The following is a 144179-nucleotide window of genomic DNA, read 5'->3' as shown; positions in this document are numbered from 1 at the left end:
ATAACGTTTTTATAACTTAATGGGAACGTTATGAAAACGTTCTTATAACCTAAAATTGTTAGCTGGGGAAGAGGAGAGATTCGCGATTGCACTGAACACGTTTTAAGTGCAGGCACATATTGTCCTAGCGAGCCCAGAGAAAATTCTAACAAGAGCAGCGTGTATCTGAGAGCGCGCGACTCGAGCAGAGAGATTCGTGCTCGGCACATTATATTCCACGTGCGAGCAGAGAGATTCGCGCTCGCGCATCCGGCTCGCAAGCCCAAACAAGTGTGTGCGGCGTGCCTGTTGTTTTGTTTCCGGTCTAGCTAGATCCGCTTGCGCTTTCAAAACGTCCATGCCGCGTCCTATTGCAAAAGCATGTGAAAAAAAACTACAAAGTTTGCTAGGCCAAAAAGACCGTTAATCGCGCGATAAAAAAATTAACGCCGTTAAAATGGGTTTGCGTTAACGACGTTAATAACGCGTTTAACTGACAGCCCTAGTTTTCGCCGATCATAACTGGTTCAAGCTCCTTTGAGATCAATATGACTTCTGCCAAATCAAATGTGCCAGCAAATTGTAAGTGTAATACACGAGAAACTATTAAAACAGTTTTTTTTTTTTTGCGTATGTAATGTATAAAATTAATCTTAATTAAGCAGTCCGAGTTAACTATTTGGGACTAATTTTAAGGAAAGTTACATTCTGATCTAACAGCATCATGTACAAATTTGAAATATTTTTGGTACTATTGGATCGAGTTTTGTAGAATAAACCCAGATTAATTTATTTTATGCGGTGTCATGCTCCTGGATTATTCAGACTCAGAATTGTAACTATAGCCTTTTATTTTACGGCACTTATTTATTTTACTACAGATTTGATCAAAGCCAAATACTGTCCAAAAGGGACGACTGGGAAAGAAGAGAAACAGGTCAATACAAGGTTAGATTCAATCTTTATATTCTTTCCCATTTTGCCTTCATTTTCCTTTTCCTGTTTTAATTTTTCAATTTTTATATTCTCAGATCATCAAGGGTTTCTGAAAGCAAACACCAGTCAGTTGGTCGAAAAAATGAAGAACATTGATTCAATCATTGACAATCTTGATTGCTCAATGAATCAGTTACAAATGTGCGAGCGAATCCGACATGAAGACGAGGGAACCGCTGGACTATGTGAATTGTGAAAGCATTTTCAACGACCTGGTCAACGCTTTGTTCAAGCATGAAGAATCTCTCATGAAGAAACTGCAATAACCACTGTTGTAGCCTATTGTTTGGCATTATGTACTTAAATAGTTTTTTTTTAAATAAAATGTTTTTAATAATTGATTGGTGATGGAGTTTTAATTTTTGTATTTAGAACCAAGTATATTGCACAAGTAAGAAGAAACCAAACTGGCCATATAATGATATATTGCACATAATAAACAATGGCAAAATTTGTATTCCTTAAAAAACAGCCAATGTTTGAGAACCCTAATATTGGTGTAATCTCTGCGAGGTCTCAACCACAAACGCAAAACTTTGTGGTGGGTGATACGGGCATAGCTTTACTAAAGGAAAATATTATGGAAGTAATTTTCAAACTATATTTTATTTATTTATATTATGGTTTTCATGTTGATTTAAAGTTTTTGTTATTAACTAATACCTTTATTTTTTACATCCAGCACAAAATTTTGTTCAAAAATCGTTCTCTGACCCCAAATAATCAGATAATGTTGTGTTCACAATCTATAATTAGATATTCTCCTGCTTAGTATGTGTGTAAATAGTTGTGCTTAAATATTTGGATGTATTTTTACAAGCCAACATATTTTGTCACACTGTAGCGATTTTTATATAACATATTTTGTCACACACTTGTAAAGACTATGGCCTACCTTTAAAACATAATCTTTATACAGGAATCACCCGTGTCCAAAACATCCATGTAAGATTCAAAAGACCAAATCACTAAGAAGACAGGGGATGAAAAGCACCGTTTATAATAAATACACAAAGTATTAATGCAAAAAGTAAGTGTATGCTGTTTCACACTTAAACTATTACAACAGAATCACATCTGACTATGCAGATAAAATTGCACAAAAGTAAATTCTAGTGATCAACTTGCTAAAGAGTCAATACAACATGAGCCATTTAAAGCAAATACGAAAAGCCACTTGTGATCAGTTTTGTATGTTTGTAATTGACATCATGTTTCTTTTTGTACAGTTTGCAAAAACTATAGTCTCCGAGCGTGGTCAAACATATAGGAATTTATGAAAAACATGAACAGATATTTCTACATGAGATATTTATTTTAGAACATCTTTCAGCTATGTCTACGAAACATCGACATGAAAGATGAGTATTGCTGTTTTTCTGTTACCTATAAAACTATTATACTTCAAACTCGTCTAGCTATTGCCCATTTCACAGCACAGTCGGTTATTTTTCTACGTGGCTAAACAACGGTTAAGCTAATGAATTACCGTTGAAAGGCGGGATGATTCATTTTTTATTCCGTCTACACCGATACTTTGACACAAGAGTTTTAGTCAGGGGGTCTTTTAGGCCTGATCCAGAAAACAGACATTGTGTTTTATGTCTTAATAATCGTTCTTCTTTTTATGAAAAGTAAGCAGTTTTTGGCCTCATCATCAAAAATGTTTAAACATATTGTAAATATCAATTGTTATATAAATTATATGTGAAACACGCTCAGTCGCATTAGAGTCGGATTCTTGTTTATATTGAAGTTTGTTATTGAACCGCTAGTGTTCTTAAATTGTTTACCACGGTTTCATTTTTAACAACACAATCGTAACACTTTTCGTATTTTGTACGATGTTTTCTTTACACTCTCACCCCATGGATATCGGTTTCCTACAGTTAGCTGTAATGTTGGTGAACTCTAGGCCTTCTCTTTTTCATATACGACAGTATTTGCATGAATTGGCTTGATTTAATAAAATGATGGTTTAAACCACATTATATTATTATACCATTTTTAAATTGCGCTTAAATGTATATTTTATATTTTAACCCTTTATGCAAATATAGAATAGGCCTACCGCACAAGGATCTCTGAAATATTTTTTTCGTGTAAAACATCTATGTAGATCTATGTTTTTAAAAATACAAAGACATCTTTCTACCAGCGACCCTCAAAATCTGGGCATACAACAAAACACAGTGCATCCGTGTAGCTACGATGATTGATCAGAAAATTACTTTTGTCGCTTTGTTTGAAGAAACACTTTAATCAGCTGGTGCTTGATAACTATTAAACAACCCTCAATTCGGTAATGATGCGATATTGATATCGCGTTTTAATTTCAACTCAATGCGCTAAAGGTCTATAACTGAACTTTAACGTCTTAATATTTGGTAAAAGTTAACTTAAAGCCTTACTTTCTAAACGCTTTTTACGGAACTTGTTGCGAACATTCACTCAGCCATATGTTTAAAATATATATATATTGGTGTAATTAATAGAATTCTCTCTGGCGGTATATGCATAACTTCTCCATGACTTATGATTCAATGAGGCTTTAATCCTACGTAACAGTTTACGATGTCATGACGATGACACCCCTATACAACTCCTCCTACGGGCGGGTGAGCACTATCAGTTGTCCTGATAAACTCTACACAGAGCCCAGCCTCAGTTATCGCACGCAAGCCGGTTTCTCCTAACTGTTTGTGTGTGTGTGTGTGGTGGTAACGCTGCTAAACCTGGTTTCGACGCTACAGACGGTTGCTTCAAATGGATTCAAAATCGTAAAAACGCTGACTGTTGGGTCTACTGCTACATCTCATTAATCAGAAGTTGAAGGAACATTTGGAAGGAACCGTGGTAAACATTTGGTTGGCCTGCTAAAGCTTGCTTCGACATTCCTGTTTGTTTGAACCTACCGCAAACTAGTCTTCTACGACTCATCATAGCATTTGTCCTAAACAGGTGCGGGTTAAAATCACAGCCTGAGACTATTCAAGGAACACTCGGGGCTATTCTGCGCGAATTAAAAGACGAGCCATTCATCGGTACTAAACTACAAGAAATCAGAGACGAGCTTTTGGACAAATCCAGCAAGGAGATCGTCTCCGACGTCGTCGACCTCTGGCGAGGTTTCTCAATCGTGAATGGAGAGTGACCAAACCCCCACCAGCATGGCTGCTGCCTTTAGCCGAAAGAGTTACATGGAATTCATGTTTAAAGGACATTACAGAACCCAGCTGATTTCATTAATGGAAAGAGTCATCGAGTATTCAAGTGAATCGGATGATGATGATGATGATGATGACGACGTTAATGTTGAAACCAAGCGTGTAAGAAATCTCAAGAAACATATGAGATTGATAAGAGGTACGCCTGATTCTCGGGGTGAATTATCAAACATATGTGTCAACGGTATTGAGCCGCCGTCTGTACTTGTAAAAGATGCTCTGGTTATGATGCTTGAATGCAGCTGTGAGTTAGAAATCCCCGATGTACTCTGTATGTGTACGTATGTGGCCGATGTATGTAAGCTAATGATACCAAAACTAAAAGACAATGACGAGGATGACACGTCCAGAGTTATCGAAATGTTTGTCAATTACATCATAGATCGTAACATGATGGATTGCAGAAATTTCATCTACTGGTTAGACTATCAATGATGTTATTGTTACCCCTTTTTTCACTAGCCTCTAATGTCATTATATCATTTAGAGTTTTGTACGACCATTATTTATTTTATTAATTCTTTTATTATATTACTTATAACATGTAGTCATTATCTATCCTGTTTTTACTGATTGTAATATTAGATGTGTCATTTTAATAAAAAGGTTGAACCACTATGCATGTGTGTGTGTGTTATTTCTTTTACAGAGGTCGAAACGAGAACATGTCGGAGCTTTTGAAAAAGCTTATTATAGACCGTCTAACCCTGAGTCTTTAGGCGGTTAAAAACGTTTAAAAGACGCAGTCTTAAAGGATAATGGAGTTCGACTAAGTGATAAGAGGTTTCGGATCGGTTGTCTTCAGGAATTCTATTAATTACACCAATATATATATATTTTAAACATATGGCTGAGTGAATGTTCGCAACAAGTTCCGTAAAAAGCGTTTAGAAAGTAAGGCTTTAAGTTAACTTTTACCAAATATTAAGACGTTAAAGTTCAGTTATAGACCTTTAGCGCATTGAGTTGAAATTAAAACGCGATATCAATATCGCATCATTACCGAATTGAGGGTTGTTTAATAGTTATCAAGCACCAGCTGATTAAAGTGTTTCTTCAAACAAAGCGACAAAAGTAATTTTCTGATCAATCATCGTAGCTACACGGATGCACTGTGTTTTGTTGTATGCCCAGATTTTGAGGGTCGCTGGTAGAAAGATGTCTTTGTATTTTTAAAAACATAGATCTACATAGATGTTTTACACGAAAAAAATATTTCAGAGATCCTTGTGCGGTAGGCCTATTCTATATTTGCATAAAGGGTTAAAATATAAAATATACATTTAAGCGCAATTTAAAAATGGTATAATAATATAATGTGGTTTAAACCATCATTTTATTAAATCAAGCCAATTCATGCAAATACTGTCGTATATGACAAAGAGAAGGCCTAGAGTTCACCAACATTACAGCTAACTGTAGGAAGCCGATATCCATGGGGTGAGAGTGTAAAGAAAACATCGTACAAAATACGAAAAGTGTTACGATTGTGTTGTTAAAAATGAAACCGTGGTAAAGAATTTAAGAACACTAGCGGTTCAATAACAAACTTCAATATAAACAAGAATCCGACTCTAATGCGACTGAGCGTGTTTCACATATAATTTATATAACAATTGATATTTACAATATGTTTAAACATTTTTGATGATGAGGCCAAAAACTGCTTACTTTTCATAAAAAGAAGAACGATTATTAAGACATAAAACACAATGTCTGTTTTCTGGATCAGGCCTAAAAGACCCCCTGACTAAAACTCTTGTGTCAAAGTATCGGTGTAGACGGAATAAAAAATGAATCATCCCGCCTTTCAACGGTAATTCATTAGCTTAACCGTTGTTTAGCCACGTAGAAAAAATAACCGACTGTGCTGTGAAATGGGCAATAGCTAGACGAGTTTGAAGTATAATAGTTTTATAGGTAACAGAAAAACAGCAATACTCATCTTTCATGTCGATGTTTCGTAGACATAGCTGAAAGATGTTCTAAAATAAATATCTCATGTAGAAATATCTGTTCATGTTTTTCATAAATTCCTATATGTTTGACCACGCTCGGAGACTATAGTTTTTGCAAACTGTACAAAAAGAAACATGATGTCAATTACAAACATACAAAACTGATCACAAGTGGCTTTTCTGTATGGCTCATGTTGTATTTGCTTTTTAGAAAGTTGATCACTAGAATTTACTTTGTGCAATGTTATCTGCAGGTTTAAACCGATTTGTTTAACAGTCTTAATGAATACGCCTCTCTCAGTGCAATAGTCATATGTGATTCTGTTGTAACGTGTAAAACAGCATGCACATACTTTTTGCGTTAATACTTTGTGTGATTCCACATCGTAGATAGAGGGAAAGTTGCAATTTAGTCAAACATTCTCAAACAGAAATACTTCAGAGTACAAACACTTAAATTATCAATGGTCATTTATTCCTATAAACAATGAATGTCGACGGCTCTCAAAGAAAAGTCTTCACCTAAAACAGACACACATTCAAAATGTGAACCAGTGTCGTCTGCTATCTGAATAGTAATAGTAATAAAACCATCATTTGTGAACTTTTGTGTATTTATTATTTTAAACGGTACTTTTCTTAGTGATTTGGTCTTTTGAATTCATGTATAAAGATTATGTTTTAAAGTTAGACCATAGTCTTTACAAGAGTGTGGAACTTTACATCACTACGGTGTGACAGAATATGTTGGCGTGTAAAAATACATCGAAACATTTAAGCACAACTATTTACACACATACTAAGCAGAATAATATCTAACTGTAGCTTGTGAAGATTCCATTATCTGTTTATTTGGGGTCAGAGAACAATTTTTGAAAAGAAATTTGTGGTGGATGTAAAAAAAAAAAAAAAAGGTATTAGTTAATAACAAATAAAAAACTTTAAATCAGCACCAAAGCCTAATATTAATAAATAAAATATGGTTTAATTCAAGTTTGATAATGACTTCCATAATATTTTCTTTTAGTAAAAAGCTATGCATGGATCAGCATGAGGGTGACAAAATACAGCCAAAGATTTAAGCACTACTATTTACACACATACTATGCAGGTGTCACGGTGTGGCTTCATGTCTTGTTCCTGTCTGTCCTGTGTTTCCCTTGTCTTGTGTGAACTTTAGTTATTTCCTGTTCTGTGTCATGTTTGTAGTCCTTTGTAGTTTTTCTAGTTTATAAGTATCCCCAGGTGTTTCTGATTAACCACGCCCTCTTGTTATCTTGTTTAGCTCGTTTACCCCTGTATTTAAGCCCTGTGTTTCAGCCCTGTCTTTGTGAGTTGTTAATGTTGTAATGGTTGCTGTTTCTGTGTTCCTGGTCTGAGTTTCTTTTGTTTGTTTTATCAATAAATGTGCTTGCAATTGGATTCACTGCTCGCTTCATTCTTCCCAGATCGTTACAGAACAACTCACCAAGTATGAATCCAGCAGCACGGATCTCGCCTGATCTACACAACCTAGACCGGGAGTTCGCTGGACAGATCGCGGCCTTGGCCCTGGAAAGCCTTGATCTATTCCAGTATACGTGGGGATTTGTTCCTCTTGCTGCCTCCTGCTCCCTGGATGACGAGGCAATTAAAGTCTGTTACCGGCTGGGGGCTAAGGAGGTTAACCCGAGGGAACTCCCCAATCTCTCCGGTCTGGGCTGGAGAGAGGCGCTTTCCAGATGTTTGGAGAGCTTCATCCCGTGTCACGCCAGGCCTTTACCGCTGGTCCCTTTTCCGGTGGTCCCAGTTCCGGTGGTCCCGAATCCGGTGGTCCGGAGACGGAGGAGGAGGAGAAAAATGGCCTCCTCAACGACGTGTCCGGTGGCTCCTAAGCCAAAGACCGTCAAGCCAGAGACTGTCCAGCCAGAGATCGTCCAGCCAGAGCTTCACGTCAGCCACGTCCAGCCAGAGCCAGTCTTCGAGCAAGAGCCAAAGCCAGTCTTCGAGCAAGAGCCAGAGCCAGTCTTCGAGCAAGAGCCAGAGCCAGTCTTCGAGCAAGAGCCAGAGCCAGTCTTCGAGCAAGAGCCAGAGCCAGTCTTCGAGCCAGAGCCAGTCTTCGAGCAAGAGCCAGAGCCAGTCTTCGAGCAAGAGCCAGAGCCAGTCTTCGAGCAAGAGCCAGAGCCAGTCTTCGAGCCAGAGCCAGTCTTCGAGCAAGAGCCAGAGCCAGTCTTCGAGCAAGAGCCTGAGCCCGTCGCCTGTTCGCCAGAACCGGAGCATATCACCTGCCCGCCAGAGACTGAACACGCCGCACTTGAGTCTGTCCTGGAAGACACAGCGCTTATTGTGGTGTCCATGGCTGTTTTGTGTGTGTGGGCAGCACACACATCAGCGACAGCCCATGAACCCAGCCCAGAGTTTCCTTCGCCGCTGGTCCCGTCCAGCCCAGAGTTTCCTTCGCCGCTGGTCCCGTCCAGCCCAGAGTTTCCTTCACCGCTGGTCCCGTCGAGCCCAGAGTTTCCGTTACCACTGGTCCTGCCCAGCACAAAGCCCTCTGCCCTGCTGATAACGCCCAGGCCAGAGCCCGTTGATCCTGCGCCAGAGCCCGCCGATCCAGAGACTGTTCAAGTCACGTCTGCCGATCCAGAGACTGTTCAAGTCACGTCTGCCCATCCAGACACTGTTCAAGTCACGTCTGCCGATCCAGAGACTGTTCAAGTCACGTCTGCCGATCCAGAGACTGTTCAAGTCACGTCTGCCGATCCAGAGACTGTTCAAGTCACGTCTGCCGATCCAGAGACTGTTCAAGTCACGTCTGCCGATCCAGAGACTGTTCAAGTCACGTCTGCCGATCCAGAGACTGTTCAAGTCACGTCTGCCGATCCAGAGACTGTTCAAGTCACGTCTGCCGATCCAGAGACTGTTCAAGTCACGTCTGCCGATCCAGAGACTGTTCAAGTCACGTCTGCCGATCCAGAGACTGTTCAAGTCACGTCGGCCGATCCAGAGACTGTTCAAATCACGTCTGCCGATCCAGAGACTGTTCAAGTCACGTCTGCCGATCCAGAGACTGTTCAAGTCACGTCTGCCGATCCAGAGACTGTTCAAGTCACGTCTGCCGATCCAGAGACTGTTCAAGTCACGTCTGCCGATCCAGAGACTGTTCAAGTCACGTCTGCCGATCCAGAGACTGTTCAAGTCACGTCTGCCGATCCAGAGACTGTTCAAGTCACGTCTGCCTATCCAGAGACTGTTCAAGTCACGTCTGCCGATCCAGAGACTGTTCAAGTCACGTCTGCCGATCCAGAGACTGTTCAAGTCACGTCTGCCGATCCAGAGACTGTTCAAGTCACGTCTGCCGATCCAGAGACTGTTCAAGTCACGTCTGCCGATCCAGAGACTGTTCAAGTCACGTCTGCCGATCCAGAGACTGATCAAGTCACGTCTGCCGATCCAGAGACTTTTCATGTCACTTCCTCCGAGCCAGTGTCTACGGACAAGATGGCCGCCTCCGAGTCAGAGTCTGTTCCTGTTCCCGAGCCAGAGTCTGTGTTGTCTGTTCCCGAGCCAGTGAGTGTGTTGTCTGTTCCCGAACCAGTGAGTGTGTTGTCTGTTCCCGAGCCAGTGAGTGTGTTGTCTGTTCCCGAGCCAGTGTGTGTGTTGTCTGTTCCCGAGCCAGTGTGTTTGTTGTCTGTTCCCGAGCCAGTGTGTTTGTTGTCTGTTCCCGAGCCAGTGTGTGTGTTGTCTGTTCCCGAGCCAGAGCCAGTGTGTGTGTTGTCCGTTCCCGAGCCAGAGCCAGTGTGTGTGTTGTCTGTTCCCAAACCAATGTGTGTGTTGTCTGTTCCCGAGACAGTGTGTGTGTGTTTTCTTTTCCCGAGCCAGTGTGTGTGTTGTCTGTTCCCGAGCCAGTGTCTGTTCCCGAGCCAATGTGTGTGTTGTCTGTTCCCGAGCCAGTGTGTGTGTTTTCTGTTCCCGAGCCAGTGTGTGTGTTTTCTGTTCCCGAGCCAGTGTGTGTGTTGTCTGTTCCCGAGCCAGTGTGTGTGTTGTCTGTTCCCGAGCCAGTGTGTGTGTTGTCTGTTCCCGAGCCAGTGTGTGTGTTGGCTGTTCCCGAGCCAGTGTGTGTGTTGGCTGTTCCCGAGCCAGTGTGTGTGTTGGCTGTTCCCGAGCCGGTGTCTGCTGTTCCCGAGCCGGTGTCTGCTGTTCCCGAGCCGGTGTCTGCTGTTCCCGAGCCGGTGTCTGCTGTTCCCGAGCCGGTGTCTGCTGTTCCCGAGCCGGTGTCTGCTGTTCCCGAGCCGGTGTCTGCTGTTCCCGAGCCGGGATCGCCCGAAGGGCCTTCTCCGCCGTGGCCGCCCGAGGGGTCTTCACCGCCGTGGCCGCCCGAGGGGTCTTCACCGCCGTGGCCGCCCGAGGGGTCTTCACCGCCGTGGCCGCCCGAGCCGGTGTCTGCTGTTCCCGAGCCGGTGTCTGCTGTTCCTGAGCCGGGATCGCCCGAAGGGCCTTCTCCGCCGTGGCCGCCCGAGGGGTCTTCACCGCCGTGGCCGCCCGAGGGGTCTTCACCGCCGTGGCCGCCCGAGGGGTCTTCACCGCCGTGGCCGCCCGAGGGGTCTTCACCGCCGTGGCCGCCCGAAGGGTCTAATACGCCCTGGCCGCCCGAAGGGTCTTCACCGCCCTGGCCGCCCGAGGGGTCGTCTCCGCCCTGGCCGTCGGAGGGGTCGTCTCTGCCCTGGTCGCCCGATGGACTGTCACCGCCCTGGCCGCCTGCGCGGCCTGCTCCACCCTGGCCGCCGCCTGCGCGTCCTGCTCCGCCCACGTCCCATGGCCCATGCCCGCCATTGCAAGGCCCTGGTCCTGTTCCCTGCGCGGACCTGGCCCTCCATCCCTGCCCCAAGACCGCCCCCACTTCACCACCCTCCTGAACTTTTTTTTGTTTGTTTTTTACGGGCGTCGGGAGCCGCCCATAGGGGGAGGGCTATGTCACGGTGTGGCTTCATGTCTTGTTCCTGTCTGTCCTGTGTTTCCCTTGTCTTGTGTGAACTTTAGTTATTTCCTGTTCTGTGTCATGTTTGTAGTCCTTTGTAGTTTTTCTAGTTTATAAGTATCCCCAGGTGTTTCTGATTAACCACGCCCTCTTGTTATCTTGTTTAGCTCGTTTACCCCTGTATTTAAGCCCTGTGTTTCAGCCCTGTCTTTGTGAGTTGTTAATGTTGTAATGGTTGCTGTTTCTGTGTTCCTGGTCTGAGTTTCTTTTGTTTGTTTTATCAATAAATGTGCTTGCAATTGGATTCACTGCTCGCTTCATTCTTCCCAGATCGTTACAGCAGGAGAATATCTGTGGCTTGTGAGCATTACATTATCTAATTATTTGGGATCAGAGATCAATTTTTGAACAAAATTTTGAGCTGGATATTGAATTGTTAGATAAAAATAAAGGTATTAATTAATAACAAATACTTTAAATCAACATGAAACCATAATAGTAATAAAATATAAATGTAATATAATTACGGTTTGAAAATTACTTCCATAATATTTTCCCAACACAAAGTTTTGCGTTTGTGGGTGAGACCTCGCAAAGATTACACTTTCTCGAACATTGCATGTTTGCACTATGCCTGAAACTTAGTAATCGACATGCATTTCTGTAGGTTTGTCAAAAGAAAAATCATCTGGTTTAGTTGCATTTTAAAACTCTACTTTTCTTAAAAACATTGTGTCAGACGTAATTGGTAGCATGATTATCTTGTTTCATCGTGTATTAAGTACATATTATCAGGCTGATATTTGTAGAAATCAGTAAAGTAAATTTATAAAACAAAAAGAATCAGCTAATGGCCTTGTGTCAGAACACAACACGTATGCATGATTTTAACTTTTTAACTTTTTAGGTACGCTGGAACCTAGTGTCATTTAGCTTAATCTTTGGTTTTTAATCTTTTGGTTTGAAGTTATGATTTATGAAGATCTCTCATGCGTAGATTCACTCGGTTAAAAAATTGAGTTTCGTAATTTACACATCTGAAATTAAACTTATGGTAGTTTTTTTATAAAGTATTGTATTAGCTAAAATCAATGTCTTTATTCATAAATATTTTCTCGTTGGTGTAAAATTACCTTTGCCAACGAACTGACTTATCCTCGTAAGCAAAGAATTTCTTATCTTTATTTACATGGTACGGGTAAGTCCATGGAGGCCTCCATGTCGTTCCGCCATCTTGAAAAACTATAATAGCAGAGAGGGACAAAAAGCACTAGCCTAGCTCAACTAGCCAACCTTTTCGTTCAGAGCCGGCTGACTGAAACCACTGAAGCGGTCAGTGAGAGGCGCTTGAAAGATTGCACGGCACTTCATAATGCAATCCTCGTAGCCATGATAAAGCTTAAAAATTTAATCTAAAAGGAAACGCGACCGGCAAATTTAAAACGAGGGTAAATATGGGGGTGGCTTTTCCCAGGTGGATAGAGCTAATGAAGGAGAAAAGACTTTGAAAGGGACACCGAAGTCCTGCTTTCTCCTCGACAGTTAAGTCAGTGTTATGGTCTAAATTACAAGCTTTTTCATTCCGTGGTTGTGTAATTCATTATATAGGCAACATAACGGTAAAACGTGTATAGTTAAACTCGATGAAGTGCAATTGGACGACAGGGCGTAGCTTCTTGGCACATAGCGGTTACCGTAGTTGCAATACGCATTTGAAAAAGCGAAGCGCTAGAGAGCACTATGCGTTTGAATGCAAAATACAATATCACCGCTAGATGGGGAAATTTCTACACAGCGTACCATTAAGGACTAAGCTATAGGGTATTTAACAAAAAGCCTACAAAAATGGAGGAGGTCAAAGGGGCATGCTTCCCGCTATAGTATCATCAGCTCTCTCCAAAGTCTGTTCATGTGGCCTGTCGCATCAACAAAGGCTAACATTTTAAAATTCTACATATATTTTGAGTAGATAACCGATAGTATACTCTCAGTAAAGAGGCTCACCCTGTGTGTTTCCACAATGAATAAGGATAGTTTGGGAGATACTAGAAAAGTAAAAATGATCTTATACGTACAATAGATCATAGCTACCGTAGAAAAAGTAAGATCATGCTTTGAATTAAGACGAGTAAAATTATATATTCGCTCAAGACAAACTTTACTTATTACTCATGGACCACAGAGGCACATCGCGTCTCTGAACATGTGTGGTGATTTTCTAAATGATACAATTTAATCTAAATAAGAGCAATGTAGAGTCCTGGGATTTCTTTTAAAACAACAAAAACATTGTGACAACATGTTTCATGTCGCATGGACAAAAATACTGTTTGAAATAAGATCTAAGACGCCAAAGCACAATTCTTGATTTATAAAAAAATGTATTTTATTTTTTGAACAAACGATGTTTAGTAAAAAAATAATACCTTAGGTTAAATTTATGAAATTCATTTATATCATACAGAAGTAGAAGATAAATAGAAGATACGATTTTAATAAAACTTTACAGATTTGATTTAAACGGTCTTTTAATTTGAAAAGATCTCATTTAAAATTTTAAGATTATGCTTTTAATTAAACAAGTTTAATATGAATAAAACAGTGGAAAGCAGACTAACTTTGCATATGCTGGGGCATTGTGACCCCAGAGGCTCATCTGGCCTGTCACTCCTCTCGTCTCTGTGAGGGTGTGAAGCTTCATCTCACCCTGTAGTTTATCCCTGAAGGATCTGGGAGGGTTTTTGTTTATGACATCTTAAACTATTTGTTTTTTTATTGTTAGTTTCTACTACTTCTATGAAAATGTAAGGAGTTTTTATATTTTATATTTGTATATATATATAATTTTTATATATATTATTTAGCTAAAACTAAGGTTAAATTGTTTGAATACATTTTGTCATTATACATTGAGTTATATACTTTATTTGAGTTTATGGAACCAACTTAGTGTGTGAGAGTGCAAAACAGTATGTAAAAAACAATGTAAAAATGCAGTTTTCTGTGATGGTCGTGTTTAGGTGTACGGGGTAGAATATGCTGTTACAGTACAAAAATCATTATGGTTATATTAATAACAATTATACTTTGGGTCACCGTTAAAAAAAAAGATTGTAAAGATGTAAAGATTTCATTTAAACAATCTTTTCATTTTTAAAAGATCATATTTAAACTTTTACGATTATGCTTTGAAATAAATTTAGTACGAACAAAACTTTGGCTCTGGAAAGGCGTTAGCAGACTAACATTACATGGTGCACAGAGAACTCTGCTCTGTTACCCTATATCCTGAAGCTAACATTATTGTAAAGTAACGTATTTCTCTGAAGATGTGCTGGTGATCGGAAGGAGCTTATAAGCAGGCTATCAATGGGGCTCGGCCTGAGGCATCACAGATTCTAAAAGTCTTCATTGTTGCTCTCTCACTACAGATAGGCCTATGTGGGGATTTTCTCACAGATACTACTTGAGGAATTATTAAACATTTCACACAATGTGTGAGATAACTTGTGAGAGCCGCAAATTTCAAAGTTCTTTACATGCACCCTGATAAATAAAAAAATATAGTCAAGTTTTCCCCAGAGACCATCGATATAGCATAATTGTTTTTTATGAATTCATTGAATAAGTTTGAAACTATTTCAAACTTTTAATGCTTATACACTATGAAATAAATTTAGCAAACATTCACAGTCTCATTCTGATCACTGAACACAGCCCTCTGACTGTCAAACGCTGGTGTGAGAGAGAGAGAAAGAGAGAAATACTCTGGGGTTCTTTTCAACTTTAAATGGTCAATATGGACATCTATGTGATAGGAGCTACTTCAACCCTGGTGAAAATGTAAGATGATTTTATTTTTATCTAAATCTAACATAATTGCTACAGTAAATTTGTAAAATATTTATTTTAAATGAACAGAATGCCTTTCAACTTCATTAATTTAGTAAGATTTTTTAATGAACGGCATGATTTTCAACTTCAGTAATTTAGTAAGATTTTAAATGAACAACAATTAGTAAACTATTTATTTTATATATGATATATTTTAATTTATACACTTCTAAAGGAACACAATGCTTTTCAATGGGCTCAGGAACGTGTCACAAAAACAGATACCAGGCCAGCCACACGCTGGTGTGACAGAGAGAAAAGACTTCAGGGGAAACACTTGTGGGTTTTTTTCAACCATGGTGAAACAGTAAGATGATTTTATTTTTGTTTAATTTATATACTTTTAATTGAACAGCATGGTTTTTCAACTTGAGTCAGTGTCAAATATTTGTGAATGACTAAATGTAAATTTTATAATCATTTCATTTAAATGAACATAATGCTTTTTCAACTTCTGTGTGAGATAAACTTTCAAGGTCCTCAGCAATGCGGAGGGAGGGGAAATTCCTGCTTTGACACACACACACACACACACACACACAAATAGATGCGCGTGCTCCCTATGTTTTTGAGACAGAGTCAGATCATTCATACATTGGATTGTTTGCAATACTTTTGTGGCTCCATTTTATTTAAACTTTTTGTGTGAGGTTTTACATAAGCTGTATGTTTTTTATTCAACTCTCTAATACATTTTTAACTGTTTGGAATATTTTTGTGACTCCATTTTATTTAAACTTTTTGTGTGAGGTTTTACATAAGCTGTATGTTTTTTATTCAACTCTCTAATACATTTTTAACTGTTTGGAATATTTTTGTGACTCCATTTTATTTAAACTTTTTGTGTGAGGTTTTACATAAGCTGTATGTTTTTTTCTTCAACTCTCTAATACATTTTTAACTGTTTGGAATATTTTTGTGACTCCATTTTATTTAAACTTTTTGTGTGAGGTTTTATTTTATATTCTTTTAAAGAACAGATAAACTTTCACCATTTTATTTAAACTGAAATGCTTGGTTCAGTGAATAGTTGTAAATTTTTTATTTTTGTGGCTCCATTTTATTTAAACTGAAATGCTTGGTTCAGTGAATAGTTGTACATTTATTTCAACTTTTTGTGTGAGATTTTATTTTATATTCTTTTTTACAGAACAGATAAACTTTCACCATTTTATTTAAATGAACATAATGCTTGGTCCAGTGAATAGTTGTACATTTTTTTCTTATCACTTTCACAGCTCCCCTTGATAAAGCTCAGGGATGCGGTGACCAAAACACCAACTTCAAACAATCACATCTCAAACTAACTGTCACATCACTTTGTAACTGTAACATCAAAGCTTATGTTAACAAGGCCAATACCTCCCTTTTCTTGATCAAACAATCAAACTAACTGTCACACATCCCTCATTTTGACAGAAGCTGTAACCGCAAGGGGCGGAACTAGGTCAAAGGTAACCATCCATCATTTTGACAGAAAGTGTAACCGGAAGGGGCGGAAACTAGGTCAAAGGTAACAGGAAGGGGCGGAACTAGGTCAAAGGTAACAGGATGGGGAGGAACCGGAAGGGGCGGGACAAGGGGCGGGACAGGAAGGGGAGGAACCGGAAGGGGCGGGGGAAGATCAAAGGAAAGCCACGCCCACCTGTCAATCATAGGGTCATAAATCATTTTGACACTTGCTGTATGCTATTAACTACTAACATGAATATAGTCCAGCACGAATTGTGTGACCATTCCCAAACGTAATGTGGTGAGTATGGAGTGACCTCTGTGATGATTTTCATCATGAAGTTCAGCAAATGAATCATCTGTTCTCCGGGTGGCATGTGTTTCGGGAAACGTCATTTTTCGTCCCACATAGGATCCCTCCTGGGTGCAGTGATCGCAACCACTATAGCCTCCATGTCCCTTTGTTTGCTTTAAGAATGATCGTGCTGGAGCATCGCAAATGAAGCAGTCCAGGGACAGATGAAACATCCTCTCATCAACAGTGAAACCTTGTTCTAGTGTGGAAACCTCCTCAGCAAAGTCTTGAAGATATTGGTTTGGATTGTGTGGTTTGCTGTTTCCACAAAAGACGACTATAACAAATGGATCCTTTTCAAAAGGAAATTTTCCTAAAATTGGCCAAAGTTGCTTCTGAGAGCTTTTAAATAATGGCAGTCCATCTACATTCACCTGCAATTTGATTGTGTCAGTTTGCGACAGCAATCCATCTCTCTTTTGGAGCAAATGTTCCAATATTCCAAAATGGACATATTCCCCACCATCGATTGTTTTCACCTTATGTGAATGTGATGTTTAATTAGAGTTCTTACACATTTCGGGAGAGAGGGTATGTGTTTATGTAAAATTTTAAGTAGGCTGTCAGCTGCATTTTGTGTCACTCCAGACTCTACAACCCATTGACGCAGTTCATCTGGCAAGTCATCAAAGTTGCCAGTGTCAGGTGTGTCACTGAAAAAATCTTCGTTCTCACTGAAGTTGCTATTACAGTCAGTGAATTGGTCATCATCATCAATGATACTGTCATTGTCAAGGTCAATGTTGTTGTCTGTGTTCTCACAGATCATGTCTTCATCACATGTTGGTTCATTTGGCATAAAAGATTCCTCGGGACTTGCCACTGGAGTGTCAGTGTAATTTATTTGTGGAGAATGGAGCTTGTGAAGGATTTTCTGGACACGCCTCCATTTGGTAACAGAACTCACACCTCCTAATTGTGCCATGTTTCTATAAGAATTGAAGCACAATCATTTACATAAAACGTTTATGTAAACAACATTTTATGTAAACTTACATATCCTCATGGGACCCAGGAATAGAATTGTGTCCTGTGTAGTGGACATACTATTTTAGTGAATTTCTTTGACAACATGTCACATTCTGGATGTCCTTTAAAGGGATAGTTTACTTTAAAATGAAAATTCTGTCATCATATACTCACCCTCAAGTTGTTTCAAACCTGTATCAATTTCTTTCTTCTGCTGAACACTAAAGAAGATATTTTGAAGAATTCCAGTAACCAATCAGTTAACTGGTCCCATTGACTTCCATAGTAAAAAAAAATATATACTATGGAAGTCAATTGGACCAGTTAACTGTTTGGTTACTGACATCTTCTTTAGTGTTCAGCAGAAGAAAGAAATTCATACAGGTTTGAAACAACTTGAGGGTGAGTAAATGCTGACAGAATTTTCAGTGAAAGTGAACTATCCCTTTAAAGAGCACATTCGGGGATTTTCAAAGATATCAAATGTTTGGAGATTTCACCATGACAACAACTCATTGGTATTTAAAAATGACTGACATTTAATTTAGTGAAATTTGCAAATATGACAATGTTTTGTGCTTATAATTGTAATATTTTTTTTCTCTTGAGGACTGACCCTAATTTGTTAAAGTTAGTTACATAAAAAGTTAGATTATTCTAAGTTATACTGCAATGCTATATTGAAAGACATTACTGATATAATATAAAAAATATAATAATATTTTCTTTTTTTTGTGCAATTGGAAGGCACCTATTTTTTTACCACATTTTTTGTGTAGGCTAAATGTATTATCTTGATGATAACAAACTCTTATCTGTCTTTTCTAGACGAGACTACAATCCAAAGGTTTCGTGAACTGTAGGCATTCTAATTTAGTAAATGTCTTAAGTTTGAGTTCAAAAGGGTGTAGGACACGACAGGTTAGTTGTCAACAGATCAAAATAATTGTTAATATTGTGTAGTTTAGTGCAATTAATATCAAACCTTTTTCCTTTGTATGTCTTGTTTTGAGAAAAAAACATGCATGTACTGTGTACCTGATATATCCAAATGATTAGATTAAAAATGTCAATCGTCTCAACTTTTTACAAATGGAGAACAAGTAAATTTGAAGAAACTTGCTTGGTTTTATTCATTTCAGCAATATTATAATAATTATAATTACAAACTATTAGCCGTTTTAAAGATATGAAGTCTATAGTACTAATTTTTTCCATTAGATGGAGCAAAAGTAAAAGAAATCACCTGTAAAATATTTTTTTATCGGTCTCCATTATTTTTAATGACAAACAAAAGCCTGAGTTAATTTTTAATGTACTTACAGTTTAATAAAACAAGTTTTAGGAATAAAGCTGTGTGACGATTATAATTAAATATTTTTACTTTGTTATATCCCAATATTGAAGACATTGGTCAAGTTTCCAGACGTTTAGACATAACATGAAGGGACAAGTGTAGTTGCCACAATATACATTTTATTTGCATAAAGACACTTATTTAGTGCTGTATGAAGAATACAACAGACAAGCTTGGAAGTGCCCGCAAACTTGGTACTGTGACTTGACTTGATCCTTATCAGGAACTTACTTTTTTGTGCACTGGGACTTGAGACTTGATGGACTTTGTTTTGACTTTAACATGTGTGACTTGCTCTCATCTCTGCCGATTTTGTTCCTCATAACCGGTATTTTATCGTGGCAAGCCTATTGCAAATATTTGAAGCTTAAAAATCAGTACATCAAAAAAAAAAAAAAAAAAAAAAAAATATATATATATATATATATATATATATATATATATATATATATTATTTGTTGCTAATTTATGGCCTTTTTACCCACATATTGTTAAATGACTTTAAACCTAAACATTGATTGAATGAAAAAAAAAAAATCCTGCATGTGGATATAAAAGGCCAGCCTTAGTTTGGAAATTTGCAACCTAGTAGGCATATTAGAGAAACCTTCCATCTTATGTTGACTATTGTATTGCAATTGTGATGTTGGTTTTTGGGCACCAGTGGAAAGTAAAGTTTATGTTTTTTTACATAAAGTAAAGCCACTTTTTTTTCTGTCAAGGTTGGATGCTTCTGTTTTCCTAAGATTGAGATAAGTTAATGCACTTTTGAATTGTTATTGTGCAATAGTTTTGGTCCTTAATGAGCTCCTGCAGGGGCGTCATGCAAGCCAAAATTCTGGGGGGGCACAATCTGAGGCAATTGTTTTCTGAAGGTTAGACTAGGCTAGCTATGGATAACGTTACACTAACACAACTGAAGTTAATGCTCTGAATTCGCAGCTAATATCAAATCCATACATTTTTGATCAAGTTCAAATTTCCAGGTCAACCACAAATAATCCCACTACCTTTTAATATCATCCGATAACTAATTCAATGCCGATTTGTTGCTTTGCCCACTTACCACTTCAAGACCATCTGTAAAACATTGCCAGCTCAACGTGCGAGACGAGTGAGTTGTTTGAACATACACAGCAAAGATTCTAGAGCGCTGATTTGATATACACAGACACCATATTAGGAAAAAGGGGCGTGCTGCTGCTGACCGATTTATTACACATCCAGAAGAATCAGGCATGTGATTGGCTAAGGACAAAAAAGCAGGAAAATATACCGATTTTGTTGTTTTATTAACATTAAATAGATAGTTCTCCCAAAAACTTTAATTGTCATCATTTACTCTCTCAAGTTGTTTTAAACCTGAATAAGTTTCTTTCTTCTGTTGAAGTTATTTGGAAGAATGTGGGTAACCAAACAGTTGATGTACCCCAGTGATTTCCATAGTATATTTTTCGCTATGGAAGTCAATGGGGACCAGCAACTGTCTGGTTACTCACGTTCTTCAAAATATCTTCTTTTGTGTTCAGCACAAGAAATAAATTAATATAGGTTTGGAACAACATTACAGTGAATAAATAATGACAGAATTTTTATTTTTGGAATTTAATTTTTATTACTATCCCTTTAAGGAAAAGCGGCTGCATGTTTATTATTAGGGCTACTGTCTCTTTAAGACCTGTACGCGACGCGTCTAATATACACGCATTTGACAAGCAGATTTCTCTCAATTTTCTCAGTTTGCTTTCAGTTTAGACATAACCAATTCATGTATTTTAATCCAATTAATCCGGAAAAATCACATCCCTGAGAATACATTTGAGTCTTTATAGGCTCTGGTAATTATGGAGCATAATAGGAATAAAGTTGTGACAAAAAAAATGATCAGGGAGGAAAAATCTGAGGGGGCACGTGCCCCCTCACTTTGAATGGGCATGACGCCACTGAGCTCCTGTGAAAATGCCATGATTACTAAACCAACAAGATTCTGAATTTAAGATTTTTCTAATATGCCATTAAGTCTGTTTTGTATTACTTGGTATAGATAATAAAATTGTATAATACTTACTCTTTCGCCAATATGAACCAAAAAATAAAACAAGCAAAAAACGGTCTGTAAAAAGAAAAATATTAATATTAATATTATTAATATAATAAAAAAGTTATATACATCCTTAAGACAAACTAAATAGTAATATCATCAATCAATTTCAATTATAAAATAACTATTCCTTTAATGTAATGTATATTACTTGCTGCATGAATTATTTTCAATGATATGAAATTGCAGAGATAGCAAAAAGATAAAATGTAGACAGCAACCGAAAGATGCCATAATTGTAGGTGCAATTGTAGATGCATAACTTCTATTTAGATCCGTTTGGCAAAGGCTAAACTAAGAATTAAAAAGTTTAAGAAAATGTCTGACACCCAAGTCAAAAAAATATACTCACAAAAAATCCAAAGAGCCGTTGGGCCGCTGATGACACAAAAACAAAAGTAGAGAAAAAGACAAAAAAACAAAAACATTAGTAGTCAGTAGGTTTTGACGTCACGACTATCCATTTCTGGCCGGAGATGTGTAATATCTTGATGATAACAAACTGTCTTCTTCCAGACGAGACTACAATCATGCATACAAGCAGACTACAATCATCTAGTCCAAAGGTTTCGTGAACTGTAGGCATTCTATTTTAAGTCTAATTATGTCTTTAGTTTGAGTTCATAAGGGTGTAGGACACCAAGGTTAGTTGTCAACAGATCAAAATAATTGTTAATATTGTGTAGTTTAGTGCAATTAATGTCAAACTTAAATTTGCTGACATTTTTCACGCGCTTTAGCTCAAACCAGTGAGGGCTTTCCTTCAGAGTAAAAATATTGTTAACAATAATTGTAAAAGTATTCATTTTTACTAACACCTTGACGGGCGTGATTCTAAAACCAAAGAGTTTTTCTCAATTTGACTAGATATTCTCCATTCGCGCAAATGCCCAAATGACGTCACACAGGTATAACGATTAACGGTTATTGACGGAGCTGAAGTGTAGACGGTAGCAAAACCCGTTTACGTGAACATTAAAGTTGGTAAAAGGTGGCCCGTCAAGTGATAATTCATTGGGTTTTATATGGGGGCTGATATTATTATTATTATTATTAATGTGTTTGAAACATAGCCTGAGAAAAACAATTTTTTTTCCCTCAGATCGCATTTTTTTGATAATTCAAGATTTGATATACGTTTTCTTAATACTTTTAATTGTCATTGATATTTGTATTGGAGTTATACATTTTTAAAAGTTATTTGAATAAAATAGTTTAAAAAGTACTTTACCTCAGGAAACCTCTCAGTCAGGATATGTCCATAGATGGAGTCGTCGTGCTGTGCACGTGATTGCCGTTGATCAGAGCTTTTATACCGGCTTCCAGGTTCTTTCGCGGGCCTTGCACGCGAGGTGTACAGTTACATTTTTTAAATTAATTTATTATAATATTAAAATATGAATATATATATATATATATATATATATATATATATATATATATATATATATATTCACATTATAATATAATTAATTTAATTAATATTATTATAAGATAGGCATATATATATATATATATATATATATATATATATATATATATATATATATATATAATAGAGCCTATCTTTTATGTATACCTGGCACAAGGCGAAATAAAAAAAGAGTAGCCACTTAAAAAATTTAAATTATACAGCCTGCAAGTGATTTTTTTTTACTGCCATAATCCATGTTAATTCTTAAAGGGTAACTAAACACTAAAACAACTTTTTTTAGTTAATTATCTGTAAGAATAGAGCTTCATAAATGCTGTTCATTGATTCGAGTACATTTTTTGACATTTGGGTATAAAGTGTTTTAATTTTCAATTATATGGTGTAAAAACGTCTGAGTGCTGCCCTCTTCAGGTTAGACGGAAAGCTCCTGCAGTAGGGGTACTCTCTGACGTAGAATACTCTCTGACGTCACTCGGTCACGCCCTTGCTGCGAGCTCACCACGCCCTTGGCAGCCCCTGGTATAAAAGCATCTGTTTCCGTCAAAACTACTGTAGCGAGTCAGGAGTTGGAATTACAAGTATTGAAAACGATCAGGATAGATACTGCATATATTAGCATCTAGTTAGCATAGCATTTATATAGTTATTTAGATTATTTTGTGTAGCCTAGGTAGTTAATCTCGCCTATCGCTCCAGTGTGCAACCTGCATTTTACGTGGGATTGCTTCTCCAACGCAATGGAGGTGGAAATGGGCTTCTCCACACAGCTCGCGCTGCCAAACGCTGCTCTTCATACCTCTTCCTGCATGAACTCCACCATCGCAGCGGCGTCATGATGTGAGTGAGCATATATTTTTAATCACAATTTATGTTCCTTCTTATTAGGCTAAAGTTAATCCTCTGGTGTCGACAAACGCGCCGGCGCGATTTGCTGATTATATTTTTCACATAGCAGCAAAATATAATAAACGTAATAGTAATAATAATCCTGGAAAAATCACCTCAAAATGACTGAATATAAGAATAATCGGATGCCGATCGCGATGCGGGAGTCAAGACCGCAGTTTGAGCTGGTGTCCACAGACAATTCACCCTTCTCCACTTCAGGTGAAGGTGGGGGAGAAAAGTTCTCGACTTCAAATGACCGCTCTGATGCAAAGCTACTTGCGTCACTCCATTTTAGCTAGTTTGACAGCAGCTGTCACTGCGGGTCTCAGGTGCACGCCCCCCAGCTCAGCCCCGCCCCTCGGTTCGTCGCCTCTGGGCTCTGCCCACTTTTCCAGCATTTTTCAAATATTGCCAGTGGGTGGAGTCAGGCTTTGACCAGGGGTTTAGTTACCCTTTAAAATTATTTAAATGGTAAACTCGTGGTGGTGGTGGTGTCGCACCAAACAGCATTTATTAAATTTATTAAAGCAATTATTGAATAGAAATCTTTTGTAACTTTATAAATGTCTTCTCTTTTACTTTTGATCAATTTAATGCTTCCTTGATGAATAAAAATATCAATATCTGTCTTTTTTAATCTTACCACACATTGTTTGCACAAAAAATGTTAGCAGCACAAGTGAAATATTTCTTGAGCAGCAAATCATCATATTAAAATGATCTGAAGGATCATGTGTCTGAAGACTGGAGTAATGATGCAGATGCTGAATTAATTTGTTACATTTTTCAATATTATTGTTTTTTTTTTAATTATTTTGATTAAATAAAAATCAGAATTGGGCATCAAGACCTTCAGTGTAAACGATGCCACGGCAATCAGCATCAGCAAAATAAACGCAGGAAAACAGACGACCAATTCTGATTTGTTGCCTATATCAGATGTGTTTTACCGTACACGTTCTTTCAATTGTGACCTATATCTGATTAATGTTTATAATCAGAGATTATTATATGCTGAAATTTGTAATTTATTTATAAACTAATTATATAATGCTCGGACACACTCTTGCGCATTGTCGAGCGCGCTCTCGGACACACTCGGTCTCTCGCGCGCATTGTCTCTCGCTTCGCTTCGCTTTTGTCCAGTCCGGCGCCTCATAAACACACACACACACACCAGAGCCTCATAAACACACACGCACACACACACACCAGAGAAAGAGAGCCGAGAGAGGCGGAGAGAGAGCCTACTCGGATGAAAACCGCTTCAGTGAGCTCAATTAGGCTATAACGGCGCATTTTATTGTTAGTCTGGAGCCCTGATTTTAATAACAACAGAATAACGTTTATTTTAACATGTTTACATTATATTTAATATTAATACATACTAGTAATTATTATTATACTTACACTTGCACTATAGCAGCTTGTCTTAGAAAAATGTAATCTGCAAAAATATCTACTTTGACAATAACAACACTGTATACAAAGTATAGCCTATGTTGTAAAAAATAACTCACAGTATCAATAAAGTCAGGGGCAGTGTTTGCATCAGAAGAGGCAATTTTAGTTATTTAATGGTGGGGGCTGATGCCAGAGCCAAAGGAAAACCAAAATTACAACTCTGTCTCCGTAATAGATTGAATGAATGGAGATACTTTTACTTTATATTTTTTTAATGCAAAAACTGTACTAAAAACTAAAAATGTGTTGTACCAGTCAAATCCACAATGACAGCGTTAGCAATGACTGTGTGTGCGAGTATGTGTGTTTTCGGGGCACGTGTGGGTTTTCTGTGGGGAAGCCCACAGTGGGTTGTCCATAGTAAATCCTGATGGGGGCCCAAATGGGCAAAACTGATATGGGCCCCGCATGGGCTAACCCACTAGGGGCCCGTGTGGGTTTTCTGTGGGGAAGCCCACAGTGGGTTGCCCACAATAAATCCTGATGGGGGCCCAAATGGGCAAAACTGATATGGGCCCCACATGGGCTAACCTACTAGGGGCCCGTGTGGGTTTTCTGTGGGAAAAATCCATGAGACCCATGGATGAGGTGTCTCATTTTTCATTTTAGGTTTCAGAAGGTTGCTCACGCATACTTTGTGGTTGATATGTGCCCTCGATGCGCACTTGATGCACCCAAACTGATGCAAGCTCTACAGCACACTTCTTTTCGACAATCAAAGCAGGGTTACGTTTTTGCACGTCGTGCACAATAACCCTAAAGGCACCAGGGTGGCGGTGCCACCGGCTTATTTATTAATATATATATATGTGTGTGTATATATATATATATATATATATATATATATATAGCTGTGAGCAGCGATGAAGGGCCAAAGCCGGCGGTACCGCCACCCTGGTGCACCACCGATCGGCAGATAGCGAGCAGATGCAGCATCCCAGCCAACACACCCATGTGGGGCCCAAAGGGGTTACACTTGGGCTGATATCTGGGGCCCACCTGGGCTACCCAACTGGGACCCAGCTAATTTTTTCCTCAGTTTCCATGGAGGCCCCACATGGGTTAGCCCAGATGGGTTGATGATGGGCTCTATATCGGGCCCATATGGGTAACCCAAGTAGCTCCCATGTAGGGCCTACATGAGTCTGCCCAGATGGGTTGCTGATGGGACCCAGATAGGTCTTATCTAGGGCTATTATGGGCCACAACGGGTATATATATGGGCTACCATATTTGTCTGTTTGGGTTACCTTATTTTACAGTAACCCCTAAATACAAACATTACATGTAATCCACTAAACTACACCTAAATGTTTAAGGTATTCAATGAACAAAAACCAGTAGTTCATGCTTTACTTTATTAGAAATTGCACATGTACAACTTTATTAACAGACAAATATAAAAAAAAAAGAAGAAAAAAAGTTAAAGCTTCTGACAAACTTTATTTGGCATAACTTGTATTGTTAAAATATGCTTTTCTAAAAACTCTGAAATGAAGCATTTCACGAACAAAACAACAACAGTGCAGCTTCTCACTCCTCTGTTGTCTCTCTCCCAACAGCCCTTTGAAAAGAGAAAATAAATGAATAAACTATGAATACTATTCTAATTTTTATTATTAATATTTTGAGTAATGACTCTTCCGTCATTAATGAATAACTACACAGGAACCGATGAGTAACACACTATTAACATTCTATTAACTACTATTAACTAACAAGGAACTCTGATTAATGAAATAGTAAGTAATAGCAGCACTCAGTCGAATGTGGCAACGTTAGTTCACTATTAACTAATCAATAACAGCTATTTGTTTCATACCTCCCAGGGAACTACTATACGGGTTCATATTGTATAATTGGGAAGGAATTACTAAATATTTGGAGCAGCATTCTAAAGTGTAACTATATTGGGTATCTTTTGTGCATTTGTTATTTTAATTAGCACTAAAGAAAGAAAGGAAAAAAGAGCAGGAATCAGCAGAGATGGTGTTAAAGCTTCTCAGATCTCATAATTCGGTGGAAAATAGTTGTTCTGTGACGAAATATAATTTTTTGTAAAGATTTATTTAAAATTAAACATTTGAAAATCCAATTATTTCATTGAATGTGCACACTTTTAAAATAAAAGCTAAAATTGTAGCTGTATGGCTCTGTTCTGTGATCACAAAATAAATGGGAGCAGATAGACACGATTAAACAGACTTGTCTCGTAATTGCATTTGAAAAATTAATAAGCCCGGCTTTCATTTTGGGTGTTTGATGTGCACATCTTATACAAATTAAGAAATTGCTACCATTGTGGGATTTATTTCGTAAAACAGTGGTAAAATGGTAAAGCTGGAGTCTCAATTCCAATAAATTTGTTATAATACACAGTTGGTGTATTAACGTTAACAATTATAAAAAAATAAGAATGTTACTATAATAGCGTACAGATCGCTTTGGTCATGGCGCCAGAAATAAGGGAAAATATGGCGCGATCTGAGGGAATTAAAAATTCTAACTGAAATTCTCCCGTGACAAGAAGCTTTTGTTTTTAAAACATAATGTTAACCAATTTTGGTTAAAATTATGTTTTGAAAACAATGTATTTGAATTAACATTACAATTTTGAAATGTAGTTCTTACCTTGACTATGCTGACAGCGAGAATCTCCCCATGCAATCTCCTTCTCCTCCCGAAATTGAATGCAGAATGTGAGAGTGAATCTATCTGGCACGGGCGCGAACAGGGCGTGGGGGATGGCAATCGCTAAAAGAAATATCGCGAGATCCATCCTGCAAACGTTTTGTAAACTTTTGAGTCTTTTTTTTTGTGAGCCTTTTTTTCTGTATCTGTTACCGTTGTATTAAGTGTTTGTACGTACTGCCTGTCTTCTATGTACCTGTTTTAATTTATTGTGAGTAAAGTTTGCTTTGGAACTTTTGACTCCTCCTCTTCTGCCTGCACCACACTGTGACAGTATCTGCAGGGTCTTGATCCTTTAAATGGCAGACAATTGGGTAAAATTGCAATTGTGTTGGTATTTGTAGATTTTTAATACATTAAAGTCACATGTTAAAGTGTCAAAATAACAATAAAAATTATTTCAAAGGTGCATATTTGTGTACTATCTGTAATCAACCTTTGGGATCGACTGTTTGCACTTCTTATTGGTAAACTGAATCAGTCCCCAGTGTAGCCCATTTTCAACCCATGTACTCATTTCCCATTAGTGAACCAACTAGGGCCCACATAGGGAGCCCAACTGGGTTTGCCCATGTTGGACCTACTTAGTTAACCCAAGTGGGCCCCAGATAAAAAGCTCATTTTGAGCCCATGCCCACTCTGTACCCATGTAGCCCATGTATAACCCATATGGGCCCCACATAAACGTGTTGGCTGGGATATGTGTTGTATCGAGGCAGGGCCAGGCCAGGGGAATCCATTTGCAGCTTTTTATTAAGAATGGTCAAGACAGGCAGGGTGAACAATGGCAAACAGGGCAGAACAGAAAAGGCAGAGACAAACCAGGTTGACAGGCAAAGGACAAAGACCTCCAGATAAATACTGGGCTTCTGGATTTACACATTTAAGTGCTGCAAAACATATTGACCTAAAAATTATTCTAAATTTAAATGATCTCATATATGTGGCTATTGTGGTTCACGATCATAGGCCATGTCCCCAAATGGCACACTTCATATGAATTTTAACTTTACTAAGAGTTCATTTGGCTCCAGACTCAAGAGTGTTAAAGTGTTAAAATGAGTGTTAAATTAACACTCAATAGTGTTAAAGTTAATGAGATAATTAAGTGATTGATTGAGTGATGATTGGCCATTATTGATGACACCTGATGTTAACAAGCAGAATCACTGAAGGAGAAAATCACAAATTGTAAGCCACCGTTATGGCGATAAGTGTTTGCTTTAGTTGGGCTCTTGCCCCTTATATTATTAACTTTAGATTTTGTTTGGCTGCTGTATTTGAGTTATAACTGCCAGATGAACAAAGAAAAAAAGTGATCTGATGGTGTTGGTCATATTATGACAATCATCATTTGAACTTTATGTTTTTGATTTATGTTGTTGGTTACAGCATAACTGTGATTCTGCATAAATATCCAGAATTTTAGATATAATATAAAAGGATATCTTAACCCTTTCACACGTACGATCACACCGGTGTGATCAGTCTTGGCTGGTCCCTGGAGCGTACGATCACACCGGTGTGATTAGAACGGTCAGTGCATCACGTGATCAACTGCAAAATTCAAACGTGCTTTCGCGCGTTTGCTGGCGCTGAGCCAGAGAGGGACGCTCTCAGTGCTGTCATATATCACAACTATTGAGTGTTTTCAACCACATAATGTTTATTTTAGGTTTCAGACATTTAAATACACACAAGTACTGGCAAAACAATGATTTTGAGTTTGTAAAATACACACTGATGTCTATGGAAGCGGCAATAATAATCCTTTACATTATAATAAGACGACACGTTTTATTCATATCAGATACACATTGTGTAAGTAGCTTTACATTTGACCCTATTCTTCTCCCAGTTCACCGGCCACTTACTTTCATGCATTTCGTGAGAAGTGGAGGAATTGACGTGTAAATCCAACAGATCCGATTCTCTGAACTGTGAAACAAACTAACATGGCGCTGCCCATCGCGCATACAGCTCAACTAACGCGATCGTTATAAAGGTGTTTAAACATCAAAACACATCCACTTGCACATATTTGACAGTCGGAATATCAGTGTTTCATGCTATAGCTAATACATTTGTGAATATTTTTAATAAAAAAGGGGAAATGACATAAAAGCAGATTATCATTCATTCAGCGCTGTGTTGTGGTTGCGCTGTGTCACGTGACAAGCAATGACGCGTCACCATGGAAACATTAAAGTGACAAGTTCTAAATAACGGTCGCCTTGAAAAACTCACGCTGGGGGTTAAGTTAGAATATTTTAAACTTACGTGTGAAAGGGTTAAAAGTTGTTTTCTAAAAAAAAAAAAAAAATCTTCCTTTTAGGCACACACGTCAAGATTCAGTCTATGCATCTCAACAATGGTGACGAGCAGAATATTCAATTAGGAAAAGTAAATTACATAGACAATTCAGATCATAATTTATTCATATCGCAATGCATGATGGGAGCCATTAATGAGTTGTGATTGGTGGCAGCCACTGCAACATGCTTTATTATTGTCACCATTGTTGAGATTCACAGGCTGATTATTGATGTCTGTGTTTCTAAATAAATTAATTTGAAAGTGTTTTGATGCGAACAATATTTATTAAATATTTTGGATTATAAGAAACATACCGATATTCATATATGCTGTAGAATCACAAAACTGTTGCTAGTAAGTTAAACCAATCTATCTCAATAAGTTTCATTTTCAGATCACAGCACGATTATGCCATAACACAACCAACACTATCAGATCACACTTTTCTTTGTTCATTTGACTGTTATAAAAAAATAACAGCAGAAAAACAAATTTAAAAAGTTAATGTATAAGGTTTAAGAGCCCAACTAAAGCAAACACTTATCGCCATAACGGTGGCTTACAATTTGTGATTTTCTCCTTCAGTGATTCTGCTTGTTAACATCAGGTGTCTTCAATAGTGGTCAATCATCACTCAATCAATCACTTAATTATCTCATTAACTTTAACACTATTGAGTGTTAATTTAACACTCATTTTAACACTTTAACACTCTTGAGTCTGGAGCCAAATGAACTCGTAGGGAAAGTTAATTTAACACTGAAGTTTTTGCTGTGTGAGTTCATGGGTGGAATAAAAATATGGCAGGACTTTTACTTTCTGACCCCTGGACTTTCCACCTCTGCTTGATGGTAGGGACTTGAGACTTGACTTACTCCCATCTCTGGCTCACGCATACTTTGTGGTTGATATGTGCCCTCGATGCGCACTTTTGCAGAGCCCACACTGATGCAAGCTCTACAGCACACTTCTTTTCAACAGTCAAAGCGGGGTTACGTTTTTGCACGCCGTGCACAATAACCCTAAAGGCACCGGGGTGGCGGCTTGTTTTTATATATATATATATACAGGTCCTTCTAAAAAAATTAGCATATTGTGATAAAGTTCATTATTTTCCATAATGTAATGATAAAAATTAAACTTTCATATATTTTAGATTCATTGCACACCAACTGAAATATTTCAGGTGTTTTATTGTTTTAATACTGATGATTTTGGCATACAGCTCATGAAAACCCAAAATTCCTGTCTCAAAAAATTAGCATATTTCATCCGACCAATAAAAGAAGTGTTTTTAATACAAAAAAAAAAGTCAACCTTCAAATATTTATGTTCAGTTATGCACACAATAGTCAATACTTGGTCGGGAATCCTTTTGCAGAAATGACTGCTTCAATGCGGCGTGGCATGGAGGCAATCAGCCTGTGGCACTGCTGAGGTGTTATGGAGGCCCAGGATGCTTCGATAGCGGCCTTAAGCTCATCCAGAGTGTTGGGTCTTGCGTCTCTCAACTTTCTCTTCACAATATCCCACAGATTCTCTATGGGGTTCAGGTCAGGAGAGTTGGCAGGCCAATTGAGCACAGTAATACCATGGTCAGTAAACCATTTACCAGTGGTTTTGGCACTGTGAGCAGGTGCCAGGTCGTGCTGAAAAATGAAATCTTCATCTCCATAAAGCTTTTCAGCAGATGGAAGCATGAAGTGCTCCAAAATCTCCTGATAGCTAGCTGCATTGGCCCTGCCCTTGATAAAACACAGTGCACTAACACCAGCGGCTGACATGGCACCCCAGACCATCACTGACTGTGGGTACTTGACACTGGACTTCAGGCATTTTGGCATTTCCTTCTCCCCAGTCTTCCTCCAGACTCTGGCACCTTGATTTCCGTATGACATGCAAAACTGAGCAACAGTCCAGTGCTGCTTCTCTGTAGCCCAGGTCAGGCGCTTCTGCCGCTGTTTCTGGTTAAAAAGTGGCTTGACCTGGGGAATGCGGCACCTGTAGCCCATTTCCTGCACACGCCTGTGCACGGTGGCTCTGGATGTTTCTACTCCTGACTCAGTCCACTGCTTCCGCAGGTCCCCCAAGGTCTGGAATCGGTCCTTCTCCACAATCTTCCTCAGGGTCCGGTCACCTCTTCTCGTTGTGCAGCGTTTTTTGCCACACTTTTTCCTTCCCACAGACTTCCCACTGAGGTGCCTTGATACAGCACTCTGGGAACAGCCTATTTGTTCAGAAATTTCTTTCTGTCTTACCCTCTTGCTTGAGGGTGTCAATGATGGCCTTCTGGACAGCAGTCAGGTCGGCAGTCTTACCCATGATTGCGGTTTTGAGTAATGAAACAGGCTGGGAGTTTTTAAAAGCCTCAGGAATCTTTTGCAGGTGTTTATAATTAATTAGTTGATTCAGATGATTAGGTTAATAGCTTGTTTAGAGACCCTTTTCATGATATGCTAATTTTTTGAGACAGTAATTTTGGGTTTTCATGAGCTGTATGCCAAAATCATCAGTATTAAAACAATAAAAGACCTGAAATATTTCAGTTGGTGTGCAATGAATCTAAAATATATGAAAGTTTAATTTTTATCATTACATTATGGAAAATAATTAACTTTATCACAATATGCTAATTTTTTGAGAAGGACCTGTATATATATATATATATATATATATATATATATATATAAATATAGCTGCGAGCAGCGATGAAGGGCCAAAGCTGGCGGCACCGCCACCCCGGTGCCTTTAGGTAAAGGCACCGGGGTGGCAGTGCCACCGGCTTGGGCCCGCAATCGCTGCTCGCAGCTATATTTATTATTATTATTATTATTATTTTACTACCTTTTGGGCACTTTTGGGGCCCTTAACATGCTCGAAAACTCTTGAAACTTTGCACACGGGTCAGAACCCACGGCCATCAGGGCCGGGCTGAAGCTGGTACCCGGGCGTGGCAGGGGGGCTCAACAGCGCCCCCTGGAAGTGGTAAAAAATCTTGGTCTATAAATCAAACACGCTTGCATGTAATAATATGAAACTCGGTACACATATAGATCTCATTGGTTCATATATCCTTCGTACTTTTACTTTTTATGCCAGCCCAACAGGAAGTCGGCTATTATGGGTTGTTTGGAAACTCATGCTCAGGAATTTGAAACACTTCTCCTAGGGAAATCACCCGATCGTCACCAAACTCGGTGTGCATGAAGTCAAGACATTGAGGATGAAAAATTGCCAGGGGATTTTTGATATCTCGAACGGTTTGGCCGTGGCGAGGAAACGAATTTATGGCGAATAATGGAAACAGAAAGTGTGTTATAACTTCTGCATACATAGACTGATCTTGATGAAACTTCAGCAGTGTGTTCACTGTAAGAGGCCGATCACATGGATGTGACTATTGTGAGTCAAAGTTATAGATATAACTTGGTTTATATATAAAACTCGGTATGTATATTGTTCATATCGAGCTGGACAACTTTCTAATTTACAGTTATTAGCTCAGACCAACAGGAAGTCGGATATTTGGGTTTGAATGTGGATATTTTGGAGAATTTTCTCTTCCTCTCTCTCTGACCCTACGTCTCTCCGTGTGTTTGGGGGAGGGGGATTTGTCTGCTGAGTGAGAATGCTTTTATTTTTGTTTTTCAAGGTTTTGGGGCCCTTAACGTGCTCGAAAACTCTTGAAACTTTGCACACAGGTCAGAACCCGCGGCCATCAGGGCCGGGCTGAAGCTGGTACCCGGGCGTGGCAGGGGGGATCGATAGCGCCCCCTGGAATGTGATTTGAACACTTGGTCTCTTCCAGTGATAGTTTAAACACAAAATCATAAATAGGGCTGTACTGCCCTCTTGTGTCCAAAATTATATTTATACGCACTTTTATTTATTTATTACATGTATTACGCACACACACACACAGTTCGATCGCGCCCGCGCCTCTCTCTTTCTCTCACACACACACACACACACACACAGTTCGATTGAGCCCGCGCCTCTCTCTCTCTCTCACACGCACACACACACACAGTTCGATCGCGCCCGCGTCTCTCTCTCTCTCTCTCTCTCTCTCTCTCTCTCTCTCTCTCTCTCTCTCTCTCTCTCACACACACACACACACAGTTCGATCGCGCCCGCGCCTCTCTCTCTGTCTCACGCACACACACAGTTCGAACGCGCCAGTGCCTCTCTCTCTCTCTCACACACATACACTACACACGCAGTTCGATCGCGCCCGCGTCTCTCTCTCTCTCTCTCTCTCTCTCTCTCTCTCTCTCTCTCTCTCTCTCTCTCTCTCTCTCTCACACACACACACAGTTCGATCGCGCCCGCGCATCTCTCTCTCTCTCTCACTCACGCACACACACACACACACACACACACACATACAGTTCGATCACGCCCGCACCTCTCTCTCTCACAAGCACACACACACACACAGTTCGATCGTGCCCGCGCCTCTCTCTCTCCCACACACGCAGTAGCCTATACAATGGGACTCCGTGTTCAATGGTGGAGAATGATGGCATCCATGCATAGAGTCGATGCAGTGGGCATCTTTTCACGGCTCACACAACTAGGATGTGTAGTACGGAGAAGCTATTCAGTGCGAGGTCCCCTTTCCTTGGTCCATATTGATACCAATCATAAACTGATAAGGTATAGTATAATGTTTACATTGGAATTAATGTATGAAGAAGATGTTGAGGGCATACTACATCTGATTCTGGCCTAATAAAGTATTTGAGTGTAATATTGTATTGTACTAGTGGTGGAAAATCATAGGCTAGTCAAGAAAAGTCTAGTTAAAAATCAAAGGACTGTCAAATTTTGCCTAATAATGAATTTATTCTTACTTTTCATCCCATGTAGGTACTATATTGTTGTATTTGGTGGAGTAGATGGCTACTCACGGAAGGTAATCGTTCTTGATTTGATTGTTACATTTTAAAGTTCATTACTGTTTTTAGAGATTATTTCATTATAAGGGCCCTCGAAATCTACCTCAATTGTGTTTCAAAGAGGAAAATAAGTCATATAGATTTGAAACACAAGGCTGAGTAACTTTGACACTTTTCGTTTGTTATATAATTGCAGATTATGTACCTGGACGCTGCTACTAATAATAAAGCTTCAACAGCACTCTCATTTTTCCTCAAATCTGTACACCTCCATGGCCTGCCATCAAGGTATTTTGCTTAGTTCAGAAACATAAGTGAAATGATAAAATATTGATATATTCTGAAGTCACAGATTTACATAGTTTTATGGTAATAAAACCAGCATTAATGGTTTTTTGTATACTGCACCTAAAAGTCTTTCTTACTATAGTTATTGTGTTGTAGGGTTAGGGGAGATCAGGGAGTGGAAAATGTTGACATTGCTCACTACATGTTCCCTTTCGAGAAAACTCAACATTGCGTCGAGAATCGACACTTTGGGGACGCTCCCTTAGCGTGCGCCTCTGAAGTAAGAATGAAACTAATCCAATCCTGATTGGTGTTGCGTCGTGATGTAACATGTGACGGCATAACCGGATGCATAAAAGTGACGCTGACACACACACACATCAGCTTTAGCTCTTCAGCAAGCGCTCTCTGTGAAACTGTCTGTCTTATTTGGTGTTGTTTGTCTGTGCAAAGCTCTGTATTATGGCGAGTGAACAATACACTAAGTGTGTGCACCCCTGCCCAAGGTAATATATATGCCACGGGTGGGGACACGCATCAGCTGTGTGTGTGTGTATTGTTTAGGGGCGCAGCACGCACTCTCAGCTCTCGAGAGGGCTGCCTGTGCACACTGTGAAGCACTTCCTATTAGAGTGCTGCGCTCCCGCTTGGCTATATTATTTCCTGATGATGGCCAGGCTCACAATCCCCGCGGTTCGGGTCCCGCGTTCATTGAGGCGGCGCGACGGCTTAGATCGTGGAGATCGCAGAAGGATCTCGCGGATGAGAACGAGACTGCTGAGGCACCTTTTCTCTCATCATCCGCAGATTCTATGACACTCGTTCACGACGCAGAAGCCCGCGATGCGGCTTCTTCTGCCCGTGACGAGTGCCCAGTGCTCGAGCTATCTGTTTATAAGGAAGTAGATGTGCTCAGCATCGGGAACGAGCAACATGAGTCACACTCGCCGACTTATGTTTCTGCTTATGTAGAGCTCGTGGAGGTTGTGATGCGTGCGGTGGCCAGACTAAATAAATATATAAATAAATATATTTATATATATAAAATAAAAAATATATATATATAAAAAATAGCTGGCCACAAAATAAGCAGGATGATTCCCGTCAAAATGAACTAGACGAGAGATTCCTGCAGCACCGTTCACAACCTCAGAGCCGGGGCTTACTGTTTTTCCCAGATCTTTATAAAAATATAAATATATATGTGTAGATCCTGGGAAAAACCCCATTCTTTAGGTATCTCACCACATTCATTATATGTTTATTCGAATGTGGTGGGTGCGAGAGAGTCGGTTATGGCAAGTTGCCGCAGATGGAGGAAGCTTTAGCGTGCTATCTTTCTCCTGATCCGGCATCTTCACTTTAAGCCCCGGCGCTGCCCAACAAACCGTGCAGGGACACCTCTGCACTGGTTGGCTGGGCTTATATGGTGCAGGAAATCGATGTTGCTCTTCCGCCGTTAAAAACGTTTCGGGACACATCGGTTTCCAGCGAACGCAGGCTGCACTGTCCGCCCCATATTTTTGCGGCCAGGCAGCATTCGCGTTCGCCAATCGAGAATCTTTTTCGGTCCAGCCCTTCCGGAAACCCGCTTCAGGGGGTCGAGAACGAATCCCGATTAATACCCGAAGCCAGGCTCGAGAGCCTGGTTCCTTTGGTAAAATATTTAGAAAAGAAAAGGTCAGGCTGGTGCGTGCCTGCACTTTAGGACGATTTTGCAGGCGTACCAGGCCGATCTTCTTAAAGATCTAAGTGAGGCAAATATTTCCTGTTGGCCGCTCCGCTATCTCCTTCTGGCCTGTTTTCCAACGCTGTCACTACAGTCGTTGACAGGTTTCAGGAAGCAAAAAAAAAAAAAAAGAGAGCGTTGCCTCTAGAGGCCCTCCTGCGGGAGTTTGGCAAACAGAGGAAGCACTCTCAACCGAAGTCCTCCAGCCAGAAGGGTGACCTGAGGGCCGTCCTTCAGGCGAAGAGGTCCTAATTGTAGGACCTCTGAGGGCTGCCCCCCCCCCAATCGAGGTTGTTCTAGCAGCAGGTGCCCTCAGGGTAGAAGATGTTGTCACGCCTAGATGTGTTCCCCTACCAGACAGGGAGTCCGGGTTTTACAGCCGGTACTTTATAGTTCCAAAGAAGGATGGCGGACTGAGGCCAATTTTAGATCTAGGGCTTTTGAATCGTTCTTTGAGGAGATTCAGGTTCAAAATGCTTACTATTCCCATTATCGTGAGCCATATCAGATCCAAGGACTGGTTTGTCACGATGGATCTAAAAGACTCTTATTTCATGTCTCCATCATTCCATGTCACAGGAGGTTCCTGAGGTTGCTTTCGGGGGCGAAGCATACCAATATCGGGTTCTTCCGTTCGGCCTAGCACTCTCTCCCCGCACGTTCACAAAGTGTATGGATGCGGCTCTGGCTCCAGTGAGGCTTCAGGGCATCCGTATACTGAATAACATCGGCGACTGGCTCATATTGGCCCAGTCTCGAGAAATGGCAGTTCGGCATCGAGATGTCGTCCTTGGCCACATTCAGAACCGGGGGTTGAGGCTCAACACTAAGAAAAATGTGTTGGACCCAGCTCAGAAGACTACTCTTCTGGGCGTGGTATAGAATTCGGTTACGATGCGGGCACGTATGTCTCCCGCTCGTATCGAATCCATCCTGGCCATGGTGTCCGGGATAAAGCTAGGCCAGGCCATCACTGTAAAGCAATTTCAAAGACTGCTGGGCCTCATAACAGTGGCATCCAACATAATTCCTTTGGGCCTGTTTCACATGAGGCCCCTTCAGTGGTGGCTCAAAGCCAAGGGTTTTTTCCCCAAGGGGAATCCGTTCCATATAATAAAGGTTACGCGCAGATGCCTTCGTTCCCTATTAATATGGAAGAAACCTTGGTTCTTGTCCCAAGGGCTAGTGGTAGGGGCGTCATGTCGCCGGGAAACTGTTTCGACAGACGCTTCCCTCGCTGGCTGGGGCGCGGTCTCGGACGGCCGCTTTGCCAGGGGTCTGTGGCAGGACCATCATCATTCTTGGCATATAAATTGCCTAGAGATGTTGGCTGTGTTCAGGGCTCTGAGGAGCTTCCTCACAGACATCAAAGGTTACCACGTCTCAGTGGTAGCTTATCTAAACCGACAAAGAACACTCAGATCGCGCCCTCTATCCAGATTGGCGCATCAGATCATTTTATGGCCCCAAGGGAAAATATTATCTATAAGAGCAATATATGTCCCGGGGGATCTGAATCAGGGAGCGGACATCCTGTCGAGGCAGGGGCTGAGGCCCGGGGAATGGAGACTCCATCCAGAGGTGGTGGAGTTCATATGGCAGAGGTTTGGACCAGTGGAAGTGGATCTGTTTGCGTCTCGAGGGACGTCCGTCCCACTGTCCACTTTGGTTCTCCCTCACTCATCCAGCCCCGCTGGGGTTGGATGCCATGGTACAGGCCTGGCCGAGGCTTCGCCTGTACGCTTTTCCCCCCGATCGCTCTGCTCCCGGGGGTCCTGGAGAGGGTCTGTCAGGAGGGCATCAGTCTTCTTCTGATAGCCCTGTTTTGGCCAGCCCGAGTATGGTTTTCAGACTTAATTTCACCCCTGATAGCTCCGCCATGGCAGATTCCTCTGAGGAGGGGTCTGTTGTCTCAGGCGGAGGGCACTATATTCCATCCTCATCCAGAGCTGTGGAAATTGTGGGTCTGGCCTCTGAGGGGGCTCAGTACCTAGATGCTGGTCTATCATCTGGGGTGGTCGAAACCATGCTTATCTCTAGGGCTCCGTCTACTAGGAGATTATATGGCCTCAAGTGAAATATTTTTCTACTTGGTGTAGAGAACTTGAGTTAGATCCAGTTAACTGCCCAATGGCTTCAGTTCTGGAGTTTCTTCAAGATTGTTTCTCTGCGAATCTCTCCCCTTCCACACGTAGGGTGTACGTGGCTGCCATTGCGGCGTTCCATGCACCACTAAATGTTGGGCCTTTAGGGAGGCACCAACTGGTCATACTATTTCTCCATGGTATTGGAGGATGAGACCGACAGTCAGGTCCAGGGTTCCTTCCTGGGACCTGGCGGTGGTTCTCGAAGGGCTATCCCTGGCTCCCTTCGAATACCTCCAGTCGGCTTCGCCTAGGACCTCACGTTCCAGATAACCTTTCTCTTAGCTATTTCTTTAAAGAGACTGGGAGATCTCCAAGCCCTGGCATTATCGCCAGTTTGCTTGGGGTGTGCCCCCGGCGGAGTTAAGGCCATCCTGCATCCGAGACCCAGCTATGTGCCTTAAGTGCAATTTATCATGGCTAGGTCCATGGTCCTGCAAGTATTTCATCCTCCACCTCATGTGTCGGCAGAAAAGGAGAGTTTCCTTGCTCTGCCAGTCAGAGTTCCGAGTATTACCTTGAGAGGTCCTCTTCTTGGAGGAGGTCGGACCTACTGTAGTGTGTTTTGGATCACCTATTAGGGGCTCCCGGCTATACAAACCATAAGTAGGCCTACAAGGTGCGGAATTTCCCTTCACCTTTGGCCGTTAGGGCTCATTCTACTAGAGGCATGGCGTCCTCTAGGGCCCTCCTTTCGGGAGTTCCCATCAAGGAGATCTGTGAGGCAGCCGGTTGGGCTACCCCACACACTTTTGTTAGGTTCTATAGTCTGCACCTCCCTAGTACGCTTGGCGCACACGTGCTCTCGTCCTAGCTGAGTGCCTGAATCAGTTTCACTCCGGGGCAGGCCTGTTTTCGGTGCGTGGCTTAGTGGGCATTCGTTCCCCAAAGTGTCGATTCTCGACGCAGTGTTGAGTTCCCTCGAAAGGGAACGTCTCGGATTATGACTATAACCCTTGTTCCCTGAGAAGGGAACGAGACACTGCGTCGTCCTGCCACGCCCCTCGAGGCCTTAGAGCGTCTTGCTTCATCGCGGAGCTGATGTGTGTGTGTGTCAGCGTCACTTTTATGCATCCGGTTATGCCGTCACATGTTACATCACGACGCAACACCAATCAGGATTGGATTAGTTTCATTCTTACTTCAGAGGCGCACGCTAAGGGAGCGTCCCCAAAGTGTCGATTCTCAACGCAGTGTCTCGTTCCCTTCTCAGGGAACAAGGGTTATAGTCATAACCCGAGAAGTTTTCCACACGTGGAACAGGAAGGGCAAGCTTTATTTCCGGAAAGAGCGTTCACAATCAGCGGTATTTATTATTTTTTTGCACCCTTTCAATCAGTGGCCTTGACAAATTCAGATTTGTATTATTAGCATTAGGAATTTCAAACAGTCCTTCTCTAAAAACTAATTTCAATAAATTAATTTCATTTTAGTATTGAGCGCCTTTGGCGAGATGTCTGGGTGGCTGTCACAAGCAAGTACTATGATGTTCTGCACACTCTTGAGGAGGACGGGCTGCTGGACATCTCGGACATCTTCCACCTGTTTGGGGTACATTACATCTTTCTTCCCCGCATTAGGGAAGACCTTCATTGCTTCATTGGAGGATGGAACAATCACCCACTGCGAACAGAAGGACATCTCTCTCCTGAACAACTATGGCTGTTGGGAGATGTGCAAGATCTGGAAGAGGAGGAAAGACTTCAGGTCCCACATTTTCTATATTTTATGTTTTTACTTGGTTGACCCAAAAATGAAAATTGTTATTTACTCACCCTTAAGTTGTTACAACCCTGTATGAGATTATTCTGTTATTTAAAAAAATGTTGGTAACCAGACAGTTGATGGTAGCCATTGACTTCGATTGTATTTTTTTTTCCTACTGTGGAAGTCAATGGTTGCCATCAACTGGTTACCCATATTCTTCAAAATATATTTTGTTTTCAACAAAATAAAGAAACTTATGCAGGTTTAGAACAACTTGAGGATGAGTAAATTATAGAATTTAGATTTTTTGGGAGGGTGAACTATCCCTTTAACTACATTGAATATGTTTCTAGTGATAAGACACAATTGTAAGGCATTTTTATATCAGCACACTAGATAATTTTAGATATTATAAATAAGTAGTTGAGTATTTAACCATCAGTGAACAATAATATTACTTTCTATTTTTCTATGAATTCATAGGATCTTCAAGATCCAGGCATAGACTGGGAAAGCGCCATACTGCAAGAGCATACTACTGGTGCCGTTGTGGTCCCTGAAATTGAATGTCCGCTTGACGAGCAAGCATTGACCGAGCTGCAGAGAGTTATTGATCCTCTTTCTTCCTCTCCTTCACATGGTCGAGACTTGTACATCCAATTTCTCAATAGTATAGCTCAATAAGGAACTACTACACACATTAACACAAACACTTTATTTGTTTACTTTTTGTTCAAAAATTGTCAGTGAAAAAGAACACTTCTCAATAGCTGTCATTTGAAAACAGCTGTAAAAAAAATTATTTGCAACAAGTTTACAGACCTTTCTAAATAGTACAGGTCTCATTTGTAGTGACTTAAGTAATGCAAATCAACACCAATGCAAATCTCCAGAGACCTATTCTTGTATTAACCACAGAAACAGGATAAAGTGCAACATTGTATAAAGTGCTGTTATTAAACAAAAAATAAACTGCTGTAAACAATGAGCTGTGTTGATAGATCTGTCTGACTACCATGCTTTAAACTCTGAAGAATCCTCCTCCATATCTAACAGCATCACTCATAATTCTTTTAAACTCCTGGTATGTGCTCATGTGTTTAACAGGAAATGTTACTGTACAAGTGCAGGCACTAACAACTGGATAACATACAGAGTGATTTCCAAATCGTTCTTTGCAATCATGATCAAAATTACATGCACTTTTGAACTGCCTCTTTTCATCTGGAAGGATAGGAATGTGGGACTGCCCTGTCATCCACTGCAGCACCTTTTGGACAGAGAGTGGTTGTGTGTCACCCAGAACTGTATCTCCTCCTTCATCAGGAATGGACACATCAACTTCAAATAGAACAACAAAGTTATTGTTTTAGGTCTTCGAACAAAGCACTACAGCTTTGATAAAAGTAGTGTCTAACCTTGGTATAAATAAAGAAACCAGTACATAAGGTCATTCTGCTAGAAAAGTACAGCAAAACTAATTACCTGCCACTTCAAGCTCTTGCAGGAAGTCTTGAAGGAAGTTAGTCACCTTCCTCTCAATTCTTTCTTTCGACGTTCCCTTTTCACTGTATGATGGCTGACAGTGCATCATGACGAAGTCTGCATCAGGCTATAAAAATAAAAACTGGTTATTACCTTTCTAAAAATAAAGAAAATAGTACTGGAATTGAAAATTAAATATTTAAAATACTTTTGTTATCTTTCCCGGAACAAACAGTGGTTTGCATAATTCAGAGTTTTTACTCAATTGATCCAACAGGCCATACAATTGCATGCCACTCTGAAGCTGCTGGAGAATTGGAATCAGCCTTGTTGTAGATTGTAAGACAATCGCCCTTTAAAGGAAAAGACAAATTGTTATAAAAAAAAACAAATAAATGACCAAAAAAAAAAAAATCTCACCGAATGATGCTTTCTTTCTGTTCATGATTGATCTGACCACTGTACCCACAACTAACAATTTCATCAGCCAACATCATTAGAGATTCTGTATCTGCAGCATCTTCAACCTGCAAAATTCAACAGTGGAAGAGATGGTTAAAGGACAAGTTCGGTATTTTACACTTAAAGCCCTGTTTTAAGATAGTTTCAGATGAAATAGAACGGTTAAGATACAAATTTGGACACATGCTGTTGTCCCGAGAAATTTCGGTTTCTGTGGTTGCACCCCCCACCTCTACAATGGTTGCATAGGTGCACTGGAACAATCCTTCCTAAAACGCATTCAACTTTAGTTTACAAAGACGTGAAACTCACCGAGTGGTCAGGGGTGTTCACTGATATCATCACACAAAAAGCATCTTTTGCAGCGATTTTTGTGTGAGCATTGTGTGACCAGCACAAACAAAGCTCAAATGCAACTTCTGATGTGATCGTATATGGATAAATACCTTACAGAGACAAACATACAAAGAGCTGAAGATCCACTTGAATACTTGACAATGCAGAAACATGTCAATCCCCATCTATATACATTGGCATTTACACTTTCTTTGTACCTCCTCTGTACCATTGTGAAAGAGTGTTCTCTAAGGCTGGGGAAGTACTGTCTAGAGAGAAATAGACTCAGCCCCAACACTGTGAAACAGCTTTTATTTCTTAAAGCTACACTGTGTAACTTTTTTAGTTTATTCTTAGCTAAAACCACTTAGTTCTTGTATAATGTACATTTACTTCGTTCAAGTAATAAAGTATTCTCGTGAGTGTATAATATGCCATTGAAAATACATACGGGTAAGGGGTTCTAATGTCGGTCGCCATGTTGCCCCTCCATCTTGAAAGTACGTTAGCCAAAGAGGGACATACCCGTTAATTCAAGCTTCGCCTTTCGCGTTTTAACATTCGATGGGACCGTGTCGAATGTCAAGAGGGGGATTGCTTGCACCTCCGTCACATCAATTGATCTCTGCTCACGGAGAAAATGATATAGCCTACAATGTAAACTTTGCCTTACGCTAGTGATTACGTACAACATACAGAATAACGATAGCACTGATAAAAGTTACTTTACTAAGATTAGCTTGCATTCGTCTGCGAACCTGATAACAACACAATTATACACTCATGGACAAGGTCGACAAGCCTCGAAGCCGAAGGTGGAAGCCATGTTAATCTTGGACTACATTGGCCACCTTAGGAGTTAAAACGAAATCGGAATTCAGAGGAACAGAAACTAATATTCACTGGATGGTCATATACCTTTTCATCGCTAGATGGGGGTAAAAATCACACAGTGTAGCTTTAATAAAAATAATTAAAAACTTTATCACCTTTCTTTCGGTCATTCCTACAGTTACATAAGCACTGCGTGACTATCTGGGGTAACATTCAGTTGCTGGTGTGTTCACACTGTACGATGGATCGGCGACAGGAGGTTTCACACTGCATGACTTTACAAAAGAAAGAATCGCCGACAACTTCTCCCTGGTCCGCAAACTACGTTTCACAACCAAACAAACGCGAGAAGTGATAAGGAAATAACGGAAGATCACGCGTGCGTGAGACCGGAGTTCTTGCGCGACACTGAATTTGTAATTAAAAATGATATCCTACAAGAAGACTACGATCCAAATTGTCTGTGCGCTGATTTGCAGCGAAAATGAGAAAAATAAACAGTTTGTGCAGGAGGAAATGGTTGGGAAGACGAGGGGAGCAAGGACTGTGTTTTGCAAAGAGAGTTGGGGGTAAATAAATAATTTTACAAATGTACTGCTGTTGCTGCTGGTCATGCAAATGTTTGTGCTTTGTTTCTGTTTGATATAATTGTAAATATAGGCCTATCTATTAAAATACTGATATTCTGGTCTATAACTCCTCCCTGAACATCCTGCTGTCCTGTATCTTGCTCATTGGCTGTCGGTCATCGCCGATGTATTTTTCAGTCAGAACACTTTTCACACAGCAGGATTGTGAATCGCCGACAGGTCCAGATATTTAGCATGCCAAATATATCACAGGCGTCGGTGACTCATCGGCGATTCTCTCAGATCGCGTCTTTGCTCATTCACACTGCGTGATTGTCACTCGCGTGAACGAGCACCGATTTGCCTGTGATTTCGGGCATTTGTCTGCGATTTCTCAAAACCTGTCGGCGAGCCAAAATCGGGGCTAAAATCGTGCAGTCTGAACTTGGCATTACACAGGCTTCTGGCTGCTTTATTTTAAATACGCACCAGATGGCGTTGTTCTCGACACTCTCGAAGGCGAAGCTTTGAATCTTTTCCCAGAACAGTCAGGGGAAAGCCCATAGATATATACACTAGAAGTCGCCTTGGGGTTCTAAGTAGTGATGGCGAGATGAAGCTTCATAAAGCATTGAAGCGTTCCATCCAATTGGTTCACTCATGTGCCGAAGCTTCATGGTGCTTCATTTGCTCTATTGTCCCATCAAGTGGACAATAAATGTAAAACGTGCAGTGTGATTATAATGACATCGCATGGTTCCATCGCAAAAAAAAGAAGCTTGAATAGATTACTAACAAACTCGCAAACTCCCAAGTTCACAAAATGTGAGGGGGAATCCATTGCATTTTGCTGGCCCTTACATTTCAAATAGACCGCCAAACCGCGAACCACTTCCTGAAGGAGTCACGTGGTACAGGCAGCTCGCGAGGCTTCAAACGTCACCAAATACGTCACCGACACAAGCCTCGATACGCGCTTCACAGAAATCATCCCGGATTACTCGACACACGCTTCGAAGCCTCGATACGGGAGGACACATCACTAGTTCTAAGCATGCGTAAAAACTGCCGCCATCTTGGAACAGGGGTTCTTTTCATAGGAAATAGCTAGGTAACGCTGCTAAATCCGCCATTCGTGGATGATGCCGGACTTTTGTGCTGCGTATGGATGTTCACACGAACGAAATCTAAAAACCAGACAGCAAGGGATTACATTTCACAAGAATGTGAAATTTTGTAATTTTGTTTAAATTTATCTGGACTCAATGATAAATACATGTCTGACCGTTGGAACGAACCATTCATGACGATTTATGGTGATTTTATTTCCGTTAGACCTTTTCCAACATTGACGCTGATGCATTAAAGAGGAGGGTCTCCCCTGTTCCATGATGGCGGCTCTATTGACGCATTCGTTCCCATGAACTACCGTAGCCAAGGCGGCATCTAGTGTATATATCTATAGGGAAAGCCTCAGTGCTTCATGAGGCTTCATTTCACCATCCCTAAAACACAGCCTTTGTGTCTTTATCAGCTTATTCATATATAGCTACTGGCCCTGATAAAGATCACAAATACTTAAATACTTAATAAATGCTTGTTCCATTTCTGTAAATCAGTTTTTATGAATGAATGACTCTCTCACCCATTGCTCTAGTCTTCGTCAACAGCCGCTTGCACCTCCTGCTGGTGAGGTTGACTAACCGCAGATGAAGATTATGAATCGGAAATCTATTGATATTCCTGCAGATGCCGGATGTGAAATGTTGAATTTTATGTCGAATTTGAACCACTGAATTTGTAGAAGTGAATTTGTAAAGCAAAATAAAATGGACCGACAATTACCTGATTTTAATTGAATTATTCACAGCTTAAATATTCTACCATGTTGAATTTCAGCCCATACAAATCCAAGCCCTAAAAATACAATGCATTAAAATGTAAGCTTTTTTGTTTCAAAAACATTTGCCATTTTTTACTTCCCATATTCACTGCAACAACTAGCTAAACTAATTTGTGATTCGTAGAATAGAATGTGTGCACATGCAGTGAAGAACTGTTGTAACTGTTGTGGTGTGTTTGTTGGAGAGAGAAAAAAATCTACAAGTTTGCAACACATGAAAGAGTTTTCTCTGTGAGTTCAAATTTATTGATACACATGTGTGACTATTCTCTGTTCTGTACCACCACAAATGCCATTGTACATACATGTGCTCTGTTGTTTTGCTCCAAAGAATACCTTCATATTTTCAGCGAGAGTGGACGACTGTGTTGCATAGACAGTAGTGTCAAAGAGTATAGAAGAACAAGAGGTGAAACTCTGATGCTTTTTTGGTAACAGCCACTAGGTGGCGCTTCGGTAGCGCGGCCGCCATTTTGGGGTGAAAATTCCAACTGGATCACTGGACAACAGCACAGAAAACAGTTGCTTTATTGAGTATTTACATTTTATGCAACTTTACACATTTACTACTATTATTAGTTACCAACTCCACTAGGCCTGAAATATATTTTTTACGTTTTACCCATACAAAAATGTAATATGGCCATATATGTACTTATATTTTAAATAGCATTACATATATCTAGGCTATACATATATTTGAATTATCTGAGAACACATATGCCTGCAACATATATGAACATTTATGTGTCCAAACATGTGAAGAAAATATTTGAGTTCATCCATATGATACCATATCTGCATATATTACAGTATAATATTGGTTCCTCGCATATATGGACAACATTAAGTATAAATATGTGACATACATATTTGTTTCCCATTTAATAAATGTATGTAAACATACATGCGTGATACTGATGCATTGAAATAAGTACATGCATATACATATGCGTCTTAGGCTACATATATTTAATATTTATGTGCTTATACGGGAAAATATATGGCATTTACGTGAAAACGGCCATTTTTGCTATATTGTTTCATATATGTCTATGTGTTTTATATATATGAATTTTGCATATATTCTCATATAGGCAGCAGACATACATGGGCACTGACATTATGTAATTTACTTATATTGACATATATTACATTTCTGTGTGGGTAATCCCCTGGATCATGCTACAAACATTATGATCTTATAGAACATGATGGACAGTGGCTGTGTTTTTTTGTTTACATAGTCTTGCTTCAACTGTCATTAATATAAGATAGTAGCTACTGCAAAAAAAGAAAAAAAAAATCAGTTGACTGTAAAGCTATTCTATTGCTGTTATATAGCCTATAAATATTGTCGTTTGTTGCAATGGAACGCTCTTTGGTAGTGTGTTGTAGGTTCGTCTCCATGGCAATGTCCGGTTACGCCAACGGCGCGTGCGCATAAATAAAAAGGCATAAAAACTAACATTTCATCCCATGATTAACTAGATTTGTCCTGAAATTAAATTTAAACTCAGGAATCAATGTAAATTGGATTAAACTAATCACGCAAACAGAAACGCTTAAAAAATGCACTCACATGACACGTTAGCCCTTTGCTGCCACCTCTAGAGGGAGTCATGGGAAATGTTGTTTTTAGAGTTCTAAAATGTTAAGACACCACCGAGGGGATGGTTATGTAAAACTACAACTCCCATCCATCTTCCTCTCGGCAGCCGCCACAGTGTTGTTGTTCGTATGGTCTGATGTTGATGCTTTGGCTCGGTTGGAGAGGCGTGACGTTTAATGCTAGATTTGCACAGAGGACATTTGCCTTCTTCCCTTCTCCCGCTGCAATTTACCTTTAAAACCGGTAAGGACAGCTAATAAGACACCTAATGCAGTTTAAAGTCACCATAAAGCTATAGCAGGACTGATAGATTAAAGAGACTCATTCATTTTTTGTATATTTTAGCCAGTGTTTGTCATTGTATATGCTCATCTCTAAACTAACACAAATCGGTCGTTTTGGTCGTTGTTTTGATGCAAATATATTACAAGTCTAACTTTAGATTATATCAGTCTCCTGCCTCGATTTTATTTAACGTTACCTGAATTGTTCTGAAATAAGATGCACTCTGACATGATGATCCTCTCACTGCTGTCACATTTATCTATTTTGTACGGGTTTAACCATATTGTCATACTTCACAGAATCAAACAACAGTTTTCTGCATCATGCACCACCCATTTACTTCCTATCAATCTATAACATGGGAAGGGGGTTTCAAATGCAATCTTTTAGATGCCAAGGACCCCAAGTATGAGGGAACTCATCCTAAAACTTAAAAGGCAGCTAGCCATTTTCTTGCATAATAATATTTCTCTATATAATTTCTATATTTTCTTAAAGACCCCATTATTAGTTTGAAAAAATGAATATTCTAAATATTTGTAAATATTATTGGAAAATATTTATTTTCAATTACGTAAAATCATCGTTATTTTTCTATCTACTCACTATAGTACTGTACTGTTAGATTTATTATTTATTTAAATCACATTTGGTAATTTTATTTAAATTTTTTTTTTTTATTTGAATCAAAATTTGGCTAGATAAATAATGTAACCTAATGTTTATTAATATTTGATTTTTCAAATTTTTTACACTGTTTTTCTCTTAATGTTCAACCCCTTCATACTCCCTTGTGGCCATGACCCCAGTTTGAAAACCCCTGACCTATGATACAAAAAAGCACCTAAATATCATGGGTCAGAATGCTTTTTGCACCCGGTGTTTAGTAGTTTTGTTTGGATGATGTCATATATGTGCAATAGCTCTGTTCTGCTTTTTTGGATGGTTAACAAACCAGACTGTGCTATTTTTGTTGGCTCTTTCTGAAACACAAACCAGTGAAACAACCAGATGATAGTTTTGACTCAGATCTGTGGTTTTTAAAGACATAGTTCAACCCAAAATGAATTCTCACATTATTTACTCACCCTCAACCTGCATGCTATTTTCATTCAAAAACATTTAGCATGAAGTTAAACCAGAATGCATCAGATTTCAGTTTACTGTCAGATATATAATGAATAAAGCTTCTTTATTTGTGTCTGCAATTCTTCTTGTTTATGTAGATCTCTATTCGTAGGGCTTCTGCAGAATAATAATTTACCAGTGGCAGGGTCAACCTGACATTTCTATCCTGTAAATGAGCGTTCAGGTAGACGTCATTACAGAGGACAACAACATATCTAAATTGTGTGTTTACATTTGTTTTCTAGCTGGTTGAGAGATGTCTGAAATCTCCAGTGACACGGAGTCGTCCTGTGGATGGACAGTCATTAGTAATGAGGTGATTAACGTTTTATTGCTATTCGCTACCCATCAAGTTTACTTCTAATCTGAGTATAAATGCTTTTGAGGAGTTATCCTTTTATGGTCCTCTACAAGGTCAATTAGGCTAAACAAAGCCTGTCAAGAACACATACAGGTCACATTTTGCTCCAAAATCTAAAGATAGAAATATTAAATAATTTTTTGCATAAGGAATAAAAAGCCTATTTTTAGGACCATTACTATTATCGTTACTTTTATTGTGGCATTATTTTCATTTCCACATTTTCTTATTGATGATAGCTACATCAGCATTTCTAAGATCAATCACACCTGGCATCTACATGGGGCATCCAGTAATAATCTCATGAGGGCCCAGTCCTACTGTTCTGTTAGGTGATGCTCTCATACTACACAGTACTGCTGGCAGTGCTTCGACCCATGGTACCCCTTCCTGATGCATTTTGCTTAGTCTGGTTTTGATTGTTCTGTTCGATCGTTCAACCTGTCCTGATGCTTGTGGCCTGTATGGGCAGTGAAGATTCCACTTAATCTTAAAAATTCTAGACACTTCCTTGACTACCTGTCCTGTGAAGTGTGTACCTTGATCTGAGTCAATGCAATCTGGTAATCCCCATCTGGGAATGAAATCAGTGACAAGACATTTAGCAGTATGTGCAGCTGTAGCACGCCCTGTTGGATAAGCTTCTACCCATCTTGAGAACTTATCTATTACTACCAAAACATCAGTTTTTCCCTTACAACGAGGGAATTATATGTAATCAACTTGCAGGTGACGAAATGGTCCTGGTGGGGCTGGGGTATGTGCTGCTGGTGTAGTGGCTGCTGGTAGATCGTTATTTTTCTGACATGTAACACACCTCTTGGCTGTTTCTGTGGCTACATTTTTGAATTTTGGATTCCACCACTGATTTGCGAACCTGTGATTCATCGTTGCTGGACCACTGTGACCCAAATTGTGTATTTGTTGAGCCAAATATGGCAGCAGTGATTCGGGAGCGACATACTTTCCCCCTTTGGTCCAGCAACCGGATGAATCCACTGTGGCTCCTTTGTCTAACCATGTCCATGCTTCATACAGAGGAACGTCTTTGTACAGATCAATTATTGATTCAGGAGGCATAATTGTCTTCTGTGCTGCACTACCTGAACACACTTGTACAGTTGCATAGAAACAAGCCTGTTTAGCTGCTATATCAGCAAGAGCATTAACTTTATCTTCCGTAGTATTAGTTGTGAGATGTGCTTTCACTTTGATCACTGCTAATTTCTTTGGAAGTTTCATGGAAAACATTAGATCTTTCACTAATTCAGCATGCTTAATGGGGGATCCAGCAGAAGTTAGAAACTGTCTGGTTTGCCAAATGACACCAAAATCATGAATTAGGCCTACCCCAAAAGCATATCTGGAATCTGTGTAGATATTAGCAACTGATCCTGAAGCTAGCGTGTATGCTCTTGTTAGGGCTACTAGTTCTGCAGCTTGAGCTGAAAAATGATCTGGAAGACGTCCTGAAGCTAACACTTCCGTAGTGGACGTTACTGCATAACCTCCTCGTCTGTTACCTTCAATTACTTGAGCTGAACCGTCAACAAACAACTCAAATTCTGAATTCTCTATGGGAGTTTCTTTTACTTCACTCGTAGGTGTATATGTAAGCGTAACACAATCGTGAGTCACTTCTCCTTCATCCTCTAACAAATTCTCAGTCATTGCAGACATCATACATGAGGATGGGTTCGTGACTGGTGCACGCTGTAAAACAATGTTCGGGGCTGTGAGAGTTGCTAACCAATTTCCCCCACGGGAGGAGGTGACAGAAGTGACTTTTGCTTGATTCATTAGTGCAGACACTGCATGAGGGCATTTTACAGTTACAGTCTGACCTAACACTATTACTGTTGAATCCTGAAGAGCTAGATGAACTGCCTGCACTGCTCTAAGACATGGGCCCATACCTTGAGCGACTATGTCAAGTTTACCAGAATAGTAATGAATTGGGCGTAAACTGCCCCCATCATCTTGCATTAGACATGCAGTCATAAAGCCTAAGTGTTCATGGACATAAAGCACAAAGGGTCTATCAGATTGGGCAATTCCTAATGCTGGTGCTTGACATAGTGCTCTCTTCAAATCATTGAATGCCTTGAGGTGAAGTTCCATACACACAGTATCTGAATCTTTACCATGGCCTTTCAACAAGTCATAGAGAGGTTGTGCAATCGAGGCATATTCTTCAATCCACGGTCTACAGTAACCTGCTGTTCCTAAAAATGAGCGGAGTGTTTTAATGGTAGTCGGCGGAGGTATGGTTTTGACTGAAGCTGCTCGATCCTTTTTAATGGATCTATTTCCTGCACCAATTGTTTGACCAAGAAATGTGACTTGCTTTTTAGCAATTTGAGCTTTGTGAAAGCTGCATTTGTGTCCTTTTTTATGCAAACAGTCCAACAATGATGCCAATTCAGTTTGATGTACCTCGTGATCTGTTGAGGCAATCAAAATATCATTGACATATTGGATCATAGTGGACTGTTTTACCGGACATTCTGGGTCGAACAAATCACATCTGACAGCCTGATGGTATATGGTTGGGGAGTTTTGAAATCCCTGTGGCAAACGTGTCCACTGTTATTGTTCATAGTCAACTTTGAAAGCTAACCATCGCTGGCTGTCAGAGTGCAATGGTATAGAAAAGAATCCATTAGACATATCAATTACTGAAAAAATCTTACACTCCAATGGTAGGCCATTGCAAATTTTGGAAGGATCTGCCACTAGGGGGGTGATTTTATCAATATGTTTATTGGCTACTCTGTAGTCTATGGTGAGTCTCCATGTCCCATTGGATTTCTTGATGGGCAATATGGGTGAATTACATGGACTGTTGGTTTTAACTAGCACTCCTTGCATCAGCAATTTTTCTACAATAGGCTTGATTCTCTGTATAGCTTCCTTATTGATCGGATATTGTTTGGTGACCGGAGGTGGAGTCCCCGTCAATTTTATTGGTTCTACACCTGTCAACAAACCACATTCATCCTTGTCTTTAGCCCAAATTGGATGATTCTGTAAGAAAGCATACTCTGGAGGGATTACATTATTGGTAGAAACTTGTGCTGAGGAAATTTTAATGCTAGCAAATTCTGAGGACATGTCTAAAGTTAGATGTATTTGTTTCAGTAGATCCATGCCTAAAATTGCAACTGTATTTAATGGAGCACATTGCAATTTTGTAGCCAAGAGTTTTGGGGCCAAATTTTACCTCTATGGGCGGAGTTTCATACAAAACAGAATTTTCACCTATTATGCCAGTTAAACAAAGTTTGGTTATCTTGTACGGGATGAAAACCTTTAGCCAATTTTGTAGGAATTACTTTAATTTCTGCACCGGTATCAATCAAAAAGTCAATCTCTTTCTCTTGTATGCTACATTTCACAAAAATTATTTTGTCATTATGATGGATTACAGGTGAAAGGTAGCTACTCACAGCCCCAACAATTATTTTTTTTCCTGGTCTTTTTGTGCTCTTAGAAGAGCCTGAACTAGCTGTCCTAAAGTTTCAGTGGACACTTGTGGAACTACTTCAGGGTTGTATGCAGGCTGAGAAGGAGCAGAATTATGCATAGCATTTCTTTTTGTATCTTGCAACTTCTTCCTACACTCTTTCTCCCAATGTCCTGCTGCTACTCTCACTTTGGCTTTAACATCAGCATCTCTTTCCCATGCTGCCAAACTGTCTAAGTTACTTCTGAGAGTTCTGTTAGACCAAGCTATATCTAGGAATGGAATGCCACTTCTACTGGCATGTTGTAGTTCAGAAGTCACGGCAGATTCAAAACTGATGAATTCAGTTTCATTTAAAATTCGTGACATTAACTGTGTGACCTCTGTTAACGACAATTCATTTTGCTGATTAATGTTCTTCTAAATTCAGAAAACTGTTTACGTGCTGAAGGTAGGCTCTGGGACAGTCGCTCTATGTCTTTAGGTCCAAGTGCTTTTGCTACAGTTTGGATTTGGACAACAGAAGAGTTGGGAGGAACACTTTCAGTTCCCTCAATTCCCTGCAATCTCTTTGTAGCACCACACACATTTACTGAATTTACAGGCACATCAGTTACTGGGCGGAGAGCCGCATCTGTTTCAAAGAACGCTCGTAAGTCAGGGTAAATGTTATCCAGCTGACTAAATTCTTCTACATCATTTTTTCTATAGGTTTGTTGCGGTTCAATTTCTTGGTCAAAGAAGAAATTCTAGCACTTAGCTCTTTGTTCTCTTTTTCTAGTTCTGAGTTAGGGTGAGACTGTTGTGTAGCTAGTGCTAAACCAAATTCTCTATGGCAGCATAATATCCCTTTCACATTTTTTTGTGAATACTTGCTCCAAGCACCTTTTTACACTCATCTACCGACCAAATCTTGTCTGGATGAATGTCATATTTCTGTGTTAGTTCTTGTCTAACTTTTTATGTGACTATTAGTTTCATTTGTTCTCTTAACAGTGTTTTAAATTCACTATCTGACCACAAAGGGGCCGCAAGACCACCTTTTTCAGTTGTTGGAACCAGCCTAGCATTCCTTCTAACCATTTTGTGATGTTTCTTTGTTATCACACAATCAAAAACACTAAAACTTCTCTGATCAACAGAGGGTACACTTGTTAACACAGATCAACTATTGTTAACCTTCTTTGGCAGAGCGAAGGATAACACAATATTACTAGCACTTTACACTAATCTTCACTGCCTGAAACAGAGGATAAAACAAAATATTAGCACGTAATGCTAACCTTCTCTGAGAACAGAGGATAAACAAAAAACAACAAAAAACAAAACAAAATAACTAGCACGTAATGCTAATCCTTCTCTGTGAACAGAGGATCACCAAATTAAAAACAAAATAACTAGCACGTAATGCTAACCTTCTCTGTGAACAGAGGATCACCAAATATTAACACGTAATGCTAAATTCTTCCCTGCCTGACAACAGAGGATCACTTTCATCTCTAACAGAAAACTTTAGAGGATAAACTAAGTTAACCAAACTCTACAGCTGTTTGTTAACTCTTCTTCTGACGGCGCAGAGGAATAACAGATTTGTACTGGTCTTCAGCGGTTCTTTGAATAGAGTGAAACTCACCAAATCATTCGTTCTTCGGAAAATTTCCGTCTGGAAAACTCAGTCAGAGATCTTTGTTGAGATTCAGTTCTGGAACTCAGTCAGCTTTGTTGAGATCTTTGTTGAGATTCAGTGCTGGATTCTGGTGAAGTTAGTTCTATCCGGGTCACGGCACCATCTGTTGTAAACCTTGTTCTTCTTAAGTGTAGGAGACTTAGAAGCGAAAAACCAGGAGATGCTGGGATTGTATCTTTTAAGCAGGATAGTTTATTTGCTGTAGTCTGCTTCGTCCAAAATCTTACCCAAGTCTAACTAAGGCACTATACATTTTAGTTCATATAACCTTTCAGGGGGAGGAGTTACATAAAGGTGGAGATACTCTGAAACAAAAGCATGTAAATGAGGCATAAAAGTTTAGGAACTTGCCCTAGACTGAGAGTGTTACCAATCCTAATCCAATCAGCATAACTGTGTACTATAAATATCCTAATCCAATCAGCCAGACTCTTCGACGATACCTTCACATTATCATAGAGCTTAATGGCCAGGCAGTGCATAAAGACAAAAGGTGATAGTCTAAGTGCTCTGATCAATTTAACTTACAATAGAGAGAGCAGGACAGACAGGAACAGGCAGGTCTGTGACATCAGATGAGAAGTAACAAAACGGTTAATGTCCTATGCCACAAAATGGTAACTTTCTCAGTTAAAATACTGTTGAACCTAAATTAAAACATTTTAATAAATTTGTAACACTACACTACTCATTAGATATTCTTGATTTTGAGTTGATATGCCTATATATATATATAGGCATATCAACTCAAAATCAAGAATATCTAATGAGTAGTGTAGTGTTACAAGCGGACATATCCCGCGGATATATATAGCGGACATACCCGATATATATATATAGCTATATATACACATTTTGTAAATGCAAATTATGTTTGTATAGGTAATTATTTTATGTAAATTACAAATTATATACAAAATAATACAAACATTGTTTTTTTCAGCTGTGTTTTTTACTAATATTTTCCTCTTTTAGAAGCCAGTACAGCTGCTTTTTTATTTTATTTACTAAATGCTCAACAACTTTATATTTAAAAGGTTGACCCTTTTAACGTTAAGCCATAGTGATAACCTTGGTGTGTGTGTGTGTGTGTGTTACAGGGTTCGGACATTGAGACGCTGGGGCCGGATAACGCTGGAGAGTATGAGGATAGAGCGGGTAGTAGTCGTGCTGCGGACATACCCGACGGTGAGGATGTCACCCTTTGTGTCATTCAAAATGAATAAACTCAAAACTATTTATTAGGGATGTCCTGATCAAATTTGTGGTGCCTCAGATCCAAGTCATTGAATATTGAGTATCTGCCGATACCAAGTCCTGATCCGATACTTGCAGTTTCCTAGTGCTTGTTGCAATTTTAAAGTACATTAAAGTTATTAAAAACAATCCAATGTATACAGGGCCATACAGAGAGTTTCTTAGGGGCAGGGGTTCAAATGTAAAAAATAAGGATCTATCAGTAATTAGGCTATATTTATAGGCCCCTATGTATTTATATTTTAATAATATTGTGTATTCTTGGGAGATGGTACGATGGGGATCTAAAGGACACAGTTCGAGTGGGACAAGTTAGACGACAAGCAGTGGAAGGGTTGAACCACTTGCAACATTACGCAGAGCTTAGCGCCTACGGAAACGCTACAAAAAGAAGGAGCGTGCGAGTGCCAATTTCTATAAAGACCCATTCAAATTCGTAAAGAAGTTATTCACCAGTGAGAAGAATGGCACTTTAGAAGCATCTAGGGTTGAGCTCAAGAGATATTTGGAGGAAACGCATACAGATGCAAAAAGGCACGAGCCTATGTCAATTCCGTCAGACATCCCACCTATCAATCCACCAGAATACTGAATGGAGGAAAGAGATAGAGCAGGTTGTGAGAAAGGCAAGGGCTTCATCATCTCCAGGGCCTAATGAAGTTCCGTACAGAGTGTACAAGAGTGCTTCACGAATTCTGTGGAAATTAATTAAAGGTGGCATGGGAAAAGCAGGTTGTACCTAGAGCATGGCGCCGAGCAGGTGGAATCTTTATACCCAAAGAAAAAGATGCTACAAGCGTCAGTCAGTTTCATCCTATTTCACTATTAAACGTCGAAGGTAAGATTTTCTTCAGCATTATTGCTCAGAGATTGTCAACCTACCTATTAAAGAATGGCTTCATTGACACTTCAGTTCAAAAAGCGGGCATTCCAGGGTTCTCAGGATGCTTAGAACACATCAATGTTATCTGGCAATGAATTCAATCAGCTAAAAAGGAGAGGAAGGAGGTCCATGTGACATTCCTGGAGTTGGCTAATGCATATGATTCAGTGCCACATGAGCTGCTTTGGGCAGCATTTGATTTTTTCAGGGTACCGATGTCAATAACAAATTTAGTGAAAGCCTATTTTGGAGATTTTCAATTTAGTTTCTCAACTCCAGAATTCAGCACTACATGGCAATGCTTAGAGGTTGGAATAATGGCAGGATGCACCATTTCTCCACTGGCTTTTACCATGGCAATGGAAGTAATCATTAGGGCATCAAAATGGGTAGTAGGAGGAGAGCGATTGGCTTCTGGGATGCGACTACCATCAATCAGAGCATACATGGATGACATGACAACCATGACTACAATAGTAGCCTGCACTAAACGGTTATTGGGTAAGTTAACCGATAACATTAAATGGGCAGGAATGCAATTTAAGCCCTCTAAATCAAGGAGCATCTCGATAATTAAAGGCAAGGTAGTAGATAAAACATTCTTCATTAATGGTGAGGCTATACCAACAGTTTCTGAGAAGCCAGTGAAGAGTCTTGGGAGATGGTACGATGGGGATCTAAAGGACACAGTTCGAGTGGGAGAAGTTAGACAACAAACAGTGGAAGGGTTGAAGAGCATAAAAAGCTGCGCTCTACCAGGCAAAATAAAACTCTGGTGCTTTCAGTTTGGTCTACTGCCGAGGTTGCTGTGGCCACTGACTGTGTACGAGGTTTCTTTGACAACAGTGGATAAGCTGGAAGCGTTAATAAGTTCATATATCAGGAAATTGTTGGGAGTTCCACGCTGCCTCAGCAGAGTGGGACTTTATAGTAAAGGAATATTGCAGCTGCCAGACTCTGCTTTAAGTGCGCCAAGGTCAGAATGGAAATTACCTTAGTAGAGTCACGCAACAAATGTGTAAGGGAGACAGCACCTGTGTTAAAAACTGGTAGAAAGTGGTCAGCAAAGAAATCTGTGGAAGAGGCAAAGGCTGCTCTTCAAATTGGTGATATCGTGGGACATGTACAGGATGGAAGAGGGGGTTTTGGGCTCAGTTTAGCTCCTCCTAAATGGCACAAGGCAGCCCCAGCTCAAAGGAGGAAGCTGGTAGTCAACGAGGTGCGAAAGCAGGAGGAGAGGAGGAGGTGTATAAAGGCCATTTTCCAGGCCAAGCAGGGAGAGTGGATTAGATGGGAGAGTGTGGAACAACGCAAGATGGGCTGGCAAGACCTTTGGTCAATGGAAGAGAGTAGGATCAGTTTCCTTATCAGGTCAACATATGATGTTCTCCCATCACCACAGAACCTAAACCTCTGGGTAGGAGAGGACCCCTCTTGTCCTTTGTGTTCATCACCTGCCACATTAAGGCACATTTTGACAGGATGTAAGATGCCTCTTAGCCAAGGTCGGTTTACTTGGTGCCATGACCAAGTACTCCAATGTTTGGCTTTAGAATGGAAGAGAAGCGTAACATGACCAATAAGTTGCCACCTGTTCTAGGAAAACATTACACACAGAAGACAATATTCTCTGCCCAGGTGAGCAACCACCAAGAAAAGGTGTTAAAACCAATTCTCATCAAGGACAACTGGAAGCTGCTAGGGACTGTAAAATCTTGGCTGATCTTGATCAACGGCTTATTTTTCCACCTGAGATTGCCACCACTAACCTCCGACCAGATATTGTTTTGTGGTCTAGATAAGCACGCATTGTTCAACTGATAGAGTTAACAGTGCCATGGGAGGATGCTGTAGATGAGGCATATGAGAGGAAGAAACTGTGGTATGCTCAGCTGGCCACTGAAGCAGAACAGCGAGGATGGAGAGTCCGGGTTTATCCAGTGGAAGTGGGTTGTCGAGGATTTGTGGCACACTCCACTAGTGTTGTCACGATACTAGAATTTCTAACTTCGATACGATACCTTTAAAAATATCGATATTCGATACCATTTTCGATACCACAGAGAAAAAATCTGCCACAATATTAAGGGGATCTTTTTTTATTTAAAGCTAAATATAACAAACTAGAACATGACAATGAGGTATATTTTACATGAAAAAAAATGTCCTGAGTTCTATCTGTTAATATTTTTTCATTGGACCAGAGCTAACATGATCTGTTGTGTTTTTATTACCTACTGTTATCAAAGATTAAAATATACTGTAACAAATGCATTGCTCATCGGTCATAAATGCTGGTTAATACATTAACTTAATTTGATTAACAGATTTAAACGCAAACGTGCGTGCATCACACGCGGAAACAAGGCTCACTGGATCGGCATGAAGTCAAGTCACCTTTATTTATATATGGCTTTTAACAATACAGATTGTGTCAAAGCACTTAACAGTATCAAATTGGAGGGTAGAGTGTCAGTAATGTATAATAATAAGATTAAACATTCAATTTTCAGTTAAAGGCATTTCATTATTGAATAAAGAGATGCAATTGTCTAGCTCAGTTTAGTTTCATTAGTATCTGTGTAATCAAATTGATGGTAATCGTTAATGAACGCAAATTGCAGAATTAAATAATAATTTTTGAATAAAGTTAAACAGACACAAGTTAATTTACATTTGACCACATTTACAATATTTACTTGTCTACGATTCCTCAGTCAGATTATGTTAACTTTAAGAATTACGGTGAAAAAACGAGACAACACAGACTCATATCAAAAACAATACTAGGCCATCTTGGTTAATGTGTCAGAAAAGTTAAAATAAGAAGAGTTACAGTGTTTCTTTTAGGATGTTTTTAGCAGTGGGGGCAGGTCTGTCCAAACAACAAACCCCCCTGATACTGAGCATATATGCTGCTAAATGGTACCCCTGGAGCAAATTACTTAAGTCTGTTTTCACCTATAAAATAATTTTAAAAAATGAGTGATGTGAGGGATATTGATAGTCAAACAATCTTTTGGGTGCCCGCAGCCTGCTCGCAGTGTGAAGCGCGTGTCTGCGCTATTCTCCGACATGCCCACTCGTGGTGTGTAGCGCGTGTCCTGTCCACTTTATTCTCCGGCTCTGACATGCCCGCTCGCGGTCTGTTTTTTACTTGTGTCCGCGCTATTCTCCGACATGCCCGCTCGCGGTGTTCTTTATCAATCAACCAAAGCCGGTCGCGGGGGTGCCGCACTCGCCATCTTTCCATTCACTTTTGCTATTTAACCAGAGCGAATGAGACGAGTGCGTCACGTGTGGTGTTTGTCAACGCGCCTTTGGAGAGAAGTGAAAGTGACTGCTCGGCTAGTATCTGTGTATTGATACTTCGGGAAATTAGTATTGGTACCGTTCAGATATTTCAGTATCGATATTTATTGAAATATCGATATTTTGGACAAGACTACACTCCACAACCCGGTTCCTCAGAGACGTCGGATTCAGTGGCCAAGAGTTGCATCGCACAGTAAAGAACTTATCTGAAGCAGCAGAGAGGAACAGCACACTGGTTGTGGTTGAGACGGAAAGATTCTGGCTGGCTGTGTACAGGTCGCCACGCTACGGTTTCGAAGAATTCTTGAAAAACTTGAAGAGTCTATTGGTTTATTTGTATAGTTTGCATAGTTATTACAGTTATTACGTTCCTGTGTATTTTGCGTGCATGAGGATTGGTGTTTGGATAGATATTGTGTTTTGCGGTATTATGCCATACGGAACCATTGCCACTGACCTGCTTTAACGTCGGCAGTGGGGCTCGACAGCCTTAGTCAAACGGGTTGGCGCGTATGGTCGAGTTGTGAGTGGTTGTGGTTTGGTCACATGTAAACTACGAGGAAGGAGCAACCTCAGCAGCAGGAAGGATGTAAAGGTTAGTAAGCTGGGCTGAGTTGAGTGGGGGACAGAGGGGGGTGACTCTGGGATGCCAGAGTCACTGTCGAGCCCCTTTGAGGTGTCGCGGGCTAGTCGACGAAACACTGAGGACGGATGGTGCCCACTTGAAGACCCTAGAGATGTCCCCTACTCAGCTCAATCCAGATGGTTGTCATGGGGGGACTGCACTGTGGTTGCAGCCGTTGTGTGTGCTGACGGGCAAAATACACTGCAGATATTAACACCAGACAGAAGGAGATTCACATCACCATATGGAAAGAAGCGTAAATGGATGGAGAAGCATAGGTTACTGTAAAGCTACGTCTTAGTTGGTGCTTATCTTGGCGAAAGCCGAGTACAAATCAGCATGAAGTTTTAACATCTACTCTCTGTAATGGAAATCATGTGGTCACAATTACAAATATGGGACTACTGATATAAACTTCTTGTATTTTATATGTGCAATAAGCAGAATAATTGCAACAAAATAAAAAATTATATATTTAAAGTAATCAGACAGTCAGACTACAGATAAAAGTAAACAGTAAATAAAATTACTTTCGATGTTGGGTTTTCAGACGAGCGGGTTGAGGAGAGTTTGGGAGAGACTTCTTTAGACCTCACACTGAGAGAGGAGACAACAACGGAGGAGGCACCTGCCCAAAAGGTGTGATTAAAACCAAAAATTACCTCTTGTCATGTGTTATTGTTCTGCAGAGAGGAATTCTCCAGTAAGCCAGGTTAAAGAAGGGGCATTTATGTTTTCTTGCAGGCCCAAGATGATGTGGGTGGGGAAGAACATGTGATTCTTTGCTCCTCCAGTGAGAACTCTGACATCCTAACCCTGCCAGACTCTTGTGAGGCGGAGATTGATGCATGGAAGGAGCCTGTTGCCAAGGAGGCAAAGGAAGCAGGAAGTGACGAGTTCTATCTCGGAAGCTCATCGAGCAGCCAATATACTTTTAGAGAGTCTGAGACAAGTGAGTGGAAAATGTTGCCTTCAATTCATGTTGGAATACTCGTTTTTGTATGCATATCAATGCCACTGCAATGCCATAATTAGCAGTGGAATTATCTTTAAGACTGACTTTACAAATTAAAGAAAAAATGGGTTGAAATGGGTAGTGCAGTCCAAATTCAAAATATTGGAGAGAGTTGTTCCTCCCGCCCCCTCCTCCTCAGACTCAACACGGGTTGCCAGTTTGAGGACGTGCAACAAGAATGAGCGCAATTGACAATGGAAGGCGATGAGCCTTACACTGTAAGTAGAGCTGCGCGATTCTGGATAAATTGAGAATCACGATTTTTTTGTTTCAAATAGAGATCACAATTCTCCCATGATTCTGAACAGACAACTAAACATTATAACATGTAATGTACGTTTAATTAATTTAAAGAATTATTTTAAAAAATTGGTTTGTGCTGTATTGAATGGAACATTTTAAATACAATTGTATACAAACACTGGACTTTTTTTAAAAGAAAGAAAACAAGCATTTTATTAATATACAGAAATTGTATATCCAACCTTGCTTTTATCGTTGGAACGTTAACTTAAAGTGAAAAATACAAAACAACAGGTTTATGTTGCAAGGTAATACTTTCACAACAGGAGTCCAGGTATGGGGATGATGATGAGAGCTCATTCAGTGATAGGATTTTTACAACTATTGCCTCCCTTGCATTGTATTGCATTACCCGACAGGGACACCCATCCTTGCGTGCACACTTGCCACACGAGCAGGGATCTGGCAAACCTTTAGGTTTTGAGATTACAATCTCAGGGACTAATAAACTGCCCTTTCTTACAAAACCATAAGCATCTGCATTTAATATCGAGGTGTTGTCTGTAAATGGTGCCTGGACTCACAGCTGCTGTTGATAATAGGCTCTTTGTATATGTTTTCTTGCATTAGTTGAGGTGCAAGCAGACTCTCAAAGTCCATCTTACGGGCATTACTATCGAACGCAGCAATGCGCAGGTCGTCAAATGGCTGCCATGTCTGTTGATGGTTTGAGTCATTTGACCAACAATGTTTCCGCCATTTGTATTGCACTTTCTGTTAGCTGTGGACAGTTGAAATTGAGAATCAGAGAAGAGTTGTCTGGTTTGCGGACAGTGTTCAGAGCTGCAAGTTTGGTGGATATTTTTCTGGTTGTATTGCACCCAGTCAGCGCATGTAGTGCTGGGAGACACTGTGTGAGCTCGTCTCCCAGCGCTATGCAGATATCATGAAGTGTTAATATTGATCTTTTCACACCTGAGTTGCGGATGAGCCAGAGCTCTTGGAGGCCAAGATTTCTCCAATTGACTGTTATGTGGTATAATAGGCACACAAAGACATCTGTGTCACCTGATGACAGTGTCAGTGATGTAGATCCTGTACGGTGAATTAAAATGTCCTGCACATGGAACATCATCCTGTCATCAGTCTCCTTTTGTGTGCAGTTGAGCCAAGAGAATGGAGTAGCACTCGCAGCTGACACAACCCATGCCTGTGGTGATATACCAAGGTATAGTGGTTTGGTGCCTTTGTAATTGGTGGTCAGCCACTCAACAGAATGCCTGAAAAGCAGTTCTCTAGTTCTCTAACACCACTGGAACATTTTGGTTTGGTGATATCACATCAAGGACAACCATGTTTTTTGATTTTCCTCTTCTCTCACTCTCCCCATGTTTGATGCTGTCCTCTCTGTAAGTGTCAAAAACGATATGGATCTCATCACAGTTGCCCCCAGCTTTGGTGACCATAAATGTCAAAGCAATAGCAAAGTCGTGGAATGCCTTCCACAAGGAGACCTTGCTCACCAATGCCATGAAGTCGATAATGATGGCGTGTGTTTGCGGGGGGGTATCTGGACCTTTTTTTAATCTATTTGTAGACACAACTTCAGCAGCTCAGTCCCAAGTTGTGATTTGGCACTCTTCCTCAAGTAATCGTCTTTGTCAACCAAGAAGAATGCAGAGTTGGTGATCTCATGCTGGAGTAGCTCCTCAACTGTGAACCCCCGGTGACACCCATACTCAATAAACATGAGAGCTTTGATTGTCTCATCTTTGATGTCTGCTTTGGAAGCCAAATTCAAGTAAAATTAGTAAAATTGACTTTACTAATAGTAAACTTATTTCAGACTTATAGTCGATCATCGATAAATTTAGCACAAGCAGCACTGCCCTCTGTGATACAGCACAACAACTTGTCTACATTTACGTTGGTCACAATTTCTCCAGTGAGAACATTCTTAAGCGTTACCTGGTCTCGTAGAGGACTGCATACCTTCAGGAGATATTCCTCTATGTCTTGCACCATCTTTACTATTTTAGTTGTAGTGCTCGGGTTGAAGTCATGATGAAGTGAAAGTTTTCCTCCAACATCATCCCTCATCTCAAGGAGATCAACATACTGGTCTTTTTTATGCTTGATGATTCCCCAAAGAGCTACTGCTTACTTCTTCCTGGTGACCCCAAGTATCCCTCCACTCACTTTGGCAGGCCGGTTGTAACACTGCTCTAGTGCCTGGTCAAATGGCACTCCACTACCTTTCTTGGTGGTGTTCACAATAAATCCATCGTAGAGGAGTGGGAACTTCTCCTTCAGTTGATAGCAGTCCTGCAGGAATAATGGTGTCCATTGACAGTAGTTTTCTTTGTAGACAGTAGACCGTAGTGAAGTTGCCCTCTCCATTCCACTGAGGTAGAGAATCCAGTCTCCAGAGCTGTAGCGTCTGGACCAATCACACTCACAAATTCTTCATTTTATCTAATGAATAGTCCGGCAAACTCACTCTCCCAACAAAGATCAGTGTAACTTCCCCCGAAACTAACATCCCAATGAAGCTAACACCACTGGCAGAACTCGGAATCCTGTTACATAGATAAGGATTTTTACGACCTCTAAAATGGAATTTCTGAGAAATGTGAAACTCACTTAATTCTCCTGAGGAGGAGAAATAAACCCTGTTAATCCTATATATATATATATATATATATATATATATATATATATAACCACTTGAGAAATGTATAAACATCTATCTAATTTTCACATCTCATGATTTTCCTTCGGATGTTATTTTGGCCTGTGTTTTCTTGTAAACTCTAATGGGTTAATATTTTAGACTTTGCATACAAATATGTGAACCATATTTGGTCTCTATAATTTCCAATCTTCGTTCCCCATTTGTTAATTTACATTACATTTTGTTAACTTTGTGACACATGGGTATTATAAGAATCTTTAAGATTCTTTCTCTTGAACACCCAATGAAATTACAGATTCAAATGTGCTGTCTGAACACAAAGAGTCATAAAATCTCCCTCCAAAGGGACAACTTCGGATTGGCTCACATACCCCCAGAGGGTGTGACATCTTCGACCTTTTAAAAATCACTGATCAAGATCAGTCTCTCTCTCTCTATCTCTCTCTCTCTCTCTCTCTCTCTCTCTCTCTCTCTCTCTCTCTCTCTCTCTCTCTCTCTCTCTCTCTCTCTCTCTCTCTCTCTCTCTCTCTTGGTTTTTGGACTCTCTGGACGCCCTTGGCTCTCTGAGCCCCCGTTGACTTTCTATTGGTCCTTTCTGAGAAGTCTAAACTAGAAGTGTTCTAAGGACCCCCCCCAAGCTTGTGCCAGGCTGCGGCCTTGTCTTTCCATTCACCAAAGATCCTCTGACTCCAACTGGTTCTCTCTCTCATCAAGACAACATCAGCAAAGATCAACTGGAGCCTCAACAAACTGCATCAGGACAGTTTAATTCAAATGGCCGAGACATGCAAGTATCAAACTTAGTCTCATTATTCCATACCTTAAGTATCCTTACACCTTTTAAAGAAGGGTGTGTTAGTACTAAACTGATGGTTTGCTCAAGGCTGTTGATCTGCTGAATTTCAAACAACGCTTCTTGCTTTCCTGGATTCTGCTTCGGCTCTCTTTCCCTTGGGAAACTGTATGCATGTTAGGGGTGGAACGGTACATGTATTCGTATTGAACCGAATCGGTACGGGCGTCACGGTTCGGTGCACGAATTTACACGGAGAATACACAGTATAAAAACAAACAAAATTTATAATAGCGATAGATTTTGCTCAATTCGCGTTTGGTCTGAACACAGCATAATGAACTGACTGCCATGTCAATATTGCAATGCTGAAGTGTGTGTGTGCGCGCAAGAGAAGGAGAGGCACGGACGCGATCGAACTGTGTGTGTGTGTGTGAGAGAGAGAGAGGTGCGGGCGCGATCGAACAGTGGAAACATAAAAACATACTCTGTCATTTTGTTCATACAGGACATCATTCAAACTGCAAAGTGTTTACATATATTTGTGTACACTCGCAATAAAACACAACATTGTGTCACACTCTAAACTCTTGTCAAACCTACAACTGTCACCCAACCAAAATCACGCACTCACACACACACACACACACACACGCACGCACACACACAGTTTTATTTTTAAGTTACACATTCTACATTGATTAAAAAAGAAAATCAAACGTGGTTTTTAATGGTAGTATTATTTCTACGGAAATCAATTATTTATAATTCAGATGAGAATAAAGTTAGGGTTAATTAAAATGAAGGAAAACAAATACATTGATCTGAAATATAGCAAATTAAATTTAAATTCATCCAGGTACAATTACCAAACAAATCGCAAGGTCTTTTTGTCTTTTTATTAATTGAATTAATAAACTAATTAAATTATATACAACTATTGTCAGTGCACTATAAATAAACTGGTTCTATGCCTTTATTAATAAAACTTATTTAAAAAATACAAGGCTTAAGACATTTATAAAAATACCTTCTGCATTCTTGTTTTGCTTTTCACTCCATTGTACCGAAATCGTACCGAACCGTGATGTCTGAACCGAGGTATGAACCAAACCGTGACTACTGTGTACCGTTCCACCCCTAATGCATGTATGTATGTGTATGTTAGAGTAGTTTAAATGTTTAGTCTAGTTAATAAAATCTTGTTCATATCACACGTAAAGTTGTCCGTGTCTCAAGCTCAAATCTGGAAGTCAATAATCATATTGAACTTAACTACTTGCTCTTAGTAGTACTTAGTAAGGAAAACATTTACTATGCCCCGGAAATGTACATTTCTATTAATTAATTAATAACCAATATTGAGGGTTCACAGAATGAACTGAGTAATTGGTTGTAATGTTAATGTAGCTACATCAAGTTAACACGATTAACTGACTCAAATATTCATAATCAATTATAACAAGTTATGATTGGTTATAAATATTTCTTATAGCTAATTCGCTACAGAGCACAGAGAATTGGTCAGATCCCTCAATATTGGAACAGGTCAGAAACATATGTGTTCCAGTAATTAAAGGACTGGGACCGCAATGCCCGTTCCTTAATGATAATCACACGTAATAAGTGTACACGCCAAGACAAATAATAAAGAGTAGATTTCCTTACTTTTTTTGATCTCACAAGTCATCTTGCTTGACAGCCATGTGCTCTGCTATGACCACAGGTCACTATGGCTACCAAGTAACCTTTTGTTAAAGAAAAAGTTGGAGTTGATGACGTGATGACAGCAATATTTAGAACAGGTAGGAAATGTAAGCTTTTAAAGTTTAGGTTTATAAATAACTGGCAATCCCTGTATGTTGGTAGTTGTATGTAATAGGTTGACTGTTTTTTAAGCCATTTTCTTTATATCAAATCAGAATGCTTATACTCCTCTATGACCTTATAATCATGGTTATTGTGAACATTGTGATCACCTCAGAAAATATGTAGCTTCAAGGGTTTATATGCCTCATTTGCATATTTTATTTTATTTTTTAGACAAAGTGTAATACAAAAAGTATTTCTCTTAATATGAAGATTAATCTGGTAGAAATTTATGAGGATATCTAAAAAGGGAAGAAAAAGTCCCATTCACCTGTAGTGTGATAATAGTGTCACCTATTGTGGTCATTTTCAGGACTTTTGCACCTGAGGCCTGCAGTGACAGCTGCTGTCAAACTAGCTAAAATGGAGTGACGCAAGTAGCTTTGCATCAGAGCGGTCATTTGAAATCGAGAAATTTTCTCCCCCACCTTCACCTGAAGTGGAGGAGGGTGAATTGTCTGTGGACACCAATTTTTTCCAGGATTATTATTACTATTACGTTCAATATATTTTGCTTCTATGTGAAAAAAATAATCAGCAAATCGCGCCGGCGCGTTTGTCAAAACCAGAGGATTAACTTTAGCCTAATAAGAAGGAACATAAATTGTGATTAAAAATATATGCTCACTCACATCATGACGCCGCTGCGATGGTGGAGTTCATGCAGGAAGAGGTATGAAGAGCAGCGTTTTGCAGCGCGAGCTGTGGGGAGAAGCCCATTTCCACCTCCATTGCGCTGGAGAAGCAATCCCACGTAAAATGCAGGTTGCACACTGGAGTGATAGGCGAGATTAACTACCTAGGCTACACGAAATAATCTAAATAACTATATAAATGCTATGCTAACTAGATGCTAATATATACAGAATCTATCCTGATCGTTTTCAATACTTGTAATTCCAACTCCTGACTCGCTACAGTAGTTTTGACGGAAACAGATGCTTTTATACCAGGGGCTGCCAAGGGCGTGGTGAGCTCGCAGCAAGGGCGTGACCGAGTGACGTCAGAGAGTATTCTACGTCAGAGAGTACCCCTACTGCAGGAGCTTTCCGTCTAACCTGAAGAGGGCAGCACTCAGAATGTACTCGAATCAATGAACAGCATTTATGAAGCTCCATTCTTACAGATAATTAACTAAAAAAAGTTGTTTTAGTGTTTAGTTACCCTTTAAATGAACAATGCATTGATATTACAATTTCCGATTGTGTGAAGTTGGAAAGAGGAACCTCTAACATCTGTCACCCATCTGTCATTGGCCATTAGCCTGAAAAAGCTGGGTGAATTCCTAAGCAGTTTGGGAAGGGTTTTGGAAAATCTTCAGAATTTCCTAGAATCCCTGGAATTCCTAGTGTGTAGATCTTCCCATTGTGTCCATGGTATTTATTTTATGGATGCATCTCACAAAGAAATGTCCAGGTCGAATTTCATAATCAGAAATTATATTTGTAATGCATAAATGTAAATTTTTGCATAAAGAAATTTCTACATATAATTATTAATAATAAAAGTAATGTAATGCTTAATTTCTTAATTGTTAATAATATAATTCATTATAATTAAGTTGGCTTGTGAAAGCCAACTTACTGAAATCCTATTTAAACTTATTATTATTATTATTATTATTTTTCTTAACCAAAATTTTCTGACTCTAACTCCTCCTAGAGTTTTAACTCTACAAACTCCAAACTCGGGTCAGACCTTCAGACTGTTCTGACTCGAGTTGATATATCTTTTCAGACTGATTTGACTTTCAGTTTTCTAAAAATTTATATTAAAAACCATAAAAATCCCTATTGACTTTCATTGCAACAGTTCAAATTGAGCCAAGGCTACGGTGGCCCAGTAGTGTACAACACAAAAACTCAAATCTAAACTCCCTAAAGCCCTAGATTCAATTAAACAACCATTCTATATGTACTAATTAACCTATCTATCTATCTATCTATCTATCTATCTATCTATCTATCTATCTATCTATCTATCTATCTATCTAATAATCTTTCTTTCTAACTAATCTTTTTTCTTTCTAACTAATCTATCTATCTTTCATCTTTCTAACTAATTTTTCTTTCTTTCTTTCTTTCTTTCTTTCTTTCTTTCTTTCTACTTAATCTATCTTTCTTTCTAACTAAGCTATCTTTCTTTCTCTTTCTTTCTTTCTAACTAATCTTTCTTTCTAACTAATATTTCTTTTTTCTAACAAATCCATCTTTCTTTCTAACTAATCTTTATTTCTTTCTAACTAATCTTTCTTTCTTTTTAACTAATCTATCTATCTTTCTTTCTAACTAATCTATCTATCTTTCTTTCTAACTAATCTATCTTTCTTTCTTTCTAACTAATCTTTCTTTCTTTCTTTCTAACTAATCTTTCTTTCTTTCTTTCTTTCTTTCTAACTAATCTATCTATCTTTCTTTCTAACTAATCTTTCTATCTAACTAATCTTTCTTTTTTTTCTAACTAATCCATCTCTATTTCTTTCTTTCTCTCTTTCTAACTAATTTTTCTTTTTTTCTAACAAATCCATCTTTCTTTCTAACTAATCTTTATTTCTTTCTAACTAATCTTTATTTCTTTCTAACTAATCTTTCTTTCTTTCTAACTAATCTATCTATCTTTCTTTCTTTCTAACTAATCTTTATTTCTTTTTAACTAATCTATCTATCTTTCTTTGTTTCTAACTAATCTTTCTTTCTTTCTAACTAATCTATCTTTCTTTCTTTCTAACTAATCTATCTATCTTTTTTTCTAACTAATCTATCTATCTTTCTTTCTAACTAATCTATCTATCTTTCTTTCTTTCTTTCTAACTAATCTATCTTTCTTTCTAACTAATCTATCTTTCTTTCTAACTAATCTTTCTTTCTTTCTAACTAATCTTTCTTTCTTTCTAACTAATCCATCTTTCTTTCTAACTAATCCATCTTTCTTTCTTTCTAACTAATCTTTATTTTTTTCTAACAAATCCATCTTTCTTTCTAACTTATCTATCTTTCTTTCTAAATAATCTATCTATCTTTCTTTCTAACTAATCTTTATTTTTTTCTAACAAATCCATCTTTCTTTCTAACTTATCTATCTTTCTTTCTAAATAATCTATCTATCTTTCTTTCTAACTAATCTATCTATCTTTCTTTCTTTCTAACTAATGTATCTATCTTTCTTTCTAACTTATCTATCTATCTTTCTTTCTATCTAATCTATCTATCTTTCTTTCTAACTAATCTATCTTTCTTTCTAACTAATCTATCTTTCTTTCTAACTAATCTATCTTTCTTTCTTTCTTTCTTTCTAACTAATCTTTCTTTTTTTCTAACAAATCAATCTTTCTATCTAACTAATCTTTATTTCTTTCTAACTAATCTTTCTTTCTTTCTTTCTTTCTAACTAATCTATCTATCTTTCTTTGTTTCTAACTAATCTTTCTTTCTTTCTAACTAATCCATCTTTCTTTCTTTCTTTCTTTCTTTCTTTCTTTCTTTCTTTCTAACTAATCCATCTTTCTTACTAACTAATCCATCTTTCTTTCTTTCTTTCTAACTAATCTTTCTTTGTTTCTAACTAATCTATCTATCTTTCTTTCTTTCTAACTAATCTTTCTTTCTTTCTAACTAATCTATCTTTCTTTCTAACTAATCTATCTTTCTTTCTTTCTAACTAATCTATCTTTCTTTCTTTCTTTCTAACTAATCAATCTTTCTTTCTAACAAATCCATCTTTCTTTCTAACTAATCTTTCTTTCTAACTAATCTATCTATCTTTCTTTGTTTCTAACTAATCTTTCTTTGTTTCTAACTAATCTTTCTTTCTTTCTAACTAATCTATCTTTCTTTCTAACTAATCTATCTTTCTTTCTTTCTAACTAATCTATCTATCTTTCTTTCTAACTAATATATGTATCTTTCTTTCTAACTAATCTATCTATCTATCTTTCTCTCTTTCTAACTAATCTTTATTTCGTTCTAACTAATCTATCTTTCTTTCTTTGTAACTAATCAATCTTTCTTTCTTTCTAACTAATCTATCTTTCTTTCTAACTAATCTATCTATCTTTCTTTCTAACTAATCTATCTATCTTTCTTTCTATCTAATCTATCTATCTTTCTGTCTAACTAATCTATCTTTCTTTCTTTCTAACTAATCTATCTTTCTTTCTAACTAATCTATCTATCTTTCTTTCTTTCTGTCTAACTAATCTTTCTTTTTTTCTAACAAATCAATCTTTCTTTCTAACTAATCTTTATTTCTTTCTAACTAATCTTTCTTTCTTTCTAAGTAATCTATCTATCTTTCTTTGTTTCTAACTAATCTTTCTTTCTTTGTAACTAATCCATCTTTCTTTCTTTCTTTCTAACTAATCCATCTTTCTTTCTAACTAATCCATCTTTCTTTCTTTCTAACTAATCTTTCTTTCTTTCTAACTAATCTTTCTTTCTTTCTAACTAATCTATCTTTCTTTCTTTCAATCTGATCTATCTATCTTTCTTTCTAATTAATCTATCTTTCTTTCTAACTAATCTATCTATCTTTCTTTCTTTCTTTCTAACTAATCTATCTTTCTTTCTAACTGATCTATCTTTCTTTCTAACTAATCTATCTTTCTTTCTTTCTAACTAATCTATCTTTCTTTCTTTCTAACTAATCTTTCTTTCTTTCTAACTCATCCATCTTTCTTTCTAACTAATCCATCTTTCTTTCTTTCTAACTAATCTATCTATCCTTCTTTCTAACTAATCTTTTTTTTCTAACAAATCCATCTTTCTTTCTAACTTATCTATCTTTCTTTCTAAATAATCTATCTTTCTTTCTAACTAATCTATCTATCTTTCTTTCTAACTAATCTATCTATCTTTCTTTCTAACTAATCTATCTATCTATCTTTCTTTCTAACTAATATATCTTTCTTTCTTTCTTTCTAACTAATCTATCTTTCTTTCTAACTAATCTATCTATCTTTCTTTCTTTCTTTCTAACTAATCTTTCTTTTTTTCTAACAAATCAATCTTTCTATCTAATTAATCTTTATTTCTTTCTAACTAATCTTTCTTTCTTTCTAACTAATCTATCTATCTTTCTTTGTTTCTAACTAATCTTTCTTTCTAACTACTCCATCTTTCTTTCTTTCTTTCTTTCTAACTAATCCATCTTTCTTTCTAACTAAGCCATCTTTCTTTCTTTCTAACTAATCTATCTATCTTTCTTTGTTTCTAACTAATCTTTCTTTCTTTATAACTAATCTATCTTTCTTTCTAACTAATCTATCTATCTTTCTTTCTAACAAATCCATCTTTCTTTCTAACTAATCTATCTATCTTTCTTTGTTTCTAACTAATCTTTCTTTGTTTCTAACTAATCTTTCTTTGTTTCTAACTAATCTATCTTTCTTTCTAACTAATCTATCTATCTATCTTTCTAACAAATCTATCTTTCTTTCTTTCTAACTAATCTATCTATCTTTCTTTCTTTCTAACTAATCTTTCTTTCTTTCTAACTAATCTTTCTTTCTTTCTAACTAATCTCTTTCTTTCTTTGTAACTAATCTATCTTTCTTTCTTTCTAACTAATCTATCTATCTTTCTTTCTAACTTATCTATCTTTCTTTCTAACTAATCTATCTATCTTTCTTTCTATCTAATCTATCTATCTTTCTTTCTAACTAATCTATCTTTCTTTCTTTCTAACTAATCTATCTTTCTTTCTAACTAATCTATCTATCTTTCTTTCTTTCTAACTAATCTTTCTTTTTTTCTAACAAATCAATCTTTCTTTCTAACTAATCTTTATTTCATTCTAACTAATCTTTCTTTCGAAGTAATCTATCTATCTTTCTTTGTTTCTAACTAATCTTTCTTTCTTTGTAACTAATCCATCTTTCTTTCTTTCTTTCTAACTAATCCATCTTTCTTTCTTTCTAACTAATCTTTCTTTCTTTCTAACTAATCTATCTTTCTTTCTTTCTAACTAATCTTTATTTCTAACTAATCTTTCTTTTATTGAAACCAATCTTTCTATCTAACTAATCTTTCTTTTCTTTCTAACGTATCGTTTTCTTTCTAACTATTCTTTCTTTCTAACTAATCCATCTATCAAACTTCAAACTATTTTAAACTTCTTCAAACTCTCTGGTCCGGCTTTCTCAAGCCAACTTAAAGTTTATCTCATCAAACTTTTTTTCTAGTTCCTAATTCTAATGAAAATAATGTCACAATGCAAAATTTAGTAATGATCCTAAAATAGCCTTTTTTATATACTGTATGCTGTATATAAATATTTTCTGATTAAATATGACCCACACATTTTTTTTTAACAGTTTTCATGACATTCGCCCTTGTTGAAATGTTCCTCTTTCTCCTGAGTGGCAGAAGACTGGTGTTGGCCTGGATGGGGATTTTCCAGGACACTGTGGGAATATGGCAGCCAGCTTCACAGCTCTCTCTCTCTCTCAGGTGCTTTGCCTTGGGAGTGTGAGCATGTTGTGATCAGCATTCAGCCACAGTAAAAAGCCACAGTAACATGTTTGTTTGACCTACATTGCTGTGTGCTGTTATATGTCCAAATTCCATGTCTTGAGTTGACTAGCTAATTAGTTGTCAGAATTTGTCAACTAAAGTCATCTTTATTTATATAACGCTTTATACAATACAATAATTGTTTCAAAGCAGCTTTACAGTGATAACAGGAGCATTTCGGCTGTTGTTCAGCTGAAGTCAGTTCAGTGTTGATTCAGTTCCGTTGTAAAGATCATGATTTATTTAATTGATTTAGCAAAAAAATGTGTTTTGGGCTGTGTGTTTGTCGTGTCTAGGTGCAGGTCCACAATCTGATTTACATATGGACCTCGGGATAAGGGTAAGACAGACAGACTAATATTTGCGTAGATGCCATTCCTCTTACATCAGGTGTTATAGGAAGTGTTCCCGGTTCCGGTTGACCGGAAGTTGATTTTGATACTCTCTAGGTGTTATCAACTAGCCATAATATTGAGATCGCAATAGATGTGAAGGACTATAATGCGTTAAGAGCTCGCTCAAGTACTGGGGAGCTGAACCATTTAGTGCTTTGTAAGTAATTATCAAGATTTTAAAATGTATGCAATCTGTAATAGGGAGCCAGTGCAGTGCTGACAGAACCGGGCTGATATGGTCATACTTCCTGGTTCTAGTAAGAACTCTAGCTTCTGCATTTTGAACCAGCTGGACGTGCAAGGCAAACTCCCAGTAACATTACAATAATCTAGCTTTGAGGTCATGAATGCATGAAGTAACTTTTCTGCATTTGTCATTGGGAGCATGTGTCGTTATTTATATACATTTTTAAGAACCCAGGTCCTAACTGACGATGACCACTTGACAGAGCAGCCATCAAGTGTTAGACAGTATTCTAGGTTATTTGTGCTCCAGACATGAATGATTCCTCAAATTGTGTGTTGTTGTGGAGAGATGTTGTTAATATTCATTCGTATTTATAGAATGTTGGTTCCTTCAGGTGTGTTTCCAGTATGCTTAAATAATTTCCTCCTTCTGTATGAATTATTTCTCTTAATATTGATGCAATAGCTGTTTAAGCATAACAACAAATACAAAGGAGACATTCACAACAGCTTTAGGCCTGCAGCTGTATTTTTGGAGCACAAGTCATGTGCTGGTTTAGTCGATTAGCTTGTTGTTGTAGCGTAAACAGGTCTGTTAACTTTTCCTGCACTGCATCATGGCATGTGAGATGAGTTCTGCAAGCATGTGTTTGTCGTGTGTGTGCAAAAATTAGCGACAGGATTCACTGTTCTGCACTTTGCATTATTTTCAAACAAATTTCTTTGACATTTGTCAGAAAACATGTGTGTTGATTAGGTTTAATTATTTGGTCCCCCAAAAAGTAAGTTAAACCTCACCACACAACCTACATGAAAGGTCCTTTAGTGAGTCATTATGATGAATTTGGCTTTATAAAAGGACAAAAACAATTCTCAAAATCTAAGCCTGAGATGGCACAGTGTCTATAGTCCGTTTACTGACCATCAAATTTTATGTTTGAAAGGTATTTAGAGTTTTGATTTGAGTAACAAGTATACACATTTCTACTACTTTATGAGTGTTTTCATTACAGCCAGTGTTGGACCAAATCTATCTAACCATCTATCCAACCATCCATCCATCCATCCATCCATGACAAATGTTAATTGCTGCAGTGTATTTATAATGTTTAATAGTGTTTAATTTGAATTAATGATTTAATGACTAACTTATAAATACTTCACTTGTTTCATTACTGGATGATAAGGTTGTTATGATACATCATTAAATCGCGATATCGCGTTATCAAAATGCGACGGTATGTACCGCTGATGTAAATGATATGATTTGCGATATAGAGTTAGTTTTATCCAAAACTCAGATGACTGTATTTATAAGGTTTTTCGCTCATCTTAAAAACACAAATGAAGTTTTTTTTTTATGAAACCTGGGTGATTTCTGTCACACTATTTAAAGTCGATTCCCCTAAATCTTGAAAGATCCAAAAGGGTCAGTAAGGCATCTATCGAGCGGTCTAATCCAAATCAAAGTCTTCTGAAGGAGACAATGGCTTTATATGATGAACAGATTTACAACGTGCATACTGTAGTAAACACGGACATTCAAATACGTGCGTGTCACGTGAGAACAACATGAGAGTGAGTAAATGGAGACAGCATTACAATTTTCTGATGAACTAACCCTTTAAAGTTTGGAAATAGTCATTTTGACACGCTTTGCGATTAGAAATGTGATTGATTGCACTGATCATCTGAAGCGCATACGCCCTGGGGCCAGTTGCATAAACATAGCCATTATGTTAAGACTGTGTCTTAAGAACTAGTATGACCAACTATCAGTTAGTTAGGGGTAATCAGTCTTACTGTTCGGTATCAAATTCGACCAATCTATGTTTTTATGTTACTGACTTTAAAAAGTTATTAAAAGTTGTAACGAGTCAGCTCAGAGGGGAAATATTAATAATCAATAATAACTGGTTATGATTAATTATGACTACTTGATTTAGCTAACTTAATATTGCAATCAATGAATCAGTTCGTCCAACGAGCTCTTTTGATTATTCATTTATTCTAAGAAAAGGTTATCTTCCATTGCCATGGAAGAATAATTATTTCTTAGCATGTACAGCGCTTTGAGCATGTAACAAAATCATAAATCATTCATCAAAATCATAAGAGACTTTGTTTTTGCAAGCAGTGAAGTCGAACCAAATACATATTGTGCACAAGTTTTAATAACTAAATCACGAACATAACTAAACTAAACAAACATAAATACATGTATACATAATAGGTGAGTGACTATACTTGCATTGCATGGCTTTGCAGTGGACACAATTCTTGAAGTCGTTGAAAATTGACGTTCGTTGACAGTTCCGACCGTGAGTCTCAAATGTTGAAGTTGCAATTGTTTTCTTATCCGTTGGATGAAGAAGATGATGAACTTGCATGGGTAGTTCGACTCTGTTCTGGTTGGAGATTTTCTCTCTCTCCATGAGCACATGGCTGGTTGAGTCAAGGCCTGGCAGGCTGTGGTCATGGCCTGCAGGGGCCATGAGCCGTTTGGGGGAGGGGGTCTCAGACACCCACCCGAAGTAAGCAGCCCAGAGTTCCAGCAAATCAAGAGTTGATCGTTGCCCGTTCAGCGACGGTAAGGTTGCAGTTTTCTGGATTGAAGAAAAGGCAGTCTGACTGTCTCTGGGAGCGTGAAAGCATGGGTGACGGTGCTCACGGCCTGCTGGGCCCTTGGGCCCCAGTGAAGGGGGGTTCCCCAGTATCAGCAGAAGCAGTGTTGCGGCCGGATGGGAAAAACTAAGAGGGCGAGGTCACTGTGGACTGTCTCTAATAAAGCCTGAGGAAAAAGTACCACCTCCAAGTTTGCTTTACCAATAAGAAGGGTGGACTTTCTGGCGGGAGTTTCCTCTGTGGGCAAGATTTATGAGTCTTTGTCCTAAGTGTGATTAGACCTCTGCCTTACCCTTTTCCTGTTCATTAATGTTCAGATTGATATAACAAATCCACACTGTATTCTAAGAGAAGGTGATGTACATCAAAGTGAGAGTCATTAAATGAAGATTAATTAGGTAGGAGACCTGATACAGGTGAGGTTACATTGACAGTTGGATGGTTGTATAATAAAATACACACCATAGTATATACATAATAGTACACAAGACAGTAAATCATTCACAAAGTTTCTGGAACGCGGGTTCATTTATAGATCAGTTAGTCTATGATTACTGCAGCAAAGTCTGTATTAAAGGTTTATTTCTGTCTTCCATTGTCTCTCTCTTGCGCATGTGGCCACATTCCTTGACAGCAATAAAAGCACCTTATCTGATCGTATCCATGGTAACCCAAAGGCCCCTCTTGCACCCACTGGGGGGGATGGGGCCACATGTCCCAGAGGGAGTTTTAAAGATTATCTGTTAACTATAACAAATAATTGTGTCTGATTGGTCTCAGTTGCTACACAGTCTTAAAGGAAAAAATGGATGGCTAACTTGTAAGACTAGTCTAAGCAGTTGGCAACTGGAGTGGAACTCCTCAAAGTGAAAGCACAAACATCATTTAAATCACCATATCACATTTAGTTTTAGTAGTATTATTACCGTATTGTTCCGAATATAAGAAGACACTGATTATAAGACGAACCCCACCTTTTCAAAATGTACCTTTTGGAAAAAGGCTTTTTGGGGACCAGATCTTGTCCTTTATAAAGAAAATGATTTGATTTGAAAATGATTTTCAAATTGAATATTTTTCATATTTTAATTTTTATATTGAAAGTATGGTAAATACTGGTGAAATATACTATAGCTATATCACTATATCACTTTTAAAAATAAATACTTTATGGCACACCATAAAAATAACCTGTAGTTCTCATTTCCAGTAGATTTCACAATGACTGATTTCTCACCTTTTTTATGTACAGTGACATATGTTGGCATGTCAAAAACAAAGGTGTTTGATCCGAATTACTTATCTGATCCAGGTGATATTAATGTTTTTTCCTTAGGCTAATCACATAGCACTGAAAAGAATCAGCAAACTTAGCCGAAATAAGAAATGAGGGGCCTCGCTGGTGGGTATGTTCAGCCTGTGCCTTCAGTTGGATGAGAGGTTTGGTTATGGGCAACCCCTTATTTCTTTATTTGGTTATGTACTGACACACTTGCCTGTCAATTTCTTCTAAGCGACTGTTTTTAGGACTGCTGTAAGACTGTCTTTTTGGGTTCGCCATCTTCTAACATTACACTCTGACACACCATATTTCTTAACTGCTTAATGAGAGTTGTTTGATGACTCCACTGTTGTTTATCAGTCCTGGGGGACACACTCATTTTACACGTATTTGGCACTGCCTATTATTGCGAGTGTATTATTGACATAAATATCTAGACCCTGAATATGACAACCCCATTTTTTCAGATGTATTTTCAAAAATAAAAGAAAAACCATCTTGCATTCGGAACAATAGGGTATTCAAAGTGTTTTAGATGGTTTATATTTTTTATCATTTTAGTGCATTTATAATGGGAGAGGCGGAGCAGGGAGTCTGTGTGCCCTTGGCAGTGATTCCTGTGAATGCCTTCATTGAAAGCATGAGAGAACTGCGTGAGAAAAAAATGAAAGTTTGCGGAGTTTCAGTGGCAGTACTATATTAAATCAGTATATATATAAAGTTGAATATAATGTATAATAATGCAATGGGGGAATATTGGTTGGTCCTGATAATGCCAAATGTCTGATTTTACCATTAAAAAAGGGCATTATTAATTAGTGACAGAGAGTGCAAGCATGTGTTTAACATGATTCTGGATTTTCAGCTTCAGAGTCATAAATATTTTTGGGGACCAGGACCAAGTTCAAGTCTGTTTCAAGTCCACAACCATACCAAGTTCATACCAAATTTAGTATTTTAATCAACAGTTCATTTTTTGTTAACTTTTTACTATGTGCAATTGTGCATTAGAAGTAATAATATTTTTTAAGAATATATATATATTTTTTTGGCTTAAAATATTCTGATAGTATGGAATCGTGACATATTGTCATGTTTATATGCGAACTATAAAATTTTATCCCAGTTCTTGATAATATGATAAAATCTATCTGTCTTTCTATCTATGTCTTTCCGTCTGTCTAGTTTTATGTATTGCTATTTTATGTTTTATATTTTTTAAATGTATTTTTTTTTATGTATTGCTACTTTTATTTATTTTTTTATTATTCATTCAATTATGTCACACCACTCAATGGTAATTATAATTGGCTTCATTTAAGAACAATAGACATTAATTTCTCTGGGTTGTGTGTGTTTTTATCTGTACACAGTTTTCCCAGTGGATCAGCCTGTGCAGCGAGACGGCGGTACCAGCAGCAGTGAGGATGAGGAGGATGAGATGAAGGCCAGCCCTGTGGTGAGGAGACGCAGAGTGAGGAGGAGCACCACCGGCTCAGAGCCTGGAGATCCGCAGGAGCCCCACAGGAGACAGGAGGAGGTACTGATCACAACAACAACAACTCGTTACTCCAAAATGCTGTATAATACTTTATACTATAAATTATACTAGTTTTACTTTTTATATTTTTATATACAACAAATACTTTTTAGTTAGCTGGAAATTATACATATTTATCATTTTTGAAATATGGTCAGAAACATTTCTTTGTGAGCTGAATCCATAAACTACATGACGGATATAAATTTATAAACATGCTTTTGCTGGAAAACGATAAAGCAAAACGTCTCTGGTAACAAGTAACCTTGGTTTCCTGAGAAGGGGAACGAGACACTGCATCCTAGGACGCTAATGGGGAACGCCTCAGCATGACCGGTGTCTGAAGCACGTGTCTAAACGCAACAATTGTATTGTCCGGCGACTATGGTTGGATACCAAAACGCCCTCTATGACCGTGTAGCAACTGAGACCAATCAGACACAATTATTTGTTATGGTTAACAGATTATCTTTAAAACTCACTCTGGGACCTGTGGCCCCATCCCCCCCAGTGGGTGCAAGAGGGGCCTTTGGGTTACCATGGATACGATCAGATAAGGTGTTTTTATTGCTGCCAAGGAATGTGGCCACATGCGCAAGAGAGAGAAAATGGAAGACAGAAACAATCTTTAATACAGACTTGGCTGCAGTAATCATAGACTAACTGATCTATAAATGAACCTGCGTTCCAGAAACTGTGTGAATGATTTACCGTCTTTTGTACTATTATGTATATACTATGGTGTGTATTTTATTATACAACCATCCAACTGTCAATGTAACCTCACCTGTATCAGGTCTCCTACCTAATTAATCTTCATTTAATGACTCTCACTTTGATGTACATCACCTTCTCTTAGAATACAGTGTGGATTTGTTATATCTATCTGAACATTAATGAACAGGAAAAGGGTAAGGCAGAGGTCTAACCACACTTAGGACAAAGACTCATAAATCTTGCCCACAGAGGAAACTCCCGCCAGAAAGTCCACCCTTCTCATTGGTAAAGCAAACTTGGAGGTGGTACTTTTTCCTCAGGCTTTATTAGAGACAGTCCACAGTGACCTCGCCCTCTTAGTTTTTCTCATCTGGCCGCAACACTGCTTCTGCTGATACTGGGGAACCCCCCTTCACTGAAACTGCAACCTTACCGTCGCTGAACGGGCAACGATCAACTCTTGTTTTGCTGAACCTCCGGGCTGCTTAGTTCGGGTGGGTGTCTGAGACCCCCTCCCCCAAACGGCTCATGGCCCCTGCAGGCCATGACCACAGCCTGCCAGGCCTTGACTCAACCAGCCATGTGCTCATGGAGAGAGAGAAAATCTCCAACCAGAACAGAGTCGAACTACCCATGCAAGTTCATCATCTTCTTCATCCAACGGATAAGAAAATGATTGCAACTTCAAGATTTGACACTCACGGAACCGTTAACGCCGTCAATTTTCAACGACTTCAAGAATTGTGTCCACTGCAAAGCCATGCAATGCAAGTATCAATTTAAGAAGGTGTTTTGAAAATGATAATATTGATGGTTCTTTTCATAGTTACATGGATCTTCTCCATAGTTCCATTTCCGGTTTCCAATTTCCTCCTATCACTCACCTATTTATGTATACATGTTTTTATGTTTGTTTAGTTTAGTTATGTTCGTGATTTAGTTGATAAAACTTGTGCACAATATGTCTTTGGTTCGACTTCACTGCTTGCAAAAACAAAGTCTCTTATATGATTTATGATCTTGTTACATGCTCAAAGCGCTGTACATGCTAAGAAATAATTATTCTTCCATGGCCATGATGGAAGTTAACCTTTTCTTAGAATAAATGAATAATCAAAAGAGTTCGTTGGACGAACTGATTCATTGATTGTAATAATAAGTTAGCTACATCAAGTTAATACAATTAACTGACCCAAATATTCATAATTAATCATAAACAGTTATTATTGATTATTAATATTTCCCCTCTGAGCTGACTCGTAACAACCGGAATGTATCAGACCAAATCAGAACACAGATTTCAGTGCCACTTGTCCCTTTGATGCATATGATCACACCTGTGTGATTAGAACGTTCATTGCATCACCTGATCAACTGCTACATTCAAATGTGCTTTCTTTGAGTCGTTATATTTCTCACAGATTTCTGCTCGTTCTAAATAAGATACAGATAATGTAGCACAGTAAAGATTACATTTATATGAATGCATTGTGGCCACGTTTCTCAGTAGTGAAGCTGTTGGTTTTAGTTAGAACTTTTCAGTTTCTAAGCTATTGTGATGATAAATCACAGAACAGTGTTGACAGTACATTTCTGCGCTTCTGAATGATTCTATGTGGGTGCGATCTGCGCGTGATGAGAGAGCTCCTGTCTGTATGTGTGTGCCTTACAATGCAGCAGCGCCGAAGGGAAATTAACTTACATACACAATAAGCTATTTAAAATGTGCATTCATCTGATAAATTTTGAGCAACTAGTTGACGTCAAGCTTAAAGTCCCCCTGTGGTGAAAATCTAATTTTTAATGTTGTTTATATGTCTTTGTGGTGTTTTTGATATGCTTTAAGACAAACCATGTGCAAATTCATGTCAACACCATTGCTGAGTATTTTCTCTTTAAAACTGCAGTGAGTAAAAAAACGCTGTTTGAAATCGCTGGTTTTTCTGAAGTCAAAAACTATACCTTATAACCAATCACGCCAATGTGGCAGCAGGCTTTAGCATATCATTAACAGCGAACTAGCAGGGGAGTTACAAGAGAAGCCAGGTTATACCGGTATAGATTTCTGTTGATATGAAAAATCGGGTAGATTGAGCAAAATAGCATCTTTATGATGTATATTACAATGTTATGATTAAATATGTCTTTGTCCACTGACGTTCTGAGTTGGTCAAAGTGTTTCTGATGATTGTTAGAAGTCAGCTGCCTGACTCTGAGATGGTGAACGGGAACATGGTCTCTGTAACATTAGCAACACATTATTAGCTGTTTGATAATATAGTTAAGAAAAGGCTAATAGCATTAATTAGCATTATGTGTCTGACGTTGTAAAGAGTAATGCCATTGTGCAGCGTTTACCTCAGTAAGTTGGCCAAGTGAATCTCTGAGCTGGCAAGTGAGTGGAGGCGGGGCTAATTAGCATATTCATGGTTCCAGTATACTAAATAAAGCAAGGGTGTAGAGTTACATTTAAGCTATTTTAGGCATGAAGAAATTTTTTTCACAGAAAAAAAAATGCTAACATCTTATAATAACAAAGGCATAGATTGATGACGCAGTGAATAAGCGGAATCATGAAACTTGTTGTCTTGTCGATGGATCTAATAAAGTTTATGGGAAATAATGTTTATGGATGAATGAATACATTCATGTTTTTTAACATGACTGTGGTATGAAGCAGGGCGCGATTGCTAATGAGAGATAGACATCAGCGTCACACGCGAGTCCCCCGGATATAAAGGAATGAGGACATTTTATTCTACCCAACTATCCCCAAGTGCTGAATTAAAGGGGCATTCGGCAACTCTAGCTATTTCTTGTCTGATTTTCACTTTTGTTGTTGCATGTTTCTCAACGAGCTCCCCCTACAGCTGTGGGGCGTATATTTCACAACACTGTCGTAAAAAAAACTCACTTGCGCCTCCCCCTTTCTACCGCTGCTCATGTGCATTTGTTATTATCGGAGCCGGCCAACTTTATCATGTGGAGCTATGTCTACCAAAGTGGGTAATACATCATACACATTGAGGGCGGCGTGTGTGTTTATGTCGAATTTCCGTAAAGCAGTTTGTGTTTCTCGCTCGTTCTCGCTTCTCACGAGACTTCCTATTTCCAACTTACCGGGACGTTAATCCTTATGTTGCAAGGTTGGTTTTCCGCCTAGGAACGCTGGGGGGAGCGGGGAAAGTCACCATTCTCACCAGAATAGGTTATTAAACCATCCAAATGATTTCTAAACGGTTTTATTAAGTTGAAATAGTTGCCGAATGCCCCTTTAATACTCAAACTGGTCAGTTTATGTAACAAATTAAAATTGTGAGGTAACGCAGCACTGTTTCACTTGGACTACACTATCACACTAAACTGCATTTGAGTGTGTTGAAAGTTATAATGTTATTCTATGTGTTAGTTTGTCTGTATGAGACTAGCAGTAAGCTAGGTCAACATTTGAATAACATACTGATCATATTCTAACATTTCATCATGTTGAACTATACAACATTGATTCGTTTTATGTACATTTGCTCAACTGTCTAATAAAGTGCATGCAAGAGCGGCGTCTCTGTCAAGTTGTGAAGCTGTCAAGTCGAAGTTTGTTGCGGACGTGGAGCTCCTGACATCTCGAAAACGTCACGCCGATATTGATCCTCGTTTTATTTCTCCTTTTGTCCCAAAGTCTGCTTGCCATGGTCCATAATGTTTGAACGAAACAACAACAGCGTGAGTGTGCCGCTAAACGTTGCGCAGTTGTCCACGTCTGTCGCCATGGTTACTATGGCAGTACAAGCTGAAACCAGGGTTAGCACGTATATTACGTCATTGACAGGCGACAAGTGACAGGGGCACTATTTAAAATTGTGAATTTCTCTGAATTTTTTTTGCAAAATAATTGCTAAAATTTGAAGCTGTTGCATATTATACCAATAATACCGACTACTTTGGTGTTATTAGTAATGTAACTTAAGGTAATTGTGTCTGTTAAATTATTACAGTATAGTTGGGTTAGGTGGCTTAGGTTGTAGTGGGAATTTATATAAATTTGTTGTTTTGTTTTTATTTAGATTTATACAGGTGAAACTCGAAAAAATTGAATATCGTGCAACAGTTCATGTATTTCAGTAATTCAAATTAAAAGGTGAAACTAATATATTTAGTATATATAACTATATAAATATGCATGATTATACTTTTCAGAGGGCCGACATTTCTGTATTTAAAATCCTTTTTTTTAAATGATTACATGTAATATTCTAATTTTCTGAGATTTTGAATTTGGGGTTTTCATAAACTGTAAGACATAATCATCAAAATTATAACTTTTGCACGGTATTCAAATTTTTCGAGTTTCATCCATTGTATCGATTTGGCACCAGTATCATAAAAACCCCAAACGATACCCAACCTAAGACACGTCCTTCAAACACCGGTCACGCTTACGCGTTCCCCATTAGCGTTCTAGGATGCATTTTGAGCTCCCATTCGAAAGAGAACACTACTGATGTGTTTGAAACCAACCTATTCTAACTATGGGTGTAACGGTTCAAATTACTCACGGTTCGGTTTATATCACGATTTTAGTGTCACAGTTGTGGTATGGTTTGGTATGTGCTATGTTTAGGGTAAAAAAGGACCAATTCAAAGAGAAAATTCTTATTTATTGGTAACACCTAACACCTAACACTTTGGTCACAACAGGCATCCTTAAAAAATAAAAACACAGGCAGTTTTTCACCCCTTCAAAAAAAATCCAATTTTAACTTTAGAGTACTTGCATTATTATGCTAAATGTATCAACATACAGTGCATTTCAAAATCAACATAAAATATTTGGAAGCTCAGAACACTGGGTCACTCTTTTATATTCTATGCCACTATCTTCAAGTTTTTGTGCAAGAAGATCAGGGTTTTTTTTTACATTTTCTGTTGCAAATCAAGATCTGCTTGCAGTTACGATGTCTCCCGCAGTGGAGAACACTCTCTCACTTATCACTGATGTTACACCGAGACACACAGGTATTGTTTTGCAAGTTTAGCAACATGATGATACTTGTTCTCATGCAAGTGGATCTGCATCTGTTTCGATGTAATCTTATGCCTTGTATATAGGGCTGCCCCTAATTGTCAACTAAATGTACACACGGTACGATTTATAATAGTCCTTTACAATGGTTGCTTGTCAGACTGTACGAACATGATCCTCACTCTAAGCCAAGTCACACTGTAAGATCTCAGTTGCCAATACTGTCAGACTGTACGACAGTCAAGACGCATTAAAAACGAACACACATCAAAACTCATCTGGAGTTTTACATCATCAATCAATGACACATTCAGTGACAGTGAGCTGCATTACACGAGAGATTGAATGGGTGGCTACAAGGAAATCTCTAACGTTAATTTTGGTGATGGCTTGTCTTGAAAAACAAAGACAATTTGACGGTCATCGTAGGAGAAGTCACACTGCTGACTGTGACACTCTTCTGACACTGGAAGAATTTCGTCTGAGGTAAAACTTGATCGCAGCCGTCATTAATCGTCTGTCGGTGAACATGTCAAACTAACGTTTAAAGACTTCAGATTTTAGCCTAGGATCAGAGGAATCTTTTAGGATTTGCAAAATTTGTCACAGACGGACAAAATTGTGTACTAGGCTTGTTGCGATAGTTGGTGTTACCCCTGGTTACATCACTTGCCAATAGAATGCATTTTACACAAAATAAAAAAATGATTTGATTGTTATTCTTAACAACTTATACTCAAATGTTTGTCCCTAGTCCAGCTGCTTCTTTGATGGCATTCGCCATGTCCTGTGCATTATCGGTGGTGACTGAAATGGTGATGTTAGGGCTCCAACTTCCACTCTGTCACTTCACTCATCAGTGCATCAACCAAATGACTACTTGCGTGACGTACAGGGGGCATGTTTGTAACACAGAGCTATCCATTTTTCAATCCAAAATGTAATGTACTATCACTGTCAAGTAGCTTTCAGTTGCCCTGGAGGTCCAACTATCAGTTGTCAGAGCTACGTATTGTGCGTTTGCCAATTCTTTCTCTTTGCCCCATTTTTCATCATACAGTTAAGCAATAAACTTGCTGCTGACGTGGGCATGCAAAGGGATTTCGTAATGCAGCTCAAGCGTCTTAATCATATGCTGAAATCCCACATCGTCAATAACGGAGGGCTGCATGTCTTTGGAACAACCCCCCCCTATTATTTGCACTGAGTGCCTGTTTAAACACCAAAGGAAATGTGTGCTGTTTCTGTCTCACCTACGCTCGCTCGCTATCAACACCCGGGTGATGACAGTGGAAATGACTGGTTATATTAGATATATTGCATTGAGCATACAGTACTTGCCTTGAACAAAGTTTACAAACCGTGACTGTTTTGTCCACGTTTTTTTGACCATCGCTGCTGTAACGTATTGGACACCCAAGATGTTCCCAGATAGCAGATTTATATAGCAGGCGATGGCTCTATTAGCTTGTCTCTTCGTGAGGAACCGTGATATCAGCAGATTTACATACTAACAATTGATTGGACAGATACTCTCACATGAAACACACGCGGAGCATATCCATCGGAAACATACATTAGCTGAACTCTGTTTTATGTAACGTTGTGTTGTGGCAAAAATTCTGTTAAACATCATCACTGCGTAAGAGACACTCAGAGTCAAATTAATAAAAAGAAAAGTATTTATTCTTGCAAGAATAGGTTCAGTCTAGTACACAGAAGTTACGCTGTGCAAGAGAGTGACACACAACAGGAAGATATGAGACAGCCTTTGTACTGTTTTCAAGGTTCCTCCTCACCCGCTGTACCTTTCACCCACTCAGATAAGGTCCTTACTGCTGTTCAGTTTCTACTTAAAGACACAAACTGGTACTGAAATAAACTGGCCAAAACTGACCGTCCCTAAGGTCAGAGGTCCTGTCCCATATGTTCCTGAAACGTCACGCACAAGCACGTACACACATATTTTTATACATTGAATAGGTTCTTTCTCTTATGATACCTGTTTGCGATCAATGACTATTAAAATTTCTACAACAGTTGTTTTTTCACCAAACCATATGATGTGTTGACAGATTGAGACTAACTAAATTGCAAATGCGTGCCGAACCGTGGGAGAATTGTATGGTTGGATTTTTGTACCGAGAACCGTTACACCCATAATTCTAACTGATGAAACCTTGACTTCCTTTAATCGTTAGGGTCATAATTTATGTTAGCCAGATTTCTCAACAACAACAACAAAACATTGTGCATGCCATGTTCTGAAATTATGCATGTTTGATTCTACATCAGTTTGTTGAGGACATACAAGCCCATCTGGATGCCCGCGCTGCTCCGCAAGATCGAGGTCATGTCAGCGGCACTCTGAACAAATGCATCCTGTTAGCGTTGCTCATCGCCATTAGCATGGGGTTCGGGCACTTCTATGGTGAGCAGGGACCTGATGTCTGTCTTATTAACATGCTCTTCTTATTAAATGATTTAAAGTGGAACTTTTAGGATGAGTATCTTTACAAAAATTACTGCGTAAGTAAGCTTAATTTATATTGAACCTTTAACAAAGATACATATGCTGTGTATGTTAATAATTGTTCACATACGTGCATATGAAAGTTTGGCAGTACGGTGATTATATCAGATGGTAATACCTTGTAGAGATGAAACCGCTACCAGTTTATTGATAAACCATGATAAAATTCTCAACGGGTTGGTGGTACCATTTAATATTTTAATCATCTTTAAAACCTTATTTGATTTGAAGACTGTTGGTGGTAAATGCTGTCCAACATTAAGTAGAGTTAGCAGCAGTCTCGTACAGGTGCATCCTGCATCGTACAATGCAGGGATGGGCAAACTGAGTCCTGGTGGGCCACTGTCCTGCAGAGTTTAGTTCCAACCCTAGTCAAACACACCTGAGCCAGCTAATCAATCCGGTCCGTGTTTCTACCTTTGGAGGAAGCATAATGGCCAACTTGGATCACTTGCACCTTAATAACCAATCACATTACAGCCTTGACGTCATTGAATTTCGTTCAGAGTTGTGCAACAGTCAATCACTATTTGCGGATACCATAAAAAATGAATGAAGTGAATAGAAGTGCTGTAAACTAAATCCTACCTGTCGCGCAATTATCCATGACTTCTCTTATAAAACATAATTTTTTCGGTGTAAAGTCTAAAAACAGGTCAATCAAATATTTATGTTTTAAGAGAAAACATGTTGAAGATTAGTTGAGAGGCTGTGGAATCATTAAATAAGACCCAACCCCCCCCCCCCCAAAAAAAGTAGTGGCTTCTGCGTAGTGAAGCCTCTCCTCCATTGACATCCATAAAAAAAAAAAACAGCCTCTGGTCTCCTTCCCTGCGTATTGTAGCGTTACGCTATTTTTTTGCTAACCTTGTAGGCTTGCCTTAAATCAGCTTTGCTAGAAGCCTTCAGTCAGGTGAGTTTGATCAGGGTTGGAGCTAAACTCTGCAGGACAGTGGCCCTCCAGAGCCGAGTTTGCCCGATGCCTGTTTTGCAGCCTTTATAACTCAGTGCTGAGGGAAATTATATGAATTAATGTAAGAACAAATTTATGGCAATGTCTGTCTTCAGAAAAGTTTCGATGACATTTTCTATTCATCTCACCTCAGCAAAGACCAGACTGATTTTTTTTTATGCGATGTTGTAAATTTGAACCAGTTGATGAAAAATAAGCTAATGTGCATTCTAAAAATCGAAACAATTCGGATAATGAGGTATCTAGTACGGTGACCGGTAGGGGACATGTTCGGTTTACTTCGTTCGGTCATGAGCATGACATATTAACTCGTGGGAAAGTGATAATAAGTCATGGCCACAAGATCATTTTGTTGAGGTAACGACATCTTGGCCTATTTCTAATGGCCACAAGTTAAATGCGTAAACAATCCTGCGTGATCAACTGCTCTGGATAGGCCTATAATAATATTTATTTTTAATTAAGAATGACAAAATATGGGCTAAATTAAGAAATGGTTATATTAACCTATATTATAGCTTATCATATTGCATATGATGTTGCCTATAGACAGCATTCGAATAAAGTTTGTTTTTATTAATAAATGATAAAGGAATAGTGAAAAAGGCCCAGCAGAGGTTGTACTTCCTTTGCCAGCTGAGGAAATTCAACCTGCCACAGGAGCTGCTGAAACAGTTCTACTCCGTCGTCATTGAGTATCCTGTGATGGGGCCCTATCATACACCCGGCGCATGTGTTTTTTGCTACTTTCAGCTTGACGCAGTTATCATTTTCACGTCCTACGTGGCGAAGGACGTGAAAATGATAACTGCGTCAAGCTGAAAGTAGCAAAAAACACATGCGCCGGGTGTATGATAGGGCCCCATCACAGGATATTCAATGATGTTTGTTTAAATAGCAAATGCATTTGCGCCCATTTGTGCGCCCATGGGCGTGCTGGTCTGAAAACGAGGTGTGTTCAGGCGAATTGTTGGGCGTGTTGCTATTTTGAGGCAACTGAAATAGACTGCGCCATTGACCAACTGAAACCTGGTCTAAAGTCAATGGCGCAATATTATTTTTTTTGTTATTTAAAGAGCGTTTTAGTAACATGCGCCTATAGGTGGGTCCACAATGTGCGTATACTTTGACCCGTTGATCCGTTTCCTCGCTAGAGAAGCGTTCGGTTTTTCCGCTTGCAAATTCCGCCATGTAAATAGCAAATTCGCCATGGCGCAAGCACAACTGGCTTTTAAAGGGAATGTGAGATGAGACTCTGATTGGTTTATTGCACATTACTCCCAAAACACACCCATTACTCATTAAGAGAAATGGGACAACCCTTTTAGACCATGGGCCGGGCGCGCCAACCATTTTTCCCGTCATTAAATTAGCAAAAGTGGATTCAGACACGCCCTAAGTGTGCTTGCGCCGCGAGCTTTAGATCATGTTCCTAGATCGTTAAAATAGGGCCCTTTATGTATATACATTACATTAACAGGCACACAAAATAAATAAATAAAAATGTAAACTATAGCTTTCCGAAATCGTTAAAGTTGTTCAAAGCACGCATTATTACCAACTTTGTAATAGATGAAACACAAAAAAATATGTATTGATTTTCAGTAATTTTTGTAAATTATTCCAGTCTGTAGGGGCAGCAAAATTAAAATCAGAACAACCATAATAGCTTTTTCTTCTAGGAAAAATGCGAAGAATACTTTTAGGGTTTCTAGTGTGAAACATTACAATGTTGGTTTAGCTAAATATTTTAAAGATGAACTGGTTGGTAGTCCTAACAGTGTTCTATAAATCAACATATAGCAAGGAAGTTTGCATGAGATTTGTATTACAGATTATATTATACAAAACAGCATGTCCAGGTTGTAATTTTTTTTACTGAACCTGAACCCTGGTTGTGGGAAAAAGGTTGTGACCTGTTAAATGTTGCTGATATATGTACATTATAGACAGTATTAATATCAGAGTGTGTGTGTGTGTGTGTGTGTGTGTGTGTGTGTGTGTGTGTGTGTGTGTGTGTGTGTGTGTGTGTGTGTGTGTGTGTGTGTGTGTGTGTGTGTGTGTGTGTGTGTTCCAGGTACAATGCAGGTTCAGGAGAGGCAGAGGATTGTGGAAAAGAGCCGCGTGAAAGAGCTGGAAGTGCCGTCCAAGAGAGAACTGGCCATTGTAAGTAAGTCCTGTCTGTTACAGTCCACTCACTAAGCCTGAGAAAGAATGCAGATTTGAAAGCTGTTACTTAGATTCAAAGACTCGTTTTATCCTAGAGATCATGGAAGTTAAATAATGACAAATGTCTTTGAAAGAAAACATGTTGAATTGCAGTAATAAAAAAAAATGCATTGCTTTAACAGTGCTTGCAATTCAATGCATTGTGTTTTCAGGGCTTGCATTTTTGGGGGCTGAAATTCAACATGGTTTCATCAGCTTCATTTCCAAAATATTCAGTCTGTTTAAAAACAACACCCATAATATTCAACAGCCAATTTTCATTCCATTTTATTTCGCTTTACAAATTCACTTCGACAAATTTAGTGGTTCAAAATCAGCTGAATATTCCACTTTGCACATTTGGGAACTTCAGGAATAGCAGTACAGTACCGATGCTTAATCTCCATCTGCCATTAGTCACCTAACCAGCAGGTGGTGCAAGCGGGTGATGACGAGAACCAAAGCAACAGGTAGAGCCATTCATTCATTCACAAAAACTAATTTAGAAATGGAGCAAGCGTAAGTTATGATTATCAGGGCCAGGATATGCAGAAAAGCTCATTAAGACTCGAAAGCTGCATGTATGCTTAACTCAAAGTCTTCATGGTTACTCTTTTCCCTGTGTACATTTAAGCTGCAATCTACACCACAAGGGAGATATAATGTTATTCCCCCCGATGTGCAGAACAAACATTACATCTGTAAAAGACAGACATTGCTCTCCTTTACATTGTTTCCTTAACTTTATATCATGCTTGTGTGGCACTGTGCTGCAGTACTGGGGTTGCCCTCTTATGGTACACTCCAGGATTCCCCCTGTTGCAGGACATTTTAAAAACACTGGCTATACCAAGGGTATAATCACTACCAGTGATATAAAAAGACCAAACTCAGTCAGTGTACACCTTATTGATGAAGCATACTATATACAGGCAAGCAGTTTGTCGTTATTTTACTTCCATCAGAGAGTAAAAGTAGCCAAAACCCTTTAAAAGAAGAAAATAACATCACACATCGCCAGACTTAAGCTGACATTCATGGCTTCTGCATAGTAATGGGCCAAATGTATTTACTAGTTTGGATTAAATTTTCTGATTGATTACACATCTCTGTGTTTTCTGTTTTGTCCTATGTGTTTCATTGGTGAACATTGTTTCAGCTTTCATCATCCTGTAGCTTTTCTGCTGATAATTTCTTCTCAGATTCAGTGTCCTTTATCTTAATTTTGTACTCGTTTATTATTCCACTTCTACATTTATACCACTTTGGCTGTATTGTTGTTATTGTTCTTTAATATTTTCCCCTCAACTAAAGAGGTTTATATCTTGCATGTAAAATCCCAAAGACACACTCTTTAAATTCCCAGGCTCTGTTTTTAATGTATTTATTTTTTGCCCTAAATATTAAGGATCTTTTCTTAATCAGACCTGGATTTTTTTCAAGCAGTATATAAGATATTAACACTTTTAATCAGCAAGAATGAAAGTAAAGACATTTGTAAAGTTACAAAGATTTCTATTTTATTTCTAGTTCAAATAAATGTTGTTCTTTTTAACTTTATATTCATCAAATAATCCTGAAAAACAAAATATATCAGTTTCCACAAAAATATGAAGCAGCACAGCTGTTTTTAGCATATTAGAAAGATTTCTGAAGGATCATGTGACACTGAAGACTGCAGAAATGATGCTGAAAACTTTACATAACAGTAATAAATTACATTTGAAAATATATTACAATAGAAAACATGTTATTTTAAATGTCAAATGTTTTTACTGTATTTTTGATATAATAAATGCAGCCTTGGTGAGCATAAGAGACCTTAAAACATGTTAAATCTTACCAACCCCAAACTTTTGAACAGAAGAGTAGAATTTAATGGATGTCCATTCTCACGGCCCTGTTTCTATGCATTTAGGAAGTGGTTGAAATTCTAAGAGAAAATCTAGAAGAAAGGCAAGACATGGTGCTATCTCTCACAAGCATCATGAATAAGATAACTAAAGAAAACCAGCATCTCAGAGTCAAACAGGAAGAGCTACAGGTAACATGTCTCCATTAACGGTTACTTGGGAGGGGGGACTAAAAACCAAGTATAGCTGCAACAAACTTCACCAATTTTTACTGGTTGTTAGTATTATTTTAGTATGATTGAGATACTATAGTTATTGTTTTTTATGTCTATAGTTTTTATTAACTTTATTTCAGTTTTAGTTTTAGCTATTTTAGTACATTAATGTAAACTTAATTTTAAATGAGAAATGTTGCTTTGACAACTAGCTGAAAAAAAAATATTTTGTATATTTAATTTAAAGTAACAAAAATGTTACTTATGGTTTTAGTTAACTTGGTTGTATAGTGAACTTGCCACCTTAACAGTTTGGCTTCCTGTTTGAAAACACAGGCCCAAAGACAAGATTTATATGAGCAACTGACCCAAACCAAGAGTGAGATGGAGTCTCGGCAAAAAGACCTGACCATGGAAAACCAGGAGCTTAAAATCACTCTTGAGCGAGAAGAGGCATCTCTCTCGGCCCTGCAGGAGGAACTGAGGTACCTGCGGGGACAGATCCAAGAGCTGGAGGAGAGAGGAGCCGGGACCGACTCAATCCTGTCCGAGAACCAGCGACTGAAGGGCTACTTGCAGGAGGAGAAACAGAAATTACGCAACTTCATGAGCCAAAGGGAAGCACTGATGGCCGAGGCTCAGGTGTTGCGGAAAGATCTCGATAAAGAGCAGAAGGCAACGGACAAGCTGAAGGAGGAACTGGAGGAAATGAGTCAGAAAGAGGAGGATATTGAGAGCAAGACGGATCCCGAGACCGAAGAACTGCAGGCTCAACTTCAGGAGCTCGAAAACAAGTTGAAGTTTGAGCAGCAGCGCTCTGATCTTTGGGAGAGGCTGTACGTGGAGTCGAAGGAGGAGAGAGCCAAGGGTGACAGGGACGTAAAGACCAAGATTCCCAAGGATGGGATGCTAGGAAAGGTGAAAGAAACATTTGATGCTGTGAAGAATTCCACCAAAGAGTTTGTGCACCATCAAAAGGAGCAGATCAAGAAGGCCAAAGAGGCGGTTAAGGAAAATCTCCGGAAGTTTTCCGACTCCGTTAAATCCACGTTCAGGCATTTCAAAGACTCTGCCTCGAATGTGTTCAACCATGAAAAGAGGTTTCAAGCCAGGAAACCCGAGCATCAAACGTTTCAGCAAGAGCAAGGAAACAAACGTGCCGAAGATTGGCAGCCTCAGAAACCATTACACCGACATCCTCGCAAATCAACCATTGACTCTTTCTTTAACGCTGATTGCAACACACGCAAACCTGGTAATAGGATAGCCTACACCACTATGGGTCAGAAAATGCCACTCAAAGGCTGTTCGGGTGTTTTTGACTGTGCGTATCAGGAGTCGATGAGTCTGTTCAATAAGGCAATGGACCCCATTCGTGCGGATGAGTTTAACGAACTTCTGCGCAGTTATTTGCATAAAGAAGTCAGCCATTTCCACCACTGGAGAGAGCTGGAGAGCTTCATCAATAATTTCTTCCATAACGGCGTCTTCATCCACGACCAGATGCTGTTTACAGACTTTGTTAGTGGCGTTGAGGATTACCTTGAGGAAATGGACGAATATCACAGTCTCAGCGATGATGTGTTTGAGGATCTGGACGACTACATATACCGACACATATTTGGAGATACGTACTTAAAATACTTTAAGCCAAGGTAAGCCATTTTGTGCTGTTGAAATAATCTTCTTTGTTACTAAACTTTGGCGATATAGCTAGTTGAGTTATAAACATGAGCCTGCTTTACTTCCATAATTTGTATATTACTTTGCACATGACATTTTATCCATCAGGAATGGATTCTTCATTATGCTCTGTTTCTAATGTTTTTACAACGCATTAACTACGGTAACGTTTTAGTCAATATCAACACTTAAAAATGATCTAAATTGATAAGTACATGAAATGATGTTAAAGGAGAACTCAGGGCAATTTTTAAGTTAATCTTGATCGTTATACCTTTGTGAGTACTATCTATAGAAAAAAACCCGAACCGGATTGGTGATTGCAACACGGAGCTGTTCCCGCAAATGCCCAGAGCTCCCACTCAGCTAAAACGGCAGTTATGGGGGCACATACTGTACATAAAGAGTGTCTTTGTGCCTCTTAACAGACACAAAATTCAATTAAAATGTCTGTCCAACATGAACAGGGCCCTTACATGTGAACAAGATGCGTTTAGCAACTTAGCCATTGTTTAAATTCACCTAAATAGTGTTTTAGACGGCTAGCTGTAGTCTCGCGCTGAAGTCCCATGGGAACTCAGTTGTAGCCAAAGGTAAATAGCAGTGTGTAGGTGAAGAAGAAATGGTTCGCGTTTGTGTCGTACAAGGATGACTACACAGACACAACACGGCGCCAAAATGGAAGGATAAATAAAGTTTACATTACCTCCATAGTGGTTGCAACCGTCTTCGTCCACGGAATAGTTTTTTTCTTCAACTGGCCCTGCTGTGTTGTGTCTGTGTAGTCATCCTTGTCAAAGTGTTCGCTGCAAATGCGGTAATCTTTAGCGCGTAGTACTTGTATGGGAGTTTGCGCATTAAGTTGAAGTACAACTAGACACAACTGCAGAATCTCGAGGTCATGGAAAGGAAGACGATGAAAATAAGTTCTTTTATTTTCGCATTCTGTTGCCATAATTCGGAACGGCACAAACGCGAACCATTTCTTGGACCGGTTCATTGAAACAAACTGTCTGAAAGAACCGGTTCGCGGAAAAGAACCAGACTTCCCATATACTATTTACCTTTGGCTACAACTGAGTTCCCACGGGACTTCAGCGCGAGACTACAGCTAGCCATCTAAAACACTATTTAGGTGAATTTAAACAATGGCTAAGTTGCTAAACGCATCTTGTTCACATGTAAGGGCCCTGTTCACGTTGGACAGACATTTTAATTGCATTTTGTGTCTGTTAAGAGGCACAAAGACACCCTTTATGTACTGTATATGCCCCCATAACCACGGGTGCACATAACTGGTACGCAGGTACGCATGCCCGGCAAAAATTAGGAATGCGTAATGCGACTTGTATTACTCCGCGTTTTTGCGTACTTAACCGATCTTCTCATCTAACTTTACACACGACATGTTGCTTGTCAACTAAGTTATACTATCAGAGATGTCCAAAAAGCAACAGACGTTAAGCAGCTTTTTTGGCGTTTCGCCACCTACAAAGAAACTCCAACTGGAGCCAGAGCCGAAATAAATACTTTTTTCGGAAAAGTGGCTCAAAGATGTGCAGTGGCTTGAAGCTAACGATGAGTGCACTGAAATGTGGTGCAAGATTTGCCGCTCAAGTCCACATCTAGCAGACAAAACAGGTGCGTTTTATAAAGGCTCAACGAATTTCAACCATCCTTTATTTGACAAACATGAAAAGAGCAAGGAGCACACGAATGTGGCTCAAGATATTGTTAATAAACAAGCTAGCCGAGAAGAAATGTCCAGTCGCCAGATGGCCACTGGCCAGATGGCAAGACAAGCTGAATGAAGAACAGCGGCAAGCTCTGTTTTAATATTTTTCTCCTCGCCTTCCATGAAGCTAAGCACGCACGTCCCATGTCTTCCTATTCTGAGGATATTCCTTTACTGAAGCGGCTAGAAGTAAATGTCGGAGGTGCATATCATTCACGTGAAGGGGGCACGCGCATCATGCAAAGCATCGCCCGCGCCATCAGCGGGGAGTTACGAGCCAAGTTGCAGTCGGCTGAATTTTGGGGGCTGCTTTTTGATGGATCTGAGGGCATCACAAAAACTGAGCAGGAAATCGTTTACATTGTTTCTGTGTCCAGCACCGGAGAGTTTACCTCAGATTTTATTGGACTGATTGAATTGGGTGCTGACCGAACTGCGCAGGCCATAACAGACGGACTTGTGAGACTTTTCCAGGACACAGGCTTGGATGACTGGACAACAAAGTTGGTCGCTGTGTGCACAGACAGGGCTGCTGTCAACGTCGGTATTTACAACGGCGTTGTTCCAAAACACTGTCGACTTGCTGTGGTTGGACACTCCCTTGTTGCACATTCTGTGCCCCGCACACACATTGGAGAATTGCGCAAAATCAGCTGATCGCAACGTTCCTTACTGTGAGACATTTAATCGCTCTGTGGTCAAGCTGCTGCAGTTTTATTTACAAAAAGGTGGAGCAAAAAAAAACTGCTGAACTGAAGAAGCTGTGTGAAGAAAATGGGATATCTTTTGTGAAGCTGGGTAAGTTTTATAATATCAGATGGCCTGCATGGAGGCATGAAACGCTGTTAAAAATATTAAGACTATTGCCAGCCATTAAAATGCAACTGGCTAAGAGTGATAACAGTGACTTCCAGCATATCTGCGCAGAGCGTCTTCAGTGCTTTCTGTCAAACATGCTTGACATTGTTAACATTTTGAAGACCACATCCATTAGGTTTCAGAAGGAAAAGCTGACCATTGGAGAATGTAAGGATGAACTCATGGTGGCCATTGGACAGTTCACACTTCTGCTTGATGGTGAAGGCCAGAGGGCACACAGTGTTTCTATTGCTGATGCTGACAGAGATAAGACAAACTTACTCAGGGGGTTAACTGAAGAGTTTGAAATCAGATATGACTCCCTCAAGTCATGTGATCAATTTTTAGTATTTGATCCTTCAACATGGCCTCAGGAAATGCAAGACCTCCACAGTTTTGGAAATGCAACATTTTGCAGCATTCTCAAGAAATATGAGGCCACATTACAACTTGTTAAAGACACCACTGTGACAGAATGGATGCGCTTAAAGCAGGCAGGAAAACGCCTGGGAGCCTCTTCTGTGTATGACTTGGTCCAAATAGTAAATACAAGTAACCCAGATGCTTACTCCAACATCAACAAGATGGTTAAGCTGTCTCTTACGCTGCCTTTAAGCAGTGCAGCTTGTGAGAGGGGATTCTCACATCTCAACATAATTAAAACCAAGTACAGATCTCGTCTGTCACATGCTCGTCTCACAGCCCTGATGCAGATACACCTGTCAAAGCAGACCACAGAGACATTTGACCCAAAGCAAGCTGTTGACCTGTGGATGGAGACAGCTAATCGGAGGCTCAACCAAGGACAGGGAGGTGCATCTGCAGCATCTTCATCTACCATGCAGGAAGCTGAAGCAGAGGACACTGAAGAGGACAGTGGTCGTGACACTGAGGAGGACAGTGAGGAAGACTGCACTTTATAAGGCCACGCTACATATGGTGTGAGTACCAAACACCATCTTCTGGTACTCATCTGAGTAACTCACTGATAAAGTTATGTGCACCCCTGCCCATAACTGCCGTTTTAGCTGAGGAGGAGCTCTGGGCATTTGAGGGGAACAGCTCTGTGTTGCAATCACCACTCCGGTTCGTTTTTTTTTTTATATAGATAGTGCTCACAAAGGTATAACGATCAAGATTAACTTAAAAATTGCCCGGAGTTCTCCTTTAATGTAGTAAAACTAATATAGTTTGGCTAATGTAGGTGTTCTTATACTGATGTTATAATTGTTTATTTGGGAATGAAGGCAACCGTTAAATCCACTGGCCAGTGTTATTTATTTTTATGACCTTTTTATGTACTTCGTATATAATTTTTTTTTATTAATATTGAGTTAGCTTTTATTTTATATTTTCTGTTTTCATTTTAATAAAAAAAAAAAACACAAAAAACACTACCCTCTATGGATACATTGTGTCACTACTATAAAAGAGCAACATTTATTGTATTTTTGAGATAATTTCTGTAAAATTCTGTTTTAAACTATCAAAACACACAGAATATCCATTTAGACTTGTATTAGAGAAATGCAAAAGCCTGTCTGATAACATGGTGGATAGCAACAGTTGTTAAGGGAGAATTGGCCACTGGCCAGTCATGTTTATGAGGAAGAGTTTAGCAAAGGGTCGGTTGGTTGGATTGTGAAAAGTGAGCATTTGAAACCAGAATAGAGCCAGTGATGGGTGATTTCTTGTCTGTGATCATTTTAGTACATACTAGCATGTTGTACTACATTTAGCATGTCCATAACCATGTTCGTCTCTGTTGCTTCTCTGTCTATAGGTCTGAGAAACAGTAGAGTCTGCATGTTGACATGCATGAGGCTTTGTGGCAAACCCTAAACAATTTCCTGTTTGTAAATTTGCAGTCGTCCCTTCAAAGCGCCGGGGTCGAAGGGTAAAGCATGGGGTCATTGTCAGCGGCAACAGAGGAAGCACCAGCAGCCACGACCTCGGCCTCAGAGAACGAAGAAATGGAGCCAATCAGAACGCGACCCCAATCGGCAGTTCACAGATGTCAAAATAGAGCTGGGTCCCATGCCCTTCGATCCCAAATATTAAAAGAAAAATTTTAGTTCTTTGTAATATTGCTCCTTTTTTGCATTTGTTTTATCTTGGAGGAGATTAAAGAATGCTTTGGATTTTTGCACATGTAAAATACTGTTCTAATGCTGGTTGAATGATTCTAGTGTGTTTCTCTTTCTGCACTACGGTGATGGCAGTGCACTGAAGTTAGAGAATACGAACTGCATTTTTTTAGCAGTTTAGAATTAATTATAGGTATTTTTGAGGCAGATTTATTCTCTGAACTTGTAGAAAAAGTATTTAAATCATTGAAAATTGTTTTGAACGCATAACAAGTGGGTAAATTATTTTAATTCGGGCTAGTAACCAAAAAGCACTTTGTATTGTATAATTTTAAATAATTCCTGACTATGGTTTTCAAAAACAAAACAAAAAAAATTATATTCAAGTTTGCTTAGGACCAAATAACCAATCAAAATAAATTATATTGAAAAAAAGCTCAGATGTTCAGATTTAAAATAATAATTAAAAGATTGCGCATCATTATAAAGGTAACTTTGAAGTGGTCTTGTCACTTGGCTGTGTTATTTGAGCATGCTAATTAGTTGATAGTTCACTATTTCCAAAAAAATTGTTTCACTATTTCTCTTTTTTTGTGTGTGGATATCGGCTAAGTAACATTCCTTGTTTTGAAACAGCTGTAAGATTCACTAGTCATCTGCTCTAATGTAATTGAACACAAATTCACTTAACTGCTTAGTGTTGCACTTAAACTGTAGAATAAAAGTCTTTCTATGCTTCATTGGTAATTGTTTTCCTGCTTTGACATATGCTAAACACAGATCTGGATTTTACACTGGAAAAGTGTTTGTGATTCTGGTATGAAATTGGAGACAATGTAACAAAACAAAAGCAAGTCTTTATATAAGTTTGCAATCGGTTGTACATCTTCAAACTATAAAAATGAATCAATCTTCAGTCCAGATACTCTGGTGTATATTAATATTTTCGATCCCACTCGACCTTCAGGAAAGTGAGTGTGGAATATTTCGGCTTGTTTGGTAAATCTGTTTTCCTCCAGGAATGCTGCAATCTCCTAAAAGAGAAAGAAACAAAATTAGTCTCAAGAAAATTAGTTAAGTACTTAATCAAACCTCTAAAAGGAAGTATTAAACTGTAGGTCCTGCAGCATTTGCGCTCTAAAAAATTTTTTTACTCAAATCACATGAGCAATTGGATTTACAACTTGCAGGGAAGTACCACCTCAGGTTTCTACAGTAAGTGTAAACATCAAGTGATTTAATTTGACTACATTTAATTGCTTTCGATCTTTTACCTTCTGCAGGAAGTCAAACAGCACTATATGTGATGGTAACGTCGACTGAGATGGAAAAGATGTTCTGAGCCAGTGAAGAGGGTTGGAGAAGAACACGGCTGCTTCATCCATATACTCCTCATTTCCTGTAAGATCAGGTGGACACTCCAGGAAACGCAGTTTGAGGGGACAATGCAGGTGACTAGAAAACACAAAGGGAACCATGATGTCACATCATCTTTTTGCTTTAACCCTATGAAGCCTACTGTATCGTATTTGATATGTAATTTCTAAGGCCTCTAAATGATCAACATGATCAAAACTGCTGAAAAATTTTTTTTGCACAAAATCTACTTCACACCTTCTGTCATGTGATTGATTTTTTTTTTTTTTTAGTAAGTTAATGCCTTTTAGTATAATTGCAAAATCATATACACTTTCTGGACTGAAACAACTTAGGTTTACTTGATTATCCATACACTTTTTTTTATCATGTTGAAAATTGAGTATCAAATATGATACATCAGGGCTAAGAGGAATGTTTATTTGTTCACCCCTTAAACATCATTGTATTGCTTTGCATTATGTTTTAAAACTACAGAGATTTGATCATAAACATTAAATAACATTACATATTATCTGGAGATATTGAGCGAGAACTGATATTTAAATGCATTTTATGCAAGTTGTTGCTATACTGTTATAAAGATCTCACTGATTTACATTACAAGCTATCAGAATTTCATCTTACTTTTTGGTCATATAAATATCAGCAACTGCACCAAATTGCAAATGTTTGCTCAGTTTGGACCTGAATAAAATGTGTGTTTTCCTCCATATTTAAACTACATCATACTATAAGAGCCATAAAAGCTTGAAACATTATGTTTTCTAACATGTTTGTGTTCTGAATATGCAGATGCTCACCTGTACAGTGGTGTGGAGTGACAGGGCATGAGGAACAGCAGCTCAGTTGAGTTCTGCGAGTCGCTGATGTCACACAGTCGTTGCAGGTCATGCATGACATCTAGAGTGCCACGCTGGTGAATTAAACCAGTATATAAGGCAGGACACAGATTGAGCACCAGCAGTGCACCAGCAGCAGTTTTCCTCCACGCTTGTAGCTTCGCTAAAGATATACCTGTCAGTAAGAGCACACAAAAAGCTTCAGAGCAGTTTCAAATCTTCACAAACTGCTAAATACTTGGAAAGAAATACTCACCGCAAAATATCATACAGAATGGCAACACTGGATAAATAAACCGTAACTCCTTGTGTGCGAGAAAACTGCAAAAAGCACATTTCATGAGCTAAATACATAAATACAGTCTCTGAACCAAAACGTAAATGGTTGTCCATGCAGAAGTTGCTGACACAATGCTATGGCATCTTGGCTGGACTCTATATGATATGTTTTCTCTAGATAAGCGTTAAGGATTTTCTTAGGGCACCTGTAAATGGCTGTAGTCCATAAGATGGTTATTAGCAGGATTCTGTGCTTTTTGGTGGCCAGTGAACATCCATGCATGAAGAACGGTAAGTGAGGTCCGATCACGACCAGCAGACCCTGAGTGAAGTACCAGTGCCACGGATGAGCTCCATAAAACTCCGCCACATTGTGCAGCACATTAAACTTCAGGAAGTTCCACTGGACAAAGACCCACTTCAGAAATACAAACACATGATGATATTCTGATGATACATGCAATGCACACTTCGATCTATCCCTGAAAGCCTCATTTTTTCAGTTTCGGTAATTTATTGAAAACACTGTCAAGAACATGTCCGGGTCATATTTCATCCAAAAATAAACTAATTATTATTTTTAATTGAGCACATTTTCCTCCCTAATTCTTGTTATATGTCCAAATGTTTTACTTGTGTTTGTTATTCTCATGATTCCTTACCGTTTTTTGCAATAGCATTATATTCAGTGCAAGAAATATATGTATATACAGTAGATACTTTAGAATTGAAATATATATTTTTTATTATAAAATATTATATTTTACATTTATATATGAAGACCTCCGATGCAAAAGCCTCTAAAAGCCCCTTCTGTCATAAATGAGATAATAATATTGAGTGAATGCTCTCTGCACATGCGTTCATCAAATATTTTCACTTTAAACTCACTAAATCCCAGCCTCAGCCTATTCAGAAATGCTGGTACTTGGGTAGAAACCTATACATAGCAGCCTGATAAAAATGTTAATATTAAACAAAAACTTTAAGATGGACTTAGAGGCTTTTGCATCTGAAGTCTTCATATATCCTTATATCAGACTTCATTATTTTTATGCAAAATGCAGTTCCTTTTGTCATTGTTATTCTTTAACTATTTTAAAAACAGTTTAGTTAATTAAAAAAATTAAGCTGAAATAAGATAAAATACAAAATATTAGATGAAAAACTTAAACATAAATTAGAAATGAAAATAAGTTTTAGTTGAAGTGCTAAAATTACTAAAACTGAAATGAAAGAAAATTAAGTTAAATAGAAACAGTGATAAAAAATGACAAAAGCACATAACAAAATAGCTAAAAGTAAATTGAAAATGAAAATCAAAAAGATTAACTATGTAGCATTTTTATTTATATTATAATAAATAATGTATTAAATTAGTGTATTAAAATTACACTGATTCACGTCTTTTGATTTGGGTTTGAAATATGACATCAGCATGATCTTTACTGACTTAGTGAGCAACACTATCTATTCCTCCAAAACTGGTAGTGTTTGAAATAAAAATCAATACATTTGGTGTCTTGGGCTTTTTGTTCAGTAGAGAAATACACATTATTTTTTCAATCAGAAAGTCTGTAAAAGCAGTAAAAAAAAAATACCTTTCCATAGAACACAGAGTCTATCAGTGTCGAGATGGCCAATGCAAGAGTCCTGCACAAATGATGGAAACATTCATTACCTAACAGATTATTGCTGGTATCCAAACTACAAGTGAAAACAAATGCAACATGTACGCAATGGGAATGCATCGCTGTGTGATGAGCTTCAGCTTGTTCTGTTCCACACAGAAATGATAGAACAGCAGAGGAAGCCAGACGATCAGAGCTGTGGGACGGATGACTACGGCCAAGGACACCAGACACAAATACTTCCAGCTAAAAAGGAGAGAAACAAAAAAGTTTCATCTATGAGTCTCTGAAAGGTTTGTGCAATCACTAGTGTGTAGTAGAGTTGCACGATTCATTGTTAAAAGATTCGCTGTCTATTAAAGGTAGGGTAGGCAATGTTTTTCATTAACACTTTTGTTATTCTGGTTGAGAAACTTTACATTTTGATAGCAAACAATAATAGAAGTGATCTAAATATTATAAAATGTACATAAAGTATATCTTCTGTGCAAGTCTCAGGACCAAACAATGTTCGTCCAATATTATGTCCTACCTCCCTGTCAACGTATGTATTTGCATACCTCCAAATTGTCATGCAGAGATCACACGTCATCAGTGCGTTCCATGCTGAGCGCTGCAAACAAACAGCAGCCACCTTTACAGTTCATCCTGAACCAAAACAACAAGCTTATGCTGCGTTCACGCCAGAACTACTGTAATTAGGAGAGGGCAACCCTAATTACAGACTCGAATTTATGCATTTCTATCAACGCTGATATGAATCTGCAGCAGTCAGGTGGTACAAGTCAGCACTCTTCAAGTTTTTTAGGTTCTTTGAGACATGAGGTGATATAACGCTGTGTCTCGTAGCGCTTTGTGCTGTGCGTGTGCATGTGTTTTGGAGGAGGCGTGGCTTTGGAGATGCTCTTTGGGATAGTAGGATCTCATACTTTCAAAACTAGCTTGCTAGCCTCTCCAAAATTGCCTACCCTACCTTTAAACCTTTGAAAGGTACTATCACAGCGATTCAAATTTGCGTTGGTGCTGCAGACAGAGGGAGCAGTTGTGATATATATAGGTATGAAACAGCCTCACAAATAGTCTTTACAACCACACAGTATCAACATTTTTGACTTACAAACATTCAAATGACCACAGAAGTTCTGGGATATAGGTTTATAGTTCAGATTTAAACACTGATGTCTACAATAGCGATCAAAATAGAGCTTCAAATAAAGATTGTATCCATTACAACGTTACACCAGTAGGTGACGGCAAGTTAATAAAAAATGTATTTATCATTAAATCATCCATTCAAAAGATTCGTTCAAAAATGCTGATTCATCTAGTCTCTATGAGTGACTCATTGAATAATTCATTCAAAAATATATATATTTTTAATCATTCAAATTAAATAAATATTTTTTTAAATAGACTCCAGCAATTAACATTTCATCGAAACCTCTAGAAAAGTACATGTTATTTTGTTTTGGAGAATCGTGATCTCTATATAAAACAAATAAATCATGATTTTCAGTTTATCCAGAATCGTGCAGCTCTAGTGTGTAGATAGGATACTAAATTATGCACCTGTTGTGCATTTTGGAGCCGGGTAACGGGTAAAAGCAAAGTGCCAGGGTGGTCAGAACCGTTTCCATGGTGTTGGTCAGAGTCCGACTGCAGCAGTACCAGGTGAACCATGAACACAGCTGACAGAAACACTAAGAAAACACAGCAAAACTGAGTGGGACGAACACAAAGCATTCAAGCTTAATGCATTGTTTGTGTATCTGCTTGATGATTATCAAGGGAACATCATCTCACTGTCCATTTGGCTACATCTGGGGTTTCCCACTGCAGGACGAGGTGGTACAGCTTCACGTCGGCATATGCAGCCAGCAGTGCCTGGAAAGCACGTGGCAAAAACACCTGCAAAAACAGGTAAACATGTTAAAGGTGGGGTATGTGATTCTCTTTTTTGTCCATTTTTTCAAAATAACTTGAAATTCTATTCCTAACCCACTTACAGCCACTGAGTTAGAAGCACTGAAATGAAAATTAAGCAATTTAATCATCTGTGGAACGGGCAGGACTCGGAAAAACTCCAGCCAATCATTTCCAAGATCACCGAGAATCATTGGACAGTACGTTCGTCAATCAAACGGTCGTACCATACCCCCCTCCCCCCAGCGCGCGTGACCCCCTTCGTGCGCATACTCAAAGCTTGTGACGCATGCGCGTCTCGTTAGTAAAGCCGGTTCCATGATTAGTAGTAAATCGTCATTACAATCTCTTGCACATCTGAGTTTTCTCTCGTGCATGATTACGCGTCCATGTTCTTCGAATGGGTGGAGTCAGGGCCAGCGTTGGAGGAAAGAAGGTAGGACCATTTGAATTGTGTATTTTCAAAATCTGCCGGTCGTTTTCCAAATCCCATACCCCACCTTTAAGGAAACATTACACTTGCTGTCAATATAATACACTGAAGTCTTACCAATAGATATGCTGTGTCATAATTCATCAGATCCAGGAGTTTATACATAAGAGCAAACAGGAGAGGATAAGAGTATCCTCGGATGCCTTCCTTCCATTCCCAGGTCTTGTAGCCATAAGTGAGAAACAGGTTAAGGATTTAATTTACAGTGAATGTTTCTAAAGTATTATTTTCAAACTAAACAACTTTTTTGCAGTTCAGGTCCTAAGCAAGGATATCTGAAGACCATTCGATGGGAAATCTCAAGGGACTGCCAGTACTCATCTGGGACGAAACTGGTCTGAACAAGGAGGCAGTTGAGCAGGCGGAATATGACAGTGAAAACTGAGACACTGATGCCAAAGAATTCTGCAGAAATGACAGTTAGCAGATGCAGATAGTAGAAGCAGGGTCACTGATGGCCAATATAATGCTGATTAATATAATGGATGTTTTACTTCACTTTAGTTTAGTTGTAGCACTATTTCTGTAGATTTGAAAATCATGCTTTTCCCCATTATTGTTGAATCACGGAAGCTACACCAGATATTTTGCCAAGATATCTCTATTTATTATTTTATACTTGTATCAGACAGAGAGAAACAGGCATAGAAGAATAAGGCTACATGAGAGGTGGTCTTCATTCCAGATTTCTCTTTTCCCCATTTCTCTATCCTCTCACCCCATCATGCCAGCTGTAATGCTTTCTCTGTGTTTCTCCTCCCTCATCCCCTCATGCCTCTATGTTTCTCCTTCCTTTCACCCCGTCATGCCTTTACGTTTCTCTGAGTCAGTACAGTGAGGATTGAGCTTATATACACCACCGAGCAACTTTCAACTTCCTTGTAAGGTAGAAAAGCATGTTGCTTATGTTTAAAAATGGAACGTATACCTCATGCTTACACATGGTACAATCCACTTTCCATATTAAGAAACTATTCCTCGGTGTATACATACGTGGTACATTTGCATCAGTTGAAAAACATTCCTTTCCTTGTAAAGAACACAACAACTGTACACATTCACAGTATGCACTGCACACATATCTCTAAAGCCCCCTTTCACACAGCGCGTTGATCCCGGGAAATTGCCGGGAATTTGCCAGAACGCCTTCTGTGTGAACGCAAACAAGACCCGGGATTGATGCCGGGATCAATGCCGGGTTGGGGACCTAGTAACATTGCCGGGATCAGTCCCGGAACGCGCACTGTGTGAACAAAAGCCGTAATCAATGCCGTGTTGTAATGAGGACGCTAGTGAAACAGTACGTAATGCGCTAGTTTATGATCGAATCAGAGAAATAAAATGCACAAGCGTAGTTTCGTAGGGCGTAGAGAGAAAGAAATCGCAGCTCAAAAGCAAACTTAAGATGCTGCTTTGACATTACATGTCACATCGATGTCACATGTCTTTACGGGATTTTTACGTGTTGTGTGTGAACGCACTCTGATTCCGGAAAATCACTGGCAGTGTGAATGAACCAAAATCAAACGAACCCGGGTCAAATCCCGGGTCACTTTATCCGTGTATTTTCCGGAATCTCTGTGTGAAAGGGGCTTAAGCAAAATATATAACTCTCCCAGCTCCCCTCCCTGTGGTCTAAAATATGATCCTTAAACACGTGTCCATGCAATCTATAGTCTGCATTTTAAACTTCATAGGATAATACAACTGATTATGAATACTAATAAAAAATGATAATACAGATACATAATATTAAATAATGAGGGGGGTTGGTCTTGGGGTGGCTGTGGATTGGCCTCACACATTTCTGAGCGCTTTATTAAACAGAAATTTGCTGTTGGTGTATTAACCTAATGGTCGCCAGATTGTTTATCTAAATAGACCTATGTTGTTAAAATTTACTGTTTACCAGGTTTTTGGTAATTTTCTTGATTTATTTTTTTTTATTCTTTTTTAAATGAAAACTAACATCATAAAGTATGATATTTGTTTTACTTTGAGCAATTATGGAGCTATAATTGACTCTTCTTAGGAGCATATAAAACAAAAAATCTCCTTGGAAAAAATGAAATGTAATATTGTAGTAGTTATAAACAAACATATTTTAGTACAGATTAGTTTGAGGGCAGCAATTGTATTCATAATGTCAAAATAAAACCGACGTAATGTTACTTGAAGGCATTATAGCCTACTATTCCTGCCAAACTTCCATGGTTGCGGTTAGTGTTACTACAGTAAATCCATGGTGAATGTTGCTGATCTGTGGACAATGGATAGTAATTCTTGGCACAATGTTTCTTTCTGGTTTCCACATCAGTGCTGTTTGATCCGTTAATAACGGAGAAATGTGAATGTTTCTCACTAGATTTCGCAGCGATGTTATTACTTCTGTGGCAAATTCAAATTCTTCCTTTTAGGGCTGACTTCTAATAGTCAAGGATTCGACGATTCGATTCGGAGAGGTCTGATTCGACTATGAACCTCATAGTCGAATAGTAGGGAAGTGTTATGTAACCAATAGGGTTGTGACGCTTATTATATAACGTGAGACCGACGGTTATAGTTGATCACCGTCATTAGAACTCTATAACCGCCAAAACCGTGCTATTAAAATATTTTTACAAACATTGTTTATCATAGAGAATGTTTAAATACTAATATCATCTTACGAGGGAAACGGAGGCGGAGTTAGTGGTGCTTCGGAAGCTGAGTGCTGGAGATGATTCGGGAGGGAGGGGTCTGTGCACCTTTACCGATCAGAGCGCGCGCTGACACGGAGTAAAGCCTTGTTTATACCAGACGCGTCCGCACAAGAGCGAAGGTGCGCGCGGCAAAAAATGACGCGTTGGATGCGCAAGACCCCATTTCGCTTGGCTGTGTGCACGGCTTTTTTTTTTTTGTAACAGCGCGCGCGACGCCGCATCCGAGGATGAACGACTTCAAGCCGAATCTGCTCGAGCATGTAGGCTACGTCTCACCGCACCGGCACGCAGTTTGCGCGTCTAAATTGCAAAGTTCATTGCAAAGTTTTTTTTTGTTAAGGTTTTGTTTACTGTGTGTGATTTATTTAAAACAAAGCACATTCATTGCAACGTTTTTTTTTTTAAGGATTCATTTAATGGAAAACACATTCACTTTTTCTCTTGCTGTTCATTTTAAATAAACGTAGAGCGAGTTGTCCTATAACAGACGAACAGTTATTCAACCGAACGTCTGCTATCTAAAAAAAAAAAAAAAAAAAAAAAAAAAAAGGTTCGACTACCACGCGATTGACGTAAATGACCCAATTGGCCGAGAAAACGTAGATATTAATATATAGATATTAAGACAAATATATTTAATTGTCTTAATAATATACTTCAATATCTTTAGCATTATTATCTCAAAATGTAATTCCTTTTTCATGTGTGTGTGTGTGTGTGTGTGTGTGTGTGTGTGTGTGTGTGTGTGTGTGTGTGTGTGTGTGTGTGTGAACGATCTATGTACGATTTATGGAAAGCAATATTCATGTAGCCTAGTTCCCAGAATCCTGCCAATTTATGTTAATTTAATGAAATGGTTATTATCTATTATACGATTTTCTTCCCATTAAAATACATTTGGCTGTAAAGTGAGTCTAAACCCTAGGTTCAGGACTCTCACCAAGTGTTTGAGGTCTCCTGTCATCTGTGCTGTACAGAATGGAGCTCCTCTTCCTCAGTCTCACTGATTCACATGAGGATTGGTTCTGTTTGAAGCGCTCTCGAATCTTTTCCATGTCTCCACATCAACCTCAAATGGGCTTCAATGTTCAGCATTTTAACTCCGACTGTAAATGTTCATTTTCTGGCGCTTTCACTGAGTGTTTTCTGCCTTAAATTTGGAAACTAGATTCATTTCCGTGTTTGGTTCATGTTGTCCCATAGAAATATATACATAGATGCCTCATTAGCGGCCGTTTCATCAATACTCGTCAGCCATATTGGAGCGGTCGTGAACAATCGACTGAGCGATTGCAATCGTAGTTAGACCAGTTAGACGCATATGCATATATATTATGAAATAGACTCCAGCAGAAGATTTTGCTAAACTAACACAATACAACAAGACGATGACATCAGCAGACACGGCATTAAAAAGTTACCATAGTTAAAGAAAAACATTAAAGGTACCTCAACAAAAAACGAGTGTAGCCTACTGTTGTTTTAATACTTATAAAAACACAAACCAAGACATTCTCACGTGTAAAAAGGTTATCCCATTTCTTCGGGAATTTAAATCTCGACGGTTTCACAACCAGACTCAGTGCTATCATGTTGTGGCATTATTGATTCTTACTGTGAGTGACGGCACGCTGACCGTTGCAAGATGGCGGGCGCATCTACGTGTCTGGAGCGGTGCAATGTGGTTTCTACGTATACATCTATGATGGCGACTGTCCCACATTACATCATGAATATATAATAAGGACATAAATGCAGGCTTTGTAATGCTTAATGTGTAATGTTTATAATAATTTTATGTTCATTTACATATGTTTCGTGGCCTATTAAATAGGTCCTGAAACGTTATTATGAATGTATTTTGAAAAAAAGGCGGAAATGTACATTTCGCATTTGGCCTGCGTGAGTTTCCGTAGTCGCTCGTTCGTCCTTGTCTTACATGTGTTTTAACCCTCCCTTTTTTTTACTGTCTATGTCTATGAAAACATCAAGGTGAGTAAGAAAACAGTAATTAACGTTAGACATTAGAGAATTAGACGTGGTATAGAATGTTATCGCAGTGTCCCTGCGTAAGCTAACGTTATATGTGAATTGTAATCTACAATACATGCTGATGCACTGTAATGTACAGATTGTACCAATTATATATAATTAATGCATACGCAAAATACTATAAAAAGCAGCTAACAGAAGTTAGTTTTTAATGAATTTTCTTTTCAGGAGTGGGATTTTTTGCGGCTCTAATGGGTTGTGTTCCTTCATAAAATAAGATCATGTTTGGAAGACGGATTCCCTTTAATCAGATAGCAGTTGCTACTCTGGTTGGAGTAGTGGGAGGTGTGTATATATACAGGCCTATATTTGAGGCACCCAGAAAACCTCTAGCTGCACCAGATCGAGACCTCAAACCAGACTCAGAGGAGCAGAGAGCGGAAGCTACCCAACAAGAAGTACAAGCAAATGCATCTGCAACCAAAGACTGATGTTGAACAAGAGTTTGTGTGAGAATTTGAATGTTAAATGCTTGTTATATACTTTGTAAATGACCACTTTGTAAATTAGGTTGTAAATAAAATGCCTTATTGTCACTGCAAATAAGCAACAACAAAAAACAAAAAAATCTACACCATTCTGTTCATTTATGGATGCACTGTCTGTATACTGTATTGACAGTAAATTTGTTTAGATAAATTATGGCTTTCTCCCATTTGCAATAAAACTAGCAAAGTTGCATGTACCAAATACAATAGTATTTTATATACAATAGTACAGCTAGCATATAATGTATAATTAAGTTTAAAGGGATAGTTTACCCAAAATTAAAATTCTGTCATTTATTTTTACATTTGTTTACAGGGGCAGTACAGTGTACATTAATAAACATACGTAGATGTAAATGTGCCCAAATTAGCCAAAAAGGCAATTTTTCATCTGTTGACCCTTGACAGAATGTTTAAGAAGTCACCCTAAAAAACAAATTATCCTATATTAATACACACAAGAGAAAAAAACATTAACATTATCAAAAAAGAAGTACATGATTCCATGTGGAAATCATGCTAAAATACAGAAATTTTTGTCTAAACATATGTTGTTTTACATAAGAGGTAAGGAAAATGTACTTGCCCACAATTTGTTCCAAACATGTATGTATTTCTTTGTTATGTGGAATGTAAATGATTTTGAAGAATGTTGTATGGCACCACTGACTTCCATAGTTTTTTTGTTTTTTTTTCATACTATGGGAGTCAGTGGTGCCCCACAACTGTTTGGTTGCTGACATTCTTCAAAATATCTTCCTTTGTGCTCAGCAGAAGAAATAAATTCATACATGTTTGGAACAACTTGAGCTGGAGTAAATGATGACAATTTTCATTTTTGGGTGAACTATCCCTTTAAATGCAACCCTTTAAAATGTCAAAGCAGCAACAAGTTTTCATCTACTGGAGTTGAGAGCATAAGCCTGGCAGAATTTACTAAATATTCATTTAAAAAATAAAGATTTTTTTTTATTTATAAAATAATGGTAATAAAATTAACAAATAAAGAGGAATAATATATTACAAAATGTGTAAACATTCACAGATAGAAGGTACCTTTACATCATACCACCAGATGTCGCTACACACACTTACGGCCCTGAAAGAGTTCCTCTCTTGTTGCACTATTTGTGCGTAGTTTAAACATTATTTTAAATGCAAAAACCAAAGCCTGTCAAGTGTTAAATCAATTTAAGGATCAGAAAGTGTTTTTTGTGTTCTTAACAGAAGAAGTGGCGCAAACGAACGCATCCTACAATGGCGAAGGCTTGGCTTATGAATATTTAGAACGCAAGTGACGGTCGTCCGATAGTACTTCATGATTGGCTGATTTTATGGTAGAGGCTGGGCTCATAATAATATTAATGACTTTATTTAATGGGGTGGTCGTTCAAGGCTCCAGGAAGGTCTCAACGTCAGCACTTACCCAATTAATAATTATGAGCTAAACGGATTGGCGCTGCTGCACGGGAAGTATTGCGTCACTGAACGGCCGCGTACACACGCACTGGTACTTCATGTAGGTGTGGGAGCAACTTTAGGAAACAAAGTGTCCATCGCTTCAAAAGTATCACACGTTTTGTACTTGTTCTCCGTTGATTTAATATTTTCGAAAGAGCTTTTAAAATCCAACGAGATCAACAGACGTTTGGGTCACTGTTCTGGTAAGTGCATGTAATAGTTTTTATCTCTTCAAAGGATGATAATAACAGTTTGACAATGTCTTGTCAACACGTTTATTTTAAAGTCTTACAATTTGGCCTTTTGATAATGTATTTTGTATAGACTAAACAGACACGCAATATCTAATGATGATTGCACCTATAGACGTCTTACATATTGTGTCCTGACTCCTGACTAGTGACATTAGTCGTAATAATGAGTGTTTAGTGATAGACAGCTGCCGTTCATGGGTATGAGTTAAATGTACACACATGTGGTTCTATCCTGGATCAGATGTAGTCATCTCAAACACACATGATGCATATGATTATGATCTAAAATTATAATCTGGTCAGAGAGGAAGAATTGTCCTGGGAATTTACCTGCCTCACTTGGGGAAATGCACTTCTTCACTCCCATATCAGGTTACCTGTCAGGAATGTTTGGTTTAGGGATCATTTTTCCTTCTGAATGATCGATTTCCCTTTCTTCCTTGCTTAACTTTAGAAATACTCTTAAGTAACTGTAAGGCATATGTTTGTGACTCAGAATTGATCTATTATGTGTGGATTGATTTACCATGATCACAGTGGTATTCTGAATTTGTCACCCTTTATTGTAACAGAGTAAAAGTTGAAGTTTGAGACTTCAAGGAATATTTCACCCTCCAAAATTAACATTTCACATCCTGATGTCATTCCAAATCTGCTATTTTCTTCCTTCCCTTTTTTACTTGCAAAATGTCCAGTTTTTAGTTAATATTATGCAGTAAAAGTTAATGGTAAGTTCAATGATGTTTGGTCACCAGACATATTCAAGAACCAATTACATTGATGCCACTTACATCAGACTTGAGACATCTTAATGCACCATATTTGAATGTTTGCAAATTTGAGAACTACAGCAGAAGGGACACTTTTCAATAAATATTGAATATAGACTTAAATATCAGCAGGTTCCACACACAAATCTCTCATATAACTTACGAAGACTTGGAATATAGTACATAAATCATATGGACTACTGTATTTTTAGAGCTTGACAACCCCGTTCAGTTTTATTGCATGTTGTCAGAATATTCTGCTTTGTTTTGTGTAGCATGGAAAAACATTTGGAATGTGGAACACGAAAGTGAGATTTTTGGTTGTATTATTCCTTTAAGCGTCTCAAAAGATTCATCTATCTATCCTCAGAAGAACTTCCCACAAAGTTCAAATCATTTAAACTGGCTTAATGTTTTTTCCCTCTGTTCTAGAGAAAGCAGATGAAATGAACATTGGCTTGTGTGTATGCGTGTGTTTTTTTTAAGCGGGGTCTTGGCAGGGTTGGGAATTGAGGGTCACATGACAGGATGCCAAGAGCACATGAGCACCAGCTGATGGTTATTAGATAAGCCTGATGTTAAAACTTACAGTTCACAAAACACCAAACAGAGCCTTTATATAAGGCATGGCAAAAATCACTCGGGACACTTCTACCCAATAGCAAAATTGATACATTTCTTTATTTAGTTAATGAAGATGTTTTCAGCCAATTGGACACATATTTAAGCCTGTAATGTAATTTCAGATAGCTCTATTGGTATTAGTACAATTTGCATCACTATTGCTTGTCTAAGTATTAGAGTTGAGCTTTTGTGCCGTCCTGCAGCACTTGTGTTTCAGACATGAATGATTTCTCAAATCATGTGTGTTGTTGAAGAGAGCGTACTGCGTTTACTTTACTGGACTATAAAACAGGTGAAAAAATCCCACAGACACACATAGAAGGAGGGACCCGAGCCATATGGTGCATTTAAGTCCTCCACCTGGGAAGGTTGTGTTTACAAATTGGGAAGTAGTATTTATGACGTGTGTTCAAATAACTGGTTGGAGCAAGTTGGTGGCGGTGTACATTTTCTACAAAAAGAGCATGATTTTTTTAAACTCTCTCTTTTTTTAACTTTGCTTTTTATGTTTTTATTCAAATTATGAAGGTGCTGTGAAAAGTTATATTGTACCGTAATTGTACAATACTATCGTATTTTGATAACGCTTTACTCTAAGGTTCCATTAGTTAACATTAGTTAATGCATTAACTAACATTAACGTTAAAGATAATAAATACTCATTATTAGTTAGTCAACAATACAAGGCCCATTAAATAAAAATAACAGATACACCTTTTGATTTTAATATTGTATTTAATAAATACTTAAAATAATATTTAACTAAGATTAATAAATGCTTTAGAAGTACTTTTCATTGTTAGTTTATGTTAACTAATGTTAACAAATGGACCCTTATTGTGAAGTGTTACTGACATGCCTTCACCTTGAGACTTCAGAAAATCCAGAGTTTCCGCTTAATTCTGACTTTGTGGTGTTGTTTGTGTGCTTTAGACTTGTTAATACGATATTTCTGACATGACTTCAACGCAGACAGAAAGAAACCATCCAGAACATCCTAGATTTAACTTAACTAAACTAGTTAACTAAACTAGTTAACTTAACTAGTTAACTTAAGTAGTTCACAAGATTCATCTTCTAAAACTGAAAGGTTATAGTTAAAATGTGATTGTAGTTGTTTTGGAATGACTACCAGGCCAAAGAAAATGCCACCTTGTTATATTTCTTGCTTCAGGTCAAAGGTTATGAGCTTCTGTAGGTCTGCATAGTTATTTTGTCTTTCACACGTACAGCTTGAAAAGAGGGAAGTGGACAATAAAAAAAAATAGCCAACTTGTCAGAGCTTGACTGTCGGTGAAGAAACTCTGGTGTGAAATGCAGAAGAGTTTTCTGTTCCTGGATCGGCGTCTCTCTCCGCTAGCGCTGGCGTGCCGCCCAGGGTGGTACTCTGCTGGGAATGTTTGATAAAAGCCTCCGTCTCTGTTTCTCCTGTTCTTTATCCAGGCTTTCATCAGGGCTGTTTTGGTTGGACGGGAAGCACAACTCACACTCAGGCATTTAGCTGAGCTGTTGCACAAGGCCAGTGATTGTTTAAGCACTTGTGCTGTGTAGTTGTGTCTAACTGAAAAGAAAGCATCTGTCGGTCTTCTGAAGTTACTGTAGTGTGAAGTGAACATCACAAACATGTCAGATGATGCAGCCGAACACTCACCATTGTGTCTAGAACTGATTCTACGGGGTTTGTGTGTTCATGCTTGTTTAGCACATAAAGATAAGGTTGTTTTTGCAAATCGCTGCACTTTCCAGACAGTGAACTTTTTTTCTAACCATAATTTGTCTGTTTTTCTGTAAGCTGCAGTATGCAAAAAAAAAAAACACAGTTGCAGATTTTAATGTGATCCTTCTAAGTAAGAGTCTTAAAGTTGCAGATTTGTCCTCATAATAGTGATTCTGTGCTTGTTTACAAGCACTGTGGAGCTAAGAAGATCATGTAGAATCAAGTGACTGTTTTATCCATCAGCTTCCATGTTAACTGTAGTGATGGTCTCATTGAAACATGGTCTCATTTTTGTGTAAATCATTTGTAAGGCCGGTCTTAATTTTTTTTTAAATTGTTGGTTGGTACAAAATAAATGTACACCTTCTCATTGCCATGCATAAATGGTGCATACAACATCTGAATGCTTTGTTCTTTTAGGCAAAATGATTTCACTGCATTTTGATATCACCGGTTTTTTTTGCAAGATCTTTTGCCTTTATAGGTAATCTTAAATTCATAAGCCCATATAGGTTAACCAGAGGTGTTTTAGGAAGCGGTTTCAACTTGAACTCTGATGAACCCTCAGGTAATACTAGTGCTTGTTAGATAAGTTTGGATGGGTGCTTGTGTTGTTGTTGATGTTTTTGTTGTTGTTTTTGTCGCTGAGAGTTTACAAAAGTTTAGGGTTGTTACAAGTCTTCTAAAGTTTTTGAAAGGAAGTCTCTATTGCTCACCAGGGCTGCATTTATTTGATCAAAAATGGTAAAAGTAGTAATATAATTAAATATTAAAGTAACTCTTTTCTATATTAATATAGTTTAAAATGTAATTTATTCCTGTGATGCAAAGCTGAATTTTCAGCATCATTACTCCAGTCTTCTTTAGTGTCACACGATCCCTCAGAAATCATTATTAGGCTTAGGCCTATATGCTGATTTGCTAAATCAGTATATTAGAATGATTTCACGATTCTTGAATGATTAAATTGAAACATTTATTATCAATGTTTTTTTTATTTATATAAATATATACACACACTCATACTTGCCAGTTTATTAGCTACTGTACACATTGCTAGTACTGGGTTGGACCCTATTTTGCATTCAGAATAGCCTTAATTCTTCGTGGCATAGATTCAACAAGGTGCTGGAAACATTCCCCAGAGATTATGGTCCATATTGACCTGATAACATTACACAGTTGCTGCAGATTTGTCGGCTGCACATCCATGAAACAAATCTCCCTGTCCACCACATCCCAAAGGTGCTTGGATTGAGATCTGGTGACTGTGGGGGCTATTTGAGTATAGTGAACTCATTGTCATGTTCAAGATCCCAGTTCGAGATGATTTGAGTTTGTGACATGGCATGTTATATATAGGCAATAGACTTATTCAGTGCAGCGCCATGACATGTATGAAACCCAGGCTATGAGAGATAGATTTACCATGTTTCCAATACCATCCTCTTTAAAAAGCTCTATAAAAAAAAAGCTCTCCTAAATCACTTATAATTTTTCACAGCTCATATTGTCGGGAGTTTTTTTATCTACTGAAATTTCCTGGAAAGATATTTTTATAGTCTTTCGTCAGCAGAGCAATCCAAAAACCCACTGAAGGGTTTTTGGTGTAACCCTTATGTCTCACAACATAACGGCATACAACGCGGGTATGTCTCACAGCCTCACTGTCATTCCTGTCAAAAATCAAATATGGTGCTGCTGTGAATAAGGTCTATAGGGCCTGAATTTAGCCACTGGATCGCGGGTATTGCACATAATTTCACACATTTGTGCAGATTTCATGACTATAAAGGTGGTATTCCTGAATGCATGCACTATAGCATACGAAATGCCTAAATTAATGCACAAAGATTATCAGAGCAAATCAGTTAAAAACCTTTCTGGGACACATCAGTTCTCAAATGGTGAGAGTGATTCAGCAGTAGGCTATACCATGTTGCATGCTGAAACGAAGACTTTCGTTTCAGTCCCAGTCGGGCCAGTGTTGCATCGTCACTAAAGGTTTTTTTTTGTGTGTAATTTAAAGTTGTAATTTATTTGTTAGCCTAAATTATGCAAGGGCGAATTCCCCCACATTTATGGAAAGATATCAATGAAGTAGCTTGAAAATAATATCTCCCGTGACATTAAATTTATCTCAGGCATTTAGTGTTGACAGCTGGTTAATTCGCTAGAGAAATGAACTTTAGAGAGAAGCATTTCGTATATGCACTATATTAGCTTAGACATTATACTTAACCTGTTAGTAATGTCCTGATTAAATAAATGTGTCATGAAAACAAGTTAGGACATCCAATTTGTAAATTATTATATTTTAAAAATTAATTAGAGTAGGAAATTAACTTTATAATTAGATTTAGCCTTGAAGTTAATGCAAAACCTGCCTTATGTGCAATTTACAAGTATTTTTTATTTGAGAGTTTTTTTTTATTATTATTATCTAAAATCTATTATCTTTTATCTTTATTATCTAAAAGTAAATAGCAACTGAATTTAATAATTTGGGCTCTGTTCTTAATTGTAACCTTTAATATTAAAGTAATGTGCAAGAATGGGCTCCCTATATAGTTACAGCATATTTAAACACAGAGACACATTTGTTAAAGAAAAATCTGGTTTAATAAAAAATAACCAATTTTATGTTTAGTTCCCCACCCCGGTGTACCGAAATGTGACTTCAAAACCGAGGTACATACCGAACCGTTATGTTTGTGTACCTTTACACCTCTAAAATACAGTTGTAATCGAAATTATTCAACCTCCATTCCAAATCAGGTTTATTGGAAAAATGTACAGACTTCAAGATGGTTGCAATGAACAAATCAAACAAAAGTACCGGTAATTGAAATAGCTCAACACAAATGTTTCAAGTGATTTCCCCAAATTCAACTGAAAATGGAAGGTTTAATGACTTCTGCAGTCTCAAAATTATTCAATCCCCTGAATTGAATCCCTCCCAACAGCACAAATCTGCAAAACAGTTGTGGTCTCAAGCACACCTGATGTAGGCCTAACTAATCAAGGGCTTCTTTAGTTGCTCCAGGTGTGCTTGAGCTAGAACATATGAAGTACCTGAGCAGGGTAGCGTTTCCCAAAAGCATCGTTAGCCAACTAAGTTCCGTCGTTATCAGCATAGTTCAACGAGTCAGTGTTTCCCGAAATCATAGTTCTAACGAAGATGCGCAAACAGCATCGCAAAGTTGTGTGGTTGGAACGACAGATCTCAACCTGTGGTAACTTAGAAACATGCGGTAGTTTCTTGTTTGCTTGACATGTGGACTCAATTAATCCTTATCTTGAGCCAAATAAGCAAGCTGACATTTAGAATACATACAAATGTCATTTACGTCTTTTAGTTTGTCAAGAGATTTAAAGCACCTTTTTTGAAGAGTGCGTACGTGTGCTTTAGTACGTAAGAACAAGCCAATGATTGAATCTGGAAATAAAGCAAAATAACTAAGAAAAATGAGACGTAGTCCTCAGTTGTCATGTCCGTAATTTATAGCAAAACATCTGGCATTTATTCGATCTCAAACAGATTCATTAAGTAGTTATTACTCCACCACTTGCGTGACATCATTAACCAACATGGTTGAACGACCAATTTGCAACAATACGGTTTCGGGAAACAGTTGTGACTAGCTAGTTGATTTCTTCAACAATGCATCGTACTATGGTTGTAAAGTAGCGAGTTACGTCGTTGTATGGGAAATGCACCCCTGGCTAGGTTTGTTGAGTGTCATGTTTGACTGCATGCTAGAAATATGGCTAAGTCCAAAAGAATGGTCCAAAAAGTTAGCAAGTCAAAGAAACACCTGTGCAGTTCTCTGATCAGCCAGAAAGATGAACCCAAGAAAAGTCTTCTGTGGTCTCGCTGGATGGATCCGATTGCTTGGGTCAGCCTCAGACGTTAAGCAGCTTATGTTCAGGATGGTTTTTAGCCCTGCCTCGTGAAATAATGTGGTCATTTGTTCGAGTTTTTATGTTCTTTCTGCAGTCATATGATCCGCTTTAATGCAGTCTGAGGAACCCCCACTGAACATTCTCACAGCTACAGCTAAGCCATTCTCCGCATGCTTTTCTCTCCTCAGTTGTGTTTGCGGACATGACAAGACAAGGTGTGCATCAAGACATTATGAAATCCTAGGGCTGTTGAAACAGGAACAGGTTTTACGCACTCAAGATGAGTCTCATTTTGAAGGCTGCGTCCTCCTGGGGTCGCATTTGTCGGCCGCATACATCATATAGAACAGAACAGTAACTATTACAAAATTGGCTGTTATTTCTAGTGAAGCGTAAATTGTTGTCATTTTTTTAAGACTTTTGAATGTAGTCGTTTGTTTACTGAAATGAAGCAGCCTCAAGTATGTATGCGGCCAACAAAGCGACCTCCAGAGGACACAGTTTTTAATATCAGACACAGCTTCATTATTTTTATTCAAGCTTACACATGACATCATTTCACAAAGGAAGAATGTTCATTGATCATGTGAGAAAATATATTGATGTGCTGTAAAAGCTTACTGTAATTTTCAGGGCTTTTTTTTTTTTTGCAAAATGTTGAGGTAATGTAAAACTTAAAGTAAATTAAGTAAGTGACCAGATCAAAGTTCTGCAGTTTATGTCGAATTGTTCACATTATGAGAGCATATGAAGAGACTTAACAAGCTCTCATCATAGAAGGTCTTGTGATTCCAATGTCACATTAAACCTACATTACCAAGCATTGAAATATTTTACTGTCGGATAAAAAATAGAGCATGACAATTTTAAAGACTAAAGTGACGGATAATGATTGTCTCTAGTGTTAAATACCACCATGGGTTATGAAACAACTTTTAACAGAATGATGCCTCTGTATTGTAATTCTAAGGCGCTCGATTAACAGTGTTAAGAACTTGAGTTAACAAATGTGAGTGGAAATAAAAGCTGTTGTGTAGATGCATTCAAGTGTAAGAAGGTGTTTTTTCCTCATTTAATCTCCAGGATTTCAGCATTTATGGCCTCTCATGACCAATAACAAATAAAATGGGTTTTAGAGGCATATTTGCTGTTCTAAAACAGATAAATCAGAAAATGGGTCAAATTCAACAGTTTGAACATGGAGCTGCATTGAGATCCCCATATCTATGGCCTTGAAAAGGAAGATTTCAAAAGGAAAGTTTATTAAGAATGAGAATCTAGAAGGATATTAAGATATATTCAATACTTTGAGTTACAAACATGCAATTGTGTTGATAGAAGAGGGCTTCAGATATTTCTCTTTAAAAGGAAAAAGTTTGCATGCCTGTAAATGAAGATATCTTAATATCCTTTTTAAAAAAAACACAAGTGCTTTTTGTCATCTTTGAACTGTCACTGTTGGCATATAGGCCTAATGCAACAAAGATTACTAAAGTCATCATATTTTAAAATATAAAATAAAATAAAATAATGATGCTGCCATCTTTCTAAAGTCATTTTTACACCCCTCTAATTTGGCTCCAAATCTCAGGTGAAAATTGTAATTTTGACCCCCCCTCTACAAAATAGTGGATTAGTGGACTCTGTGACATTTAAAATTTTGGCATTTATCACAATTTCTGTATATCTTTGTATAGAAAAAATATTAACATAATCAAAATTTGAGCTGGGGTAGTTTACGAAATTTGGTTGATTTGACATGGAATGACCCCTAACCATAACCAAAGTTGCATTTATCAAACATACAGTAAAAACAGTAGTTGTGAAATGTTATTTGCAATTTAAAATAACCGTTGTCTACTGTAATATATTTTGAAATGTAACTTATTCCTGTGATGCAATTACTCCAGTCTTTAGTGTCACATGATCTTTAGGATATCATTATAATATGCTGATTTGCTGCTCAAGAGACATTTCTGATTATTATCAATGTTGAAAAGAGTTATTTTTGGGGAAACTGTGATGCATTTTTTCAAGATTCTTCGATGAATAGGAAGTTCAAAAGAACAGCATTTTTTTTAAATAGAAACTTTTGTAACATTATAAATGTCTTACTTTGAATCAATTTAATGCTCATTGCTGAATAAAAGTGTTCATTTCTTTCAAAACAAATCTTACTGACCCCAAACCTTTGAATGGCATTGTATATCAATGATACTACAATAACACTGGTCTGTGTTTGTCCATCACAGGTCCTCACTCAGCTCTCAGTATGTCCGATGGGGACTATGATTACCTCATCAAGTTCCTCGCACTGGGGGACTCTGGGGTGGGAAAGACCAGCTTCCTTTATCAGTACACAGACAGCAAATTCAACTCCAAATTCATCACCACAGTGGGAATAGACTTTAGAGAGAAACGTGTGGTGAGTATTTTTATTACTAGAACTAATATGACATTGACATTTTCATAGTTGTATTGATGTTTCTTATACTCCTTTTGATGTGTATATGCATGCATTGCTATTTATATGTTGACATTTCAACTTATTTAGCTTTGAGTATTCGGCTATGTGATATATTTATAGTTCTATGCAAATGAGATGCCTTTATCAGGTCTCATTGGTTTAGATGTTTCCTGCTTGATTTGTAATGGAGGTTTAGTGTTTTGGAGTCCCAGCCGGGATTAACTGGACTGTAAAATCCCATCGTCCTGTTCAGCTCTGCACATGGAATCTTGCCCAGAGGTTAAAAACAGCAATTCATGTGTAAATCGCAGCCTCAGGTGAAGGGAGATAAACACAGGTTCGTCTGAACACAGTCATGAATACTAGATGCAGAAAAAACACATGCAAAACACTGCACGCCTACGAAAGCAAACAGACATTCTCTGAGGAATTATGCTTTTCCTGAATGCAATACGATGCCTAAGGCAGCTTAATTTGTTGGGAACACGCTACGACAAGAGGCAGTCCACATAATTCACATGATACACACCTTAAAATATGCGACCCTGGACCACAAAACCAATCTTATGGGTCAATTTCGTTTAATTGAGACTTGTACATAATCTGAAACCTGAATAAATAAGCTTTCCATTGATGTATGGTTTGTTAGGATAGGACAATACTTGGCCAAGATACAACTATTTGAAAAACAGGAATCTGAGGGTGCAAAATCGAAATATTGAGAAAATCGCCTTCAAAGGTTTCCATTTCTGTTGGCGATTGCTGCATCCACTCACAAAATACATTTTTGATATATTTAAGGTAGGAAATTAACAAAATAATCTTCATGCATCATGATCTTTACTTAAAATCCTGATGATTTTTGGCATAAAAGAAAAATCGATAATGTTGACCCATACAGGGCTTTGTTGGCTATTGCCACAAATGTGACTTATGACTGTTTTTTTGTAGTCCAGGGTCACATATGTCAGATGGATGGATGGATGGATGGATATACACAGTATATATACTGTACACAGTATATACAGGATACAATAATATCCACATTAATAATATTTATTATGTAATAAAATATGTGCAATCAACTAATTGTTGTAGTAAAATTAACTCCAATGCAAGTGGTTTATTCTCTTAAAGGGGTGGTTCGGAATTTTGGACATCGGGCCTCATTTACAAGTGAGCCTTAGTGTTATTTATCAGTAGAGACATTTTTTTTTTAAAAATCATCCAGTCGTCCCAGTTGCGTAGTTGGCCGGTGCTAGGCTAGCGCGAATCAATGGTACCAGTTTTAGCCTGCCATTAAAACAGTTTTACCCACTCCACAGTACACTAAAAGCACATCAGTTATAACGCCAGACTATCGATGTAAATGTCTGTTGAGAGAATAATGTTAGAAATCAAACTACCCTTTCATCGCATTGCAATAGTTATACTTTGTTCCCTGTATTTATCAGCATAGTCTACAGCAGCGGCGGAGTGATATGTTACCTAGGCAACCGAGAGAGCCGGTCCACATGACAATCACGCAAGTGTATTTACCTGCCGCTGACACTCGTCATCACTACAGAAACAGACTTTATTTAAAGAATAAAGCAACAAGACATATAATTATGGCCACGTTTGAAAGCCATGACAATGTTTCGGACTTTGAAGACGATGAAGACGAGGAATGTGTGTTATTCAACGAACCATACATGTATGAGCCGGAATACACAGATGAAGAACTAATCGAGATGGATGCTAAAAGGTCAGAAAGAGAAGAAAAGATCTGTAGAGACAGCAGCCCCTGGAGATGCCGTAGAAAACCGGGACAGAACATCGGGAGACTGGTGGTGTCAATGCAGAAAATGTATACAAATGCCGACGGAAGATGAGTGTTTTTGCTGCAGGGAGTGGGACTTAGTTATCCCACAGATAACAGAACTGGAACTAAACACTAGTTTACAAGATTTAGATGTTTCTGGGCACAGCGCCTCCCGAGACAGACCAATGTGCATAACGGAGCACCCGGACTTTCCACCCCTTCTAACTCGAGGAGTACTCGAAACACTCTTCTCCTTCGATAAAATAAATTGGAAAAAAAGACCCGGACCTGCTGGACCCAACGGACAGTTGTCAATGTTGTAAGTGTAAGCTGTCCAATCCAAACAAAAATTTAATTAATTGTTGCCTAGTTCTTATTTATGTATTTTTTTTTAATGTGTATATAGCGCCTCAAAACTGTAAACAAAAGTTATTACCTGTTCATCTGTAGCTGTTGGTGCATCGGGAAAGACGGCTGGAACTGCATTCAAACTCAGTGACTTTTTATCGTTTCGATCACTTTGTACAAAGTCGTCTGATCTAAAATGATCGCTACAAATTCGAGCCTTTAGTAGTGTCTCTGTCGGTGTCTCCTTATCCAAGCCAGCAGCAAGAAGCCACAGTTGGTTCCTTTCTGGATCTCTTACTGGAAATCTGTGGAAACTTTTTGTTGACCATCTTTTTTTTTTTTTTTAATTTTTAAAAATACAGTGAAAAACCATTTTGGCAATTCTTTCAATTCTTATGTTTCAAAATCGAGGCTACTACTAGCTAACTTTGCGTTCTGTTGTGTTTACTTTCCGGCACAGTACTACTCCCGGAGCAAAGTAAAATTCCGCCGCTGCTGAGAAACTAGTTCCTGTAAATGTAATGCGATCATTGAAATATATTTTGATATGTCAAACTACATTGAGTAGTTTGAATTCTAACATTATTCTATCAACAGACATTTACATCGATAGTCTGTCGTTATAACTGATGTGCTTTTAGTGTACTGTGGAGTGGGTAAAACTGTTTTAATGGCAGGCTAAAACTGGTACCATTGATTCGCGCTAGCCTAGCACCGGCCAACTACGCAACTGGGACGACTGGATGATTTTTTTTTTAAAAATGTCTCTACTGATAAATAACACTAAGGCTCACTTGTAAATGAGGCCCGATGTCAAAAAAACCGAACCACCCCTTTAAAGGGCTTTATTTTATGATAATGACTAAACAATATTATTTCACCTATTACATGACATCTTATCAAATAAAATACATGGGCATAAATATTGATTAAAGTAAAAGCTATTTTATTGGATTATAAAGATGGGAAGAAAGAGTGTGGTGTGCAAGACTTGAATCTAGAAGCTGTAAAGCTAATTTTATTGGCAGAATTCTACATTTGACCAATCAGAATCAAGTATTTCACAGAGACATGCAACAAACAGTGCACTAGTGGCCGCCCAATTTTTTAATGGCCTTGGATTTTTCCCTATACATTTTTTCCATAGCGATTTTAAAGTTATAAGCCACGATTTAGACCTTGATTTAGGAGCTGAACAAGAAACAACAAAGGTACAAAACTGTATTACAGCTTTAGTGAGTGAAAGAACTACAATTCCAAGCCATTGTGAATGATATAATCAAATTCAAAGTCCACTCGTGTTGATATGTCATTCGCGAACGAGCCACTCTAAAAGCCGATTCTTTGAAAAGAGCCGGACTTCCCATCACTATCCACTAGCTTTTTGCTGTCGCTATGGCAATATCAGCTGCTTTGTAATTATTATTTTTTTTAAAGTATCAAATCCAAACTGAATGATGACAACACAGAATAACATACAATCACTAGACTAGTGATCATCAAATCCCTTTTAACAGTTTATTTCACAGACTTAGACAAGTTTTCTACTTTTTTCCCAAAAAACCTTTAGTATTAGCATCACAAACACTGAATTAATAAAAAAGTAAAGGACATGCTATATCGGATAATTGGGAATGTTGGACAATATTTACATATAACAGCAATAGAACAGCTTTACAGTAAACTGTTTTTTCTTTTTTTCTTTTTTTTCTTTTTTTTGCAGTAGCTACTATCTTATATTAACGACCGTTAAAGCAAGACTATGTAAACAAAAAACACAGCCACTGTCCATCATGTTCTATAAGATCATAATGTTTGTAGCATGATCCAGGGGATTAGCCATACAGAAATGTAATATATGTCAATATAAGTAAATTACATAATGTCAGTGCCCATGTATGTCTGCTGCCTACATGAGAATACATGCAAAATTCATATAAAACATAGACATATATGAAACAATATAGCAAAAATGGCCGTTTTCATGTAAGTGCCATATATTTTCCCGTATATGCACATAAATGTTAAATATATGTAGCCTAAGACGCATATATGTATATATGCATATATGTACTTAATGGTATATATGGTATCATATATCTGAACTCAAATATTTTCTTCACATGTTTGGACACATAAATGTTCATATATGTTGCAGGCATAGGCTATATTGTGTTCTCAGATGAGTCAAATATATGTATAGATATATATGTCATGCTATTTAAAATATAAGTACATATGGCCATATAGGCCTATTACATTTTTGTATGGGTAAAACGTACAAAATATATTTAAGGCCTTGTGGAATTGGTAACTAATAATAGTAATAAATGTGTAAAGTTGCATAAAATGGAAATACTCAATAAAGCAAGAAAAAACTACATCAAATGTGTATTTAATGATTGGATTAACTGTTATCTGTGCTGTTGTCCAGTAACTCCAGTTGGAATTTTTACCCCAAAATGGCGGCCGAGCTACCGAAGCGCCACCTAGTGGCTGTTACCAAAAAAGCATCAGAGTTTCGCATCTTGTTCTTCTATACTCTTTGGTGATGATGAGAGGAGATTCAGAGACCCCTTTCTTTACTTTTGTGTGGGTTTTATGAAAAGCAATTAAGTTCTTACTATTGTTGTATGTTTATACTGCGTTGTAAGGAATGTTGTGAAATTTATGTATGTTCATGCGAACTAGTTTTATTTGTTGAACTGCTTGACTTATTAGTGTAGTCATGAGACATGTAGTCATGCGTGCTGTAATATGCAACATGTTTCCTGTGTGAAATAATTAGCCCTCTAAATGTCGATGCAGACCTTATTTGTGTTAGTTATTTAGAAATATGCTTCTGCGTTCGGTTGCAGTGTTTATTTGGTGCTGCTGCATCGAGTGTTATAGTAATATAGTGTCATTCTGCATAGCCACTTAAAGGCGCAGCAGTACAGATATTAAAAGGCATATAGTGACATTCTGTTGCACTGGATTAATGTCAATTATTATTTTCTGTACTGTAGTGTTGTGAATGATGACAATGAGCATAGTATATTATTCCTTTATTTGTTTATTAATCCGTTATTATTACCATTGCATTATTTCTTTTCTTTCTCTCCGTTTAGACCACATACAGTAGGTGGACAACCAGAATAATACTTTTACCGCCGCCGTGCTGCCGCGGCGGTAAAATTTGGGGTGTATTTGATGCCTTTTACCGCTAAGAGGCGCAACAATCACAGACTCTGAATAGTGTCCGTTTATTCTCTCAATTGCGTAATCTGCCGCTGCGCCGCGCGGCTCATTCAGAGCGATTGAAAGCTTATAGCAGATGAATTTAAGTAATTTGTGAATTAAGTTTTATTTTATTTATTATTATTCAAAACCTCGAACCACGGTGCTTCGTCTGCTGCTAAACTAAATAACATTTATATAATAATTCTGAACTTAAATGAAACAATATCGCAACATTTCGACAAATAAATTATTTGATCTGTTTTTACATTTTAATTCAGGGCGATTTATTTAATTAGAGTGAGATTTTCACCCTTGCCTTGTCATTTTCTCACTGGGAAGCGCTCTCATCATAGCTAAACATGTTTGAGTAGATCCTCTGTACCTCTCGTTTTCATATGGATTACATAATCAGATAACATTTATTAGCCTAAATATTTAGACATTAAAAGGGTTTAGACATAGCCGATTTCTTATCGTGACTGAGCTGAGGCAAGTGGCTTTCGGTTCATTTTTGTGACGCGCAGTTCCCGGAGACAGAGACGACAGATAAACTTTTGTCGAGCCTAACATGAATAAAAGTTTACAGTTTTGAACGATGTAGGCTACTCTACTCTTATCTGTATGACCAAAAAATCACGGAGTAGCCTACTAAGTTATTTTAGCTGTTATGAAAAAAAATAAATCCAAATGAACGCGCCGCCGCGTTTGTCGAACACTAATTCAACATGCCAGAATAAAACCCGACTTTAGAACAATGCATAGCGTCACTCGGCGTGGTGTGCAAAAACACTAAATTATAAACTTCAGTATTTAATTTAAAAAAATCTCAAAACGCTGTGTGACATTTTGAAAAGCTGTGCATGCATTAAGGCCACTGGAACCATGAACGTAACTGAAACGCTGGTTTGGATTTTATTGTTTGTCGTTTAAACGTGCCTGTTGTATATCTTTATTTTATATGGTCAATTGGTGAAGTAGCCTATAGCATTGATTACTGTGGAGGGAGGGGGTGGGGGATTAAAATAATTCAGCAGAGAGATGTTTAGACCAGAAGGAAATCTCTGTCCCCCATGGCAAATAGCACCTGGCTTAAAACCATGTTTTTAAAATCTCTATGTTGGCTAAAGGAAATAAAAAATAATATATATATATATATATATATATATATATATATATATATATATATATTTTTTTTTTTTTTTTTTACAGAACTGCTTTTGAAATTACGATTGTATCATTATACAGATGTAAAGTCATTCTGATGGATAATATTTGTTCCTTAGTGTAACATGGAAATGCATGTTAATTTTAAATAAATAAATATCTATTAATAACTGTAGCATTAATAATAGGCTATTAATAGGCTAATATAAAATTTTGAGTAATCCACGTTTGTTCGAGATTTGAACCGGTGTCATCTAAATGATCGAAACGTAAGTTCTACCACTCGGCCATGAATTTGCTTGCTGAGACAATGCCAAACGTTAGTTTCTCGAGTTTTCGTTTCTCCTGTGTTTGCTCTTCATTTGTCTCATTCCTCAATAGAATAGTACAAATCAGCTTCATTGCATCAAATTTATTTTTGTTTGTTATTTTTGTTATTATTATTATTTTATTTTTTTGTTATCGCACTGCTCCCCCGGGGAATAGTCTTATTTCGCCCAACGTCTAGGCCTATAGGCTATATTGTTCTCGTCTCTATTCTTAACTTTTCATTCTATTTTTCTGTCCTAAAAAATGTTCTATTCTTTTTACCATAGTTGTAGTATTTCATCCGTACTGTTAATTGGCATTAACTCCACTTACATTTTTAAATGCGGCAATAGCTGCTGTTTTGCACAATATCCCTTTGCGTCACCTGACGGTCATTTCGCGAATGACTTTGAAATGCGACTGATTTACTTTTGCCGCGGTGGTTTTGCCACGGTGGCTGCCGCGGCGGTAATAGGCATTCTGGTTGTCCACCTACTGTACACTCAATTATACAAACTTGTATATTGGCATCCTGATCTTGGAAATAAAGATTATTAAGGATTCTCTGGCCGGAATCTTTCTGTAGTGTTACCATCCTAAAAAGAACCACCATACTTACACCATACTAGTCCACACTTTACAGGTGCTGATTCTCATCCCAGCCGCTTAACACACTGCTGCAAACCGTCCCAGTGCATGCTGAAGGTCCTGGTCTGATGAGGCCAGCACGACAACATCCGCAAAAAGCAGAGACGAAATCGTGTGGTCCCCAAACCGGACACCCTCCGGCCCCTGGCTGAGTCTAGAAATTTAGTAAAAGGGCCCTGGACCCCATACTCCCAGAGCACCCTCCACAGGACGCTTTGAGGGTCACAGTCGAATGCCTTCTCCAAATCCACAAAGCACATGTGGATTGGTTGGGCAAACTCCCATGAACCCTCCAGCACCTTGAAGAGGGTATAGAACTAGTCCAGTGTTACAAGACCGGGACGAAAACCACACTGTTCCTCCTGAATCAGAGGTTCTACTATCGTCCGAATTCTCCTCTCCAGTACCCTGGCATAGACTTTCCCGCGGAGGCTGAGAAGTGTGATCCCCCTGTAGTTGGAACAAACCCTCCGGTCCCCCTTCTTAAAAAGAGGGACCACCACCCTGGTCTGACAGCCCAAAGGTACTGTCCCCGACCGCCACGTGATGTTGCAGAGGCGTGTCAGCCAAGACAGCCCCACAATATCCAGAGACTTGAGGTACTCCGGGCGGATCTCATCCACCTCCGGTGCCTTGCAACCGAGGAGCTTCTTGACTACCTCGGTGACTTCAGCTAGGGTGATGGACTAGTCCACCTACGAGCCCTCAGCCTCTGCTTCCTCAATGGAAGACGTGTCGTGGAATTGAGGAGATCCACGAAGTATTCCTTCCACCGTCCGACGACATCCCCAGTTGAGGTCAACAGCTACTACCCACCTTCACTGTAAACAGTGTTGCTAGGGCACTGCTTCCCTCTCCTGAGGCGCCAGACGGTTTGCCAGAATCTCTTCGAGGCCAACCGGTAGTTCTTCTACGTGGCCTCACCGAACTCCTCCCAGCCCCGATTTTCTGCCTCCACAACCCCCCGGGCTGCAGTCCGCTTGGCCTGCCGGTACCCATCAGCTGGTTCAGGAGTCCCACAAGCCAGCCAGGCCCGATAGGACTGCCATCCCTTACTTCCGGTGTCCACTTCCGATTGCCGCCTCGACAGGCACCGGAGACCTTACGGTCACAGCTCCGAGCGGCCGTGTCGACAATGGAGGTGGAGGACATGGTCCACTCAGACTCAATATCTCCAGACTCCCTCGTGATCCGGTCGAAGTTGAAGATCTCTCTGACAGGGGGCTCGGCCAAACGTTCCCAACAGACCCTCGCAGACCCGGCTGTGCCATGCCGGGCGACGTCACGGTCCTCGTTATAAATTCCATCAAAAAGGGTTTATGAACCGCTCTTAGTCTGACCCGTCACCTAGGACCTGTTTGCCTTGGGAAACCCTACAAGGGTCATATAGGCCCGGACAACATGGCTCCCAGGATCGTGCGGGTACTCAAACCCCTCCACCACGGTAATGTGGCAGCTCAAGGAGGGGGCTTAAGATAACATTTATTTGAATTAATAAATTATAGCATTTATTTTAATTCATTATCGAGAGAGAGAATAAGATGAGAGATTCGTACCAGTGTCTGTTCAGCATCTGCCTTTCTATTAACAATGATGCGGATGCTGTGAGTTTAATTACTTCAGTATAGTGTAGTGTTGTAACCCCTTGTTGCTGAGATAATGTAGCGATTTAGTAGCGAAACTATTTTATTAATAAAAATCACAGGGCAGCGTTCATGAGTTTCTGTGCTCCTGAATTTTTTTCTGTGCATAGCGCGATCTCCGCTTTGTGTGCGAATGACGTATGTGTGTGCTTCAACGGTGATTGAACTGACTTGGAAATACCTGTGCATTAAACGGTTTTATTGCGCACCTTCCAGCCAATCAGAATAGAGTATTCAGACAGACAATGGTGTATATATATATATATATATATATATATATATATAACTTTTTTTATACAAAAATATTATTTTGAAAAGCTTCAACAAAAGCATATACCATTGATTAAAGGGATAGTTCACCAAAAAAGAAAATTGTCATTATTTACCCACCCTCAAGTTGTTCCAAACCTGTATGAGTTTTTTTCTTCTGTTGAACACAAAAAAAGATATTTTGAAGAATGTTGGCAACCAGACAATTGACGGTAGCCATTGACTTCCATAGTAGGAAAAAAAATACTCAATGGCTACCGTCAGCTGCCTGGTTACCAACATTCTCCAAAATATCTTCTTTTGTGAAAGAGAAACTCATACAGGTTTGAAACAACCTGATGACAAAGTTTTAAATTGATGGTGAACTATCCCTTTAACAACCTTGTAGCTTACAGTAGGTCTTTCTTTAATGATTTATAAGTTATTGTGAAAAATCAGTTTCCCTTTGAAAAAATAAATGGTATTTTTACATCCAGACTGTTGCACTCAAAAAAAAGAGAAAGAACTGACTGAACATTTGCTTTGAGAAAACTGAATCGGGATGGCTGGTATAGATACGGAAATGTGAATTCAGTTGAGTAGATTGTGTGTGTTTTAGGAGAAAGATGAACACGGGATCCTCCCACCTTCAAACGGCATAAAAGAGCAGGGATCCCTCCTTAAGAACAAACACTTGAGCACTTAAGACCTCAAACAAATGCTAATCGTTTAGGCAGGGCCACACGATCAAGAGTCATACTACTAATGAGACACTTCCAGCACTGAATCATCAAGTGTGCATTTTGTGGTTGTGTTTAACAAAGTCAAAAGTAAATTCAGGTTTCCTGGAACTGCATACCAATGTACTAAAAAAACACACACGGCAACCACATAGTAACACCCTTGCAACCACCACAACAACTGTAGCAATGTGGTAGCACATTTTGCATTAGGCAAACCTCACATTTTCTGCAGAGTATATAGTTTCTTTGTCGAAGTGGCAAGGATATTCAAGCATTATGCACTAATATAGTCTCTTACTGGTCTCTAAATAAGGTGTACAAATCCAACGGTCCTGATGGCACAGCCGGGAGAGGTCAGAGGATCCACATTCAGCTGTGGGATACAGCCGGACAGGAGAGGTGAGATGCAGATCAGTACTTGTGCTTTACTTCCTAACATGCACTCAATGAAAGAAATTGTCAAAGAGGTTTTATTTAATGTTCTGGCCAGTTTTTCACTGTTGTGTGACCTGTGTTTTCTCTAAACACTCATGCAGATTTCGGAGTTTGACCACAGCGTTCTTCAGGGATGCTATGGGTTTCCTGTTGCTCTTTGACCTCACGAGCGAGCAGAGCTTCCTTAATGTGCGGAACTGGATGAGTAAGTCCTTCATACCTTACTGAGTCCAGACTCACTGAAACAAACACAAGAGACTCAAACATATACACAGGTCATATTTTGTTTTAATACATTTACTTTCTTTTACCAGATTTAAAGAGTAGCTACATACATTTTCCTCATAAATTGTTTACTTTTGCAACAAATTATCCTTCCAAACAAATTATTTTTTTATCTAGCAGCTTAGATTGGTTGCCCATATAATTGTAAGAATAATAAAAGGTATTTAAAAAAATAATTTAATATAATTTGATGAACTATATTAACTAGCAGCTTAGAGTGGTTGCACATTTTCTTATAATAATAAAACTAACAAATAATTGAAATATTTGTAAAAAAAAAAAAAAAAAAGCACTTTAAGCTGCTAGTTTTTATCATTATGATTATAAATCATTTTTAAAATAATAATTGCTAATGAACTTCTGTGATGTTTTGTGCAGGTCAGCTGCAGACGCATGCGTACTGCGAGAATCCCGACATTGTCTTGTGTGGAAACAAATCCGACCTGGGGGACCAGCGTGCAGTGAAAGCGGACAATGCACGGGAACTGGCGGAAAAATATGGGTGAGACGCCACATTCACCTGATCCATCAGTCTTGAAGAAACATGCCCTGTATTTGTCAAAATGTGATGTCACACATGACCTTGTCTGCTTGGAAAAGCAATAGTTTTATTTAATTGTAGACTTTAGGACAGAAATGCTTCACTTCTGTGGAATGATCTGTTGATTGAAAGTATTTAGGCGTTGAAATATCTGAATGCAGGGGTGCTGGATGAAGTTATGAAGCGGGGGGCTGCTGGCAAGTTAGTTACAAGGTCATTGCAAACTAATTTGATTGTAGTACTAAAATCACATTAAATGCTAGGGAAGTTGTACGGGTTTGTCTGATGAAGGCGAATTCCCAGGCGTGCAGGAAGGTGACATGGGAAATGATTTGCTGGTGTGTGTGAGTCGTATCTCAATGTAGGTCTTTATACGTGTTCACAGGGTGCGGGCGACTCCAAGGATGTTTGTTTTAAGGGCCGTGTCTGTACCGTGTTTGCCTAAGATGAGGGCATCTCTCGTTAAATGTGACACTTTAAGATGGCGGTATACCGAAAAACTAATATTTACTGTGTTAATGTGAGGAGTCTTCAGTTTAGAAAAGCACTTGCACGCTGCTCGGTATTAGTAATGCTTGGTATAACTTTTATGGCATCTAAGAATGTTTTGGCCTCATGAACAGATTTTAGGTGTCAGGAAAATTAAAATTTCTTTGCATTTGAGAGTGTAAGTTTGTTACCGTCAATAATGTTGACAATGTGTTTATCCCTAGTTCTCAGCAGTGTTCAGTGAGTTTGCAGTGACTCATCTGTTAAATGTTATCAGTGTCCATCGATTGTGTTGACTGATCATCCCATATAAACTCCTCCCAGGCTTGTCTTTGTACAAACAATAGAGACATTTGAATCTATCACTGCAGGGGTTTTTAATCTTTTTTGATCTATTTTTTTTAAAGGGACACCATGTAACTTTTTTGTTCAATGCATCATTAATCCTTCTTCCCAAACATGTTTAGTCTTACCCTGATTCACGGTGGTAAGCCTATTATAGGTGTTTATATTTTAGACCAGGCAGGATGGTTTTCGCGGGAAATTGCATACTTGCATCACTCGCCTGTGCGTGTCCCATCATATCCATAAATTGAGAAAAGTTGCTCTAGCTACTTCGATGCGTGTAAGGTGTGCTCAAACGTCCTTGGAATCACCCGTCCTGGGAATCACAAGAGAGTCTGCTGGCAAAAAAAGAGAACGCGATCGAGCTCGTAATAAAACAGGAATCAACATTAGCTTGCCTTTTCAGGTATGGCAAGAACTGAGGGATTTGAAATGGTGTACAGGCAAGTAAGGTATTTTATTGAACAGATAAATTGCCATTTGTAGCTCTCTAACAGAGTTCATTTTAAAGCATTATCTATTGTGGGGGTCATTTCGTTATGGTTGTTGTAGCACTGTGCTGGAATTTATTTTCAAGGAGGTACTGTGTCTATTAATGGGTATGGCTTATTAATGTCTTCAGCTAGTCAACTTTATATCCTTTCCAACTGATTACATATTTTAAGCCTAGTAGTGTATGTTTTATGAGCAGTATGATTACTTTATTCATCCGCATTGTCACACAAAGCCGAAGCACAACCAAAACAATGTTCTTCTGCAAAATGCCTGCAGTTTTGTTTTTTAACTGCTAGAGGGTCAACGGTTACATAGTGTACCTTTTTAACCTCCTGAGACCCTGCGACCTCATATGAGGACATCACATTTTTGGTTGTGTGCAGCATAATACTTAATTCTGTGTAACTGAAACATGTTTTTCACAAACGAGGACACTTACACTGCCATCTGGTGGGGTCAGAAGAGAAAAAAATGTAACATAAATAATTTAAAGATGGCGGAGAACACAGGTCACATGTCACGCAGCCACTCCAGACCAAAACGTCCACAAGATAAAAAATCTAAAAACATTTCATTGTTGATTCTTGTTAAGTTATGCATAGAAGAGTTGTATGATTAAAATGGCATGCACATTTGACAAACTTTTGTAACAATAAAGATTTACTATGCTGCTAAAGTTGATGTCCACATATGAGGACAATGGGACTTAGCTTTGAGGAAATTGTATAAGATGTTAGCAAAAAAAAAATATTGTAGTTGCATTGAGCTTCGTGACGCACACTGGCTCACTCACTCGAGCGCGCACACACACACACACACTCAATGGGGCTTCAGTTCACTCACGATCGTGCGCGCGCGCACACACACAGACACACACATACATACACACACACACACACACACTCTCTCTGTCTCTCTCTCTTGCTCGTCGCTCGCTCGCGACACACACACACACACACACACACACACACACACACACAGGATATGAATTGTTGATATCAACAATTCAATTGTTGATATCAACAATTACATTTTTGATATCAGCAATTTAATTATTGAAATCAACAATAGAATTCTTGATATCAACAATTGAATTAGTGATATCAACAATTGAATTGTTGATATCAAGAATTGATTTCTTACTAGTAGAAATATAATTTTTGATATCAATAATTACATTGTTAGGCTACTAGTAAAAATGCGAATTCCTGATTTCAATAATTCAATTGTCACTAGTTGAAATGTCTATTCTTGATATCAACAATTAAATGCTACTAGTAAAAATGTTAAATTTTTGATATCTGAAAATGTATTTCTGATATCAATATAATTTCAGATATCTAAAATGGCTTTCTTACTAGTAACAATTACATTCATGATATCAGAAATTAACATTGTCACTAGTGAAAATGGAATTATTGATATCATAAATGAACATTGTTACTAGTAGCAATTCAATTGTTGATATCAAGAATAGAGATTTCAACTAGTGACAATTGAATTCTTGATATCAAAAATAAAGGTTTTTACTATAAGAATTGTATTTCTGATATGTGAAATTGGAATTTCAACTAGTAAAAAATCAATTCTTGATATCAACAATTGATTTTGAATGGCAGCCTATGGAGACTTTTCACAAGTGAGAATACAATTACAGATATCAAGAATTATAGTTTTTACTAGTTGAAATTCAGTTGCTGATATCAAGAATTATAATTTTAACTAGTGAAAATTGAATTGTGGATATCAAGAATTAGCATTGTTACTAATGGAAATGTAATTTCTGATATCAAAAGTTGCCATTGTTACTAGTAGAAATCTAATTCCTGATATCAATAACTATTATTTTAACTAGTGAAAATTGAATTGTTGATATCAAGAATTCATATCCTGAAAATGAATAAAAGTTAAAACGGCTTGCCATAAACCCCAAAAAGCTAGAATAAATCTAAAATGTACGCCAAACCAAAACTCAGGTCTCAGGAGGATAAAGTTAAGATAGACCCACTGTCCTTGCATGAGGACATCATTTTATGCAAAAACTACTTCCTGTACAAAAACAAATTTTAGTTATTATACTTATTAGGTCCTACTTATACCAAATAGCAAGAAAAATTATAAAATGCACACCAGGCAAACTCTCGGGTCTCAGGAGGTTAAGTTAAAAAAATCTTGTTTATCATACCAGCAGTTTTCCATAACATATATATTCACCTTTGAATCCAGGTCACATTAAGCTGTGACCATTAAGCTAAATTCATTTTAAAATGTATTCATATAGAAAATGTCACTATATGACTGTTTTCCTGGTATTGTTGATCAAATAAATGCAGCCAGGTAAGCATAAGACAGGGTTCCCATGGGTCCTTGAAATCCTTGAATCTGAGAAAAAAATGTCAAGGCCCTGGAAAGTTTTTTGAAAATAAACATACATAGATACAGGTCCTTGAAGTTGCTTGAATTTATTTTGTGCATGAAGTTTTCTGGAAAACATTCCATATTATTCCCTCCGGTCCGCTAATGTGTTATTTTGCCAACAATTCGTGGCCTATGCATACTAGCTTGCTTGATTTAACGTTACCTTAGTTACGCGCATTTATACATTACGTTAATTGTTTCCCGCATGAGGTACTTTGAGTTGCGCGTTGCCATGACGTTCACATGTGCACAAAACTACTACAACGGTACCTCAACGTTTCACAGACACACCGTGAAACATTGCAAAAATAGGCTGAAATCGCTGAAACATGATGCCTGGAAAATGCAAGTTTCAAGATATTTGTAATGTTTTAAAATGTATTTGATCTGCAATATGTTGTGATATGTTTTCAGCGCTTACACCGAACCCAAATATCTTCAGTCAATAGCCCTATTCGGACGGTAATTGCTTCTCATGGGGTCCTAAGGTATTTTCAGGGGTTGGTCTGGTAAGGTATTTACAGGGGTAAGTCGGTGATTTTATTGCCGTCCGAATCCATAATGTCAGTGTTTTTCTCCCACCACCCGCATTTAAATCCCTGGCCGAAATACCTTCTGTCATGATCGTGTGGTGGTTTAATTGCCGTCCGAATCCACATCTCTGAGATTACAAGTGATCACTTCAAAATTCATTGTTCAAATCCTTTTTGATCACTGGCGATCACCATACGTACGATAACATTTGCGCTTAACTGTAATTTGCATGCATTTTATGCTGAAAAGTATTAACAAGAACAATATTTCATTACCCGCTCCCCCTCAGCGAACAAAAAGGAGAAATGAGGAAAAAAGCACATAAACATTTAAAATGCACAACATTAAAAATACAAACCATGCAGCTTTATTTTTACCTCATGTAAATAAGAAGCTGCTTTAACTTGTTTCCGCTAATTTCCATATTTTTTAAATGACATCATTTTGAGATAAAATTCAAGAATATAAGAACCATTTAGAATATGGCATACGCGTGTCTAGCTTCCTATTTTTATAAATGATTACTAAATAATAGATAGAACATTATTTTATTAAATTAAATACGAATTTATTCGTATTATTCCAAGCATATAACATTTTATTTACAGCAGACAATCTTGCGACTGACCACGTGAGCAGCGCGTTAGTGGAATTACAAAACTCGCTTCTCTACCATCAATAAATCGCCATCCGAATGCAGTTATATCACTGAGGTGCCCTGAACAATTATTTTTCCAGACGTCCACATAAGAAACAATTACCATCCGAATAGGGCTTTTATATTGTGTTCAATAAACATAAAACATTTGTGATAATCTGTTGCCCAAATATTTTATTTAATGTAATGTTGAATTGCTGTGCTTGTTAAGATAATGTAAACCCATGAGGCAAGAAAAACTGAAAAGCATATTCATATATCTTAAAGGTGCATTGAGTAATATTTAGGAGGATCTGTTGACAGAAATGAACTATCATATAATGTTTTCAGTGGGGTATAAAGACCTTACTTAATGTACCGTTATGTTTGTATTACCTTAGAATGAGCCATTTCTATCTACATACACCATGGGCCCCCTTATTTTTGAAATAGCCATTTTGTGCCACCATGTTTCTACAGTGGTCCTAAATGGACAAACGCGTTTTTGTCACTGTCGTTCTTCGTGTAAAGAAGCTAGCTAAAGGCAGCGAATAAAATACTGACACGATGAACAAATAATAATAATTTCTGCAATAACATATACTTTTACCGAATAATTAAGTAAACCTAAATTCTTAATTTATATTTGCAAAGAAACCTCATTGCTTATCTGGCTACTCTCTGCTTTCTCAGACTACAGACTTACCGTAACTTTTGTTGATTGCAATTCACAACCTCACCACTAGATGTCGCTAAAAATTACACAGTGTACCTTTAAAACTTCTGGTTACATGACACTGAGCTCTTTTCAGTAAAATTCATTCAAAAGTTAATAATCAGATCATTTTAGAATACAATGGGATATACCGAATATTCTTCAGTGAAATGCAAAACAGAAATACGACAAATAGAATATCAGATCTGTCATATGGCCAAAAATAAATGCAAAAGAAAAAGCTTTTTGCATAGTTGTTGGACACATGAAAACTTACAAGGTAATACGATGTAACTGTGCTCTCACTTGAAATGTGTCCCCACATTAAGTCCTTGAATTTGAGGGTGTGGGACCTGGAAGGTCCTTGAAAGGTCCTTGAATTTGAAGTTAACTAAGATGTGGGAACCCTGATTAGAGACTTCTTTCAAAACATTTTAAAAAAAATATTATGTTATACTATATTATAATGTAATAATTGTAGTAATCTTATTTGTTTTAGTAATATTATTTTTAACTAGTAGCTCAGAGTGGATGCCCATCTAATAATACTATTAATGTTTGGAAAAGTAAAACTCTACAACGGATTTAAAACAAATCTATCTAAATCAATCCCGTTCACACAATAGCTATAATCATAATGATATAGTTTTAAAAATTGTTTCATATGTACAAGAATAGCTGAGTCCACAACTATAACGATGATGGCACATATAATCGATTGTTGAAATCACTTTCAGATTTTTTTTTTTCCAGTTTATGAGCAATAAATACAATGAGAGCCAATCAGTATCCACCCTGCCTTAAAATCGAGCATTTAAAGTGGCAGACTACAAAAATACAGTGTGTACTTACAATAACGACAGCGCTCAAATGTCACAATTTTAAAATTACAGTACCGACCTGGTACACGGTTCTTTGACAACTCTATTGTGTATTGAATTAACTATATCAATGAAAGCAACTACTGAAAAAATTACTATTTTATCCAATATCTATTTTTTTGCTATGAGCTCTATATCAGTTGCTTAGCGACATCCTAGTTTCAAACTCTGTTGGAATTGTGATTGGAATCAGTTTCATTTGTCATCTTCTTCTTGCAGTGTCCCGTACTTTGAGACAAGCGCTGCGAACGGTGAAAACGTGAGCCATGCTGTGGAGGTTCTTCTGGATTTGATCATGAAGCGCATGGAGAAATGTGTGGACAAATCCTGGATACCCGACGGAACGGTTCGCACCAATGGTCACAGCACCAGTGACCTGGCAGAGCCGCGGGACACAGACCAGAGCAAGTGTGCCTGCTAATGTAATGATCCTCCTTGTGGGCCTCTGCTTCCAGATGCAGCGAAAGGCTCGCTGATCTTTTTCATCAGTAGTAGTATACATTTCGGTTTAATTCAGTGGATGTAGAGGATAAGAGACCCTGCCCAGCATTAAACCAGGGGTCGCCACATCCTCACTTAGTTTTTCTCAGAATGGACTAAAGCCACCTATATTTTTATCAAGCTTTCGGCTGGTTACCAGTCTCCACGTTTTGAGAGCACTTTACACCAAATCATTCAGAACCCTTAATACATCAGACTAGGTGTGTATCAAGGGCTTGATTTCTCTCACTGTGTATGTTTCACTGTTAGTGCTCATTTACTGTTAAAACAGTTGTTAGAAAATTAGGTTTGTGTTTCTAAATGAAAACCTCACCTCACAAAATTATAAAAATACATTTAAAAAATATACTTTAAACAATTATTGTCATTATTAACTCACCCCGTCATCTGATACACATTTGACTTAAAAAAAGAGAGAGAAATAAGAAAAACATCATATGAACTTAAAACGATGCGGGTGAATAAGTAGTGACAGAATTGTCATTTATTGGTGAACTATTCCTTTAATAACTTGTGCTGGTTGTCCCCCTCTAATGGACGGATGATGAATAGCACGTCCTTCACATTTGTAGAACACTTTTGAATGTGTTACTATGTTATCTCTAGTCTTGTAGATGTGTCAGACAAATATAATAATATATTTAGATGTTATCATATTTAGATTAGTGGTTGATTTGTTGTATATTTGTTTAGACATTCACCAGGTGTTGGTTTTTTTTATTTTTATTATTATTTCTGGACTGGTTCGTGTAGCTTTACTGCTACTTCATTTAATCATGGGATTTGATTTGGAATTTTGTTTAGATCAAATATCCACATCTATACTGTAAATGATGGTTGAATTTCATACTTTATTTCTCAAAAAGGGGTTGCAAAGGGTCAGTAGATTCTGCTAAACTCATCTCTCCGGTCCCTCAATTTCACAAAAGTAAAACAAAAGAATTCTGAGTGAATGTTTTTAATCTTCTGTGAACATTTTGGTTTAGTTTTCAGAACCATTTCCAAATTGCTTTATTTTACTGTAGTGCCTGTAACACTGTAGCATTGCTAAACACTGTCTTTTGTGCCAAATACTGAAACTATTTGAGAAAATAAATATATTTTATTTATTATTATGATGTTGTCATATGCACCCTTTTGAAATGCATTACTTGTGAGCTGACTCATGTTGAAATTGCGATAATCTACATGCTTGACTAATGAAATCTGAAATTGCAGTACAGACCCACAAATTACCCCTGGTTTCGTTTTGCACTTTTACTTAAGACATTGGTTGCCTCACAACGAGTTTCTGTTTTTAGTTTGCCAATGCGCTTACAATTTTTATCCAACTCCTGCCTCCATCAAAGAAAACTGGAAGTACTTGGAAAGAAGTAGAATAAATGAACAGAATGTGTTTTTTACAACATCTATTCTGTGTTTACTTGATTAATAATAATAATAATAATAATGATGTATATAGCACCTTCTGAACTGATATATATAAATAAAAAATATTAATCTTGTTACTTATGATGGTAATGATGAACCAATAACAGCCACGGAATGTGATGGATAAGGCACATTTAGACTATTTTACAGATTGTTTGGGTCGATTTCCATCCTTTGCAATCAATATTTAAACGAATTATAAACTGTAGGGTATAAAAATATCCTGAGAATAGAATTAGATTCTAAAGCGGGTTTATCTATATGAGCCGCCATCCCGAAGGAAACATTCCAATCAGAAAGTGCACCGACCCTAGAGAACACAGCCAATCTCAAGGATGCTTCCAACAACACAACCAATCAGAATGGTGTGATTTCAAACACCTTGATCAGCAGACAACCAAAGGCTGAGTTCAAGATTGTTTTTCCTCAGGCAAAATCATTGCCAAAATCAGTTGAAGTGTGTTCACTTTGTTTTTCTGAATTTCTGATAACCATTATTTGAATTATTTATTTTTTTATTCTTCTTACTGGTCTAATATTGTGGCTCTATCTCTTTCAGATAAAAGATCCCTAAATTGCTCGTAACACGGTCACTTCACATTCCTTTTCATGTCTGTGAAACGGTTCATGGCCAAAAAGTAATTTGAATTGCCACTAAAATTTTAATAAATTGAACAAAACCTTGCATGTTTCATAATTCGCGATATCATCAAAATAAGTTGAATTAATTAACAAAATTAATAATGAATGCATTATACAACTACTATAAAAGTATATCCAACCTTACTCAGAGACTGTTATACAGCTCTGTAGCAAATTTCAACTGCATGATAGAAATTCTCATCGAAAAATGTAAATGGTCCAAGATTTTCTCTGACACTCGTTATTTATTTTTTACTTTTAGATTTTCAGTATATTACAGTTTAAATATTATTAAAAAATAGATAAATTATGAAACAATAAAATAATCGTATTCAACAAATGTTAAATGATAAATAAAAACACTGTGTGCTGGTCTGTCTTCTCACACACTGCTCGTTGTTGCTGTAACTTGGAGACAGAGCTCAGCACCTTCAATAAACAAACATAAGTCTTAAAATCATTATGACATCCAAATGTTCTAGATTTGCTTCAGTAATCTGTATCCCTGGTCTTCTTGTGAAAGACTCATCAGTCTCCGTAATTTCGTGACATCCTACTTTTTTTCTCTATGAAATAAAATTTCACTCTATTTTACTTGGAAATATGTACCACTACAGAAGTCAAGATTCTTTTGTGTAAAGCTACGGTGACCGAGAGGGGACAT

The 144179-nt window shown here is 38.3% G+C and overlaps 4 protein-coding genes across 15 annotated transcripts; 3 read left to right on the top strand and 1 right to left on the bottom strand.

Moving 5' to 3' along the window:
* The first annotated feature begins 48117 nt into the window (after positions 1-48117).
* On the top strand, positions 48118-100790 carry ccpg1 (cell cycle progression 1). Of its 6 annotated transcripts, none has more exons than XM_077193960.1 (12): positions 48142-48252; positions 49668-49738; positions 56037-56124; positions 61567-61655; positions 61761-61968; positions 73997-74077; positions 80002-80168; positions 88201-88336; positions 91489-91577; positions 93538-93663; positions 94024-95342; positions 99747-100790. In XM_077193960.1, exons 2-12 carry the CDS (start codon positions 49679-49681, stop codon positions 99760-99762), a joined length of 2379 nt encoding a protein of 792 aa, XP_077050075.1. In that variant the 5' UTR covers positions 48142-48252; positions 49668-49678; the 3' UTR covers positions 99763-100790. The 6 variants fall into 6 exon arrangements, with proteins under 6 accessions (XP_077050074.1, XP_077050075.1, XP_077050073.1 ...); XM_077193958.1 differs by having other exon boundaries at positions 48143-48252; positions 99832-100790; XM_077193959.1 differs by lacking the exon at positions 73997-74077 and having other exon boundaries at positions 48118-48252; positions 99832-100790.
* A 97-nt stretch (positions 100791-100887) lies between these two features.
* On the bottom strand, positions 100888-110510 carry pigb (phosphatidylinositol glycan anchor biosynthesis, class B). Of its 6 annotated transcripts, none has more exons than XM_077193965.1 (12): positions 110238-110509; positions 106871-107000; positions 106653-106770; positions 105983-106087; positions 105749-105879; positions 104285-104425; positions 104150-104201; positions 102755-102966; positions 102526-102590; positions 102231-102444; positions 101325-101505; positions 100888-101084 (listed from the first exon to the last, which is right to left on the bottom strand). In XM_077193965.1, exons 1-12 carry the CDS (start codon positions 110350-110352, stop codon positions 100944-100946), a joined length of 1605 nt encoding a protein of 534 aa, XP_077050080.1. In that variant the 5' UTR covers positions 110353-110509; the 3' UTR covers positions 100888-100943. The 6 variants fall into 6 exon arrangements, with proteins under 6 accessions (XP_077050080.1, XP_077050081.1, XP_077050082.1 ...); XM_077193966.1 differs by having other exon boundaries at positions 102755-102951; XM_077193967.1 differs by having other exon boundaries at positions 102755-102870.
* Positions 110511-111092: 582 nt separating this feature from the next.
* On the top strand, positions 111093-111925 carry pigbos1 (PIGB opposite strand 1). The gene is made up of 2 exons (XM_077194031.1): positions 111093-111289; positions 111518-111925. Exon 2 carries the CDS (start codon positions 111571-111573, stop codon positions 111778-111780), a length of 210 nt encoding a protein of 69 aa, XP_077050146.1. The 5' UTR covers positions 111093-111289; positions 111518-111570; the 3' UTR covers positions 111781-111925.
* Positions 111926-113293: 1368 nt separating this feature from the next.
* Positions 113294-142557, top strand: rab27a (RAB27A, member RAS oncogene family). 2 transcript variants are annotated; one of them, XM_077193947.1, is made up of 6 exons: positions 113294-113501; positions 122822-122994; positions 133480-133565; positions 133703-133806; positions 134265-134388; positions 141161-142557. In XM_077193947.1, the coding sequence occupies exons 2-6, from the start codon at positions 122842-122844 to the stop codon at positions 141360-141362; spliced, it is 669 nt and encodes a 222-aa protein (XP_077050062.1). In that variant the 5' UTR covers positions 113294-113501; positions 122822-122841; the 3' UTR covers positions 141363-142557. The 2 variants fall into 2 exon arrangements, with proteins under 2 accessions (XP_077050062.1, XP_077050063.1); XM_077193948.1 differs by lacking the exons at positions 113294-113501; positions 122822-122994 and adding an exon at positions 127726-127768 and having other exon boundaries at positions 133449-133565.
* Positions 142558-144179: the final 1622 nt, after the last annotated feature.

Source organism: Siphateles boraxobius, unplaced genomic scaffold, assembly GCF_051911475.1.
Source record: "Siphateles boraxobius isolate OS27281-9 unplaced genomic scaffold, OSU_SipBor_1 31, whole genome shotgun sequence".
Taxonomy (NCBI): domain Eukaryota; kingdom Metazoa; phylum Chordata; class Actinopteri; order Cypriniformes; family Leuciscidae; genus Siphateles; species Siphateles boraxobius.
This window is presented reverse-complemented; position numbering and strand designations above follow the sequence as displayed.

Excerpts from the sequence above, each read along its gene's own strand:
- pigb (XM_077193965.1), bottom strand. The coding sequence starts at position 110,352 with ATGGAAAAGATTCGAGAGCGCTTCAAACAGAACCAATCCTCATGTGAA. Across the intron at positions 106,088-106,652 it reads ATGACACAGCATATCTATTG|GTGTTTTTGCCACGTGCTTT; the intron begins GTAAGACTTCAG and ends CTGTTTTTGCAG. Across the intron at positions 104,426-105,748 it reads GGCTCCAAAATGCACAACAG|CTGGAAGTATTTGTGTCTGG; the intron begins GTGCATAATTTA and ends TCTCCTTTTTAG.
- rab27a (XM_077193947.1), top strand. The coding sequence starts at position 122,842 with ATGTCCGATGGGGACTATGATTACCTCATCAAGTTCCTCGCACTGGGG. Across the intron at positions 133,566-133,702 it reads GATACAGCCGGACAGGAGAG|ATTTCGGAGTTTGACCACAG; the intron begins GTGAGATGCAGA and ends ACACTCATGCAG. Across the intron at positions 134,389-141,160 it reads GAACTGGCGGAAAAATATGG|TGTCCCGTACTTTGAGACAA; the intron begins GTGAGACGCCAC and ends TTCTTCTTGCAG.
- pigbos1 (XM_077194031.1), top strand. The coding sequence starts at position 111,571 with ATGTTTGGAAGACGGATTCCCTTTAATCAGATAGCAGTTGCTACTCTG.
- ccpg1 (XM_077193958.1), top strand. The coding sequence starts at position 49,679 with ATGTCTGAAATCTCCAGTGACACGGAGTCGTCCTGTGGATGGACAGTC. Across the intron at positions 61,656-61,760 it reads AGGAGGCACCTGCCCAAAAG|GCCCAAGATGATGTGGGTGG; the intron begins GTGTGATTAAAA and ends GTTTTCTTGCAG. Across the intron at positions 93,664-94,023 it reads TCAAACAGGAAGAGCTACAG|GCCCAAAGACAAGATTTATA; the intron begins GTAACATGTCTC and ends TTGAAAACACAG.